The sequence below is a fragment of the Botrytis sinoallii genome (assembly GCF_014898435.1).
Source record: "Botrytis sinoallii strain Bc 23 chromosome Unknown BSIN_029, whole genome shotgun sequence".
Taxonomy (NCBI): Eukaryota; Fungi; Ascomycota; class Leotiomycetes; order Helotiales; family Sclerotiniaceae; genus Botrytis; species Botrytis sinoallii.
Genome location: NW_024066056.1, coordinates 1 through 117,942, shown reverse-complemented (window position 1 = coordinate 117,942; position 117,942 = coordinate 1). Strand labels below are relative to the sequence as shown.

Below are 117,942 nucleotides of genomic sequence, written 5' to 3'. Positions count from 1 at the left end.
ACTAGAAAAAGCAGTTCTCGTTTTCAATCTGACAAATAATCTGTGTTTTTATAGGCTCTTATAAGCCTTTCACTCTATATTCATATAATATTATAATAATATTAATGCTTCAAATATCTAAGTTTATAGGGTATCTTTATTTTTCTTCAAATCATCTCTGATTTCGATTTAGATTACTTTATATTTCTATTCCCTATATACTAGAATATATATAGCTTAGTTTAAAAGTAGATTCTTCAATATTCTTTTTATTATAATTTTAGATTCTATTAATAATTTAGATTGTAAACTACCTTTTTCTTATTTATAATGAACAACAATGAGATTGATAATTCTGAATAGTTTATTCCTATCTTGATTTATAATTTAACTACTATTATTAGCTCTTTTTATTATACTCCAATTTCGAAAAAAAGAATTGATACTTCTAGTGAATTTAAAATACAATTTCTTCTTAATTCTAAATACCCTCAATATTGTTAAGAACAACTGTATATATCTCTATACACTTTTCGATTTTTAATTGAGTTTTGTTATGAAAAAACAAAATTACAATATTCTCAATATACTTCAATTGATCAAAAACTATATATATTTCTTTATATTATAAGCTAGCGTGGAACTATATATAGTATAGCTAAAGCCTTTTCTTATTCTAAAAAAACAATCTATAGATACGAAAAACACTTTATATAAATCTACTTATTAATTTATTCTAATATACTTTAAAATGGTTTTATCAAGTTTTAGATACTATAATGATATTATATCTATTAATAATAAAGCTATCGGATCTAACTATATAATTCGCTTTTTCTCGAGTAGCAGAAGATGAAAAATATTGTATATATTTTGCGAATTGCCTAGAAGCTCTTGATGGTATCTTTATTCCAACAACAGTATCTTTCGAAAATCGATCTGCTTATTTCAATCGAAAAGGGTATATTGCATAAAATGTTTTTACAATAATTACTTTCAATTTACAATTCTGTTATATATTAGCTGGTTGGAAAGGTTTTGCAAATAATCAAAAGGTGCTTTTAGATACTTTGATTTCAAAAGGTTTACGAATTTCAGAAGATTATTATTATTTAGGTAATACAGAATATATAAATACTGAGTAGATTCTTACTCCATTCAAAAGGGTAAGATATTATCTACAAAAGTAATTGGGATCCAATAAAATATTCAAAACATTAGAAGAGCTTTTCAATCTTTGATATTCTTCTTTACGAAATAAGATTGAGAGAATTTTTGGAGTATTTAAAATGCGTTTTTCATTTCTAATATAACAACAAAAATACTTATATACAACTCAAATACATATAGTTTATGCTTTGTGCATTTTATATAACTTTATTCGATAAAATAGTTTCAAAGAAGATTTATTCGAAATTCAATTTGATTATATTATTGATTGTGTTCCAAGCACTATAGATAATATAATAATGAATTCAAACAGTAACAAATTAGATTCTATTTCGTTATAATCTATGGATTACTTTCAATAAGGAATTGCAGAGGCTATATGAAGAGATTATTGTAAGATGAAAAGAGTTCGAAAAGTGTAAGAGAAAGAAAAGCAATATTATATTAAAATAGAATTTGATAAGTACATATAATTAGAATAGAAAGTAATCATCAGGGTTTCTTCATTTACCATTATCTTCTGCTATAGCTTTTAATGTTTCTTCGAATTCTTTAAGGAATTGAGAGAGATCTTCTTTTCATTTTATATAATGGAGTAGATTCCAAGCTTGCTTATATCTTATTCTATCTTTAGAAATCCAAAATCCATATCTTTTTGGATTATAGCTTTTATTAGAAATCCATTATTCTTCAGATCCAAAAAGCTTGATATCATTTTTTCCCTTTAGCTTCAAAATATCAAAGCTCCAAAAAGCAAGATTTCTTTAAACAGTATGTTGTCAACAATTGAATATTTTATAAGGGAGTTTATTAAGATACAAATATACTTTATTAATATATTAATAATTTAATATAATAATAAGTAAGGGATAATAAATAAAAAATAACTAGGGAGAAATGGCTAGTGAGAAAAAATCAAAATAAACCTATCTAGACGAATCTTTCATTTATGAAAAATCCGAAGATTCTTTATCAATTTTTTCGTTTAGACTTTTTAAATTAATCATAAACTACTCTATACTAGCTTTCCAAGCTCTAATTCAAATCAAAATCCCAGAAAGTCCAACTGTCTAAACTTATATATTAGCATTTATAGAATCAATAAACATTATATCTTTATATTTGTTTTAATTCTTGATTGATATTCAAATCTTTCAAGTCAATCTTTTCAAGCTCTCTAACTTTATTGTTCTCTTTTTTATTATCAGATTCCTTCTCTTCCTTTTCCTTTTTCTTGTCAATATCGATTTTCCAATCTTCAAAATCTGTTTCGGAATTATTTGATTTAGATTCTGATATAGGGTTATCGTTGTTTTGAATAAGGTTTTTTGCCTTCAATGCTTTTCTAAATAAAGTTAATTAAAATCAGATTTTCATTTGGATCTATATATTGGGATTGTTGTATTTCGATATTCAATCGAGTTTGTGCAACCATTTCATTTTGTCTATTTTTCGATGCCTTTAAAAAATCAGAAGTTTTGTGAAGCATTTTTAAAGTATAGGAAATCTGATGCTTTTTCCTATCTTTCTCTTTTTCGATTTCTAGCTCTTTAGGTGTCATTCTTGCCTTTCGATTGTATACATTTCTAGCTTTTTATTTTTGCGAATATTCTTCTTGCTTTCCCTATAGCTTCTTTTTATTAGATTTAGTTATTATTGGTATCTTTTGATTCTTTAAAGTTTAGAAAAGATTTAATATTATAAATATAATGCTTATTATTGTTATTGTTATTGTTGTTTCTAAAAGCGCATTGTTTATACTATTTATAATATTTTCATATTTGGAATAACTATATTCTATGAGAAATAAGTAGTATAATTAGTTGAATTATGCGATACGTAATATATTAATTTACAAACACATGTTTCTAAACATTTAATTTTTTAATGCTTATTTTTTTCGCCCCCATTCTTGAAGCTTTTTAGGTATGTATCTTTTGAATATTTGAAACCTTTTCTACAATAGACTGAAATGATTCAAATCTAGGTCTTGAAAGTGTTATATTCCAGGAAATCCTGTAGCTGTAATATAAACTACAAATATACTATATAGGGAAGTTATGTTATGTATTAATATTGGAAAGAGATCAATGAATAAATAAAAGTTAGGTATAGATGGAAGGTCACCTTTTTTTAAAAATAAGAGTGTAAAGAAAGCTTCGAAAGCAAAGGTTTAAAGTGTAAGAAAGCAGTCTAAAAAAGGAAAAGTAGAAGTTGCTAAAAGAGCTCACCAATAAAAAGCAGGGAGTAAATAAACCTTTTCTTGATTTCTAAGCTTTTTTCTTACTAATTGAGTATAGCGATTATATTATAAAAGATTAAAAAATATCAAAAATTAATCGAATTGCTCTTGAAAAAAGCTTTTTTTCAACGTTTAGTTAAAAAGATTTCAGATCAATTTGTATTTAATGGAAAGTGTTGAAAATAGAATATTACTGTTCTTGTAGCAATTCAAGAGGCAGCTGAATCCTTTATGATTACTCATTTTGAGAATGCATTTTCTATTCTTTCTATTTATCAATTAAATAGATTATTGATTTAATTTATAGTACTATAACATTATGCATTTCATACAAAGAGACAAACTATTAAAGACACAGATAATATTTTTCTTCGAAGAATGATGGAGCTGGCAACCCCTGTTATTGGTGGATATTACACCTTGAGAGGCTAAACTTTACAGTTTTCTCACTAGCCGTTTCTCACTAGCCGTTTCTCACTAGTCGTTTCTCACCAGCTGTTTCTCATTTGTCATTTCTTACTAGCCAGTTATTATATACTTATATTCTTTATTTTACATATCTAGGACTGATGAATAGATGTTATTCGTACTCATATATTGTTAATATCAAATAAAACAAAGGTATTGAAAGATATAATATTAATATCTAATTGAATAAATATAAAGGTTATATTGATAAAAATATACAATAAAGAGAACAGAGTGAATAGAATTGTTAAATCAAAAGCTATTAGAATTTGGAAGCCACCTTTTATTTAAAGCTTGTTGTAAAGGAGCGGATAATAGAGGCATTTTATTATTTTCCTTTTTGTGTTGTTCTTTAAGCTTTCTACAGATCTTATCCACAAACTCTGTTTGAAATGGGTCTATACGCATAAACATCAGCAGCTCACTATAAGATTGGCGAATACCAGGCATTGGATATTGTAGGAAATCAACAAGCTTGAAAGCAATATCAGCCCCTAGGGACTCATATTTGCTAGGATAGTTTTATGTAATCATATAATATACTTGATGCCAAAGGGGTAGTGGATTGTCGACTTGAATATATAAGGCACTAGAGTGGTTTCTCGATTTATTAAAATCTCTTAAAGATTCATTAATATGAAGTAAACTATCTGCAACTTCAAAAAAAACAGTTTTTCAAGGCCTTTTTAATAGTATATAGCTTATAATAGATTATTTATATCGCTCTGTTTCTAACTATAAATCAATTAATAATAAAATATATCTCAAAAATATGAATTCCTTACCTTATATATCCTAGAGCTATATTTATTCCATCTTTTAGTATTCTTATCTGAGAAAGGTATAAAGTATATTGAATTAGTAAGATTATTCTTCTTATCCGAAAAAACGATTGTTTATTACATTAAAGCTGTAGAGTAATATGTAAATTTACCACTAGCTATGCGAGTTTCGAATAGAAATTGAAGAATCGATTAACTCTCTATATAGTAACTTCGATATTAATGATATTTTCGATTATTAGCTTTGCTTGCTTGTAGAAGCGTTTTTTATAAATGATCAAATGTATAAGACTGTATAATATTATTCTTTTCATTAAATCTAATACTCTAACTAGATAGGTTAAAAAGATATCGATATTCTATATAATATTCCTTAATCTAAATCAAATTAATTAAATCAAATAATAATAAAAAAAGAGAATGTTCATATTGAATTGATTTTCTTTTTAATTTGATTACTAGTTAGATTCTTATTATTATTAGTGTGTGTTTTGTGCTCTAAAGTAATAGCTTATGTAAATTAATTATAATAAAGTGTTCTTTATTCAGTGAATTGATTTGGTTATTGACTAATCTTCTGTAGATAACTTTGTATTAAATTTAAAAGAAACTTTTTGTAGGGTTTCCATTTAAACTGATTTGTAGATTTCTTTGAAATATCTTCGATTTCAGTTTCCGGATCCATTGATTTATCCTTCCTTTTAATGGTGTTGGTAAAGGGGTTCTTTTTACTTTTTGAATTATTACAAGTATTATGTTTTGGATCTTGATTAGTGTTATAGCTATTATCGACATCCCTTTTGTTGTTATCGTTCTTATCACTATTTATATCAATATTTATTGAGAGCCTTTTATCGATTTCGGAATCCTACTATATATTATAAATTAATATAATTAAAATAAGCTTTATTTGAATCAAATATCTATATATAGCTTTTCTTTTTTGTAAAGAATATCTTCTTTTGATTGAAGGTGGTATTATTATTGTAAAAGAAGCTGAATAATGAATCTCTAATAAAAGAAAAGAAGGAGGTATTATGATTTCGAAGTTAGCTTTGAGATTCGATTGCTTTTACTGTAGATTTGGGCTTTTGTTTGGAATAACGAATTGGGAGAGAGAAACTTCGAGTTTGAGATCTTTTACCTCTTTTTTATATAAATATAAACCTTCGATTACTATTATCATTAATAATTTTCGACTTTCTAAATGTTTTTGAGGTATTTTGAATAATAATTACATTATTGGTTATTGAAATAATTTTATATATAAAAAATAGCTTCAAAAATATTTCAAAAAAAGGTTCTTTCTTTAAAAAGAAAAGAAAGAAAAAAAATAAAATCAAAATATATTTCTTTTCCAATTCTAAGCACTTTTTTAAGATCATTATTCTATTAAAGCTTTTTATATGGTTTTCAATTTTAAATATAGGGTTTTAATATCGAATTGAAGTTTAAATTGAATATTCTAGAAAAACCACAAATTATTTGGCAGATTTGATATTCAAACTATAAAACCACAGATTAATAATCCACTCTTTTTGAAGCGGATTGATGCCATCGCGGAATCCGTGATGGCACAAAGTGCAGATTATTTCAGCGGATTCAGCACGGATTTTACATCCAAACTAGCCCTTACAGCATTTGATATGATAATGTCCAGCCCTCCAAACTCCTTGATTGTTTCCTTCACAACAGAAATGCAATCGGATTCTTGACTCATATCCTATCACCGGGTTTACCATTAGCCTCATTTATCAAACTTCATCTCATGTCTTTCACTATCGTCCCCTCATTTGTCACTTCACTGAAGGTCATTTCCTCTTATTCCACTTACGCTCATCGACACACAAAAGAAAATCAACTTACACCCATCAAACAAATAACCTTAACCCCCCACTCCCTCTCCATCTTCTCCTTCATTTCCTGCGCCTTCTCCCGACTAGAAACATAGTTAATAGCAACATTGCAACCCTCCGCCGCAAATTTAAGAGAGATGACTTCGCCTAATCCTCTTTTTCAGCCACGAATTAGTATATAATATTACCAGCAAACAGTGTATTGTGAGTTTCAGCGACGCTACAGAGATAACAGATCAAGCGTTGATGATGAAATGGTTGTGGGGAAATGCGGGGTTCACTCACCGGGTTCCACCTGTTACGAGAACGTTTCTGTTGGTGAGTTTGTAGGGCATCTTTGCTATCTTTGCCTTTATTCTATGGATTTGATCGAATTGGATGGTTGAAGAGGAGGTGATAAGATTTGCGTGGGATTTACACTCACTCTCGAGGTTGGACGGATGGATGATGGAAGTAAGAGGCGAGTGAGTACCGTGGAGGTACTCGTCGGATGTTCCGTGCCGTTGTCCTTATCAGCATGACAACTCCGTACGATATCGGGAAGGACCAACCCCACGCATGACATGACGCACATATGCCACTATCGTAGGACCCGAGGTGTGGTTACGCTGTCTTGGACTGTAACCAACTTTTCATCAATCTGAGAAAGCAATCAATGCGTACATTCTTGGCTTGGTTAATTGTATCATAACATCAACATGAACGATCATCACACAAATCAAGAACAAGGGATTTACTGGGCAATCCTTCTATGCCTTTGGTAGTAGCTAAATAGAAGCTCTGATAATACATCTGGACTTATAACCCGGTGCCAGCTCAAAGTAACATTTCATTTCATTCATACTCCTCATATCCCTGCGCTCCATCCGTAAAGAGAGAAGATTGCAATTGTATCGATCCGCCGGCAATTAAACATCAAGTCCTCGTAAAGATGACATTTATGTAAGAATTTTGTGCCATATCCAGCCCATCAAGATCCAAAGATTACTTGGCCTTGACATCCTCATCAACACTGCTACTCTCCGAACTGTTTGTGTTGGAACGAGTAGTCTCTGGAAGTTCTTCAATCAAGGCACCATGGATGTTTTCCTCGAAAACCGGCTCGGTTTCAATTTGTTCGAACTTGGTCTTGAAGTCTTTGAGACCGGCAGTATAAGAGCTACTGTTGGAACGACGACGAGCATTGGCCATGTTGAAACCCTCATCTTGGACTTCTTCACCATTTACACCCCTGTGTTTTGTACGTTAGTCGAGGAGGTCAGAGTTATTGAAGAGAAATGGCACTAAGACGATAAGGTGAGAATTAAATGGAGTACTATACCATCCGCCCTTTCCAGCACCGTTCTTCTTGGCTTTCTTTGGATCGGCATCAATATGACCTGACTTTGCGAAATAACGAGGCAAATGCTCTTGTGGAAGAGCGGTACCATCGGCAAGGCCAGCATGGTCGCGATCATTGTACTTGTGTGATTTGCCCACTGGAAGAGATTGACACATTAGCACATGTTCATATGAGTACAATGATTTTATCATATAAAGAGAAAGGTTCGTCAAGAAAGTCGATAGTTTGGTTGGAGGGACAAGTGTGATAGTACTACACATTAAGGCGGGGTATAGATAAAGCGACGCCAGGCCAAACTTACTGTTGAATGATTGCAGGGAGTGTTTGAAAAGGTACAAGGTAAGATAGATTGATGGTGTTCGAAAGGTAGAGAAGGTTACTTGATGAAGATTGATTGAAGAGTTGAGAAAGTCAATGGATTTCTGAAAGTGTTGTGTTGTGAATAGGAGGAAGATGAATTGATGATTCTTTAAGAGGTTGAGGTTTGGGTGAGTGTACCAAGAGAGGTTAAAGGTTCACAATGCAATATTCGGTTAGATCATCCCTTTCTCAATTCCATTGAACTATCACGCGACCTACTTTTTGGGTATTCTGGTACCCTCTAGAAGTCTGAGCCTCTTCATTAGTTGGATTTTGATGTAACAAGTCTTACAAGTTCCACATATTAACGAGTGACAAGAACATTTCAACGGATTCCACGGTGTATTCTACGACGGAGGTATGTGGGTATGGTATCATCGGTATGTTTGAGACCACTTCTACATGATTATCTGGCCATTTGATAGGCTCAAGTCGTATCAAGTCATGTCAAATCACGCTTCCTTTGCGTCATAATCATAGAATATTCGTATGTTCATAACCCATACCATCTGTTAACGTGTACTCATACCTACTAGGTACTCACGAACAGCTCATTCAAACCATCACTCGATGATGGTTCTCTTTGTTCACTGCCAATGACCATAAAGCTATCTACCTAGTAGTAGGTATGTACCAGTACTCCTCTACTGCCAAGGTTCTCTTCATAGAATTGAATTGAACTGAATAGTCATTACCTGTTACAATGAATGTATGTTTGCTCCTAATTTGATCCTGTAAAACACCGTCCATCCAATGGATTCAATGATGTACAAGTTTCTTTGTTTTACTCATTACCCTTGGAAGTTTTCCATTTCTTTACTTTCTCTTCCCTTCTCTTCTCTCTTTGGTGAGCTTTCACTCAAAACATGTCATTTGAGTGGTACGTACCAAAGAAATCATTCGATGGGAATTCACCCTAGTAAATGCGGGGAATATCAAGCTAATGAGAAGCAGGCTCGGTAGGGAAGCGGCAGGGAAATGCTAGCGGCCCATTGCGGTGGTGCGGCAATTAGTCAAATATGAGCTGACCAATGACATGATACGCGGCCGATGAATAATCACCGACCAATGATATCCTGTTCTGGTGGATTTAAAATACCCTTTGCAGCAATTTTTAATCATCAGCCAATAACGATTCGTCAATTTCAATAACCAGAGAAGAATTTCCCTTTCTCTCAATTACTAGTGGTCCGAAAGATTGCTTAATAATTAAATTTCAAGAATTATCAAGAATTGACATCTCCGAAACCCTTTGACAAACCTGATAAGAAATAATATTTACCCAAGCACCAGTACATAAGAAAGATACTGTGAAAATTCTATCCTGATATTCCCTTTTTATCCAGTTCCTATCGTTTTCTTTGATCTTTTATTTTGTTGCCAGACTTGGCACAACAATTAGCAATACCCAACAAATTTACTACAAAAATAAAGGGAGCGTTTAATCGCCACCAACGACCCCGCCATGGCCCCCTCTGTCACTATTGACAATTCCTCCGATTTCAGTCCGATAACCACAAACTTCAAGACGACTTCATTCAATCCTCGCACACTACTCCTTGCTCCTCCCTCTATCGCTAGCCATGAAGAAAAACTAAGAAATGTTCTTGCTACCTATGATAGAACTGTTACCGATTTGCAGATGCTGGATCGTCTCTCTGCAGGATTAGTCACACTCCCAGAATCAACCTACGATTTAGTCCTCATTCTCACCGATGCCGATGGTACACGAGTCGAATCTAAAGGACTGTTAACAAGAGATGTATTTGGAAAAATTACACAAGCTTTGAAGGCAGGTGCAAAGTTGCAGGCACAGGATGGTACCTTTGGACAAGAAATCGATGGCGCAGAATATCAAGAAGCTATTTTGTCTGGCTTGGTAGCAGAAGGAGGGGTAATGCTCAAACCCGATTATAGCGCGAGTATTGCGGTTCCTCTACGACTTCGCAGAAAGGACAATAGCAAGAGTGCAGCTGTTTCAAGCGCTGGCCCTGCAGTTTCAACAACTGCAGTACCACTACATGGCAAGAGAAAAAGTGTAGACATGACAGATGATGTGCCAGAGAAGGACGTACCAAAGACTGATGCGCCAAAGGGAGTTGGCTTCATTGATTTCAGTGATGATTTTGATGCGGAGGACGATGACGATGAATTAATTGATGAAGATACTCTTCTCACTGAAGAGGATATGAAGAAACCTCTTGCTATTCGTAAGTAATTGATGTATCCTATTTCGAAGTGTTACTAATACCATACAGCTCCTGAGTGTGCACCAAGAGCTGGAAAGCGTCGTCGCGCATGTAAGGATTGCACATGTGGCCTTGCCGAGAAGATTGCAAAGGAAGATGCAGACAAACGAGCCACAGCCGATAGACAACTCCAAGCCCTCAAGCTTGACGCAGATGATCTAGCTGAAGTAGATTTTACAGTCCAAGGTAAAGTTGGATCTTGTGGAAACTGCAGCTTAGGTGATGCATTCCGTTGTGATGGCTGTCCTTACATCGGTATGCCTGCTTTCAAACCAGGCGAGGAGGTTCGACTTCTCAACAATGATGTTCAATTATAGACACTTTTACTTCATTCGAGGAACTGGGTTTTGGCGTCGTATCATTACGGGTGGAGTTGGGTATTGGACTCGGAGTCATGCATAGAATGATATACACATTGTGGGGCATAATAGCATTCGTGTTTTGATGCGGTATGGAAGGGAATGGATTGGTATGTTATGGTATCATATATATGGACCAAGGTATCTGATTTGTTGCTGAAGGCCATGCAACATAGGAAAGGCTCAACGACAGACGGATCATCTATGAAGATCCAAGTCACATCATACGAATAAGATAGATTAACTGCATACCGGTACTTGAGAATACCTGATCATGTTCATGCACAATACTTGTGAAACCTTATCTTTCCTCTTGTAACAGATTCCTTTCCAGCTGCTGACAGTCTCAGTGTGCTTTTAGTTCAGACGAGGTCATGTTTAGTGAGGAAGAGTGATCAATCAACTTCCCAGCCTGTACTTTGCAGGTCAATGGCAGTGCTTTGAACTTAACAAAAAGATATTGGTCTTTCTTTGCAGACCTTTTTATACCCCTTCAATCTCCTTCCCTCATGAAAATTCGGATCGCGCGATCAGATCTCCTCACTTTCCCCACTTCATTAGTATATCGATCATCATTCCTTATCAACCAACACCAACACATCATATCATATCTCATCACGTAACATGACATCGCAGTCACATCTCACATTATTCTGTCAATAGATCTACACACCGCTATATATGAACTTATCTCGGCGTACTTAGTACGCTTAGCAGGCTTAACATGAGTAGTTCGGATAATCTCCATAACTTGCGAGCTCGGCCAACGAGAGGAGTGGGGTTTGTAGTGTTCCACTTCCCCGCTTGACCCCTCAAGTCATCTATCCCCCTCTTTTACATCGGGGAAGAGGGCTGGTTTTCTTGAAAGATGATCGATATACTTTCTCACTTGTACGTCAAGCTTTACACGATGTGATTTTTGTGATGGATAACGGTATAGACTACCGATGTTCGATTATTACGACCAGTGACGGACTCAAATAAGGCACAGCTTAGTGCAGGGGGAACAATTAGAGTCTGGATGGATGGAATAACTTGGTATTTAGTTCGGATATTCCGTTATCTTTCTTTTATGGTCCCGAACTTCTTATTTTTTGTCTGTTATTCGTTTGGTGGTGGGACTAGTGTTCAACAATTTTCCACCGAGGGGGTTTACCCCTCAGTAGTTATGCAACAGAAAGATAAGAAGATATTTGTATAATGTTGATAGGTGAGTGGTGAAGGGTTTAGGGGATGATCCTGGTGCTTGAGGGGAAGCGAATATGTCTAGAACCGAAAGGCCGGAGTACCCCTCTTGTAGATGTGCAACGTTTCTTTCTTTCTGTGCTGGTATATTCCGTGAGCTTCATCTGAAAAATGTTGACCCACTCCATTCAGTCAATAACTCATGAAGATCTCTGGCTGTTCAACACCTTTTTCTTGAAGGAGAGTGACTATTTAAGAGGTTCTACTTCTCTTGGGGAGATTAAGTGGAAGGCTTGTGTATCTACAATCTTCTTGGCAATGAGGAGTCGAGTGGTGATCCTCTCCCGTAATGCTTAGTATACAGTATTTAGTGATCTGTCACATTGGCAATACGCATGTCATGCTATCTTCTCCTTGGTCAACACTACTTAAGTCTCTGCAGCCCCGATTTCTACAAGACTGGGCGGGATGTTTTAACGATCCGAAAAGTATATTCAAACTACCTGAGATATGGACGGAAGAGGCTTTATAGATAGATTTATACTCTTTCGCATCAACATTCCAGTGATATCGTGCTACTATCTGGTTTTGCAGAGTCAAGCATGATACGTTCTCAATAATGCCAGTCAGTCAGAGAGCCGGTTTCAGGAAGTTTTAAAGTTTAAATATCATCATATCATATGCTCTTTTCGGGTTGAAAGCTCTCTCACGATCCAGTCATTAAATGTGTGATAAAATGATTACCATAACCCATCAAGGTTCTTCGAGGGTCTAGACCTTCTCAGTTCCTCATTCCATGAGGAATAACGTTCAGACGTCAAATAAAGTTATAAGCATGAGCTTGAAAAAGTCAAGAGAGACGCATATAGCAACTATAGGAGAAAAGACACGACAAGATAGTTCTTGCGACCGTTTGTAAAAGTCTTGCTTGGCAATCTATACATGACAGTTCATCCCGATCGACACGAAACTAGGCAGATGAGTCTCGAGAATTTTCTTCAAACCCCCTCTCTTTTACCCCTCTTCGGATATGCAACAGGAAAGTTTGTGATGGCGCAATATCCTATCAAGATTTAAATCCATACTGGTATTTCTACAGATAAACTCCAAGACTTGTGGGTTTCTTCCGCTTTCAAACTCGGAAGCTTATCACACTGTTCGTATTTTCTTCGTGGATATAGCGTCTTCAAAGGAGGAAGTTGTTATCATGAGATGGTAATGTGAGTTCAAATTCTATTGCAGACTGCAAATGTCATCTCATGCCCGTTTCCATATACACAATAGGAAGCTTTGCTCCGTGGTTTGCGTTATTAGATGCCTACATCATTAGGAATTTGCATCCACGTTCACCAAACCCAAGCCTCCAATATCTTTCTTTCATTTTTGTTGCCAAAATGGAAATACTACAATGGTATATTTCAGGGTCAATACTCAATACTCATAAGTCTATAATTCTCAGCTTTCCGCACATTTAGAGTCACAATTAAACAAATATAAGACACACAAATATCTGTAATTATCCAACTCATAATCCATCTATCGATACCTATTTCCCTTACCCTCCTCTTCTTATCCCACTCTAGATATACAATATCCATCTCTCTCCTCTCTTCTCTTCATTACCCATAAGAAGTCAAAACAACAATCCTGTACACAGTGCTTCGAGTGACAAACAACCTCACAAAACACAGTACAACAGCTTCACATCTCCATATATAGACATAAGTTCAACAGCTCATGAACCAACTAACCATCCTAACGTGTAAAGATCAACACCTGGATCCTATAATTCCAATATGCATTGTTATATCTAGAATCTCCATTAACCATACCGACATCGAAGATCCCTCTTTCATTCTATAGTGATACATACATTTTTCACAAACCACATTAGGTAGGAAACTCCCAGCTTCTCGATTTTCGGAGATTCACATCTTTTGATGAGATAGCTTAACTTAATATAGAGAGCGGAAGAGAAAGAGAAAGCTCATCCTAAATTAACGAGGAAAGATCCTCTTTTGCACAGAGAATTTATATACATCCATTTATCTCGAGTGGCTGGACACGCATATCTAAGATGGGTATGGGATAGAAAACTGTTATTTTCAATTTAATTCCTAATTTCCGTCACTTTCTGAATTAATCGGTGCTATTTAATAGGAGTGAGTGTAAGTCTAGAGATCTAGAAAGACTTTTGTTGGATGTGTAGAACTCATATATCTATCTCGAGTCTCTGGAATTACCTAGGTATGATTAGATGTGCCACGGATAGTTTCTAGAAAATGATATGATATGATATGATATGATTAGTATTAGTATTATTTATTTGACTGATAGAATCTGTTGAGAGTATAAATATAAATATAATTTTGAGTCGAAAGAAAGTCTGGAGAAATGAGTTATAGGAAATCAAGCGTTTGGTGGAAAGATATACATTTTCGAGATATGCTCGATACCTATATGTTCATTCCTCTTTTAGTGATATGTATTGAATATCTATACATCATTTTCCAACTCGAGATGTATGTATATATAAATAGGTACTTATCCAAAAACACAATTTCGCAGTAAAGATATTTAGCTTTTCCTCGCTTCTCTAAGGATATAACATTTCCTCCTCCTCTGTGTATACTAACTGACCTTTCACTTTTACTGCTCAGATGAGAGAGCGATTCAATATATCGTCTTATATTGTCTTATATCATACTAAAACATACCACACCATCTAACAAATCCTCCAAACCCCATCCATCCATCCATCCATCCATCCACCTTCTCCCACGCACCAAATATTTACAATCTACTACTTTCACACCCCCGCAACAAAATATAGAAAGAAAAAAAATCTCAAATTCGATATGATAGGCTGATTATCCTGTTGTGGGAGGGGAGGGAATCTCATATTATAAATTGATACGTACGTGAGACTATAAGATTGTACTGAAAGTTACTAGCTTATAGGTAGTTAATAATACCTCTGCTTTTTTCTTTCCATTTGATATTTTGAATACTCTGAAAATGTATTTACTAAGGTTCTACTCACTCCTCACTCCTGATATGTAGACGATACCTAGGTAAGAAGAAGCAAAGAGATCATTTTAAATTTGTGATATTGTGATAATATACTCTCTCTCTCTCTCCCCTTCCCCCTCTACAATATTATTTCATTCCCCTTACATCAGAGCTTAAAGTTCCGATTTCTAGGAAATATTACTTATATATTTATATACTTATATATTTATATACTTATATACTTATATACTTATATACTTATATATTTATATATCTCATATCCCATACTACAAATCTCCAAGAACTCAAGTTTTTCCATACAAAACATTACATATGCCACTCATTTGTATCTCCATATTCATCTATCTGCCCCTGACAAAGTAAGTTCAAGTAGATCCATGAATAGTATCATTCTCCCAACCCATCCCATCTCATCCCATCTCATCCAATCAATACTACTTCTCTTCAGATACCTATACAACCAAACGATGATACATTTTAGATCCTATGAATAATCCCATCTTAGCGCTATATAATTCATTCATCCATTCATCCCTCCATCGTACTTCCAATAACGAACTCCAAACTCCAAACGTCGAATAAGCGAATAATTCAAACCATGTACCTCCAGCTATATATAAAAAACTCCCCCCCTCTATCCTCTAATACATAAGTAACCTTAACATAGAGCACACCACAAAAAGCCCAGTCAGAAAATTATCACATCACATCACATCATATGCGCATCCCCTATATTCCTACCCCAAGAACCCTCCTCATCTAATTTAACTACCATCTCTCAAGCGACCTAGAATTTCCTTTGCTTCTCCTTTCCTTTCCCTATTATCCCATCTACTATTTCATCCCCTATTATCCCATACTACCCCATTACTACCCAATCTCGAGAAAGAAGATTACTACCTATCTACTAGATACCTACCTACCTATATAGATACTCGCACGCCACGCCACGCTACAAATCGATTATAAAAATGATTCCTAAGAAATCTATCTCTGGAAATCTAATTACTTATTACTTATTACTTATTATATACAAATTAGTAATTTATTAACTAAGCCAGCTAATCTAATATAACTATAATTCCATTCATATAAATAATGAAAACATCTAATTATATATTCCTTCCTTCCTCCCTTTCTTTCTCTTCTCCAACTATACACCTCTACCTATATTCCTCCTATTAGTCCCTCGTCTTCTCAACTATATATATACATACATATATACATACATATATAAATATTCAAATCTTATCCTACTCCTCTCTAACTATTCTTTCAATCTCAAATCTTAATGAATTATATTCTAAAGATTTTATTAATATAATATAATATAATATAATCTATTTTTATTTTCTTATATATAAGTAATATTTATTCTTAATACTATATATTAGATATTATATATCCTATCCCATCCCATCCCATCCTATTCATCCCCTACTCCCCCCCTTATACCTATTCCATCCCCCACTCCCCCCTTATACTCCTCCAACTCCTCCCCTTCCTCCCCTCCCACCTACCCACTCATTCCCAGATTCCATTCCCAGATTATCAATCCACTACTAACTTTCAAAATCTAGATATAATACAATATATAGTAAAACAAAATATATATCCAATCAACAGTCTACTATCCCCTAAGGTACCAATCACGGCCGGGAAATATAGCCTGTATACAAGTAAGAACATTAATAACTTCATAGATTATATCAAATGTAAAAACTTGTTCAATTAGAATTTAAGAATAAAATTTAATAATATAATAACAATTAGAAATTGAATTATAAATTTATCTATTTTATTTTAAAATAAATTTGGTGGAGTTCTTAAATCCTATTATATTTCATTATCAAAATAAACACAATTTACAATTTCAAGAACTCTCAGATTACAATACTTTGATTGGCTGATAAAGCATTATAAGCGAACCCGGCCGTAGCTGGCACCTTAGGGGATAGCTAAAGAGCTAATTAAAGATCTATAGATTATAATAATAATATATATATACTGAGTAGATATTAAAGAAAATCCACATTATATATCATCATTATTATTATCATCATTATCATTACGATCAAGATCATAACTCACCACATAAGTCACTACTTCACTGCCATAAAAAGATATCATAAAAAAAGATAACAAAATGATAGTAAATCAATAAACAAGTAGGTAAAAAGGTGTCTTAACATTCAATTAATAAAAAAACTAAGTAACATGGAATCCCCAACCACGAGATCCTCCAAATGCCCCATCCTTCACCTTCAGCAAAAGACAATGACAATGACAAAGACAACTCAAAGCAAGCAAGCAAGCAAGAAAGTAAAAGATAGACACCCCAAAACCAAATCAAGTCACGAACTACCTACGTAACTCGAGAGCAGAAAGGAAAAGAAAAATCATAACGTCATCAAGGATCTCTAGCTCTAGCTAAGCGTAGCGAGCGAGTCCCCCCCTTCCATCTATACCCATCTATCAATCAATCAATCCATCGCTCCATCAAATCAAAACTCCCCAGCATCTCCTACACAGAAACCTAAACGGCGACTTTCTTCTCACCCCACACATCCTCGCGGAGACTCATCCACAATTCCCTCAAAACACTCTGTTCGCTATCTCTTCCTACAAATCTCTCTCTCATCTCCTCTCCTCTCTTTCTTACTCCCTCAACCCACTGTCCCAAATCCACCGCACTCTCCGCCTCGTTACCCACCATCTCCGTTAACACATTAACCTTTGCAACCACCTCTTCCGGCTGTGCACTCACGATATGAACTTCCTGTTTAGGAATCGCGGTATCGATTGATTCCTTAATCGGTTGAGAGGCATAGTAGTTATCTGGGAGAATGGGGACTCGGACAGTAAATGCATTGAGAGGTTCTTCAACGGGAAGACGAGGAAGAACGAGATAGTCGAGGGTGGAAGGGGAAGCGACGGGACGAGCGGCGCTGGTGCGGAATCCTTGCATGAGACGGATGGTTTTGATAGAGGGGGGAGATGGGCGATGGGTGGTGGTGATTGTACGTTCATGGGAGAGGTTGGAGATGAGCTAATTGTTGAGATGAATGGTTAGTTTTGGGGGGTTTACTTTGGTTTTATTTATTGAAGAAGAAATTGGGATGGATATACATACATCAGTTTTGATAGCACTCTTAGTTTTCAATTGTGCACTAGGACTTGCGACAGTCGAAGTAGTACTCATACATTTCTTCAACACAAGTGTGAATTTTGTAACGGGAGGAGTAACTCGAGACATATTGATGAGATGGGGTGAGGTGAGAGATAAGATAAATTGACGATTATAATTTGATGAATTGAGTTTTTGATAGTGTGAAGGGAAGATATAAAAGAGCTGAAAGTCCCGTCGTATGTATATCGATGGAGAAATGCGGAGTATCGGCAGATAAGATGATCAGAGTGTGGTTACACGAGGAATCTTGAGAGCGTTTGTTCGCTGGAACGTGGATTTATATGTAGGTAGGTAGGTATAACCAATGAGAGAATCTGGTGAAAGATGCAGATGAAGATGCAGATGCTTATAGGATTGGAATACGAGAGAGGGAGTACAATGACTCGAGAGTGAATATCAGAGGAAATAAGTATAAGTAGGTGGATAGACAATATAAAGCCAAGATATCAGATTCCAATTGAGAAAGATATATTGAGTAAGAGTAAGAGGAAGAATAAGAAGAGAAAGAGAAAAAGAGTCATGAGATACCTTCACCGTCTTTGTCCTTTATACTTTTCCATAGTCCATACATTTTAACCTTACCTAACCTACATACCGACAGCTTTCATTCCACGGCGGTACTTGAGACGAATACTTCCTATCATGGATATCACAATCAAAATCATAATCATATCATATCAAAACTGTTGAGCTTAGTTATCAAACCCACCTTGCCCTTCCCCTTCCTCTTCCTCTTCCTCTTCCTCTTCCCCCCATTCAAGGTTCGGAGCCCGGTACCGGTCCGGTACGACATAAGTTGCAATACGAATCTACGATAAGCTGAATCAACTTCCAATCTCAGTCACACGTGGATTCTCATTTAACCATTACCAGTGTCCAACTTTAATTGATGTGCAAGACTATGTTCTGACTATGTCCTGACTACATACAGACTCATACAGACTACCTACAGACTACCTACAGACTACATACGCACTACATACGCACTACATACAGACGACACACTACGGAAGTATATTTGATTCGATATACCCTCTCACCCCCGTCAAAACATATCAACCTCGCAAGGCAAAGCACCAGAAGGTTACATCCCATTGTTTCCCCGATGGTGACAAAGTTATATATATGGAGTACAAACTGCAAGTCGCAAGTCGCCAGTCACAAGTTTCAACCATCCATTCTGCCATGCATGGATAAAGCTTTACTCCGTCCCAAGACCAAGTAAAGCTCAAGAAAACTAACGACTATGTAATTACCCAACTAACCCTCGAGCTTCCCTCCTCAAGGTTTCCCACAATCCCAAGACAGTTCAATCCAAACATCTAACCTTCCAACCTTCCAAACCTTCCAAACCACATCCCTCAATAACCTATCCACCGTCCGTGTCCATCAAAGTGACATGGCTAGCCCCAGTATAAACATCAAGCCATCCCTCAAAACAGCAAGAATCGGTGGAGAAAGATCACCCAATAAAAAAGTGGATAGAAACCATTAGCATCTCTATACCGCTCCCAAGACACCGTGGACACCAAACCACAAATCCATACCATAAACCTAGATATTTATTTATAAATGGATAATCCACCGAGGAATTTTGTTGAGAACTCGAGAGTCATCTCCCCTGCGAGCGATTATGCTATGCTATCACATCCATCACCGCCGGGAGAGTATTCAGTGCTCACACAGTGTATTGTACACATCAACGATCAACAAAAAGGGGGCAGGTGGAGAAACGGCGTAGATCATAGTGTACGAAGTATGTAAATCTTGTTGATCCCTGGTGACTTGTGAATCGACATGATTGGAAATCCAATTGGAGAGATAGGGGGTTTGGATTGGTTGGTCTGGAATTTCAAAGTCCGGGGAAATGTAATCCTTTGGTCCCGGGAAGGGAGAGCTGTGCTTGATACTTGAAAGGGTGCTTGCCTTGCTTACTTGGTGCTTGTTCGAGTATTGTATGTAGGTATGTATGTATGTACCGTTTTGGTGTCAGTCAGAATACATGTATGTGTACATACCACGTATCAAACAAAAAGAAAGAAAAGAAAAATTGAAACGAAACGAAACGAAACGAAAGTTGTCACCGTGTAGAACTATACTATACTGTACCTAATAGGTAATTGTATCGCCTCGAAAAAATTGGGTAGGTAGGTAGGTAAAAATCCATTTCCACACCATCCTCTGTAAGTTTCACCAGAACCCAGATACTTCATTCGTATATCACATTTATTGGCCCCGAGTTACACACAACACAGCACAACACAACACAATACAACAAAGTACCATAGATACATGAATCAAAGCATAAACTCTCTCCTCCCTCCCCCAAGCCACCCAGCTTAAACCAAATCCTCAATTCCCCTCCACCTTCCACCTTCCACCCACCAAGCTACGTATACCTAACTTATACTTTCCCACCAGCCTTATCTCATTCATCCATCCACTCAATACCAACCATACCATACCATACCATACCATACTACATACTTCAAATCACAATACCACCCAAGTCCCCCAAGCCCCTCCAAGCCAATGCAGCCAACCCAACCGTCTCCTCCAATTCCAAAACTTCCATTCCATTCAATTCCCCGAACTCAAACCCAAAACCCAATGCCGAAAATCCAAAGCCGAAAACTCAATCTCTCACACACCAGCCCAGCCTCACAAAATACAACCCAGCACAACTCACTCACCCCCCTGAACCTCAAGACTTTATCTTACAAACTTACAAACTTACAAACTACGCAGAAACAAAGCGAGTATCCAGTATCCAGGATTCTGTCTGACCCCATACACTAACGACCTAACGAACTAATGACCTAATTAAACAACCCTAACTCAACAACCCTAATTCTATTTCCAGTTCTCTTCTAATCTAATCTAATCCAAACACAATCCTCTCTCATCCTCTCTCCCTCTCTCCCTCTCCCCCCTCCCCCCTCCCCTCCCCTCCACCCCGCTACACTCCCAATATCTAACACACACACACACACACACAATCAACGCCTACCTATCCTATCCCCTAGCTCAGCACCACACAACTTAACGGATACATGCATCTCCCATCTCCCATCTCCCATCTCCCATCTCCCATCTCCCATCTCAATTTCCTCAAACCCACTCCAAATAAATTTCCAGAAACTCTATTATCCATTTCTTTCATTCATACCCATTTCATTCATTCATTCATACCCATTCCTTCAAAATCCCATATTACTCACTCACTCACTAACCTTCCCTACCAACCTTCCTTCACCCTCATCTTCACCCTCATCTTCACCCTCATCTTCACCCTCATCTTCACCCTCATCTTCACCCTCATCTTCACCCTCATCTTCACCCTCATCTTCACCCTCATCTTCACCCTCACCCACACCAATACCACCAATACCACCCATACCACCCATACCACCCACACCTACCAATTTCCCTTAGCACCTCAGCACCTCAGCATTCCCCTTTCTATTCATGCTATCGATACCTACCTACCTACCTACCTACCTACCTACCTCAAGCCTACCTATTGATACCACCTACCCACCTCGGTATCTTAGACATGTGATCTACACGCAATATTAAATAGCAATCTTAAATCTCAATTAATCAAGTGGGACCATATCAGACAGGAAAAGACAGACAGACTTTTTTTTTAAATGTTTCTGGAACATGTCAATATCAAAAATCAATATCATGGCGGGGAAGAAGAAAAACAAAAACCGAAAAAAACGAAAAAAAATAACAACAACATTCAAACGCAACAATCAAAAATAACATATGAACTCCCCTCAAAAACATCAAAGGCATAGAAAACAAGATTCTAAAGTATTTTGTTATTGTATTATTCTGATCCGTAAAACGGACATGGTGATAAGATATCTTTTGGCGTTGAAGAGGGTATCCCCAAGTAACAAGTTATGCTCTTGTGCTCGCTCCCGCTCCAGGTCCTGACTCCCAATGCATCAGTGACACCACCCAAGGCTTCTTGCGTAAGCTTCCACTCACTTCACTTTATATTTAACTGCCCCACAATAGTAGATCTGCCCACTGTAAACGCCACGCTATGCTAAATTCGCATCACAATTATATTCCCCTCTCCACATCCAGACGCTTGTTTCGAGCCATTCCTCGATAGACCCGGGGGTTAGTCTTTTGCCGTCTCCGCCATTTTTAGATGTCTTTTACATCTTGCTGTTGGCCTTCACGCCATCGCGTCGTCTCATAAATGACCGAGGTATCCAGCCCCGACACATGAAATATGATATCTCATTGCCTTCTTCAATAATTCTTCAATCAATCTTCCAATGCCCAGTGAGGGATCCATCCATATCCTCCTTTGCTAAATATAGCTCCAGGGCATAAAGCGCCATGGTTGCTGAAACATTAATCCAACGCCATATATTACCACCAGTATTACCACCTTGCATCATCCACCATTCACCCATATTTCCCTCAGAAGTGACAGAAGAGAAATGTTGCATCAATAAGCTAGTGTAAACAGCTATCAAAATTGAGGGACTAAACCAGCTTAGTAGTCCTAAGATTTTACCCTCTCCTTCGCTCTCATCAAGACCCAAATCCTGAGACAGAGCTCCAACTCCAGACTCTCGTATCGCTGGTATAATCCGGGTGGCTGCATAGAATACAAAAACTCGAAATGCAAGCGATATAATGATCGAGGGAGTGATTGTCTGGAAGGCTGCGTATAGAAAGTAGAAGCTTGAATGGACGAAAGATGGCATTGTTGATAAAACACTCAGAAGAGTGGAGTAAGAAGCCATGATGATAGGAGGAAATGGTGGAAAATCGGGTTGAACGGGTGCTTGGGGAATCTCATCCGTCGCCGATGGAAGGTAGTCGGTGAATATTTGATATATGCAAAGTGTGCAATAAGCGAAAAGTAGGGAGCTCTCCACTGGATTGCCTCTACCACTTCCGATACCCCATGCACACAAAAAGACTGCGCAAGTCATAGTAATGCCTATAAGTGTAGCATCAACGTTGCTGATCTGCGGAAACCCCGTGATACGGAGTAAGAAATAAACAGCACTTGAAATAATTGAGGCTGATAGCACAAGTAGCCCAATCTAAACGTTTTGGTAAGCTTAAGCACTCAATTGAGAATTCGAAACGTACCATCCATGAATCACTTCTGCGATTTACAAGGTATCTTGTGATTTGACCCGCTGCTTGGATGACCAAAAGAGAGCAAAACCCTTCTGCCATTTGAAATCTGTCATATGGTTAGTTTTGTAAAAAGAATCTAGAGTGTTCCTCTAGTATAGAGTGGATCTTCAACTGGCAAGATAGTTTCTTTGGAGTCGAGGAAAACACTACGCAAAGAGTAGCCTTCTACTTACAACGGCGTTGAATATCGTAGCACTTTATCCCATGTTCCAACTGTCAACATTTCAAGAAGACCTCCATAGCCAAAAACCCATTCTTTTAATTCCTTATCTTTCGCACGCTTGCCATCAAAGGTCCTAGTAACCCAGCCTCCATCACTATCTGCATCTACTGCAAATCGATTCATGCTCCATATTAAGAGCCCTGGCAGTATTATCCACTGCGACCACCCAATAAGTTGTATTAATGTCCATCGTATCCTCGAATTATCAGGCGTCGTTAATTTTAACGTCGAATAGAATAAGTAGAACTCGAAAAGGGCGAGAGAGAATGCCAACCCGCATTCTCGACCTCCAACATCGAAGGCTATAGGTATGGAGAGAATTATCGACAAGAGGAAAGTCGCAGAGGAAAGAGCTCGGAATAACCACATCGGCGAGAACGACGCCGGCGCGTGCTTGACAGCGCGCCCAGCTTTAAAGATAATAGAAGTTTCGAAAGATCTTTGCCCTGGTAGGCTGTAAAAGTCGCGTTGAACACGCCCGTTTGAAGATATGTGATTTTTGAAATCCTAGCTTCTGCCAAACAAGGAAATCAATGTTTCGAGAAAGGTACTGAACCTAAAAAAACTCCAAGGTCACTCTGATGACGTCTTATGGCCAATATGTGAAATTCCCTTCCCAGATTTCCCTCTTAGCTGTTGTTGCTTGTCGCAGAATGATATGGCAATTTATGCGTATGCGAGTTCTATAGTAAACGGAAGTACCGAAGGAGAACGGAGTCGGTAATGAAGATGATTAAGTTCTAGACAATTTCCCAGGAAAATGGACTTTGATAGAAAGGGAGACGATGGTCGCCTTGATTGGTAGCTCTACTTGGGTCTTAATCCAATGATTGTTCTTGTCGCGTGCGTACAATGACGGGGATCCTCCGATAACAGAATTTGGTCGGATTGTGCCTGGTTTTCTCGATAGAATCCTGCAGGAAATTTGGCAACTTGACAAGTTGGGAATATGATAGCAAGAGGAGCGTTTTGTAGAATTTGACGGGCAAGTCCTTGTCACAGAAGATGAACGATTAGATTTTGGTAGAGAAATAATGACAGATATTCCAGTTTATTTGGGAATATTTGTACCAGCAAGGTAAATTTTGGGAAATGAAGATCGTGGGTAAATTATGAGAGGATGGGATGACAACGCACGTGTGAAAAAGCTAATGTTTAAGTGGGGAATTGCCAGCTGTTACCGCTTTTATTATCATTTTTGTAGATTAGTCTGGCCATTTTGGAGGAGTTCAATGCTTGGAGAAACTTGGACCCAAAATTTGACCCCTCCTTCTATTGACTTTTCCAATCACAAACATAAATCATCATTTTACTACGAGCTATCGATTTTATATGTTTAGAAACACAATCAAAATGGCCGAAACTGCAGCAAAAAGACTCAAGACCTCTCCCGTTACCATCGGTACTCACAATGGCCATTTTCACGCAGATGAAGCCTTAGCTGTTTATATGCTTCGCCTTCTCCCAACTTATCAATCTTCAGAGCTTATTCGAACTCGGGATCCTAAACTTTTAGAGACTTGCCATACCGTAGTCGATGTGGGAGGTGAATATAACGACGAGACCAAGAGATATGATCACCATCAACGTACTTTCGATACTACATTCCCAAATCGTCCTACCAAACTCTCTTCTGCGGGGTTAGTGTACATGCACTATGGCAAGGCGATTATTGCACAACATCTAGGTGTCGCCGAAGATGCGGAGGAAGTTGCTGTCATCTGGAGAAAGATCTACGAAAGCTTTATTGAAGCACTTGATGCTCACGATAACGGTATTTCCGTCTACGACCCAAAAGCCATTTCCGCCGCAGGCTTAGAGAAGAAGTTTAGCGATGGAGGATTCTCATTAGGTGCTATGGTATCCAGATTGAACCCAAACTGGAATGACCCCACTCCATCTGATCCCGTCGAGGCTCAAAAGGCAGAAGATGAGAAATTTTTGGTAGCCAGCACTAGAATGGGCGAAGAATTCTCCAGAGATTTGGACTACTATACAAAATCATGGTTACCAGCACGATCAATTGTCCAACAAGCATATGTCAAACGCCTACAATACGATTCGAAGGGAAGAATATTGGTATTTGATGGTCAGTCTGTTCCATGGAAGGATCATCTCTACACACTCGAAGATCAAGAGAACAGCGAGAACAAAGTACTCTACGTGCTCTACCCTGAAAGCCCACGACCTGATGCGAAATGGAGAATCCAATGTGTACCAGTCACCAAAGACTCTTTCCAAAGCAGAAAGCCATTGCCTGAGGCATGGAGAGGTTTCAGAGACGAGGAATTATCTCAAATTACTGGTATCCCAGGAGGAGTTTTCGTTCATGCAGCGGGATTCATTGGAGGAAACAAGACTTTCGATGGAGCAAGTAAGATGGCAGCAACAGCTGTTGATTTGTGATATTCACGAAAGTCATGAAAGCATTATATTATGAGGCGTTGTTCGGTATCAAAAGCCAAAAGGTTAGATAGGTTCAAGAAATATAGAACCCAGGCAATGAAATGAGTTCATACACATCCGAATCTCAAAGAAAATGACTTCATGTATTGACAGCCTTTAAATCCATCGTTTCGTATTGGCATATAGCTCGACTATCATACCTGGCATAAAAAACGAAAATATACAGAGAATGCTCCATCCCCTTAAACCATCAAGATCATCATCATATCAATGAATAGCCCAAAACGCCGAAACCCGTGCGCACGCACACGTAGTAAATTCTCCCACAAAAATACCCTTAACCATTGATTGGAATACCTCCCTTGACAACTGGTGGACTGACACTGCCATCTCCTGCTTGCTGTGTGTTTGCATCATTCTTCTTATCTGCCTCATCAATGCTTGTCTCGCGATGTAAATAGCTGCTCTCTTTCACTGGACTTCCACTCTGCTGACCCAATCCCAATCCCGCAATGCTACCATGATGTGCAGAGCCAGGTCCTACATTTGTATTGCCAGAACCACCTTGTGCGGCATTGCCAACGCTGGGAGATGAGAGATGGGGGATGTTTTCTGGGAGAGGATGTTCGGATCCAACGCTACCCGTGTCGACGGAAGAGGCCTTGCCGGCTTTGGAGAGTGCATAGTCGCCAGAATCGAAGTATTTACGTTCCTTGAGTTGTTTGGCTAAATGATCGGCTTTGCTGGGGAGTTTGCCATAGAGGCGGAAGAGTCGTTGCTCATCCGGGGAGAGGGACTGCGGGGTCGGAGAGTCAATAAATTGAATGGCATGATAAATTCGAGCGGAGTGCAGAGGGAAATTGAATGGTTACTACTTACTGCAATATCGACCTTGTTCTTTTGCAAAGGGTTCATCTTGACGATGAAATGAAATTCGGGAGTTTCTTTTGAATTTGGATTGGGAGAATATGGGTGGATTTAATGGATTTTCAAGAATTAGATCGTATTGGTTTCTATTTCCGTATCCGAGGTCGAGATTATTTTGCAATCAAATGGTTGTTTACCTGTCTCTCTTCTTTGTCGCTCGAAAGATATACTACCTACTACTACTGTACTCTTCAAATAACCACCGAAGGTACAACCGTAGTGCGAGCGATTGGGTGTAGATTTGCAGTCAATGAGTGGATTCAAGAGGGAGTGGTGAATCGAATGGAAAGAGAGACAGATTTGAAAGATTGTATTTCAAGGGATGTGAGTAACGATTTGGAGTGAGAAATATAAAGATCTTATGATTTTTGTTCGGGATTGAGTTGCACAAGAGAATATTCCTTGGAGGGGAAAAGGGTATTATGAACAGCTCAGAATGACCGATAGCGTTAATGGGTGTGTTAAAGGTTAAAGGTATGGGTATGGTGGGGTACACTTTTTCGCTCGCTTGGCTTGGCTCAATTGCAGAATTTCGAAATCCAGACCTTTTTGCGTGAGAGAGAGAAAAAATCTGATTGAACAGCTGAACAAGATCAAGATCAAGAGCGAAGATCAGAAAGAAGAAGAGGAACAAGTCGAAGAACAAGTCGAAGAACAAGTCGAAGAAATCGAAGAAGTCGGGAAGTGAATTAGGCAAGACGCTATCGAGGGTATCAATATATCATTCTAATCAATGTACGTATAAATACATATATATATGTACATATCTCTCTCTCTCTCTCCGTTGAGTGGTTGTCTTTCCGTCTCCCCCTTATCAAACTGGCACAGAACGACCAAGGGATATATATCTTTCTAACCTTGTATCCTTTCTTCCCTTTGCCCCTTGTAAGCCACATATACATCCTCTTTCTACTGCCGTATATTTACGGAGTAGATGCGCAAAGATCAACCTGAGGACTCAAGGAACAGGTTAGTTCGATTGGCTTTCAAAGTTCGCAACAGACAATCACGAGATCAATTTCATTCAGATCCCCGCACATCTTTGCATCTTTTATCTTTTTTCCAAAGTTTGAAAACAGCTCCTCGCACAAGGGGTAGTCTCCTGTTACCACGAGTCAGAGTCCAATAACCACATACGATCATCGATCATTTAGCCATCCCTTGGGACTCTCTACCCCGCAACAAACCAGAACTTATTTCACCTGAGCCACCATCGACTGGGGATTATTTCCGATTCATTGCTCTGCTTTTAACCCTTGCACTATTTCCTATTGGTCTCTCCTGTTAATCAATCTTGAAATCTACATCAGTATCCAGCTAAGATATCTACCTATCTAAAGATGACCCAAAAAACCTACATCGTCGAGCACCTCGATGACGAACTTGGACCGTGGTCTGAGCTGGAATATATCACCATAGCCAAAGAGTCCAATCAGGCGGGTGCAAAATTTTGCCTGTCGTCAATTCCTCCCACCTTGAACATACCCGAGGTCTTAAAGGCCGTGCCGGGTTTCACTGCAGACGGCCGGAGTGTCGAAACTTTATATGTCGAAAACAAGTCTCGTGTGTGTTTGCTTGATCCAGCAGCCACTAAGGAATTGAGTCCAGAAGATGGCGACCTGTTTGACGTTTTCCTTTTTGGCGGAATCTTAGGTTGGTACACCGCAGTTGCCTTATCTACATAAAGTAGTTGCTAATATGTTGTGCTCTAGGAGATGATCCACCCAGAGATCGAACTTCTGAACTGCGAAAGAAAGGCTTCGAAGGCCGTCGGCTTGGCCCCATCCAATTGACAACTGATACTGCAGTTCGTTGTACAAGAATGGTTACTCAAGATAAAAGTCAGTCAGCTGATTCGGCATGCCTCCCATCACTCAGAAGCTATATGCTGACTTTTTTGTAGTTCCGTTGGACAAGATTCCTTACGTTGACTACCCAGAACTTCGGGTCAACAAGAATGAAAGTACAGAAATGCCTTTTCGTTACGTGAAGGACGCCGAGGGAAAACCCATCATGCCAGAGGTAAGCTCACAATTCCTGACATCGCTTACCTACGTGTCGATTTAATCAAGTACATAGGGAATGGTTGAACTTATTAAGAAAGATACGGAAAAGGGATTTGGTGACATGTTTTAGGAGATTATATAATGGAAATTCCGTGAGATATCTAGGTATAAACAACATTTGCACAGGGTAGCAAAGTGTTATGATATGCCACCGCCCTATTTTCATAGCTCCAAGTGAACATCAGAAGTCCAAAGGCCAATATAAGACTACACCCATCAAATGTCGTTCTGCATTTCTAGAACGTAGCTCACTTGGACTTTGGAAACATTGAGCAGGCGAACATGTTTCGCCAAGAGAATGAACATAGGGGTGTAAATAATCATAAGAAATGATAGAAATACAGGCATTAGCATCTTTGAGCCACAATTAGCAATTAAGTTTTCCCCTCTACCAAAGTATAGAGAATGTTGGGCTTCAAAGGGTTCTTCTAGACCAAAAGTAGCTTCTTATGCCTACAATGCTTTAGCTTCTGAAGGTCCAGGTCATATCGCAGCAGTCTAAGACCATAGTACATCAATATGCGAAACACTCTTATTCACAGGTGGATCTTTTGGAAGACAATGAATTCGAGCAAGGGGAGTCCGAGAACGGGTCACAATAAGTGAATAGTTAAAGGATTTTCTTTGTAAAGTCGGCGACGACCGAAAACTTTCGGAAAAATTATACTGCACTATGGTATGGTAAGTAGATTGCTTCACAATAGCTGTACCTTGAGCTCTTTAAATATGATAAATGCAATTTCAGATTTCCTCAAGATACGCATAGATTTCGTAATCATCTCCACTCACAATCTATTCTTGAGCATTCCGCACCTGTCACAGTGTTTCACGTCGCTAGGGTCCAATAGCGGGTAAAGGAATCTAGCGTTATAGAGTGTCCCTAACAATCATTCCTGTATCAGTATTAAGAAACAACAAAGCCGCGAATCCCCCAAAAGCAGGTCAATATCAACTGTGTCCACATTCTGACACACTTCAAAAATTTATCTTTCTCATCTCAATACCATCGGCGGATGATAGGATATTGGTAATTCGCGACTACGCGACTCCTATAAACACCGTTTTGAGATACCCTTTTCTGGGCTGTCTGTTGCGAATTGGAACAAACACCAAGGGCTGAATATTGACAATGCGGTCTCTCACTTCCAGGACTAGTTCGGCCTTACTGACAGTATGGGGACTATTATCCATATCGTTGATGCCCTCGCTGGCTCAAGCAGATAAAACTGCTGGGGATTATTTTGTCCATTCGCTGCCGGGCGCTCCGCCTGGACCCTTACTCAAGATGCATGCTGGGTAAGTTACATTCTCCATATCAGAGATAAAGCTAACACGAGGCTTGCAGACACATCGAAGTCACCCCTGACCATCACGGAAACATATTCTTTTGGCATTTCCAGAATAGACACATTGCGAACAAACAGCGCACCGTGATTTGGCTGAATGGGGGTCCAGGTTGCAGTTCTGAAGATGGAGCTTTGATGGAAATTGGTCCCTACAGAGTAAAGGATGGATCCAATGGACCAAAACTCGAATACAATCCAGGTTCTTGGGATGAATTTGCGAATGTTATGTTCGTAGATAATCCAGTAGGAACAGGATTCAGTTTCGTGGACTCGGACAGCTACGTTCATGATTTGCCCGAGATGGCAGATCAATTCGTCCAATTCTTGGAGAAATGGTTTGCGCTCTTCCCAGAATATGAGCATGATGATGTGAGTATAATACTGTTCAATTGTTATTATACAGATCACTAACTACTTCAAAGTTATACATTGCGGGAGAATCTTATGCAGGACAACACATTCCCTACATTACTAAAGCTATCCTGGAACGAAACAAGAAACCTGACACAAAATATCCGTGGCCAATGAAAGGAATGCTAATTGGAAATGGATGGATTTCGCCGGCTGAACAATACATGGCCTATCTTCCATTCGCATATGAGAAGGGGCTAGTTAAGAAGGACAGTGAAAAGGCAAAGAAATTGGAGTCTCAACAAGCCATTTGCACCAAGCTATTGAACGAGAATGGCGGAAGAGACAGGGTCGACAATGGTCAGTGCGAACAGATTTTACAGGAGATTCTGTCGACCACTCAAACCAAGGGCTCAGATGGCAATATGCAATGCTATAACATGTATGATGTGAGGTTGAAGGACTCCTACCCAAGTTGTGGTATGAACTGGCCTCCCGATTTGGTCAATGTTACACCTTACCTTCGCCGAACGGACGTGGTTGCAGCTCTCCATATTTCGCCTGAAAAAAGGACTGGATGGACTGAGTGTAACGGTGCTGTGGGCAGCGCTTTCAGAGCAACACACTCAAAACCTTCCATTCAGATTTTACCAGACCTTCTCAAAGAAGTCCCTACCATACTATTTTCCGGTGCTGAGGATTTGATTTGCAACCACATAGGCACTGAAGAAATGATCAGCAATATGGAGTGGAACGGTGGCAAAGGATTTGAACTTGGATCCGGAACATGGGCGCCACGCCGGGATTGGGAATTCGAGGGCGAGGCAGCGGGTTTCTGGCAAGAGGCACGCAATTTGACTTACGTCCTCTTCTACAATTCGTCTCACATGGTACCCTTCGATTATGCACGACGTACCCGAGATATGCTTGACAGATTTATGCAAGTAGATATTGCTAGCATTGGTGGTGCTCCAACCGATAGTCGTATCGACGGCGAGAAGGGTCTGGAGACATCTGTTGGCGGTCATCCTAATAGTACTGCTGCTACCCAAGCCGAAGAAGAACGTTTGGAAGCCGCGAAATGGAACGCCTACTATAAATCTGGTGAGATTGTCCTAGTGATCGTCATTATCGCAGCTTCGGCATGGGGCTATTACATCTGGCGTGAACGACGCCAACGCGCTGGTTACGCTGGAATTTTCGGAGGTGACACTCCTATGGCTTTGGCGGGCGCGAGAAGTGGCCCTAGAGGCGCAGCAGGTCTTGAGAATTTCCGCAACAAACGAACGGCGAGGGATGTGGAGGCAGCAGACTTTGACGAAAGTGAATTGGATGAACTACACGTGAAGTCACCTACAGACGACATGGATAGAGATAGATACAGCGTTGGAAGTGCAAGTGATGATGAAGGCACCACAAGGAGAAATGGAAATGGCAAGGGCAAAGAAAAGAGTTACTCATAGTCTAATGCACTGCACGTATGACGAGTTGGAGGATTGGCAAGTCAGAATTTTCTTTTTATTCGTATGAGCATTAGTATGGGAGCCTTTTGGGATTTGGGCAATCGACGCGATGGGTATGTTACTATCACTATTCTAGACTTGGTTCGATTGGACTGCATTGTGGGAACTGCGGGAGTTCAAATGGAAATGGAAATGAATGCATTGATGCATTGATGCATTGTAAGACATTTGGTTCTATCGCACTCGTGTGTCGTATCACTGAATTTTAAGGAGTGCGTAAATGTGAGATAGGTTGTATGGTTGACTTTGAACACGCTTCATATCATTACTACCCATATGACCTAATTTTGGAATCCTATTGATCGCCCTGTGACCGCCTTAAACTCCTCTGTAATAACTTCATCTTTTTGTATAACTGTGGCATCCAGCTCTCCCATCCCTTGCTCGATTAGATCCTGGTTTTGAAACGCTCGGTCTAGGACTACATCTATGCCTCCTTCCACTCAATTCGATTCATATGCCATCTTATAGGATCAAAGATGCCTTCAGGCCTTGGAATTCTCGCCCATATATCTTTATTTATCATTCGCCAATTTTCCGTCTCGAAATTCTCATAGTGTAATCGAATCTTATCTCCATCTACCTCTTCTTGACGCTTGGTCTAGGCTTGCACTCATCCGCGTTTACTGGATGTAACATAATCTTATTTGGGTATTGTGGTGTGTTGCTTGCATAACCCTTACTCCAATCGTAGCTAACGGCGTAGGCAAAAATGTTTCCGGTGTGGTTGAAGGCTGTAGCTGAGATGGTTCCCCCAACGGTTGGGTATCCCTTCAATCTATGCTTGGCAATTCCGTCCCAGAAATGGAACGTGCCGTCGGACCCAGCAGTGCTGAAAGTACCGTGGATAGGGTGGAAGGATATTGCGTTTACGGAGTAGACGTTGGTCATGTTGTTTGAGGGTGGGTCGCGGTGACATTTGAAAGAGAAGTTCATGCTTTGATAGATTAGTGAGGGGTCTTGAGAAATGCGTTTTGGGGAAAGATTGCATACCTGGCGTCCTTGTCTTCAACATATTGAATGGCACATCTTCCTTCAATACTACCAACGGCGAAACCAGAAGCGTCGGGAAATAGGCTAATGACTCTAGTTTGCCATTTCAACGGACTTTGAATGGTCTTCTTAATCTTATCTGGCATGTTCAAATCGATAATATTGATAAATCGGTCTGCGGTACCAACAACCAAAACATTCTTTTGCACATCTAAGGTATAGACTTTATGGTTCATGTTCACCGAAATGACCGGATTAGGAGTTCTCAAATCCCAATACTTAATGGTATTATCCCAAGATCCGGTCACGAGCATCTCGCCGTTTGTTTGAGGGGCAGTGAAGAATCTCGCGGATTTTATCGGTTGATCATGCGCGGCGACTTGCGATACCGTTTGATTGCTTTCAAGATCCATAACACGCGCAGTTTTGTCGGCTCCGGCTCCAACGACTTTCTTTCCATCCTATTCGGCTTTATCAGTATACTCTCTTATAAGCTCAGCTAAAACGTATACATACCTTTGACCAGTGACAGCTAAAGACCGGCCCTTCGAAATCAAATAATGCCCTGCCTTCACTCTGTCCGCTCGACAAGATCTCATAGATCCTCACTTTCTTATCCCATGATGCGACCGCTAAATGTTCGGAAACCGGCGAAAAGGCAAGATCGGAAATACTATCCTCGGGAGGATTATTGAGAGGGATATCTTTCGAAAGATCACCGAGAGTATTGGCCGCGCTCGTCGAGGTTGTGGTAGCCGCAGAACCAAATAATCCGGCCATATTTGCTTATAAATATCTGCAAAATCGTCTCAGTAGTATGCGCCGTCTCGAGCAAGAAAGCTTTTTCGCGTCGGTTCGCGTTCGTTGGCGTTGGTCGTCGAGCAATTTCAATTTCACCTGTTTTGCGTGCACGTAATTAAAAAAGACGGCTTCTCCAGGCATCGAAAGCTCATGTTGAAAATCCGCGCTAATGATGTTAGCTAGCTGCACACTAGCGGCCGCACAAAACCTCCCATCCACTACAAAATTTAAATTTTCCAATGGGAATTCTCTTCTTCCTTTTCTTCTACAACTTCTCGCTCAAAGAATCGCATTCGAAGCACACAAACAGAAATATCTTCATCGATGTTTCAATCTACTCTTATGCTTTGGGAGAAAGTCCCCGGACACCCTTCTTTCTAAAAGTTAGGATTGCGGAAACGCGCCGCCATAGAAGCACTTGCGGCTTCTCTTCTACCAATTCTTTACCTTCAATTTCATCCATCCTTTTGCCGTTATTACTATTGCCACGAGGCTTCTTGAAAATTGGATTCAGAGCATGGGAGACCACATGGATGAAGATATGAGTCCGAGCTCTTGTGTAATGTTTCCAACTGACTTGAAGAAGAGTGGTGATGGGAGGTAGAAGACATGTTCCTGATTGGGGTGGGAGTGTTAATGGTAGTCGAGGCTTTTTCGTCGAGATCGATAGTTATGCGATTGCTTTCCTTTGCTGCAAAGCTGGGAAAGTAACTCGATGGGGCTTATTCTTGATGCGAGAAGTTCAATTACATTTTTTGAGTCTATAGCTTATAGGAAAGCAAAGATGTTTTTGACTGAAGGTTGGGACACCAAACTCTAACCCTTTCTTCACCGAAAGGGTCGTCCTTGATTGGAAGTCATTCATCTTAGAAGCTCTGTCGAAGGAGCTGGACTTTGTTGCGATCATAAAAGCAGTTCAGGTGATGATTACCAAATAGAGTCAAGCACTGAATTGGGCCGTGTAAAAAGCGGCTCATAATTTGATGACCACAATTGCGTTATGGTGTCTGATGAACTTTACAAAGCTTTTTTTTCCTTTTGTCAAGCAAACTTATTTAATGATAATATTATATTAATTTCCATCTACCTGATGTGCAACTCATACTCCCAAAATCCAAAAATGTAGATAGTGATGCAGATGTATGCAAACGACGCCGTTGTCCTTTAAATTTCCCAACCCGTCATAATCCTCATATGGTATCAAGCCGTTAATCCACCCATAAAATGCCCTAGTAAACAATATCCTTCACATAAGCCCACCCAGAACCACTCTCCCAACGCCCGCAACCTCACTCTTTACTCCACCTCTGCTGCTATCCTCAAATTCCTTTACTACTCCCTGCACAATAATCTTCCTTACTCTAGCATCTGCTTTGGTAAACATTTCCGCAATCTGTGGACTGCACTCTTTAGGTGACGATACCAGGCTCATCAACCTTGTATAACAATCAATCAACACATCGCAGAGTGTCGCAAATGTCTCGTAGAAATCGGGATCGAATGGTAAAGATGGTGTCAAGAGATGTGTATATTCCTCCCCTGGTAATAAATCGTTCTCACTTGCTGGGAATGATGTTGCGCCATTGCCACCTCCACTCGATGTACTACCATTGATAGACTTCGTATCCGAGACATCGTTGCCCATCGGTAATCCTATTTCGGTTGCAGAACTTGTGCGTCGCCCTTTACTTGGAATCATAGTTGAGCGCTTGAACATTTGTGGAAATCTTCCGCGCGATAATGAAGAAGATGTCGATCCATCTGGTGGATGCGCTTGTTGGAAAGATTCGAATTCGCCGAGAAGCGCGTTGAGCGTGCGCAGAAATTCGGAAGGACTTGAAGAATTGAGGTCGAGGATTGCAGGGAGTGAAAGACCGAGAAGAAGATAATTTGTCGCGCGGCGAGCCAGTTTGCGCGCATCGAAGTAGGGCATTCGTTGTAAATCCGGTTTGTTGAATAATAATGTATTGAACCAGTAGACTCTTCCTTCATGACTATTCGAGGTAGCTTGTCAGTATAATCTTTCTGGGGTAAGTTGCAATGAAAGGATGGCGAAGACATACGCCTTTCGTAAATAATCCAGAGTAGATATTCTCTTCGACGCCATCTCTTGTATGTGCTGGTAAGTTATGGTCTCAAGCGTAGGACTACCAGGTTGCATTGGGGCCATTACACCTGGTCCCGCAGGTCCTCCCCCTGAGGATTGATAACCCGTTCCTGGTCTAGCAAGCATCTTCGAATATGGCGTCGTCGAGGTGAAGGATTGAGCATCTATCGATTGACGCGGTAATGTTTCTCCAAACGAATTGGCTCCTGCGGTTTCTGCCAAGACAACGCGATCGTAACTATCTATGCTTTGTCGGGGATCCGAGGGTGGTAATGGAAGGTTTACTGGTACGACATAGGGATTGTTCGCAGCAGAATGCTTTTCGGATGAGTTCGAAGTGGGAAATAATGGAAGATTGGGTAGGAGTGTTGAGTGTAAATGCGCCGTGGAATTATTACGTCGATTATGGCGAGAGGATGCAGAAAAGGAGGGTTTGCGACTGAAGCCCGTTACCGATGGTCTCGGTTGGTGAGTCGGTTGATGTGTTGGACTGTATTTGGACTCGCTTTTAGGGGAACCTCCGCTAGTGCTTGGACGATTTGAAGTTGGAGTCTTACTGCCCCCAAATATATTACCACCTTTGAAGAGTCCACCATTGGTATTTGAGGAGGGTGTAGGTCGATGCATCTTTCCGCAATAGTACGCCACAACATCGGCTAATTAGATGTTGGATTTTCCGATGATAGCTGGAGCCCCCACCTTCTCTCGTCTCTCGAGCTTCTCTTCAGTAGAATCAATGTTCACACTCGATGTCTTCTTCGACTGTCGTCTCTCGCACTCTTTCGTTTTCGTTGTCGTCGGTATGCTTGTCTGCTTGTCTGCTTGTCTGCTTGTCTGCTTGTCTGCTTGTCTGCTTGCCTGCTTGCCTGCTTGTCTGCTTGCCTGCTTGCCTGCTTGCCTGCTTTTAAACAACACTTCAAAAGTAAAGAGAGAGACAAAAAAAGGAATCAAAAGGGATATATATTATCAAATCCTGTTGGGAAATGTGCTAATATTATTTATTTATTCGAGTGGATCAGAAAGGAAATACCGAAGTCTCATCCCCAGACTTCAACCGTAAAAAGCAAATCTGCAGGATGAGGAAAAAGCAACAGATAAAATTGGGGGAAAAAAAGGAAGGATTGACTGAAGAAGCAAAAAAAGACTAAACACAACAAAGTACGAGGTGATAGATCGAATGCAAAGAGAAGGAAGGAATCGGAGTTCATATCCATATCTACCTATCCTCTTCTTGTCTTATCCTTCATGTCCCATAAGTAAGATGATCTGGGTATCTTGTAACCCAATAGTTTGATTGTTCAGAACCACATAGGTGGTGGTGTATCGCTGCCCATCCTACTTTATCGGTCTATTGACCCCAACGTTCAGGGGGGTGTAAGACGGTAAGGTTGCTTGAATAGGGTTAACCTTACATCTCACATCCTATGGACCTATTCTGTACAGCTGAGCTGTATGGAATAATCATGGCTGCTTCCTGACTGGTTCTTCGTGAACTCCATCCATCTGGAGCCGTTGAAGCGTTGAAGAAATGGCACGCATGATATACTCGAGTACCCAGATAGGTAGATAGATTTGACGAATGAAGCATCGAATATCTACATCATACCTACATAGCACAAACTTTGGCTATGGAGAATTCTTTTTCGTCACCTTCTTTCTTGGAATCTCCGAGGTTGCATATTTTCTAGAATATAGCCTCATGTTCTAATTTTCCAGGTTTTCCAGTTACATGGTACTGTGTAGAACTTGGACAGTGTGATCCATGAATAAGATTGACGAGATTGATTAATTGATTGATTGATTGATTTGATCTGCTGGTAAGCGGTAAAGGGAGGAGATGCCCCGCAACCCCTTCTTTTATTATTAACCTTACCTAGCCATTTGAAGAAACACCTTTTGTGAAATATATCGATCTTCAAAACCAAAGAATAATCATACTTTCAATTAATTCATAATTATGGCCAATAATTTCGAGGAAGAAGGTCCATTTGGCGAACCAGCGCCTGAGATATTAGAGGATAGAATATGGGTAGATGGATGTTGGGACTTCTTTCATCATGGTATGTTTGTTTATATCGAGTTCCAGGAAGCTATGTTGAAAGCTTACCCCTGACTTCATATGCTAACATGTTGACTCTTCTACAGGACATGCTGGCGCCATGCTTCAAGCACGACAATTGGGGAATGAGTTGGTTGTAGGAATTCATTCAGATGAATCAATTCTCGAGAACAAAGGACCTACGGTCATGACGCTACAAGAACGGTAATTCAGGACGACCATTGGACGAGGACTGATTTACTGATACCATATCCTCAAGAATCGCGGCAGTAGATGCCTGCAGATGGGTTACACAATCGGTATCATATGCGCCATATGTTACTTCTTTGCCATGGATTTCTCATTATGGGTGCAAATATGTAGTTCATGGCGATGATATTACATCGGACAGCAGTGGGGAAGATTGTTATCGATTTGTCAAGGCCGCAGGTAGATTCAAGGTCGTGAAGCGAACGCCAAGTATCTCGACGACAGATCTTGTAGGACGAATGTTACTCTGCACACGAACGCACTTTATTAAATCACTTCCCAAGCTCTTGGCTGGGGAAGATGGCTCTGGAACTCCGGAGGAGAGACACACTGAAGGCAAAGCTATGACTGAAAGAATGCGAATGTATGCTACCGATGAAACTGGACTGAAGCCAGGCTCAAGTGTTTGGTTTTGGAAAGCTTCGATTGCGGCTAGGGAGGACGAGACCGAGAACGAGAAGGGAGTCTTCAGTTCATTGATGCAAGGATCTACCCCAAAACCTGGTCAGCGAGTCGTATATGTTGATGGTGGCTTCGATCTCTTTTCTTCGGGTCATATTGAATTCCTTCGACAAGTCATAAAGGCGGAAGAGAAGCTCGCTGAGGCAGAAGGCTGGTACAACAAAGAGGCTGTAGAAGAACGTCTTGGTAAAGGGGCAGACTATGCCCCATGTTTCGTGGTGGCTGGTGTTCACGATGATGAAGTTATCAATCATTGGAAAGGAGTCAATTATCCAATCATGAATATCTACGAACGAGGTCTTTGCGTATTGCAATGCAAGGTATTAAGCGTCCCAAAATATCTCGCCCAGGTTGCAATTCTAACTTTATACAGTATGTCAACGCCGTCATCTTTGGTGCGCCTTTTACTCCCTCCAAGGCATATCTTACAACAACTCCATGGGGAGTACCTGATGCCGTCTATCACGGACCAACAAGTTTCATGCCATTGACTTATGATCCATACATCGCTGCAAAGGAAATGGGAATCTATCGTGAAATTGGAAACCATGAATTTGCATTTGTCAATGCTGGTCAAATCGTACAAAGAATTTTGAAAAGTCGAGACATGTATGAAGAAAGACAACGCGTAAAGGGAGTAAAAGGTATTGGCGAGGAGGCTCAGAGGACTCGCGAACGATTGGAAGAAGAGCAGCGATTAAAGGAAAACATTGCATAAATGGGTCAAAACCTGAAGGAAAAGTTCAAGGGTAGAGAGGCAGCCAAAAAAAAAAAAAAAGTTCATAGATAGAGAGATACCACCTAATTTTACATAAGATAGAGATAAATATCAGATTAATTGACCAAAGAACATGCCATGGCTTGGTATCCACCGTCAAGATAAAACATTACAGCCAATTGACAATGTTGAATGTTTACAAACAGCGATCTATCAGGTTATGAATGTGCTTGTGACTTCTGATGATACGAATCTTTCTTGCAGTTCCGCATATCTTGAAGTCTCAGTATCCGAGTGTAACCGTTAACCGGCAATAAGCGATTCATATCAAACTTCATTCTTTTCATCCATTTTTATTGGAAAGAGTGAAAATGAAAAATGTTCATAATTGACGACATCATATCTGATATGTCCCACAATGCACACACATCCACATCCACATCCACATCCACATCCACATCCACGACTTTCAACGCCTTCTTCTTATCATCAACGTCTCCTGTCCGGCTCCGTTTCGGACAATGAACCGCAGCAAGAATCCAATAAGCCGTGTGTTACATACAATCCATCATTCCTCGCCAAGATATACTTTCTTATGCTTAGAGGTCAAAACTCGGGGGGTCAGTCTTCTGACAGCAGTCCCTTCTACATGGATCTATCTCCCTTTTGAATTCTCAATGATCGGACTCATTGGAGTAGATCTTCACTGTTTGACTATTCTCCTGATATAACACGCCCTTCCCGACTGACTACGATGTACTCCGTGCCGTTACTTCCATAGTAGTTGATTTTCCGTGCATTGCAGTGACCCACCAGCAAAATTCATGACAACTTTCTAGACACGAAATCTGGTACGTACGTACGTACTATCTACGTGCTAAACCGTCAGGTATTTTTATACTCCAAAGCCATGATTCGATGGAGGACCTGCCAAGTAGACCCCAAATGGGCGGTGGGCGGCGTATGAGAATATAATAATTGATTGGCTTCTTTTTTGATACATCGCCTCGATTACTCGATGACCCAGGTAGGATTCCCACAGAGATTGGCTAGTGCCATAAGGTTGAGTTTGAGTTTTCTCTGTCAAATATACATTTTGATATTTTTATAAATTTATAAATTTATGGGTTTATGAGTATGAGAATCTTATCTGTGCATGTCTGTAGATTCCACTCCCCTGGGTCCCTTTCCCTTCCCCTTCCACTTCCTTCCCTCGAGTCCCTCCAGTAAAATTGTCCAAAATTGTTTGTTGGGGTGTGACTCAAAATTTCAAACGAAACTCCTTTTACTAATAAATTTATTAGTTCATTCTATATAAACTCTAGAAATCCTTTCTTTGTCCACGAATTCCATTTCTCTTAATCACCTGCAACCTTTTTTTGACATCAAGACTACTAGATTTTCTTAAGAAGTTTTCAATCAATACTTTCCCTTTCCTACACTCTTTTACTTTTTCTCTCAAGTATCAATTGGGGATCAGGTTACCATAAAATCACACATCATATTCACCATGGCTCCATCAGCAATCTCACAAACTCCTCCTAAAGATGTTCAGCAATCCGATGAACTCTTGGCTGCCGCCGTCACCAAAAAGATTGCAACCACAGAATTTGGTACTCTTCCTCATCTAGATGCATCTTTACTCAAGGTCACTAAAACCACCACTCCTATGAATGTTCCTGCAGCAGGCGACCCAATCATCAATACTGCCTCTCAATGTACCGACCACATGGTCACAGCCGTGTGGAACAACATGACGGGATGGGGTGTACCAGAGTTGAAACCATATGGAAATCTTTCTTTGGCTCCCACGGCTTCTGTTTTACAGTAAGTTGTCTTCTGTTTTTCGTTGTGGTGTTTTGTTTGCTAGATGGGAGGCGCTTGAGCCATAGCCACCATTTTTCTCGTTTGAGGATGATGTGGGATGGGATAGGATCTCCGAACAGACGTCTCATATCACAACCCAAACAAGAATCATACTGTGATTTTTGACCAATTATGTATTCCGAATATAGATATTGACTCATTTTAGTTATGCAACTGAATGTTTCGAGGGCATGAAAATGTACCGTGGATTCGACGGAAAACTCAGATTGTTCAGACCGGATTGCAACTGTCAGCGAATGCTCACTTCCGCTACCCGTATTTCGCTGCCAGGATTCGATCCCAAGGAGTTGGAGAAACTCATCGTTGCTTTGGTTTCTGTGGACGGTCCTAAATGGCTCCCAGAACCTGGTACTTTCCTCTACTTGCGACCCACCATGATTGGTAGCGCTGGAGCACGTGAGTATACCCTTTGCTAGATTTTGACTTTGACGCCATGTCAAGTGTGAAGTATACTTTTTACTAGACAGATCACTAATACGAATACGTAGTTGGTGTTGCTGCCCCTAAGGAATGCACAATGTTCATCATCTCCACCTTCATGCCTTCAATGGATTCGCCCAAGGGAATGAAGCTCCTTGCCAGTCAAGAAGGTGTTCGTGCCTGGCCTGGTGGATTCGGTTTCGCAAAGGTAGGAGCCAACTATGGACCTACTTTGATGGCGAACTCGGAAGCTCGTGCCCGTGGCTATGATCAAGTTTTGTGGTTGCTCGATGGAATGGTTACCGAGGCTGGAGCCAGCAACTTTATGGTTGTGTGGGAAACTAAGGAGGGTAAGAAGCAGTTGATTACTGCTCCTTTGAAGGACAAAATTATTTTGGATGGTGTTACCAGAAGAAGTGTTTTGCAGTAAGTATCCTCTTGACTCATTGCCTTGAAAATTGTTCTAACCTCGAAACTACAGACTCATCCGAGAACGTATCCCCGAGCTTGAAATCGTGGAGCGCAACTTCACCATGGATGAGCTTGCCGAGACCGCCAAAGAAGGCCGTGTCATAGAGGCTTTCGCTTGTGGAACTGCATACTTCGTCGTTCCCGTTGCACAAATCAACTACAGAGAGAAGGATATCGATATCCCCATGGTCAAGGGCAACAGCGGAGAATACGCTGCAAAGGTCAAGCAATGGTTGGTCGACATCATGTACGGAAACGTAGAGCACGAATGGGGTGTTGTCATTGATGAAGTTGGTGCATGAATCATCCCCATTCCATTGATTGGATTCGGGTAATTCGGTACTCTGGATCGTTCTGGCTATGGGATTCGCTTGTACAGTGGAGATTGATTCTCCAACCAGCCAGATCGTCTTCTTTTCTTGTTTCGTCTCTCGCATTTGCACTTTTGGACGGCGGGAGGAAAAAAATTGATTGGCTACTTTATGGCGCAGCCTGGTTTGCTTTTGCTTTTCTTTGGGGCTTGGTTCAGCGACATAGAGATATCTGTTTGCATAGAGAGAGTCGCATCAGCGTTGATGACTGGCTTTTTGTGTATTTTTTGATAGAATAGAGAATATCACAGCAATGATTTATGAAAGATAATGTTCGTGTTTGTCCCCATTTCGTCAGTCTGGTGTGATGTGCTGCTTGGCTTTGGGAACATTGCTCTCAATGTCTTGAAGGAAGCGTACATTCATTCATTCATGACCAGCAATCTCAACATCGAGAGTCGAGTCTTTGAAGTCTAGATATCAGGAAATTTTGGTTTCTGATGGAATGCTATAATGCATACGAGCTAGAGTTTGGTATATAGCCGAGATTCAACGATTTCAACATACGGCTGGGCTGGAAGGGGGATCTGATTCATCGGAGAGGAAGTATGTAGAAGACTCGTCAAAATTCAAGCAATCTTTGCTTTGCAGGATGTTAAAACGTAATTGAAAGATTCGATTATTATGTGGATTTTGATGTACAGATGTATAGAGTGAGTGTATAATACACTGACTGTGTTGTATGTATATGTAGGTATTAAACTTAATTAGCTCCTCCCAGCAAAATTATATAGCAATATCATTGTCCAATGGACATGAGTATGAGCAAATATGAAAATATGGCTAGTGTCTATTCGCATCGTGCATCCCATCCCAAACAACACAGCACGAGCAGCTCAATACCAGTGAGCAAATTAAGATAAATCCCCATTCACCACATCATTGCGCCTACAATTCTTTGTCGTACTTTGTCTGTTTTTACATCGATTTCCTGCACGGAATGTAGTTGTCAGTATAAATGTATGTATTAATATGTGTGTGCCTTCCTGCACAGTAAAAACAAGAGCATCATACCTTCTCCGAAGCCTTCATCTTCTTAATCACCTCATTTCCCACCTCATCCAATTCTTCCAACAAAACATTCATCTGGGCCGTGTATTCAGCACTCAACAACAGCATATCGACATAGTATCCCTCATCCGCATCCTCCTCATTGAACCTCTCGCCCCCAAACACCCGAGTCGCAAATATCTTGAACTCAGACTGTACGCCCTCCCACTCTTGCCAATACCCCTCGAGCTTCTTTTCTTCCTTTTCAACCGTCTGTCGGAATTGCGCAACGCGCTGGCCAATCTCGACGATTTCGGAAACGCGCCGTCCTTTTTGCTGCACCGTCATTTGGATTTTCTGCGTGGCCAAGGGCGCGCTGAGCGCTTGTGCGTTGTGGGTGATGGTTTGGAGGAAGGCTTGATCGGTGGTTTGGGCCTTGGTGAGTTTTTGGAGAAGACCCGTGTGGGCTTCTTCGAACGCGGCTTTTCCGGCACGTAGAATGTGGTTCGGGCTTCTTCGAGGGATTCTGGAGTTGAGTCAGTTTCACACTATCAAATAAGTATAGTATAGTATATGGAAGTACAATACTCGCCTTCGAAAGCAGAAGAAAGATCCTCGGGTTGAAGAGATGATTCAGCTCCATGAGCATGTTTGGGAAGCTGGGATGGACGTGTATCTTTACCGCTCTGTTGAAGTTTCCGAACCTCATTCTTGGGAATTGGTTTTACGACGATGGATTTCTTGGCCTGCTCTCGGGATTGTTTGGGTGTTGGTGCTGTCTTGGATACTTTGGATGTCTTGGGTTTTGATTTTGCGCCATGTGCTTTACTTCCATCGAGCGATTTGCGGTGGGTGGCTGGAAAGTCTTTTGGATGGTTGGCTTGTCGTGTCATTGTGACGTCTGAATATATCACTATGTATGTATGGATGAACTATACTGGGAGAGAAATATGAATTTCTTCGTGGATGAAGAAGGGATTTGGATGCTTTCAGAAATGTTGTGTTGAGGCTTTGGACTTGAAAGTGAAAATGAAAGTTGCTTTAAAACAATCCCGATTTTAAAGGAGGAAGGAACTGTCTGAACAACATGTGCATTCATCGTGTTCACAATGGAATTTCACCGCATGAAATACAATAATGAAATTCTTCTCCATAAACAGAAATAAATAACCCTTTGATTGTATAATTAAGAATTTTATTGTGGTCTCGCATGTTCTATCTCGGGATTCTGCAGGTGAGCACCCATACTTCTGGCTCCAATGTCATGACCCTACAGAGCACACTCCCTCGGCCGATGGCCGTCTGGTAGGTAGCTGTAATCATGTATATCTGTGAGCAGAGCATTCCATTATGGGATGAGTGCTAAAGGCTACTAGCATTGTGAAGTGCTCTGCATCAATATTTTGGGGGGTTTATGATGCAATTACTTGCAATGTTTTCGGGAGGCTTTTTGGAAAAGTGTTGAACTGAGACAAACAAGAATTGATGAGTGTGACGAATGAAATGAAAGATCTAATGAAGTGTAGAGTGATTCTAGCTATGAGATTGATATTCATAGGGTACAGAATGCCTCAATATCAGATTCGATGATCGATTGTATGCGCTTCCAATGTGACCTTTGTAATTCCACCTACAACTGTATTTCTTGAGCAATCTGGCGTTTGTAATTGTTTTCGTTGATTACAATGTTTGAACTTCAGGAAAGATCTTCCGTCACTCTTCTGGGCTAGCCAAGGTTTAGTCTCCATCCTCACTTACATTTTAATCTTGATTTTGATTTTTCAATGTCTAACTTTCAGACATTTCAACAAGGGTAATAGGAAAATACGGAATATCAAGCTGAACATACTAAGTCCAAGGTATCTGAGGTAACCTTTATAACAGATGCAATTCCATACTCCGAACGCCAACTTTACGCCGCAACCTGTTGAAAACGGCAAGACACTTTTCGACACCCACAACAGCTAGATATAATTGGCCCTCCATCCGTGGAGGTTACATTCCCTTGAAGAAAAGTTGCCAGCATATCACCTCCCAGTGCCAATTATGCTTCCAGCTTTAGCCTCTTTTCAATTACTGTCACAATCTCCTTCCAATCCTTCATGGCTCCATCCCCTACATCTCCACAAGCGAGCTCCTTTTCCTGAGGTCGCAAAACCTCGAACCATCCCTCGCCCTCATCCCCACCAGGACCAATACCCCATTCCTGCTCCAAGATCTTGATTTGACTCTTCGTTACTGGATGTCTCCACATAGCGGTATTCATCGCCGGAGCTACAACTATTCTTTTTTTGCCGCTGAAAACCGTCTCTCCATTCGTATCCATACTATTCTGAGTAGAAGCTTCCACTTCTCCGGTAGTATCCCATGCCCTCACCACACTCGTAAGCAAATTATCGCTAAAACCACCCGTAATCTTAGCCATCGTATTGGCGCTCAATGGCGCAATGACAAGCATGTGTGCCCATCTTCTCAACTCTATGTGCAAAATACTCTGACCACGTTTCCATTGATGGATCCATTCTTCCTCGTCAAGGAACACACCTTGCACGTTGGCGTATCGGTGGAAAGTATCGATATGTGGTTGTTCTATGCTTTGACCCTGGAGAAAATTGGTTGCAGATTTGGTAAGGATGACACAAATTGAGAGATTGGGATGATGTGATAGAGCAGATAGGATGTTGGGGATTTTAATGGTTGCGACGGATCCACTGGCTGCTAGGAGGAGGTGACGTTTACCATCGGAAGCATGATCCGCAGCCGTAAAAGGGTGTGATGTTCCAGACACTCGGGTTCGGTGCTCGTCACGCCCGGTATGGATCATTTGCAACATGGTGAATAAGATTTTGATGAGTTCGATAACTTGAATATTGGGAAGCAATTGGAAGATTGATTGTGTGTGAGAGTGTGGGAGTTGAGGATTTTTTACATGCTACAGTAACGGAAGAAGGGATTTGTAATAAAAAGAATGGGAATCTAGAATGATTCAATACTCTCTATTCACTCATCATTATTCATTGTTATTGGATGTTCTCTATCGAATGATTTGATTCATAAGGCTGAGTGCAGTTATCGATAATATTACATACCACAGACATTGATTGGTTCGATAATGCTTAGCTCTTCCGAACCTCCATTCTCCGAAGCTCTTAAACATTGTCAATCAAGAGGCAAGGCCACCCAAAAAAATACATCAAATTCCACAAATCTTGTACAGTAAAAAGATATCATATTTCAATATGATTGCCAAACCAATGTTGTCATCGGTATGTCGAGCTTCTCCAAGTCATTGAGAACCTAAAAACATTACCTGGAATACTAATTAACATTAATCAGATGTTCCGACAGGCTGCCCGCCCCGCGGTATTTGCCTCCAAATTCTCGACCCCTCGATTCTCCCCCATCGCATCCAGATATCTTTCTACAGAAGTTCGCAAGCAGATTGATCAAGTTGTTGGCTCAAAGCCAGTTGTCCTTTTCATGAAAGGCACACCAGAAAACCCAATGTGTGGCTTCTCAAAGGCAACTATTCAGATCTTGAGCCTGCAAGGCTTGAACCCAGAGAAGTTTGCTGCTCTTAATGTACTTGAGGATGAAGGTTTAAGACAAGGTTTGTCTCCAGAAACACCAATCCTTGTTGTATGCTACATGGAATCTAACATGCATGTCAAACAGGAATCAAAGAATACTCCGAGTGGCCAACCATACCCCAACTTTATGTCAACAAGGAATTTATCGGTGGATGTGATATTTTGGTCGCAATGCACCAAAATGGAGAACTAGCAAAGGTTTTGGAAGAGAACAAGGTCTTGGTTGAGGAATCATCATAAAGACCTCCCGACCACCTCGAAGACTTTAATATGTACAACAATGGAGGTGAGGGGAGAGGAGATTCGCTGCGCAATGCGCTTGATCTTTCTAAATATACCATGGCTCATGAAGAATGAGTAGAACCATAAGGCAGATTCGGTACTATGATGATTTTCACGATATCTTAGGGAATATAAAGGATAATAAATATGTGTACACCTCATGCAAGTATTGAAGTACCCATGAGAAGTTTTCATGTGAATACTAGGTCAGCACTTGTGTGCCTTTTGATCAATCTCATGGATCAATTCTTAGGAGGGCTTTATATCTAGAATGAGAATTCTTCATTGATATGCGTAATTCGCCATCTACTCGAGTAATTCTTATTCTCTCCAAAACATGCATTTGTCTAATCCCCCCACCACTGATGAATGATTTCGGCATCGATCGATCTTTCTCGGTTGTTACAATTAGCTCTAGCTTTGGCGGGAGCTACAAGCGACCAGTGGCGGCTACATATTGTATTCCTTCCCCCACGTCAAACGGCCCGCAAACCAAAGTGCAGTGACGTATGGAACTAACAAACATTCCATTGTTAATATCAGATCAAGGAGCAAGTCCTCCGGTGCATAAGGTAGGTAGGAACAAAGAACAGGTGATGGGTTTTTTTCAACTTTTGTATATAATTCTTGCTAATCTCTTCTACTTGACTACTACATCTCACAACACAAAGACAAACTGATATCTTCTCCCTTTCTACTTCAAACTTTAAAACTTCAAAATGGTTGGTACAAATGAACTTCGAGCTGAGAATCTCTTCTCTATGAAGAATGATGTTTGCGTCATCACGGGAGGCGGAACTGGTATTGGATTAATGTATTTTCCCTCCCCCTCTCTCTCCATATCTGGAAATTTTTATATTTGAATATCTACTGATAATCAAACAGGGCAGCCCAAACATTAGCTGCAAATGGAGCAAAAGTATACATCACAGGTCGTCGAATGGAAGCTCTAGAAAATGCAGCCAAGCAACACTCGCCCACATCAGGAGGTTCTATTATCCCGTGAGTTTCGTACCTGGTCTCCTTCTCTATCATCTACCCATCAACAGGTACGATAGACACATTCGGTAGCGTATCTAACCTAATCCCCAACCTCCAGAATTGGTCCCTGTGACGTAACCAGCAAAACGGATCTCGAAAACCTCGTTTCCGAAATCAGCAAGAAGGAGAAATACATCAGTCTGCTCCTCGCGGGGGCGGGGATCTCCGGACCCAAAGCCGAGCCCAATTCCTCGGATGCCGTCGCGCTGAAAGATAAACTGTTCAATTCGGAAAGTTTCGAGGAATGGGGCACGACCTTTAACACGAACGTCTCGGCCGTCTATTTTACCACGGTCTGTTTTCTTCCGCTGCTACAGGCGGCTCAGAAGGCTCATGGACGCATGTCCAGCTCTGTCATTGTGATTAGTAGCATGAGTGGAATTATGAGACATGCGCAGGGACATTTCTCGTACAATGCGGCCAAGGGCGCGACGGTGCATTTGAGTAAGTTGATGAGTTATGAGTTCAAGGAGATTGGCGTGCGGGTGAATAGTATTGCGCCGGGATATTTCCCGAGTGAGATGACGACGGGGGAGAGTGATGAGACGCAGAAGAGTCATTTGGATGAGGAGAAGGTTCAGCAGAAGGGTCATGTGCCTATGCAGAGGGGTGGAAGGTATGTGTTTTGTCTCTCTCTCTCTTTGGGTTTGAGAATGCTGGAAAGCTAATGATGTGTATAGTGATGAGGAAATGGCAATGGCTGTGTTATTCTTATCGAAGAATAACTATGTTAATGGAGAGATTATTGCAGTTGACGGTGGTGTTCTTTTGGATGTTCCAGGAAGGTAATTGATGGGACGGGATGGGATGAGATGAGGTTGAGGAGATATTCACATTGTACCTAGATATCGATGAAACAGAAACAAATAAAAGTAATCAGGACGATATAAATAGGCTTTTCACGCCATGTCAGAAGAGCAATAGATAGTTGAAAGCAAGTGAACAAGTCCTGATCAAGACATTCTTGGGGTTTAGATATTGAAATAAATTCGTCCGAACTTATTAACGTAACCCTCAGAACGTTCAGCGCGGATTGAAGATCCAAATCCAATAACGCTTAGACGGAATACAAAAGATACCGCATTATCAATCAACCAATACACGCATTCATAACTGCCTCCCAAAAATCCCAGTACTCTGACCCCTATTACTTCCAAGCCACTCTGCCCACGTCTCCCCATCTCCCTCGCGTTCCCGCTCCTGAATCTCCCTCGCAAACCCTCCATCCATCTGCGTCGCCTCCGCCATCAATCTCTTCCCCTCCCTCCTCAACTCCCCAGATTCCTCCAGAAGCCTCTCTACTTCCTGTTTCTCCTTCTCTATTTCCAATACATCGCCATCTCTCTCTCCCTCATTCAAACACACACTCTCTAAAACGACCCCTAGAGTCCTAGCTTCGACTTCCTTAGCCATCGCACTCGCTAGGAGAGCAGAAGCTTGAGCGTAGATATGCGAGGAATTTTGTGCGTAGGGGGAAGGAACGGGAGGATGGAGAGGAATGGAAGATCTTGGGATTTGAGTGGGGATGTGAGGCTGCAGGTGAGGAAGAGGAGAAGAGCGAAACGGCCATGTCCCTCCGGGCATAGTTGACACGCTAGGATTCTGCATCCCGAGAAACGGGGTGTGGAATGAAGGAGCAGGAAGATTTGGAAGCGGTGGAAATCTCGCGCTGGGTATCTCCGGGATGTCTGGATAGGTGGGTATAGGCGCAGAGGGTAGACCATGTGAAAGATCTCTTTTGTTACATTTTTCTTTCTTTTTCTTATCCTTCTTATCTTTCTTCGCGCGTTTTCGCTCCGCTTTGCGTGTGCTTTTTCGTTCTTTCCTATGCACTTCTTTCAATCCTCGCTGTTCTTTGCGCAGGATCTTGCGAATGGTTTTTTGAGATTTCTGCTCGTCGTTGAATTTTCGGAGGAGATCTGCGACTTCTTTGCGGAGGGTGGCGAGGTCTTCTGTGGATGCGGAATTAGCGATGTTGGGATTAGGATTCTTCTTATTCTTGTTCTTGTTCTTGTTCTTCTTCGCGGATTGGATGTCTTGTCTTAATCGTTGAATGGTTTGTTGCGTCGTAGGATATTCGGGGTGGTGGAGCCACGCTAGTAGGGATTCTTTGGCGGCGAGGAGTTGGTGATCGGGAAGATGGTCGGGGGAGGGGAGGGAAGCGAGGGATGTTGAGGAGGAGGAGCTGGAGGAGCTGGATGAAGATGAGGAGGATGAAGAGGAATGATCTCTTTGTTTTCTTTGGTGGAAATCGTGATGCAATTGTGAGCGACCACGGTGAGACTCTTCGGATTCGTGTCTTCCTCCTCTGTGGTGATCCTGCGTTTGTAGACCACCTCTTCCTCTTCTTTCATACCGTCCTTCTGGATTTTCTGCCCATCTCCCGCTAGCCTCTCGCGAGTGTGTGCCCCCTCTTCCCCATCCGTTCCTCCTATGCCATCCTTCTGGCTCTTGTTCCCGTCCTCGATTAATCTCCGGCGCATGCATACTGCCTCTCCCTCTACCTCCGAACCGACGACCGCCAATACCAACTCCATTTTCATCAGCTACAATCCCTCGACTACCACCAACTCGCACTCCCTTATCATCAGCAACAAACATGTTACCAATACGCAAACCGTTCGAGTTGGCCACAACACCGTTCCTTCCAATTCTGAGTCCCTCATCATCCGCAACCATAGAACCTAGCCTGAACCTCCGAGTCCCTTGACCACACGGAGAATAACAACTCAAAAAGCCTCTCCGACCCCGGTTTCGCTCGGGAAAGCGCGACTCTTCTTCTTCATCTGGTATCCAAGAACCAGGAATGTTATTGTCTCTATCCCGAAATAACTCAGGCTGTTCGACATCAATGCGAAGAATCTCCAATCCACGAGGAAGAAAGAACCCAGAATTCCAAGTTTTGATCACTTCATCCACCCGTCCTATCCAATCCGTATTGGATGCAGTGATGGGGTGACGAAGAGGACGAAGCTGCGCTTGAACTTCATTCATGTCAAGTCTAGAATAATCATGTTCATTGAGCGTAAGTCTGTGCATGCGCTCGTCAATTAATTCAGCTTTGAGCTTACGGTTTGCAACATCGTGGTTGACATTGAGGGTGTGGTTTGGTAGTAAGTAGTTCACAAACGTTGACCAATCTTGCTGTGTGATGCCATAGTCTGGCGCGGAAGATGGGATGGGGATATCATCTGGTGCACTTCTCAGGGTAACACATATTTCATGCTGAGTAATTCTGGGAGCTGAAAATTGCAGCGGTAATGGTCGTGACTCGAAGTAGTTGTGAGGAGATAGATTTCTGGGACTGTTTTCTGAATCTAGAATAGCAGGGGGTTAGGAGCTATGTAAAACACCAAAAAAATTCAACCTCCAACTAAGCTCTCTTGCTCTTTCCATTAAATATGCAAATGAATCTCTGTACGAGACGAGCGCACCGTTCGATCAAGGAGCTAAAGTAAATGTGCTTACGTTGATCATCAGGCTCGTTTGGTGAGTAAGGAGGAGTATATATCAACGAATTTTCCGTCGATGATGAATCTGACCGAGCTCTTCCATTCACTCTTGATGCATCATCTGCTTCTGTCGTTGTGGGTGTTGGGATCGTAGTATTGGTATTTGAAAAGACATCGGTTTCGCTATATGGAGGAGGGGCAGTCTGATCCATGGTTCCAAAACTACAGATCGCAACGACTGAAGAAGTAATGGTGGCAAGATGGTATTTTGACAACAACGAAGGATAGAGCAAGAAAGGAATGTTTGGATAAAATCCTAGAAAATGGTAATAGCTTGAGCTTTTCAACAAAAGGCAACCTGATCGACTCAATAGAGCTATATATTCAGCCCTGTCGTAGATCAGCACCCCCACATCAGCAATCACTCATATCTGCCAATCTCTGTCCCCCTTCCGTCTCACAACATGCTTAAACGAGAAGATAAGTCACCATTCTGCAAGATTACGCGTTCGAATGAAGGCAGCCACGGTAGCAAGAGAGTCGAGAATGACTATTGGTACCAAGAGAATATACCGTTTGCTGGTTGCATTACAAACGTCATTGTGATCCAAGTTATTGATATCGATAATTCCACCACTAGAGCTTGGCTCAAAGCACGAGCTCCGAACATCCTAGTATTGCGATGCCTTTGGAGCTTTCCATAGATGGATTCCTCGTACACTACTAGGCTGTAGAATCATACCTTTCGCAATCAGAGCTGGGGGCTCTTCAGTATAAAGTTTATGCTTGCAGTGAAAGCTGTACAGACAGAGCCTAATTAATTACCCCCATCAAAAGAAGTGCATAACATGGAATCAAATTGGAGCCGTAGAAGATTATTCTCATTTTTCAAACCACCTAATTACATTTACAATTGGAGTTCTGGCTTATGAAAATTTATGTCTTCCGGTTTGTAGTGCTCTGCAACTATCCTGTATAGATAAGACGGCGCATGGGCTCCTCTGTTGAATTTGTTAGTAGTATTCATCGAATTACATTGTGAAAACTTACAAGTTGGTAATATAAAGTTCAACTAAATCGGGGGAGACATAGTCGAAAAGAGGATTGTCGACTTCAACCTTATCTACAAACCCACCGGCCTCAAATCCAACTACATTTCCAGGATCGCCATATTCAATGAGCGATTCAAACTCGAAAGGATATTCCGGACTGAGCTTATAGACACCGCTAACAACAATGACTGGAATTCTATGAAACTTTGCAGCTTTTGCTATTATGCGTGCGCCAGCTGCGGCTACCAATCCACCGTTAGCAATAACAGTATGAGTAGCCAAAATAACCTTGGTAACTCTCGGCATTACTGCAAATACTGCAGCATCTGTTATCGCAATAACCGTGATTCCAGCAGCCGCAAGTGGCTTTAACATGGTCTCTGCGTCCGAATCGTCATCGGTCTCTTGCTCTCCTTTTCCAGTAATCGTAGAATGAGTCGTAGAATGGTCATTTGGGTACGATTCAGCAACTATTACAATAAAATTTCTCTTTTCCGCGGCTTTCAGTAGGAACTTTTGGACACTCCTTGAAGAGCCGTGAATGAGTATAACTTCTTTCTCAGAAATTTGCTCCTGCGCATAACTAGAAATTTGATCATCGACTTGATCGAGTTCCTCGATAATTTCCTCGATACCCTGTATGATTTCGGCCTTGAGATCCTTCGTGCTAGAGGCCATCTTATGCGCAAGTGAAGTCATATCTACCACAGATCTGCCATGAGGAGACGCGGTTCCTGGGGGCGTGGAGGCCGGCGAAGGGGCAGCGGAGAGGAGGTTGAACATTGATTGCTGCACAGGCATGTTATACTGGGCAGCATAGGAAGTGTGTGATGTTGTTAGAGGAGGCCGCGAGCTGTGTGACGCCCTTGGTAATGCCACATCGCTGAAGCCCTCACGCATGGGCGAACCAATTTGACTTGTCGATGCTGAATCACTGACATCCTCGCTGCGATCCTCTTTTGCTTCGTCTCTGATCATACCCAAGACTCTGTGAACGATATTGCTAACGACCATTTCCCTTGGTTGTGCTTCAATCAACCTTTGTCCTACTTTCCGAACCCGTTCCAAAAGCTTTGTGATATCCGTCCATCTTTGCTTTGCGACAACTTGGAGTAGTAAATGAGCTGTAGCTATGGCGCATGATCTCGAAGTCCTTATCTGTCGTCGTTTTAAGAGTCTGGAATGTGTTAGTCGTTTGTTGATTGAAGATTATGGAAGGGTACATACGATATCAAATTTTCTATGGATGACTCAACTGGTTGACTCTTTAATGATTTTAAGTATGCACCAAGGTTTGGCGCATACCCTCCACTATGAACTGGAGGCATATCTCTTTTGATTCAAAGATTGGATGTGACGGTCAAAGTTTGGAGGTGGATAAATTTCGAGGGGAAAGATTTCGGGTAGTAAGTGGTGTGTGGTTGCTTGGAGTTGACGAGGTCGAATATTTGTGCGGAGTGCGATTGCCCCTCGATGAAGTTTTGCAGATGGGGATTTCTGAATCGGATTTGAATTGTTTGGAGTTACTGATACTGTCACTGTTACTGTCGTATTCGGGTTCTTCCCAATGTCGAATTTTGAATGGATACCTTGAAAGTTGTATCCTATCCTAACTTATGTCTCAATTTTGCAGAGCATAAAAGAATTGTGTTCGTTGAAGATCTCTTTTTTGGCAGACCTACTACGATACTAGAATGCTAAAAGTGCGGGGACGGGTGACTCAGGATGAAGGGGATCATAGATTTATTACTTTTTGAACGCAACTCGGAAGATCCAAGATCCAAGATCCATATTCCCAATTCCAGTGTAAAAAGCAACATCAATTCAATAATTCTTTCTTCTTCAAGATAATACAGCCTCGGAATGGGATTGAATGAACAGCTATCGTGTATCTTAGAGTTTCGTGTGGTTTCAAAGCGCAATGGACTGTATGATGCTTTTGCTACCTACCTAGGTACAGCACAGAGTCCACTACGTACACTCTGTCACTCTGTCACTCTGTGAATAATACCGGCCTCCTTGCGAAGCTTGACCTTGAACGAAGACTATCTGGTCCGTATCGAGGTAATCTAGGGGGGCAGGTTCCATCAAAATGAGAAACCTCACCATACAGATGATCGAATGCAAACTATATCAACCGTACCTCCCAACCGAACCTAATTAAGCAGAAGGAAGTAACTCCTCGAGAACGGTCTAGGAGTTGAACAGTGAGTTTGCATTAAGGAGTGAGTGCAGCGAGTGCAATTGGAAAGCATTCAACAACCCGCAGTATACTAGCATTCGTATCCATTCACTCATCAGCCATCCCCAATCGTGTTGTCCTACTTGTGAACAATCCCTCCTTCCCATTGTGTTGTGTTGTGTTGTTGAAGATAATCTGGAACTGTACTGTACCTACCCAGATATTAACACGGTTTCATGTGATCATTATAATTCGGACGCTCACTCATCCTCGTCGACATTCTCATAACTTATAATTCCCCTTCCCACTCCCATCTACACGCTTTTTCCCATTCTCCCCCTCTCCCCCTTCCTCTGTTTCTTCCGAGGTCAATCATTTTCTTCATCTAGAACAGCGATTTCCTCCAAAAGTTTAGCTTGTTTTAATCTCTTCTCCAAGATCCTTTTTTGATCAGAGCAGCGACTTTGCCTTTGTACTTTACATATACCTGTACCGTACGGAGCACCCCATACCTACTCGAGTACACTAACAACGATACGCTTCTACGATATACCAATAATTCACAACCTTCACTCCTTTCCATTTTTTCATTCAAGTCGACGATAACTTGCGCGAAAACACCATTCGGGATTTTAGGAAAGATAAACGCAAGTATACTTTCCGAACCGAACTCATATATCATAGACTTTTGGAGCTTTGCGCTCCTAGCGTTTTTAGTTGGATTATCGCGCATCTCCATTGTTTATGGTCGATTGCTAGAAACCTTCCTCCATGGATCGGAAACCATTATGAATTCTTTGAATATCCTTTCGGGGCGAGGCTCTCCTACCCACTCTCCTTCACTTTCGCGTTCAAATTCTCTGGGAAATGTATTGGCATCCGTAACTACGTCAGAATCTAGAAGGAATTCGCGGGAAGAGGTATACAGCGAGGAGCCGAAAGGACTGGATCAAGACGAGTGCGCCAGAACTCGAATGCCGATGATGAAAATACAATACACGAATCTACACCACTACTACACAAGGAAGGCATGGCTTATCATACAAGTGAACATGTGGGTATAACGAGAATGCTTTATGACTCTATACGATGGGTGCTATCTACTCTTGTTGCGCCGGGGGTATACGTTATAGCTTGCTTGTATAATGAACGGGGTCATTTTGCCCCAATATCTCAATTCAGAAAACTATTTGGTGGCACGACTGGGCATTCAATCACACAATCGACGGGGGGATCGCCCATTTCCGAGAAAAGTAATATAAGTCATTTGGCCAACGGGAAGTTTTCGGCGGTACACGCATCCTCATCGAGAGATTCTCCCTCGCCGAATTCCTCGTCCCTCATCTCATCTGAGTCTGAATCAGACAACGACCGGCTCCTTAGCGAGACAGACAAATCTGCAACGAAAACGTCGAATCGCCAAACACGTTCAAAATCCTTGCAAAGTTCTGACGAGATCTCACCCGCGAGGAGATCCATTCGCATCGAGATTCACAGCGATGAAAATTTGAGGCAGCGGAAGCACCGGAAGGCATCGTCAACAACTACTCAGAGTGATGGATCCGGCGGCTCCATGTCCGCTACCGACATGGCTGCTGCGATGATGAAGTCACCTACGTCCCCCGCAACTTCCTCTCTCCTCATGACAAAATATCCACGAGCTCCAGCACCACCGCGACCCCTCATACCTCGACGACAACCATCCTATACTCTTGATGCTCCCGTGGGCAAACTCACCCAGAAAACTCTTATTCTCGACCTGGACGAAACTTTGATACACAGTATGAATTATGGAGGTCGAATGAGTGCTGGCCATATGGTGGAAGTACAAATCACAAATCTCATGGGTGCAGGGGGCGCTGGTCCTCAACATCCAATATTGTATTATGTGAATAAGAGGCCATACTGCGATGAATTTTTGCGACGTGTAAGCAGCTATGTACGCCATAAAGGAATTTCACTGACAGGATTCGCAGGTCTGCAAGTGGTATAACTTGGTTGTTTTCACGGCATCACTTCAAGATTACGCAGACCCGGTTATAGATTTGCTAGAACAAGAGCGTAAATTCTTTTCTGCACGATATTATCGACAGCACTGTACCTATCGAAACGGCGCCTTTATTAAAGATCTCAGCTCTGTTGAGCCTGATCTTAGTAAAGTTATGATTTTAGACAATAGCCCTGTGAGCTATCTGTTCCATCAAGGTGAATATATATCAATATGAGGTATCGAATCAAGCTAACAATTCGACAGATAATGCAATACCCATAGAAGGGTGGATCAATGATCCCACGGATAATGATCTGCTACATCTAGTACCCCTTTTGGAAGGACTCCAGTATGTGACGGATGTACGAGCTTTTCTTGCATTACGCGGTGGGGAGGATGGGAAGCATATGACTTCTTAGGGAAGAGATGAGTTTAGAATGTTAAGTTCGGAAAGGAGTATAGGAATACTTCATGCATAAATATTTAATGATACCTTTATATCAAGTCTCAACTACACAGCTATCTAAATTGCCGCAATGTGGTCGAGAGATTTTAGTCTTGGAAAGGATGTGAAGTTCCAGTAGAAATCTTCAAGCTCCAAGGGGATTGAAAATCTCGGATACATAATCACTGTACGAATTCAATTCAATGTGAGATTTGCAATAGTAGATATCGTCTGAGGGGGTAGTATATACATGTATATTGTGTGTGATATACACTGAGTTCAAAAAACGATATCTTCCCATTGACGAATCACAATTCGAACCACCAATCAGTACCAGAAATCCTATGCAAATTAGACGGTTAAAGTACATCTTGGAGTACTAGAACATGGATATGGATATCGAACTATCTAGATCTTCAATAAACTTTCATCATAACTATGCCGCGCTGCAACTAAGCGGATGCAATGCAAGCAATCATCTGTATGGATGTGTTGTACCATTCTTTTGGCATTCAAGCCACATCTAAAAGGATTCCTGTCCTCTCCTTAGAGACCTCGAGTGAAGAACTCTTATCATTGTGGATAAGGATTGGCGCTAGTCCCGATAAAGCAAGGCTTGAAATGAGCTTCATGATTGCGGGGTTCGGTTCTACAGTGAATGTGCCAGGCTGAACCTTTTTTTTTTCGGAACCAACCATACCAAAATTTCTGCGGATCAAATCCGAATCTACCAATTTGACTTGACATCTCCATCATCATCACGCTGCCCACCAACTTCGACACCCCGAATTTTACTCAATCCGATCCTGTTGGAACAATAATGCGATAGCAAAAAAGCTCAACATAATCTTAAGCACATCCTCGAATAGCTTCACCTGTCTATGCATCATTGCCGGTAGCACATAAACAGTATGCCCATGATGTCCAGCGGCATGTCGATTAAGGCGCAAGTCGTCGACAAGATTCCGAAACGATTCAAAGAATTGAAATTCGGAATCCAGTCAAACCAAGACATTGTCAACCAGGGTGTTATAGAGGTTTCGAATAAAATGCTATATAATGTCGACGCTGGTCGGACTGCTATTCCCCATGGCCCTGTTGACCCAAGATTGGTAGGGGAAATCCGTCTCGATCTATGAATTTTACCTACTAATGCGCTCTCCCAGGGTACTTCCAGCAAATCTGGGCGTTGCGATACTTGTGATAAAGGTCTCCAAGACTGCAATGGTCATTTTGGTCATGTTAGATTACCGCTTCCAGCTTTTCACATTGGATACTTGAAATTAATTATCATGATTTTACAAAACGTTTGCAAGGTATTTCCAAAGCTTGATCTCCGTGCGAGTAGCCGGATGCTGACCTTCAAAGACATGCGCCAGAGTTCTACTCACTGATGCCGAGCGACGACAATTCTTAAAAGAGTTACGAAAGCCGGGTATCGACAATCTAAAGCGCACGCAAATCTGTAAGAAGATCAACGAACAATGTCGAAAAGCAAGTCAATGCCCCCATTGCAATGCTACCAACGGTCAAATCAGAAAAATCAGTCCCGTTCGATTGGCACATGACAAATACACAAAATACAACAAGTCTACTGCAGCTAAGAAGGTAGTTCCACCTGGAATGGCTGAATACCAAAAATCCTTCGAAGAAGCAAAGAAGCACAATACAGAGTTGGAGAAACATGTAAAGAAAGTGTATGAGGATCTACACCCATTGAGGGTACTGAACCTATTCAAGTTGATTACGCCGAGCGATTGCGAACTTCTTGGAATCAATCCCGCTGAAGGTCGCCCTGAGATGTTTCTATGGCAGTTCGTTCCGGCACCCCCAATCTGCATTAGGCCATCTGTTCAGCAAGATGGAGGAAGCAATGAGGATGATATTACCACCAAACTTGCCGAGATTGTTAGCATGGCCTCTTTGCTAAGAGCAGCACTACACAAAGGTCAGGCAGTTCAAACAATTATGGAGCAATGGGATTTTCTTCAACTACAAATCGCCATGTATGTCAACAGCGACGTTCCAGGTCTTCAGCAACCTGGTTTCGGAAAGGCGATTCGAGGATTTTGTCAACGGTTGAAAGGAAAACAAGGTCGTTTCCGAGGTAATTTGTCTGGAAAACGTGTGGACTTCTCTGGACGAACCGTCATTTCTCCCGATCCGAATCTTGGTATCGACGAAGTTGCCGTTCCTATATTGGTGGCAAAGAATCTTACATATCCTGAAAGGGTTCAACGTCAGAACATCGAAAAACTGCGTCAGTGTGTTATCAACGGACCAAATGTTCATCCTGGTGCGCAACAAATCGTCAAGAAAGATTCCAACCATAAGATATCTTTGAAATTTGCCAAGCGGGATAATGAGGCAAAATTCCTCAAGATAGGAGACGTTGTTGAAAGACATCTTGAGGATGGTGATATTGTACTTTTCAATCGTCAGCCATCTCTGCACAAGCTCAGTATCATGAGTCATTATGCCAAAATTCGACCCTGGAGAACATTCCGTCTGAATGAGTGTGTTTGTAATCCATACAATGCAGATTTCGACGGTGATGAAATGAATCTTCACGTACCGCAAACAGAGGAGGCGCGAACCGAGGCGATCAATCTTATGGGAGTGAAAAATAATCTTTCCACTCCCAAGAACGGAGAACCTATTATTTCTGCTACCCAGGATTTCATCACTGCAGCTTATTTACTCTCTAATAAAGAGAACTTTTTCGATCGCAAGACCTTCACAAATATTTGTATGTACATGGTCGACGCAAACCTTCATTTGCAACTTCCTGAGCCAGCCATTCTGAAGCCACAAGCCCTTTGGACTGGCAAACAAGTTTTCAGCATTCTCATGCGCCCAAATAAGCAAGATAATATCCTCGTTAACGTTGACGCAAAATGTCGAGATTTCGTACCAAGTATGGTACCAACAGGGTTTGCAAATGACATGGAAGCCAATGACGGATGGCTAGTGATTCGAAATTCAGAAGTAATGTGTGGTCTCATGGACAAGAGCACAGTTGGATCTGGAAAGAAGGACTCTATTTTCTATGTCATATTGCGAGATTATGGTCCAGACGCAGCAGTTGTGGCCATGAATCGGCTGTCTAAGCTTTCTGCTCGGTACCTGACGAATATGGGGTTCTCTATAGGAATCAGCGATGTCTATCCTTCCGAAGAACTCAACAAGAGTAAAGCCAGATTGATCGCTGCTGCTTATGTAGAGTGTGAGCAATTGATCGAAAGTTTCAAGAACAATACATTGGAAAAATCTACAGGTTTGAGTATGGAGGAGACCCTTGAAGCTAAACTTTCCGGAAAGCTCAGTCAAGTTCGTGGTGCAGCTGGAAAAGAGTGTCTGAGAACCTTATACGCTTCAAGCTCCCCGCTAGTAATGGCTAATTCGGGATCAAAGGGTTCAGCAATTAACGTTGCGCAGATGGTGGCGCTGGTAGGGCAACAAATTATTGGAGGTTCTCGTGTCCAAGAAGGCTTTCAAGATAGAACACTTCCCCATTTCCCGAAACATTCTAAACAGCCTCCTGCCAAAGGTTTCGTAGCGAACAGCTTTTTCACAGGATTGACTCCTTATGAATTTATTTTCCACGCAATGTCCGGACGTGAAGGTTTAGTCGATACCGCAGTCAAAACAGCAGAAACAGGTTACATGTCACGACGACTCATGAAATCACTGGAGGATTTGTCGACACAATATGACGACACTGTTAGAACTTCTGGTGGTGGAATTGTTCAGTTCCAATTTGGTGCCGACGGACTGGATCCCCTAGACATGGAGGGGAATGCAGTTCCTGTCAATTTCAAGCGAACCTGGACTCAAGCAGAGACTCTTACATGGAACAATGAGGAAAGATCACTTCTACCATACGAGGTTACCAAACAATGTGCGGAACACTTGGCAACATTTAAAGCCAAATTTTCTAGATTTGGACTACGCAATGGAGAACCATTAAGTTATGACGATGCCAGCGACTACGGCGTGGATGAGCATGATGGTGGTCGGGAGTTCCTTGCTGCTGTCAACAAGTTCATCGGAGAAAAAGCATCACACATGGGTAGAGTACGTACGAAGGCTGGGCTTCATGATTTCGTAGATGACCCAGAAGCTACGGGCATCCTTTACAACGAGAAAGACGAGTGGCCGGAATCAAGAGATTATGTCAACCAAGTTGCCAAGGTTTCCGAGACCTACATTAAGAAGTTTTGCGAACTTTGTCTAGAAAAGTACTCCAGAGCCAAGGTTGAGCCAGGTCATGCCGTCGGAGCTGTTGGTGCACAATCGATCGGAGAGCCGGGAACACAAATGACCTTGAAAACTTTCCATTTTGCTGGTGTCGCTGGTATGAACTTGACAGCAGGTGTACCCCGTATCAAGGAAATTATCAACGCTTCAAAGACGATTGCTACGCCATTCGTCAAATGCCCTCTGCTCAACTCTAAAGAATTGTCAGTAGCCCGTCTCGTCAAAGCTCGTATGGAGAAGACCTATCTGCATGAAGTTCTTCATTTTGCCGAGGACATGTGGTCAGCGAAATCTGCCATAATCTGTCTGGCTGTAGACACGGAATATTTGGTAAACAGGCAAATCGAAGTTACTGTGGAGAATATTGCACATACCATTTTGAAAAACAAGAAACTCAAGGTCCGAAGCGAGGATTTACACGTCAAAGGGAATTGCATCTTCATCAACGTTACACACGATGGTAGCGCTCCCACCACAGCTCGAGGAGCTGCAGCTAAAGGAAAACCTTCCCTCGATGAGGGCGGTTCTGACCTTCTACTTCGTGTACATCACCTCAAGCGCGCTGTGCCAGAATTGGCAATATCTGGATATCCAGAAGCCACAAGAGCTATCATCAACACATCTGAAGATGCGGTGCCAGAGTACACCGTCGTCGTCGAAGGATATGGTCTCCGTGCCTGTATCGGAACTGAAGGTGTCGACGGCACCAAAGTCAAATCTAACAGTGTCATGGAGATGCGTGATGTCCTCGGTATTGAAGCCGCTCGTTCCACAATCGCCAACGAAATTGCAACCGTTATGGCAGACATGGACATCGATCCTCGTCACATGCAACTTCTTGCCGATGTCATGACGTACAAGGGAGAAGTCTTAGGTATCACACGTTTCGGTCTCTCCAAAATGAGAGATAGTGTATTGCAACTTGCATCCTTTGAGAAAACACCAGATCATCTTTTCGATGCGGCCGCGGGCATGAAGACGGATAGAATCGAGGGTGTTAGTGAGTGTATCATCATGGGACAGACAATGGGCGTTGGTACAGGTGCATTCAAGGTTGTCAGAGCATTAGATCTTAGCCCGGAGGATCTAAAAGTAAAGCCAACGCTTTTCGAAGATGCATGGAAGGTAGATCAAAGAGAGAGAATAAAACTGAAGAGAGCAGCCATGAGTTGAATTTACGATAATGTGGAGACATGGTGATATGATGGAGTTTATTGGCGAAGATTGGGTTACATACTTGAATGAGAGATTGGGGGAATTTTCCACATTTTGGTGTTGTCTTGAGCGCGAGCTTGTCTATACAGTATAATACCCAGCAAATTAAAAAAGTATAAAATCACAATTAGACAGATTAATCATGTTATAATTGAGAATCACAATGTCCCAAATGATGTATAGATTTCCACTCAATTTCATCATATAGGTTGATATCGATCTCCAAACTCGAATCCAAATCCCAGTGGTATGAATGTTCCAAGTGAAGTCAATATATCAAAATATAATTTACAATCCAATATAACCGTTCTGTCATCCTGACATTATTAGCAATTTAACCTGTCCATGCTATGCCAATCCAATTATGCATGTATACCATTACCCCATCCCCTAAACCCATATTACCAAATCCCCCCGTCCGATGCTCATAACCATAACCATAACCATAACCCATAAAAAAAAGGAAGCCCTATCGAACCCCTCACTACACAAGTTCAAACACCCCACTCACCCCCTCAAACGGCGTAATCGCGCCCCCCACCGCCTTGGAATCGCCAAAATATCTAATTCGATATCGACCCTTCTGAGCCCACTCCTCCGTCTCCCACGTAATAGTTACTTCGCTCGTGCCCAAAATCTCGCTTACTTTCTTCCACTCGAATATAAGGCTCCAATCGCTATCGTCGCGAACTCGGACCCATTTAGAGGTGTCGGGGATGAACATTTCGATAGAGGCATAAGTTGATTCGAGATGGAGGTTATTGCGTGGATTGGCGCCGATGAATGTAGCGGTTATGATGGGAGAGGAAGAAAGGGGATAGGAGGGGGAGACGTCGGTTTTGATATCACCGTAGGAGGTGAAGATGGGGTGGCCGTCATAGACGACGCCGGTTATGAAGGAGAGGGATTTATTGACGTTGTTTGGAGGGAGCGGGCCGGGTGGGGGTTGAGAAACGGAGGTTGGACTGAGGAAAGGGAGGTGGGAGAGTGTGAGGTTGATGTAGGCGTTGAGGGTGTAGGGGCCGTAGAGAGTAGAGGCGCCTTCGTAGCGTTGGATCCCGTATTCTTCGGGAGTGGCAATGTAGTGTGTGTAGCTATTAGCTGGGCCTCCGATGACCACGATTGGGTCTGGAGAGGATGAGTCGGAGAGGATGGTTGATGCGGCGGAGTCGTGAATGGCTTCTTTCCAGCGACGACCAGACATCGTTGTTGCTTCTCCAGGACTGACAATGATGAAAAGTTGTCCGACTCGAAGTAATTGCACATCGACTACATTGGGTGTCCACAAATAAGGTGTTGTGATCTCGCCAACGTCAAGTAAAATAGGTTTGGGGTAATGGCAACGCTGTTGTTGCTTGCTTGGTGCCTTAATGAGACCGGACACGACACGCCACACGGGCGAAGCATTTGGTGTATTGGGATCATTTTGAGTGAAATCAAATGCACCTGGCCCATCAGAGGTTCCAGCCGCGAAGGAATACCCCAAAGCAGCTGGACACGTATGAACGTAACTTCCATTGTCCAAAGGAAAAGAGAAGTTTGACATATCTTGAAATGTATGGAACGATTTCACGGACGATCCCGAAACAGCAGTCAACTTTGCCTCAGTCTCGTCGTATAATTTCTTGGCAGGCTGGAATTGCCTCTTGCCAACTTCGTGGCAAGACGATGCACCATTATCCTTTACGCGGAAGAAAGGACCACGAGCATGGCAGTACTGGCTTTTGCCATCACTGCACGTGCTGTTTTCAAAACTACATTGCTGCGCGGAACCGTCTTCACACCAAGCACCAAGAACATTCGGGCTTGTATCACCAACATTGGCTTGCGAGAACCCGGCTACAAATCCTTCAGCTGCATTGTCCTCCTGAAGTACACTCTTTTCGAAGAGATCTGCAGCGACACCTTTGTTATCTCCCGAAACAAGAGTATTGTTCCCCAGCATTGAAGTTCCGTGTGTAGGAAACCATGTCAAGACCCCAATATTCTTCCCGTCAGAAGCTCGTGAGAATTTCAAAAGAGTGAGGTCCTTCTCGACAGATCCATCATCCTCAGTACTGGCATTGTACTTTGCTCGTTCCTCTTCCGGATTTGCCAGATAGGCATATAAACTTCGATTGATATTGGCCCCAAAAACTTTCGTCGAACCGACATTCAGATATCCAGGTTGAAGGCTGGTATGAGCTCTTTGGATAGACAAAACAGCTCCATCTACTATAGCCTGATAACTCTGTTTACTGAATCCTTTGCTGGTAATTTGGGGTAGTAGATAATTCAGCCATGCCCCGGGACCAGAATGAGAATGTGTGCCTGTCACGGCTACATTCTGTTGTCCATACACAGCATAATCACTACCTAGATTTGCGAGACCTTCCAGTATCCCATATCTAACAGCAGTATCTCCCGACTGCGTATCCAGAACGAGATAGACGAACCGGTCTTCCGGCCGGTCGATATCTCCTACAATAAAGGCTCGAGAATAAAGGCGTTGTCGTAACCCCGATCCAACTTGCTTGGTATCTGCATATCCCATCATATTTATTTCCACAACTGGACTAATAAGTGTTAGTATTGTATCACTATATTGAAATGCAAGATTCGTACCCAGTGATATCTGCTTTTCCAACCCCCAGTAAATACTGGCTCCCCTCTGAACTACCATACTGTTGATTGCCGATATTTTTGTAATCCCCATCCGTCCATACCCAAAGCCCCTTTCGCAAAGATCCGCCATTGGAAGAATCACATAAACATAATATAGTTACAACAATGACAATTGCTCCAACGACATTCATCCAAAATCGATTTGGGCGGGAGTTATTCTGTCTATGCTCACGTCGGTTCTGGTCGAGAAGACCGATCTTCATTTCCGGATCCCGCTCCATAATTTCAAAGCTAACGATACTTTACAATTTTATTTTGATGATAATATAGTCCCTATGAAGTATGGGAATGTCAATACATCATCCCATGGTGAACAATGTAGAGTTGGTAGCTTAAAGCTTGAGGCGGGAGTGGCGGCTGGTTCCTTGGTCCCCAGTCAAGCTCCCTTAGTGGAGCGAGCCTGGCGCGCAAGGCAAACCTTAAGCTTCTGGGCGTGTTTGACTTGCACATAAGAAATTTATATTTATTATATCGAACAAACAAACACATCAACTTTTTCCAAGCACTTATATCCAATTTCAAAATTAGTTGCTACGATCTATCACAATCCGTCTATATCGGGAATACCTAAAAACACGAAAGGAAATATACAATCGCGAATTGGTGCTTATACAAATTTCAACCAAATCTCAAGCTCCCTCGCATCGAACACCTCGACCTCATAATCCATCACCCCAATCCTCAAACTTTACTCCAAACTCCACTCCAAAATGCCTCTCATAAACGAAATCCATGAATCCCTCCCATACATCGACATCGAACCTACCCCCTCCGAACGCGCCGCCGCCGAATCCCTCATAACCAGCTCGCTCGAGCCCAACTCCCCATCCACACCACACCCCTCTCTCCCGGCTCTTCTCCCCTCCAATCTCTCCCCCGCCCTCACCGCAGAACACGCTCGCATATCCTCTTCAACCCCTCCACCCCCTCTAAAAGCCATCGACCTAACCCGCTACGAAACACTCTCCCCCGCAGATTCGACGCTCCCAGCTCAGACGCTCCTCTCCCAAGCCTACACCTCTCAAACCTATTTAAATACGCGTCTTACCAATCTCTCTCTCCTCGATCAATTTGGGAAAAATGCTTGGTTGATTGGAAACGCGCAGTTGGAGGATATATTGAAGGGGTTGGAGAGGGAGGTCGCCGCAAAGAAAGATGAGATTGATCTTGTGGTAATTGGGAGGAAGAATGCACAGGAGGCGGCGGAGGCGGAGATTAGGGGTCTAGAGGAAGGGTGGAAGAAGGGTATCGGGAGGGTGTTGGAGACAGAGGTGGCAGCTGAAGGTATTAGGAGGGAGATTTTGGACAGGAGAAGAGCAGGTGCTAGCTAATTCTGAATTGGGAGCATGTAAGATATGGGATAGAGAGGAGGGAAATGGGATGAAATTACTCGCCAGGCTCTGGTTGAGACTACATGATATCTGAACCGCGAAGGGTCGAATGTGGACAAGATTCAGTACCACTGTTGAGATGTTTATGTCTACGGTTTTGGCATCCTTGAGGTTACATCACAAGATTATGATTTGAGACGTCAGGATAAAAGATGCATGGTGTAAGACTAATTAGCATTCAAAAGCAGTTCGCTAACAGCATCAATAATACAATTGCAAAGTGATTGAAAATCTGACTCTTGTCTGCATCTCAGGTATTGCCCACTAATAATCCCTAGTCCATTTGATCATCTCATGAACGAACGTAACCTGTATCTGAACGCCATCAAGTAAAACGAATCCATTCCAAACCAACTATCCTTTAGTTCTGGTGAAGGGGATCAATGCTCTCCACGCCCTCATATTTTGTTCTTCTCATAATACTTTCAACCGGTCCCAATAACCTCTGGAACCCGTTTTTGCCAAGGGTAGCTACCTTTACTTCGGTTTTGCTAACAACACTAGCAGCTCGGGGAGCATCATTTAGTAACGCCAATTCTCCGAAATAGTCTCCCTTGTGGTATAATTTTACTGGGTTATCTACACCACGCTTGTATGCCTCGGCCTCTCCACTCTCAAGAAGATAGAATGCCTCTCCGGCATCTCCTTCATTTATGATCGAAGTACCAGGTGGGTATTTCTGTGTCTCCAAAGCATCAGCAATTTTCGACCTTTCATAACGGGTCAAAGTTGAGAGAAGTGGCACTTCTTCGAGGAAACTTTCATAGAGACGACGGCGCTGAAATGTTGAATCCATGAGAATTCGGCGGAAAGTTATACGATCTAAAGCCCAGAGAGTGCAGGAAGCCTCTGCAGATATAACTGTGGCTGCTCTGGGGGCGTTATACATGAGGGCGAGTTCACCAAAGGATCCACCAGGCTCAATGGTGGCTACCTTGGTCCCGAGACCATCGGGACCTGGTTGCAGTGAGCCAGTGGAGTTGACATGTACGTCAAAAGAGCCTTTCTCGACTACGTAGAAGAAATCTCCCTGATCACCTTGTGAGATGACCTAGATTAGATTAGTGGGGTTCAAAAGGCTCAACAATTGAAGCTACACGTACCTTGATACCAACGGCAGGAATTGGCTTCTCTACGAGAGCACCTAGTACTTGAGCGCTTTGTTCGTCATCAAGATGGCTAAAGAGAAAGTTTCCAGAAATTGACTTCTTCAAGCGTGCTACTTGATCCGGTGTTTTTTGATGAAAGGGTGGAGACCAGTTATCGTTGGATGAAGCTGTTGGGTTGAGAGATTCGGCGGAAACAGAAGTGCGCCTTCCCATGCCGTAATGCTCGGGAAATCCTTCGCTCGCAGGTTTGAAAGAAGATGGTGGAAAGTCTCCGGTACTTGCATCTCCTCCGAATGAAGCTCCAAAAGAAGGTCCAAACGAAGCTCCAAACGAAGGGACTCCCTTTGAGAATCCAAAATTTGGTGTTGTTGGTGATGTTATCGTATCATTTTCATCCTCCTCTATGACTTTTGAAATATTGCCGGGAACCGCTTGTTCATGTCCTAAACCATTTCCATCACCACCAAAAGGATTGGCGTGAGTTCCAAGCCGACCAGGAAATGTGTTTCCAGCCATTCTCGGCCGATTTGCTGTCCCTGGTGATACGGAACGATATGATCTATTGCGAGCTGACAGAAACCCAGTGCGCTCAGTTTCTAGACGTTGACTAAAATAGTTGGCACAGAATTGTAAAATATCGGTAGGCTGATTTCTAATAATTTCTTGACTGAGGGACTCGATTTCGGTCAAGTACACCGACGGTAGTGACATTCGAACTCGTTATGTGAGGTAAACAGCTCAATGCTTTGTTTACAGACTAGTGAAGATTCATAAAATTGCGACAATGTAATCGGGTGAATCGAGAAGAGGATTCCACGGCAGATAAGGCGGAATTGAGAAGGAGTCGACGGATGAAGTTGGTGCAATCTATATGATGGTAAAACAATTTAGTGAGAGCTCATGAGAAGTGCATGCAGTGAGTCAATGTGAAGGGAGCGTAAAGAGAACATGCCACTGACAGCTAGAAAGTTGATGGAAATGATTGATGTATCCAGAGCAACTTCCTTTCTATTGTGTACATACAAGCTTCAGTACTTTGTACTAGAATTAATGAATCCACGGGGAAAGTGGAGTAAAGGTAACACCTACCAGGACCTTATTGAATAGGTTGAGCTTTGAGTCCGCCCTCTCTATATTGGAACGAGACTCTAACGAGGTAGGAGATGAGATGGTGTTGGTGTGATAGAAGGTTGCGAGCGTTGAGATGATAATTGAAATGAAGGGAATTAAAAGGAGTTATTGGGAAAGAGTTAACTAGAGAGACTGGAAGGAAGGTACCGGTATCTTGATCGACAAGGCGAGGGGAGGGGGGAAATGGCGAAGCTCTTGCCTACCGTAACAACCCTTCTCGCTTGGATGTGGGGGAGGGAAGCGGTAGTGAGATGGAATAAAATTGATTGGTTTTTGAAGCTTCGATGAAAAGTTCGAGAAGAAACCTAGAAGGAATTGAAACGATCCGAAGGAATAATGCTTGAGGTTTGGGTGCGGCAAGGTAATCTTCTTTTATGTACGCAGGAGATATGGGAGGTATATATGTAAGTATGTACTAGGTAGGTAGGTATGTATGTATGTGTGCGAAGATGGATCAGATGGATGATCAGGTCAAGTCAATAATAACAATAATGATAATAACGATGATACTAGGTCGGTCGATGTGTAGGGGAGGTATTCCCTTGAGAAAGTTGAACAATGGTATATATGATAACAAGGTCAATATTGAACTCTCTCGATGTCTCTCCCTCGACCTAGGTAGATGATACTTTGACAAAGCAAAGGGTCCAGGAACAGATAATAGACAATGTATTGGATGAATAAAATGTGTTGGAAAGAGTTCCCATCTTTTTTATCGATATTTGGTCAAATACTTCTTATATACGTGGAGAGAGGAAAGATTGGCGTCCAAGCTGTGAGAACATTCATTTCAATAGCTTTAAATATCAGACATTTGGATTTGCAATGAACAAAGGCTGTATGATTGGTATTGCTCGATTGATGGTCTTAGTCGTGGTATCTCCCTCTCCTCCTTCTTCTCCTTATTCAATTTGCTGTCGGTGATTGAGATTAGTTCTTGGTTCGATATGGAATCACCCTAGATAGCCATTCATATTCATCATCCAAATTTGATTGAAACAAAGAACCATGACTTTTTCACCGAGAGCTCAATCTCCGATTGTTTGCGACAGACCTTTTATTGAAATATGGATGGGTTATTTATTGGTGTGATTCTTTGTATTGGGTGTATTGAGCGTATTGGGTAGCTTTGGCTTCTTCTCTCGTACGACTCATACAACTCATCTCAGATAATCATGAATGACATGCGGAGGGTTAATGAATGTCTTTTAAATCCCTCGTATCCATCAACACTACCTAGGCGAGCTGGGTACATATCTACAGATGATCTGATAGACTTTCCATAACCATCGGACACTTTGATACTTGGATCCTTTGATACTTTGATACTTTGTGCGTACAAGCACCGATTAAGGGGTTGAGAAAACGTCATAGTCACAGCAAGAAAAGCTATCCAAATGCTTACGAGAGAGTCGATACCTAGTACGTATACCTAGGTAGGTGTTAGCTTCGACTGTACGGAGGAGAGGATTCATTGATTGATTTCCTTGGAGGGGGGAAGAGGGGGTTTTGATGGAGAAAGACGTAAAATCAATAAAGTAATAAAGTAAAATAAAATAAACAAAATAAAATAAAATAAAACATTTGCTACGACCTACTGAGGTACCTACTACCTATGTTAAATGCATACCGAGTACCGAGTACCTCCTTCATACATGAGCAAATCTTGGATTCTCATATCGTGACTCGAGTGTACATAAAGGGGCCGTCGGCTCCAATTGAAGCTCATGATACTCCTCACACAATCATGATGAGTGAAATAAAGTTTCCATCTACTGGTAGTACTGGTGTACCTATGATAGCACTACATAATAAGTAGCTAGTAGCTCGCTCCAATGCGTGATTGATTCCTTTGGATTCCCCGCAATAATAAGGCAGAAGCAATTAATAATTAATAAATAAGAGTCCTCTTCTCTCTCCCTTCCCTTCCCTTCCCTTCCCTTCCGGTCGGTGATTAAAAGCGGCATCACCGGTCGTTCTATCAAGAATCCGATTGTCCAAAGTCTTCTTACTTACTAATAAGTGCTTATTAGTTTCGGATTGCCCCCTTCATCAGAATCGTCAGAATCATCACGAATGAAAGCTTCAGCCAAGTTCACCATGCTACTAGGGAACTCTAATTTTCAAGTTTTTGCCCCCTTCATGACACACACGGCCTAGTAGGTACCGGGAGGGACTAGGTACTGTGAAAGGGTTTCTCCCATGAAGCCCTACACTACTGCTCTTTACGTATATCTATCCATCCATCATGGAAAGTGGTCTCATCGAGCTGTCGAGCTGTCAAGCTGTCAACTGTCAAGCAGTCAAACATTCAAGCAGTCAAACGTTCATGTAGCATAAAAGAACTTTCAGGTTTTCGACTGATAGATGCAGTACCAGCTACTATGTATTGTAATCAAAAGAAAAACTTCAAATAGAAAATGGATAGGTGCATACTCTTCTATCTCGAGTCTGTACATACAATGTCATACATGCATGATACCCGGACTATTTGACATTAATCACTTTAAATTACCAGCCAGGTATTTCATGAGCCACTTTTAAGGAATCGGAGGTCTCCAGGGCTCTCTGATGAGGCAATCAAGCATATTCTTGCATATGCACTGCACACAGCCATCAATAAGGATAGGTAGCATTGGCATTGATAACAAAAGAGCTTAGTTGTGCTTGTTCGATCGTTCTATCGTTCGGTCACATCCATCAGAAAGAAGAAGAATAAATAGCAAACACTTCTTCTCATTCACGCTCATGCTCATGCTCATGCTCATGCTCATCCATCCCTAGGTGCTCACTCATAATCCCTCCTCTCTTATCTCTCCGCCAGCCTCCTCATTAGCAATTGATTGGATGGCAAAGAAGAAGAATCCCATGAAGACCATACCATACCTACCGTACCGTACCGTATTGTACCTACTACCTTCTGCTATCTTTCTCACCACATTTTATTCCATTGTATAAAGAGAATCTTCGAGTGGGAAATTCCTTCTTTCTCGATTCACTCCATCCAGTACCGTACCGTAATAACCTTGGAAGACTCGCATATCGCATATTTAAAATTAGATTAAAACTTGGGTTATCAGTGATATCTTCTTCCCTTATCGAAAGAAACAAATCAATTAATACTCCAACAGAGTCAAATTCTCAAAGTTAAAGTTAAAGTCAGAGTCAGAGTCAGAGTCAGAGTCAGAGTCAGCGTCAGATCCAGAGTCAGATCCAAATCCAAATCCAGCCAAAAGTCTTCATCACCTACCAATACCTACCAACTTTGTACAAAGAGCTCATCTATCGTCCGTATCTGTAACCGCACTGAACCGTTTTTGCGCCAATCCCAGATAATTTCCGACCACCAACTTCTACCCTACCACCTACCACCTACCACCTACTACCTACTACCTACTACCTACTACCTACTACCTACTACCTACTATCTGCTACCTACCCTACTACGCATAACACAATCAAATCTCAAAAAGGTCGAATCTTATTATTCCACCTTCAGCTTTTCTCCTCGACATCCAACAAAACTTCGTCTTTGATTCATCATTTTCATTTATTTATTACCTACGATAGCTTCACCTACATTATCTCTTCTTGTTTGCTGAATACCCTATACCCATCAAAATGGGAAGCTTTGTTTTCAAGTGGTAAGTTTTTGCTTTTTCTTCTTCTATATTTATATCCTGCTGGAAATCATCGTTTCAATTGTCCAATGACAAATTCGAGGTTCTGAGAAGACTCCTCTCTTCTGCATTTCCGATCCCCCATCATCTGCAACACATACCAGTATGCGCAAGAGGTTCTCTTCACAGTGGCACAAATTTTCATCAAGCCATACGCGATCAATTTGATTCTTTCAATCGCTAACCAAATTGGTTCTCATTAGGGAGCATCCTGCGGAAGAGGTCTATGTTACTGGAACATTCGACAACTGGTCCAAGAGCGAAAAATTAGTAAAGAACGGCGATGTCTTTTCGAAGGATGTCCAACTGGCAAACGCTGGAGAAAAGATTTATTACAAGGTGAGCTTAACATGACGGATGATTTGGATGCGATATTGGAATTTGCTTTTATCGGCGACAACGATCGTGGCAACAATGGCCACAATGATTGCGACATGGTCGAAATTGAAATCGAGGTCGCTCGTCAAATGCGCCTAGTGATTCAAATTCCCACTCTCGAAGCATGCGTCAAAGTGAGACTTGCAGCTTTAAAAAAAATTCCTCCACTTATGACGCATGAAGTTGATTTTGCCAGGCTTCGAAGTTGGCAAAATTCACTCCCAAAAATAATCAGGCCTGTTGCTTGCATGATTAATTGTACACGCAGGCTAGGTCCCGCCTATTCCCCAACCCCGCTTGTTTGTTTGCTTCAGCTATGTTCAACTACCGGCCTTCTTTTAAAAACATAGCCTGACCCATCTTCTTCTTTTTTTCTTCCTGCCGTTTCTCTCGAACCTTGTCAATTTTTCACAATTTTTCACAAAGCTAATCGAATACCACACAGTTCGTCGTCGACGGTAACTGGGTGACAGATCACACCGCTCCTCAAGAAAACGACGCATCGGGAAATTTAAACAACGTCCTCACAACAGATAGAATTGTCAAACATACACCTGCAACCGCTGGAATTATGTCTGGCGTTGCCCCAACCTCCACTACGTCAGAATTGGCAAAGGATGTTCCTCTTGAGAAAGAGAAATCCCCACTCGCCCAAAATGGCTCTTCAGATTTGCCTGGAGCATTTCCCGAAACTCCAGCGGCTGTAGAAACTGGTGATTTCTCTGTGAATCCTCTGCCCGCTGCAGATGGTGCTGTCAATCCTATCAAACTCGCACCAGGAGAGAATGTTCCACATCCAAGCTCTTTCACCACCAACGATATCACTTCCGGCGTACATGATGACCCCGAGCTTGTCGCTGCAGACAAAGCCAAATCCGAAGCCGAGTCTACGTTTGGTGTCTCACCGCTCCCCGCTTTTGCTGGTGGAGTAAACCCTATAAAACTTGCGCCTGGAGAAGAGATCCCTAAATCAAGCGACTTCACTACCAACACCATCCACTCAGCGGTTCGCACCGACAAGGAATCATATGAAAACAGCGACGCATTGGGCCATGCTCCCATCCTTCCTCCAGTTGTCACTCCTCAGGCGGAACGCGAACTTAATGGTACTGGAATCCTCGGTTTGTCTTCTTCAACCAAGAACTTGATTCCTGAATCAAGCTTGCCAACTGGAGTCGATGAAGCGGGAACATTTGATGCGACAAACCCAACCATCCAATCTGCCGGTCCTCAAACCACAACATCAATCCTTGCCGCCAAGGTTCCACTCGAATCGACAAAGGTGCCAGAAGTTGTCAAGGAGAGCCAAAAGGAGGCAGGATTTGCTCCAGAGGCCAGCGCAATTCCATCCGAAGTTTCTGAGAAGAGCGCCGTTGAGAAGGAGCTTAAGAGGGAAGTTGGTGTTGCTCCAACAACTTCTGAAGGAATTGCTGGACAAGGAACAACCAAGACTGAAAAGACTGTTACTGCAGGTGAGGCTGCCGCTGCTGTTGGAGCAGCTGCCATCGCTGTAGGAGGTGCCGCATATGCTGCTGCTTCCGCTATCCCAAGTAAGCTTCCAGAGAGCGTTACAAGCATTCCAAGCAAACTTCCAGAGACCGTTGCAAGCATTCCAAGCAACCTTCCAGAGAGCTTGACCAGCAAGTTGCCAGAATCTGTTCAACAGTCCATCAAATCGGTCAACGCCACCGGCACTGTTGACCAAACAATTGCCAAGGACACTCCAGAAATTGTCAGAGAATCAATTGTTGAGTCTGGTCAAAGCCCAGAAGCTGCTGCTAACGAGGCAGCTGTTCTCGACAAGAAAGCTGTTGAGGCAGAATTATTGTCCGGAGTCAAGCCCGAGACATCCACTGCCAAGGACACCCCTGCGGTTGTCAAGGAGTCAATTGCTGAATCAGGTCAAAGCCCAGAGGCTGCCGCCAACGAAGAAGCTGTCCTCGACAAGAAGGCCTTCGAGAAGGAATTGTTGTCCGAGATTAAGCCTGAAAACTCAACCGGTGAACCTGCACCAAAGATTGACTCGACAAGTGCTGTTGAGCCTTCTGAACCTGCTGCTTCTACTGCCCCAGTTGTCACCAGTGGAGTCACCTCCACAGAGGTTCCAAGCACCTCTGCTGCTACTGTCCCATCTGTCACCACAGGGGTTGAATCCACCAACGTTCCCACCATCTCTGAACCAGCAGCAACAGAAACAAAGCCAATCGATTCCAGGGATGTTTCACCTCACACCAGTCCCGCCACCGGAGAAGACGCTGCACCTGTTGTTACCAGTGGACTGGGTTCTACAACTGTTCCCGAAACCTCAGGTTCTGCTCCAGCTACCCCTCCAAAGGAGAGTGCTACCTTGACCCCCGCAAAGTCCTCTGCCGAATCCGCCACTCCATCAAGCACCAATGCCGCAGACAACTCTGCCGCGGCTGACAAAAAGAAGAAGCGTACTAGCTTTTTTGGCAAGTTGAAGGCAAAATTCCACAAGGAATAAGTGGATGAAAGTAGTGGCTGGATGAGATGGTTGTGGTAAGACAGACACAGCGATTATACTCTGGGAGGCACACCTTTTTCCTGAACTGTAAGATATTACCAGATCCTTGTTTGCCTTGTCCCAGGAGTTCGTAATGTGGAGGAAGGGGTTTAACGTGGGATAAGCGTAAATGAGAAGGAGAGAGTGTGGATTGTGCTTTTTGATACCGGCTGAGTACCCTTGCCCGCCCTTGTTGCATTGAATTTTCTAGTTCCCGTTTTACAAAGTTACAAATGGTTCTCTTGACTTCGCCGACATTCTGGTGTTAGTTGGTATTTAGTCTAGTTAGTGATTGATTGATGATGATGGGTTTGGTCAATTCATGAAAGATAAATTGTGAGTGGAGGAAAGCAAGCAAGCGTACCACTTTGGAAAATTGTAAATAAAGGCTTTCCTCTCGTCTCTAATGAATAAAAATGCAGTTTCAATAATTTGATTTTGGGTGTTTGAATTTTGGGTCTGTTTGTGTGTGCAACTTCGACTACTTGAAACGATACACGTCTGCTGCTGCAGTGGTCTGAAATGACTTGTGGTGGGATAGAATTTGGGGGTATATTCCTTGGGTTCGGAAAGTGACAAAACCTTATTAAAAGTCAAATGAATTGGTAGTTCTTATCTGAAATATATCTCGTACAAAAAGGGTTTCGCTTCCGAATCCTGAGGGCTATCTATCTCGGGGCCATGAGGAGGACTTTGTGTACGGAGTATTGTTGAAAGGCCCTTCTAGCATGGCATGGCATGGCATGGCATATGAGGACAGCAGTATGCGTCGGGCTCTCTCTCTTTGTCGGGATCGGGGTCTATGATGTGTATGCGTGTGTTCATGTATGTAGGTATGTACATGTATGTACAATGTGCAGTGCTTGGGATAGATGAATGGGTGAATGGGAGGAGGGTTCAAGATAGGCGGTGCTACTTACTACGGTGGATAGGTTCTGTGGGTTTTGTACGAGATGAGGATTCGGGAGCCGATGGATCATGGATCGATTGTGTGTAGGGAGTTTTTGGATACAAGTAATTTCTCGAGGAGAGTTGGTATTGGCATGGTTAATTGCAGATACTGTATATGTCTTGCTTGCTTTATTTTACTTATTTATCTTGGTGCAAAGCTCATGGTCACTCAGTTTTTGAGTTTCTGTAGATACTACGGATATGGATGTGGATGTGGATGTTTATGATATAAACAATTAATATCTATATCTATATGCTCGAAAAAAAGCGAGGTGCAACGCAATACAATACAATACAACACAAATGCAATGCAATGCAATGCAATGCAATAGTGTACAAAGGCGCAAATTTTCCTTCCTCCCTTGCCCGCCCCTCCTCGTTTCCTTGCTCCGACTCGCTCTCTCGCGTCCTCCGGGGTATCATGAATATGTTATGCATTAAATGTGCATGTGTATATGTGGTGCGATCCGTCCCATCCATCAGCCAAACCTCCCTTAAGCCCTCGATTATAACACTATCATTTTGGATATGATATGTCACCATATGCATTTTACTCATTAACATCAATCATATGCAGAGGGAGAAATGAAAACTCGGGAAATGGAAAGGAAGCATGAGAGAAATGTAGAAATGGAAATAATAGTATAGGAAGGAAATAAAAGATACAGGTGGGAAGGTGGTAACACAGGTGAGGAAATGTACTCGTACAGCTTGACAAAATGTAAAGAAATGAACATTCCCGCCAGATGAAGAAGATGAAAAACATGTATAGAAGGAAACCAGACATTAGGAAATTTAAAATGAAATCCGTCATCATTACTCGAGGCATGACATGTGCCAGTCCGCTTCCTTCCTCAGATAGGAAGTGAAGAGATACCAAGAAACTTATCGCACAAGGTCGATTCAAAAGAATTGATCTAAGAAAGAAATGGAAAAGTAAAGGAAATGATCAAAGGAAAATAACTGAACATGGGAAAGACGAGAAGAAAAAACTTAGAACCACTTTCCTCTTCCGCTCTCATTGAGACGCTTCAAAACACAAATGGACTCAACGAGATTCATACAGTGGCCTCCAACACTATCGATCTCTAGTCTTGCGCGCACTGCATCGATGATAAAAGAGATTTCTCCCCGCATGGTCGCCTTGCCAGTCAGGAGATCTTTGACATCTAGCTCTACCATAGAACTGAGATACACGAGAGCTTTAAGTCGTACATCTCCCGAAGCTTCGGGAGAAGTGTCGAAGTCTAGAGCTGTAAAAGCACCGCTGACTCCGCTGATTCGGTGTCCAAATGCCCAGCAGATCAACGCGGCCATATTCAAAGACCAATAGTGAGAGAGGTCCGGAGAATGTTGCGTTGTGTTATTATTGGAAGATGGAACGTATGGCACTGAAAACTCGGAGAGTAAGATGCGACAAGCATAATGTGTGGCGGTGGCTGCTGCTAGAGACGATGACCAAGTTTTCAGGCGTGACTGTGCTTCGCGGAAATAGGTTTGATTCGTGATTTTTTGAGAAAACACCCAGGTATCCCCGCTCACAGCCAAAAGGTCGCGCAGTGGCGTATGGTACAACGCGATATAGGTATATGCCATGGAAGATGCTGAAGATAATGTTACAAGTTCGAGTATTGTGGGATATATATTGTGTATTTGATAATCGTTTGGATAGTGATGGTCAGGATCGACACGGTTGGGAAGTTGAGATGTCAAGAAACACACGTTGAGTGACTGAGCAAAATGTGAAGGCTCAGCACAGTTTTCTTGGGTGTACTGATGTTGTACGACATTGAGTGGTTTCCCTACATTGCTTCCTGTCTTGTTGGTAGCCCAGTCAGCTGCATTAGTTGAATCCCATAGAACTTCCGAGCAGGGTGTGTACAGTATGTTGAGATCGACATATGGTCTGGCTCGCTTTTGCTGGTGATACATGGCTTGTTGGATATCGAAAATAAAGCAGAGACATAGCAGGCGTTGTCGTGATTCGGTGTCGACCCAGAGCAACCAATTGCTTTGGATGTCTTGAGATCTAGTTCGTATATTGAAGTGATTGGATAGAACATTAGAGGTGCTTATAGTAGTAGGAGTAGTGTTGGTATCGGAAATTGGTGAAGGGTTCGAGAGCTGCTAGACGTTAATGAATATATCTAAGATAGCCTTGGTAGCATCGACTCACTCTATTGTATGACTCTTCGAACTGGCGAGATAGGCGAACCGTAGTCTTTGTACCACGGAAACGAGTAAATATCTCTGTAAGTAATATTGCTTGCATTATTTGTATTGGCCATTCAAAGGCCACAGGAATTATGATAGTACAGTAAGCGTTGAATTCCACGCCGTGATTTCGTGCTTCGGGATTTGTATGGTACTGGGTGCCGATGGCAGCCATTGCGAAGGTGAGTGCTAAATTTTGATTCTGTATGTATGTTCCTCGGTGAATCATTGGGAACAGCTTATCGAAGTTGTTCCAATATAAAGAAAGATAGGTGTCGAGGTTAGAAGTTGCGGACTGGGAAGGAGATGAAATGACCGTTTCGATGTTCGTCAGTGTATCTAATTGCTGGGATCCCACCAGCTCCTTCGATCTTCTATCAAGGACTGCCAGTCGGGGGTCGGATACTCGCGAAGGGGACGCTGGAAGAAAAGTCTGAGCCAAGTGTTTATTATATGTTGAGGTGTGAGGATTACCCACTGATTCCATATAATAACCCCCCAGATTATAAGCAGGCACATCAAGCAATTGACGAGATGGCGGTGACATTCTAGGGGGCGTGTAAGGTGCATCATAAGATTCCATCATTGTTTCGTAAGGTGGACTTCTAAGGTCTTGAGCTGTATTAGCCATGCCTATATTATAATATCATCAGTTCATGATTCGAAGATTGTGGTGATATTTCATACCATGGGTCCACTGCGCGTTGGGAACCGGAACAGGCCATTCAGATGCCGTGACTAAAGATCCAGATCGACCTCTGTGCGCTATTCTCCCCGTGCGTGAGCTCTCTGAATATGTGCTATCGGAAGCCGATGAACACCAGGGTGAGTTGTCGTGCGTGTAAGATAAACTTGGCATATAAGGTTCTTCTGGAATGCGTAGAAGTGGTAGAGCATGAGGGGGGCTATAGGAATGAAATGAGGAGACTTCCTCAGTATATAACCCTTGGAAGCTGGAGTTCGTTGCCCGATAAGGGTCTTGCTCAGAAAAGTCTGGCATAGGTCGTACATTAAAGCTTGGGGTCATCTCAGCGTAGGTCCTATCTGAAGTCAGTCAAGCAGTCCCTGTAACTTGTCTGGATAAATGAATGAACGGCACAAATCAAGATATCTAAGCGGAAAATGTTATAAGAGTTGTGGTCAATCTTACCTAGATGGGACCGAACCAGGTGATGCCGTAGTGTACACATCCACATCAGTCACTTGAGCTTGACTGACAGACCCTCTATGAGAGCTTCCCGATGAAAAGTCAACAGGTTGGAAATTCCCCGTCATTGTATTGAAAGTCGGTGCTAGAGCAGAATGATCCGTTCCCGCTGAAGTTCTAGGTGTCATTGGATTTTCTGGAGACATCTGACCTAGGCCCATGGGGATTCCATGGGGAGTAGGTTCTAACTTTACAGGAGCACTCTCCGATGCGCTTGAGGAGGCCCTGCTTCTTGGGTCACTAGATTTGTATGCCTTCTCGCCTTGTGTCTCGCTTTATTTCATTAGCCATGTTCTCAAGCGGGAGAGGAGGAAACACACTGTCGATTGAAATGACGTGCAAGTAGGTCCGGGCGATGAAATGTTCTCTCGCAATCTTCAAAAGTACATGGATAGGCGGGTTTACCATGGCTGAGTTTGTGTCTTCTGTAATCGAAAATATCGAAAATTAGTCCATATTCTTCTTTCCTAAGCGTCCATTCCAACCCAAATTACCACTCATGACTACATGAATAGCTGTAACTACAGTATCTACATCTTGGCATGCGCAAAGAGTTTCTTTATGGCACAGTCAAATTGAGACGTTCAAATCCTTACCTGAGATGCTCCGCCCTGGTGAATGTCTGTGTTTTTATTAGCTTATGGCTTGAAAGTAAACTGAATTTAAGAACGAACCTTTCTACAGTCGTCGCATGTATGAACTGGTATACCCTTCTTTGCTCTGCTAATACGTCCAGTCACAGGTGTGTATTTGATAGGCACTATATCTGCCATTGGTTCCATTCCCCCTCTCGAAGATGTTTGTGAGGGACTGCCCGATATGCTTCTTTGGTTTGATCCGCCACCTTGATAGGTCGAAAAGTCCATGGCTTCTCCGGCACCGCTGCTACGCCGCCGTGATGAATTGGGCCGCGATATTGTAGGTTGAGTAGACGACTTTGAAACTCGATTTGATCTTCGATGGTTCATAGATAGTTTCCCTTTAGTATCATCAAGCTGAGGAGAGGGACTTTGAGATGAAGGATCAATGGATGATCGAGAAGCTTGTTGTTGAGCGGCCTCCTTCCTTCTATAGGCTTGAGATTCAAGAGGCTCCACATCTACGTCCATGATATCTTTAAGGCTCGACATGATGATTATCCTCGAATTGGAAACGAACAGAGATGTATCCCTACAGCCCTGCACAGCCTTTTTGGAAAATATAGATAATGTCAGGGGCGGGAGCTTCAGCGCAGGAGCCAATACCGGCACTTGAAGTCTTTAGTGAGCAGAGTCTAGGATGGTGACGATGCTTCAGGGTGTAAGATAATTTTTGAAATGTATATGTCATGTACTTCCAATGTCCCTAGACAAATGCGCAGTAGATGCACAAAGATAGAACTTATCGCGGGGCATTGCTGGCTTCGCGATTATGTTTACAAAGAAGAATGGTTGGAGGCAGAGAGAAAAAAGACAAGACGAGGAGGAAAGTCGTGGAAGGCTGCCCGTTGCCCATCAACCCCATGCATACTGCAGACCTTGTCTGAGGGCGCTTATAGAAATCATACCCCATGGCTTCGGATCCCGCATCAAATTCAAAGTGTCAGCTTTCGCTCGTGGCACCCCTGATGTTTGCGCTTATGGACCATGCACGAGTTCTATGCAAAGTAAGTAGTTCGATGTTATTTATGAACAATATGATGCAAAATGTAACATTCTACTCATCACAAAAGAATGACTATTGCTGAAACGAGTTAGGTTGTCCGGCTGTAGATGCAGGTCAAAGTAAGTGTATGTAGTGCTGCTAGATGGGATGATACAGTAGAGTAGACAAGAATAAACAAAAATGACCGAATTAATGTGTTGGTCTGTAAGTCTGCAGCAAACTTGCAGATGGAAAGCATCTATCATTCGCTGGAAAGGTCTGCGCCTGGGTACTCATCTAGGACTAAAGAGCAAAGACACCATAAGCACGGCTACACAACCAATGGGCTGGGGCTTTTCATCCGAACCCCCTGCCTCCCCCTGTTATATCCTTGGCATGCCATGTTCTTACTCCCAGCAGATGCGGCCCGTCGTTTAACTCGAGTTGATGGAAGAGGATAACGGTAATTTCAGCCCACTCTAAAATTGGAAAGCAAAAAGATTGCGCCCCTCCTTGAATATCTCAAATTGATATTGCATCTACCATATCTTCCTGATACAGTTGTGAATCGGGAGATAGGTTTTCAAACAGGACCAAAAGATTCGCAATATTCCCAAATTGTAATGTAGATTTTCTGGCTGGCTGACTGATAGGCAGGACGTCGGTCCTCAGGCTAATGATGCTGAGGAAGTTTTCCCTCAGCACTCAACACCCAGAATGAGAACAGATACAATATAAATAATACTGTATGCACAAACAACTTTATGAGGCTATATGATCTGATCTCTAGAAGGCGACAGTCAGTACCTGGTACATGTTAATAATCGACCACTTTTTTTCTTTCGTCTTGTTCCTGTTCTTTTTCTTTTACCGAACCATACCACCGTGCTGTGTCTTGGATTCTTTTGGTCTTTCCTCACTGCCTGCTTGCATACATGTGACAAAAGTGTGTATTTTCTTCAAACTTTATTAATTTCATGGGTTTGGTTCGTCTTCTGTTCAACCCAACAATCCGGGAGACAAGGGCGTGGGAATCCAAAAGTGGACACCGCACCGTATCTAGTTACTCATGGTACTTGGTAAGGATTAATATGGGCGTATCTGCACCTGATTCCCAAAAAGGATTTCATATTCGGACTCTCGAAATGCCACCACTAATAGAAAGACGTTACATGTGTTGCAAGTGTATAATATTCTTCTCAATCAATCAGCTATATTGGTTTTTGAACATGCATAATACCTACCTATGGACCCGGATACGTCTTCAGAATTCAGACACCTACCAAATCTTCGTATCATCAACGTAAGCTTCTCTTATCCTTTGGGGGAGGGAGGGGGTGAGGCGTAGCATACGGAGGTACCATAGACTGACTAATCGCAACCTCTTTCCGGTTTCATTTGAGATGGATATTTAATGAAGTTCGAAATTGATTAAGTGATCTTCGACATGGGCAAGAATCGGGAATGGGGGTTCTTGAGATTCATTGCTCTTCATTGGCTCATGTTACGATGGCGTAGACAGCGGAAAACCGGAACGTCAAAGTATGTTGTAGTATCCATAGTATCCATAGCATGAGAGCACTGAGAGGTTGGTTTCCCAAGAGAATGATAGGTGACTGATTAATTAGATGATGGGAATGGAGTCAAGAAGGATTTGTGTGGGTTCATCGTGTGGTCTGTTACAGGACTGAGAGGACTTATCGGGAGGGGTTGTGCTACGACCTCAGCATGCTCAGAACTTACAGTAGCTTCAGAGCCTAGCCTGCACTTTACAGATACCCACTCTCCACTTTGGTAACGTTTGTCATACCATTATCCACCGTGACGACCTTGGACAGGCCCCCGAAATACTTGACCCAACCACCAAGAAAAGGCTATTTACTAGAATTCTCCAAGGGTGTGACACAATGAAACCCTACTGCCATGTGTCTGCTATGAAAATCGTCTACCTAGAGCAGAAAGTCGATTGCTCCAAATAGGTTCTATACGAGTTGACAACTCTAGACCTATCGATTCTTGGAAAAGGGTCATGTTTGAAACACTTAAGGTTAATCGTCATCAACCAAAAGTTGAGATTTTGGAGGGATTTCCCATCTCCATTGTTTGCGGGAGATCCTCGAAACAGTATGAAGATGAGATGAACTCTCAGGGGAAGACCGGCTAATATTACCAATCTTACCATCATTATCCATCTCTCCAGTGTGTACGTATCTACCTATGTAACTCACGAGTGGTCACAATGCTGTATGCACATTGAGATCGTTAGAAACAAACATACCACAGTCGGCGATCTAGTTCGGTAATTTCTCTCAAGTTTTTGATCCAAGAAAACCTCTTAATAAAGTCAACTTCAATTTAGAATATTGTAGAACGGTGTTTGCGATCTACACTGAGTGATCTGGTGTCCCCTTCCATGAAACCCCCCTTCAAGTATACCTGAGGCGAGCATCCTTTAGTTTCTAGCCGACGCGACAGAACCTTAGACGCCGTGTATGTTCCAGAAGAATGCATCTTGTCCGTGTCCCTGCTGGATGATGTACTTCCCCGTGACGGTAAAAGATTCTTGCAACCCCTAGCGCAGGTACAAAAGTCCCCCACCCAATCGTGACAAACGGATGCTTCTTACAGCGCGATACTACATGTATGTAGTCGTTCCTGAAGATCTAATATGGAATGGCACTCTACACAGTCGAGATATGCCTCTAGTGAGTGTAAGACTGTTCAGTCCGTACATTGAATACCGGAAGATATCATGCGGTGCCTGAAATTGGACACCTGCAGAGGTATGCAATGGAGGGAGTGACGTGACTCCACACCACCTTTTGGAGCTGCGCCTCACTGTAAGTCGTGATATGATAACACACTCTGTTATAGCCTCGTCTCAAAATAGGTTTCGAGTATGTTTGAAAGGGGAAAGTGATAGTACCGGTAGGAGAAAGGATAATGTAAGAAAAATAACCTTCTTGGTGTGCTGAGTAAGACCAGTAGTGTAATGATACGGTAAAGTAATGCAATCGAAGCAGAATTGCAGATATTCTCCCAACTACTGCATGGTGCCTGAATAACATTCACAAATTTTCCGATTCATCACGTAAGATGAAGTAACTCAATCAACAAAAATAGAAACATGATAGACGGTAGTTCTGCAGGCAGGAGTTTATGTTGTCCTTGTGTGTTGTCATTCCAGGTCGAATACCACTCGCTGCGGACATATGCATGAGATCGATCTATCCGTGATCGTGATCATGGCAATGTTGGTATGAGGATAAGTATATGAGCGTGATTGTTAAACTTACCACTATCTCGAGAATAGCAAGGTTCTCATCCTTCCACACCAAGCTATTCCAAACATGAAACTGGTGTGACTATGTTGTCTCCAAGAGCTCACAACTTGTAAAATGTGCATGCAAAGTTACCATTTGTTGCATCAGGCTCAAATTTCAAGACGCCCCCAATTCTAGAGATTCGAGAGCGACTCACAACAATACGAGATGAGAACATCCTAATGATGCATGTTTCTTGACTTATGAAACCACGAATATCTATATTGGGCAATCGATCACCTAGTTGCCATTGAATGCTGCTCGCCGAGGGCAATGAACGGGACATAACGTATCATCCTGCTATTGCTAATTCTCCAGAAGTCTAGTCTGAAGTACAGAGATTTGAGACCAGATTCAATGTTTTTCAAGGCAATGAAGATCCAATTCAAGGAAGGTGTCATGCGATCAAAATTATCTGTTGGTTATTCACAGTGAAATAGTCTTAACGCAACATATATCGCCTTGTATCTTAGATATTAGCAAATGTCTGTCGAATAGCACAGTGAGTAGGTTGAGTCCGGACAAGTAAGTGAATATACGCTCTATAAGCGATACGTGTTTAGACTACGTGAGACTAGGTAGGTGTGTAGCAGTAGACGTGAGTGGAAAAGGCTTTCAATGAAGAGCAGATCATACATGTGAAATTACTTTATACAAATATAATATATTGATAATGAAATGGCGATATCATAATTCTAATCTACTGTAAATCACCATCTAATCATCATCTACTACTCTGTCCTATACCATAGAAGGAAGGGTTTCCCATGCTGTTTTTTGCCAGAAAAATCAAAAGAAAATAACTAGCTACAGGCTTTAGATTACAAGGGCGTGTTTTTGATGAGGGCCCGAATAAAATTTAAGCGAATTTCCTCACCAAAACCATACTTTATTTCCTATTTTTATAAATAAAATATAATTCAAATATTTATTATAAAGTTTTGAATTCAAAATATATTTAAAGATTTAATAAATAATTATTTCAGTATCAGTTTTATTAAATTTAATAAGATTATTGATTGATAAATCTTATATAGAATTTCAATTTTTAAAATAAGCATTATTTTTTATAACAATTTTAAGTCCTAATAATTCCATATGGAGTTTAATCAGATTAAAAATTTTATTAAAAATCTAAAATTATACTTTAAAATTTTATATTAAAATCTACCTATACACAAGATTTCAAATATATAATAATATTAATTAAATTTAATATTGAATTCTAAAGTAGGTAACTTTTGGTGTGAAAAGTGCTTGCGCACGGACCCGGGCCCTCATCAAAAAACACGCCCTCGTATAAGCCGATGTAAGCCTAAATCCTCGATATCAGTTAACCAATGATATTAGTTCATTAGATATTATCAGCACCCTTCGGTCCCTTCCACCCTTCATAATCCATTGACACCATTTTACCCCACCATCCACCAAAACAGGAAGCTCGAAAGTTTATATCCTCACAGGATACCTCATGTTCACAATCAAACCACGAATCTCAACAAAGTCAATATCGACAGTTCTACAACGTTCAAGACTTACTCGTTTTGTCGAAGAAAGAAATTCCCTGAAAGTATCCCGTTTTCCAAAACTTTACCCCTCACCAATCCGAATCTCAACCTATCTCACCCCCGCTATCCAGTTACACCAAGCTCGAAAAGTAAAAATGGCTCCTCAACTCGATGGCTACTTCAAGCAAGTAGATGATCTATCGGATCACTTTATCGAAAGACTTCGCAAAGCAGTTGCCATTCCATCTGTGTCCTCCGAGGAAGAACGCAGACCCGATGTTGTGCGTATGGGAGAGTTCTTAGCTGATGAGCTCGCTGCGCTCGGTGCCCATGTCGAAAAACGACCATTAGGCAAACAACCAGGAATGGAGCATCTAGATCTTCCTCCTGTAGTTATTGCACGATATGGAAATGACAAGAAGAAACGCACAATCCTCGTATACGGACATTATGATGTACAACCCGCTGGGAAAGAAGATGGATGGGCCACAGAACCATTCGAGCTTACTGTCGATGATAAAGGCAGAATGTATGGCAGAGGAAGCACGGATGATAAGGGCCCTGTTCTTGGTTGGCTCAACGCAATTGAAGCCCATCAGAAGGCCGGTGTTGACTTCCCCGTCAACCTGTTGATGTGCTTTGAAGGAATGGAAGAATATGGCTCAGAGGGCTTGGATGACTTTATTAAGGAAGAGGCCGATAAGTTTTTCGCAGATACAGATGCTGTTTGTATCTCTGATAACTACTGGCTTGGTACTGAAAAGCCATGTCTTACTTATGGTAAGCACTTCAGCAGTCTTCTTCTTTGTCTCGAGGATCACTTTCCTCCCTTCCAACACTCTCGAAAGTATCCCTTTCTCGGCATAATAACAAACTGATTTGCTTCAAACAGGTCTTCGCGGTTGCAGTTATTACTCCATTGAAATTTCAGGCCCCGGACAAGATCTCCACAGTGGAGTGTTTGGAGGCACAGCTCAAGAGCCAATGACTGATTTGGTCAGGGTACTTGGCAACCTGGTAGATACAAATGGCAAGATTCAGATACCAGGCTTGGCCGAACTTGTCGCTCCACTCACAGATGAGGAGAAATCGCTTTATGGTGATATTGCATTCACTATGGACAATCTCCATGAATCATTAGGTAGTCAGACTACCATCTACAACGACAAGGAGAACACCCTTATGGCCCGCTGGAGATATCCATCTTTGTCAGTTCACGGTATTGAAGGTGCATTTTCTCAACCAGGTGCCAAGACAGTTATCCCCGCCAAAGTCATCGGAAAGTTCTCAATTCGAACTGTTCCAAACATGGAACCCGAGGACGTAGATCGCCTCGTCTTCAAGTATGTTGATGAGCAATTCAAGAAGCTTGGAAGCAAGAATACTATGCGATGCTACTTGCAGCATGCTGGTAAGTGGTGGGTCGCTAGTCCAAAGCACTGGAACTTTTCGAGCGCTGCAAAGGCTGTTGAGAGAGTCTGGGGTGTCAAGCCTGATTTGACTCGTGAGGGAGGAAGGTCAGTTACTTTCTCCACTTGAATCACTCGTGATTAATGCTGATATTCTACTTAGTATTCCCGTCACCTTAACTTTCGAGCAGGCCACTGGTAAGAATGTTCTCCTTTTACCTATGGGTAGTTCTACAGATGCAGCTCATTCGATCAATGAGAAATTGGACAAGAGAAATTACATTGAAGGCATCAAGTTGTTGGGTGCATACTTGCATTATGTGGCCGAGGAACCAATGGTTGAGCAATAAGAAGCGATACCCGAGCGAGCGCATTTACAAAGGTTATTTTTGTCATTGCGAGGTTTGGCAGTCAATGATATATCATTTGCGTTTTATGCATCTTCATCTTATCACAGTACTGGCATGAGCTGAATGAATTTATTTTACTTGATGCACGCTAACTATGCTATCTCTATTGTCATTATCATGCTCATCGTCATTTCTTTTCGACAACCACAAGTCTTAACCCCTGTGTGCCATCCCATGCTCCCTTTTTCGCTTAATCAACTCGTTTGAAGAAATAAACATATGCGAATTTTTTCATCTCTTCGGCATCATTGGCCTTGACCACCTTCTCATCGTTGTAGAGCACCCACGATGTCGTTTTATCTTCAGGAATCTCTTTGCGGATAAATGCGACGTAGGTGACTATATATCATCAGTTATATCCTCACATATCAACAATCGAGACAACGTACCCTGCATGTATGCTAGATCCTTTATGGCAAATGATAGATTGTAGCTGGAATGTAGCGGGCAATGCGGTGCTTCCCGGAGGATCCTCTTTAGTGACATCGCTGTTGACAGCGGCTACCTCATTTTCGAACTCGCCCTGGTCGTCTGGATGACTAAAAAGCCATTCTACAGCTCGTTCCATGTCGCCATTAGTTTCTTTTAATGCCTTTCGCGCTTGCGGAGGTCCAAACCCCATTGCGCCTAACATTTCTATTTTCTCTGGGTCGGCTGTAGCAGATGTAGCTTTGCCAGAGCTTAAATCTAGTGGAACGTCGATGTCTGCATCTTCCATGTGTGCGAAGAGCCATTCCATTGCGGCGTTGGCGTCACTGTTTCCAGTGGCGTGCAAGGCTTTCTCACAACGGACCACTGGAAATCCCATGGCCTCGAGTTGTTGTAAAGCTGCTGCATCTGCGGTGAACGAAGGTTGATCTGGCTCGTCGTCATCGGGGAGAAGTGTTTCGGAAGGTTGCAAACCTGGTGACTGATAATCATCGAGAAGGAACTTCTCGTCTCCGATAACGACAGGAACGTCGACCTTGGTAGGCACCCAATTGATGAGAACAAATCTTCTAGCATTCACAGCGAGAACTTCTGGGAATGTTTTAAAGAGTGATCTTTTGGAAAATCCATCTTTACTGCCACAGGCCGAGCAAGTGAGTTCTACGATCTCCTCAGACGTGAAATTATCTAAACACTCCTTCAACGTTACAGCTTCGTATTCATCCTTCTTTTCGTCGTCCGTAGTAGGCTTTGCCTGTACTGTTCTTACTGGCACAGGAATGGATATATTATCTTGCTCATCTGTACGATATCGCACCTTTTTGCAGCCTAGACATTGCAGGCGCTGCTCCATGACGAAGCGAAAGGCTCGTATGGGGTCCTCGGATGGAGCTACGTGCTGAGAACGTGTAATTAATTTGAAGACGTGGAGGAGAAACTCGAAAGAATCTTGTTGACGCATGGTTGAAAATTCGGCATGACCTCTTCCCACCAAGTATTTCAGCATTGAAGGTGGCAATCCTTTCTGATCTGCAACGCCGCTCGATTCTGATTGATTGGTAGCAGGATCTGGGAACGAGTATCTGCCCGAAAGCAGACCATCTGCCAACTTGCGCAACTGCGTCTCCAGGTCCTGAGCAGGGTCTTCAACAATAGGTAGATCTGTATCTGGTAACAAATAGCGTTTTTGAAATTGGGGCAGGTCAAATAGACACTGGAGCGCGCTTGCCAAGTAGCAGCTATTGCCTAAATTCTTCAAACCAGTAAATCCTTTGCCAAACAGTTTCTTCAATTCATGGCCTTGTTCGTCAGTCATAGAGAACTCCCACCGCATATTTTCGTCGACTTGCATCTCCATCAAACTCTTTTCGGTCTTCTCGCGCTCGGCGAGCATAATTCCCCAATGGGCGAGGTGCTTCCCAAGATTTTCATCAATCCGTTCCTCGTCACATGCATAACAGTACACGTCAGCCGTGCCATCTGAAGTGATGGATCCCAATTTGACCGCAACTGCGTGTCCAGTTTGCTGTTTGTGTTCCAGTCCATGGGAATGTCCCTTGAGTCCACCGAATTGCGCTCGCCCGCATCCCAGATTACCGCAATGTAAGCAGAGCCACAAGTTCTCTTTGAGATCGCAAAGAGAGCAGTGGCCTAGATCTTGAGACTGTATTTGGCGTGCGCTTTCTTGTTGTAAGGTGAGAATGTGTTCACACGATGTAAATTCTTGCTCCCAAGCCTTCACTTCTTCCTTTCTTGAGAATGTATTTGCTTTCATTACACCATCCACAACCGCAGGTAATTTACCGGAGGATTTGTCGACATCGTCAACTGCACATTCATGACAACGAACTTTTGTATGGTACTCGAATCGATCGGCTTCGGTTTCTGCGGCAATGGCTAATCTGGACATCTTTGGAGGGGGCTCATCTCGAACAATATGGCGTTTTGTTCTTCGAATATTGAGAACCAAAGGATGATTTTTGATGGTATGATGGAGTTTGGAATGGTTCCTATCGCCAGTACAGCCGCCATTGAAGCAAAACAGACAAACATCCAAACCAGTAGAGTCATCCTAGATTAGAATTAAGGTCAGTCGTGCTTTGCCATCGGAAAAGTTTTCAAGATAAAGATAGGCAATTGCCACAAACAAATAATGAAGCTTACTATGGAATCAAAACATTGTGTACAATCTTCGCGATAGACCGCTTGGCTTGGTCCTGGGGGACGCAGCTCTGAGGAGGCATCAGTTTTGACACCGGGTTAGTGGTCAAGAGGTTGTAAGGAACTTACCAGCTGCGTCAATATGCTTACAAGACATTTTTTGTCTAGGGTATCTTGTAATGTTGCCCGCAATTTTAGATTGCTGTGTTATGTAAGTGGTAAGGAATTGATTACCTTGAGAGGTAGGTGTTGATGTTGCTAGAATGTTAAGCAGATTAAGTAGCGGCAGTGTCTAGTAGTAGATGATACTAGGTACGTGGTACTAGGTATTAGACCGGTAGGGAGTCTCAAGGCAGGCTGAGGCTGGTCAGATTTAACCAAATGGGAAAGCGGGAATGTGGTGGTTGGATGGTGGGGTGGGGTGGGATATTTCGTGGTTTGGTGGGGTAATAGGCAAGTAAGTGCATACGATAGATCAAGGAAGAGAAGCTTCAGGTATGCTCGTACGGTCAACGCGTAAAGATTATTCTGGCGAGTCTGGGTAGGTCTGGTAGGCGAGGACTACACGGATGGCGGTAGATCAAAGCAAACTGAGGGGTAAAGAGCATCGCGGTATCACGGGAGTGGCCCTTCAGTCTACCATTGGTCCAACAAGTCTAATCCACTACTAGGTACTAGGTAGTCTCTCGATCTCGATGTGTAGAGTGTGTAAAGTAGACGGTCCATATCTCTTGCATCTCGCCACCACTTACTTTATTTTACATGGGAGAAGGAGAGAAAGAGAATTTGTCATTCACTTCATTTGACCGGCGTCCGGTTTTCGCACAGAGGCTGGTGACAGTTCATTGGTCGGTCCATTGATTTGAATCGATCTTATCTCCGTCGGCATCCATCGGTCTTTTTCCATCGTTGCGAACAATGGTTGGTGTGCTAATCATCATCATCACCCATTGATTGGTGCATGTCTACCTTATATCCGTCCTTATGACATAAAACCGCTTGAGATAAGCAGCATTAAGCTTGATAACGGTGGCTCGGGTAGTTGGACACACGAGCTAAGCCTCATTGGGATCTTCTGTGAGACTCCGAGCTCCGCGAATCCCGCTTTCCTCTAGATCCTTGCTCCCACTTATATTTCTTTATTTCTTTGATGACCTCTTGAAAATCCCGTCAATTTATTATCAGATCTACCCCAACTTTATACAAGTCAAAAACACCAAACACCATCACAACCTACCTCCTTCATCTGCAATACAGTAATAATCAAATCATACGACCTACCTAACCTCCCCAACATTAAATCTCATCAACTTCAATACTCTACCTGATTCATATATCATCATATCATCAAATCTTTGATTGATACGAACTAAATCTTCCTACCTATCCGATCGCCACTCCATTACACATCACAAAAAATGTTTCGAAGAGCTTTGTCAAATGCACCCCGCGTTGCCGGCAGAGTGTTATCGGCAAACAGCCACTCCGCTATCAGACCTCTACCAGCCCAAATTGCATCGCCATCTTTCGTTACTGGTCGCAGGTCATATCATGAAAAGGTCCTCGATCATTATTCGCGGCCGAGAAATGTTGGCAGTATGTCAAAAACGGATACCGATGTAGGGACTGGTTTGGTCGGCGCACCAGCATGTGGCGATGTCATGAAGTTGCAAATCAGAGTGGATCCAGATACGAATACTATTTCCGATGTGAAGTTTAAGACGTTTGGTTGCGGTTCGGCCATTGCTTCTTCTTCATACTTGACAGAATTGGTTCGAGGAATGACACTTGAGGAGGCAGGTCGAGTGAGAAATACAGAAATTGCAAAGGAGCTCTGTCTTCCACCTGTGAAGCGTAAGTCTATGCACTTTGCATTTACCTAGTTGCACATACTAACACTGCCTCAGTCCATTGCTCTATGCTTGCCGAGGATGCCATCAAATCTGCTATCTCAAATTACTACACCAAGAACCCCAAGTCTCAATCTACGAACCTCGGAGGTACTGGTGCATCCATGCCAAAGATTGACGTGGACGCAGTGATGGAACCCGCACAGTCTCAGACAGCAACAGTTTAAAGAAAAATCGATAGTAGGCGCATTTAGGACATGAAGGTTTTTCTTTCCACGTGTATTATGATTGAAAGGTGTACTTGTTTGATCTGGTAAAGGATGGATCGGTGATCGGATGCCAGGCTGTTGAAGTCGGGAAAGATCAGAGCGGGCAGAGGAGATTGGTCTCGTTGACCTTGTCTTGATCCAACACCAAATTTGGGTATTAGCCGGATTGTTTAGGGGAGGTTTAGTTTTTTCCCACTCACACAGCTAGATACAACATCTCAGTTAAAATGAAGCATAAGATACCAGTAGTTACACTTAGCAATCACCATAAACAATGATCGAAACAGTGATTGATTTCATTACTGATATGTACTACATTATATATTAAGACATGATGTGTCTAGCTAATTCCATACAATATGCAAGACAGGGAAGGGTGTCTACAAGATCCACGAAGGATTACCAGATGTGGGATTCGACATAAGTTGAATAGGAAATCAATTCACGATTGCAAATGGCCATAGCAGCCGAATCTTATAGAGTGGACGACCATGGCATTCAAAATTGATTTGGGTGTAAGTAATAATGAAGAGAGAAATGTCAAGATATTCTGAAATGCTTTGATTCGTCAAATTAAATCTCGAAAAAAAAGTTAAGCCGCGAATCGGCAAAGCGTGTGAAGGTGTCTTTATCTTATCATTTGTCAGGAACTAAATAATTTTTTTCTGCAGGGTAGCATCTAGCCATCTGCAGCTTTTTCGAAAAATATATTTGACTGTGTAAATCAACCACAATTACAAATCTCAATCATGCCGAAACGTACAATAGAAGATACAGAATTAAATTCTGGGGATAACGACATCAAGATCTCCTCCAAGAAAAGTCGCAAAGAAAAGAAGGAAAAGAAGGAAAAGAAGGAAAAGAAGGAAAAGAAGGAAAAGAAATCCAAGGATGTCGAAGAGCCAGCCACAGAATCCACCCCAATCGAGGTTGAGGTAGAATCGAAAGAGGCTCGCAGAGAAAGAAAACGACTTAAGAAGGAGAAGAAAGCTCAAGAGGCAGAAAAGGAGACAGAAGAAGAAGAAAAATCGGGAGTTGAAGCAATTGAGCCTGCGTCGGATGCCAATACTGCTGCAGATGCGAAAGCTGCTAAAAAGGCAGAAAAGGCACGATTGAAGGCATTGAAGAAGGAAGGAAAAGAAGAGAAGGCTGACAGCACCAAGTCTATTGAAACTACAGCACCTGCAAGCGTTACTCCGCAACAAAATGGAACAACGTACACGGAAGATCCTAATCTGAGCGGCTTGCCACAAAGCGAAATAGACTCCTTCTTGACCACAAACTTCATCACTATCACCGACCCATTATCTACTTCAGCTACTCTAAGACCGCTGACAAATTTCGATTACCTACCGATCACCGATCCTGCTCAACGAGCTCCATTCAAGGACTTCAAGGCTCCAACACCTATTCAAGCCGCCGCATGGCCGTTCTTGCTCGCTGGTCGCGATGTAATTGGTGTCGCCGAGACTGGTTCGGGAAAAACCATGGCATTCGCTGTTCCTTGCGTGCGTTATATGTCATCCTTGCCTAAGAACCAGATAAACAAAGGTCCTAGGGCCGTTGTCGTGTCGCCGACTCGAGAATTGGCGATGCAGAGTTATGAGCAGATTGTAAAACTTGCCAAGGCATCTGGTCTTTTGTGTGTCTGTGTGTATGGTGGTGTTCCCAAGGATGAGCAGATCAGAGCATTGAAAACTGCGGACATCGTTGTCGCTACCCCCGGTCGTCTCAACGATCTCATCAACCAAGGATGTGCAGATTTGAGCAAGGCCCGATATGTCGTTCTTGACGAAGCTGATCGTATGCTGGATAAAGGGTTTGAGGAAGAGATCAGAAAGATTATCAACACTACTCCCTCTCTTGGAAAGAGACAGACACTCATGTTCACGGCGACTTGGCCCGAGTCTGTTCGCGAATTAGCTGCCACATTCATGACCAGCCCGGTGAAGATTGCAATTGGTGACAATCCCACAGGAGATTTGCGAGCCAACTCGCGCATCGTTCAGAAGGTTGAGGTCGTGGAACCAAGGGACAAGGAATACAGACTTATGCAACTATTAAAGCAATATCAAAGTGGCAGTCAAAAGGATGACCGAATCCTGGTCTTTTGTTTGTACAAAAAGGAAGCTACTAGAGTAGAGAGTTTCATTAGACAGAAGGGCTTCCGAGTTGCTGGTATCCATGGTGATTTGAGTCAGGAACAAAGAACGAGAAGTTTGGAGGCTTTCAAGAGTGGTAACACCCCAATTCTGGTTGCTACAGATGTCGCAGCTCGAGGTCTGGATATTCCTGCTGTCAAGTTAGTCATCAACTGCACGTTCCCTCTTACAGTGGAAGACTATGTGCACCGCATTGGTCGAACAGGTAGAGCTGGCAAAGATGGACTGGCAATTACATTGTTCACTGAGCATGACAAGGCTCAGTCTGGCGCGTAAGTAAAACACCCGAATTTTGATCTATCATCTACTAATAGTCGATCTAGTTTGATCAACGTCCTCAAGGCAGCTAATCAACCAGTCCCCGACGAATTGTTGAAGTTTGGTACTACGGTCAAGAAGAAGGCTCACGATGCTTATGGTGCATTTTTCAAGAATGTGGACACTACCAAAAAAGCAACAAAGATAACATTTGATTAAGATGCAATAAGTTAGGGTTATAGGATAATTTGCTGGGAGAATTTAAATTCAGCCTTTAATTGCATGGTAACATTCGAGGAGATATCCTTTCTCGCTCGTGGCTCTATCAAGGCGTAATGGTTAGTAGTTTATAGATCGGCGTTACAGCTGAGAACTTACAGGAGAATCACAAAAATTATTGCCACCAAACCACTCTTGATAATGTCCACTAAACCACCCGTGAATGACGTTCTCATTTGAGCAAGTGCGGCATATGTAACAACCCCAAGTGAGATTGTGCTCGGTCGTGGTAACAAGTCCTTAACTGTGAATTTAGCGCCATAGCGCCTGCAGTAGGTCAGAATAAAACGACCGCACCATATGATCCGTAAGAGCATGTTAGCCATATTTGCCAGTACTAGACCTTCGGCCCCGAGATCCAAAATTCCTAAAAACAGATAAGCGGCACCACCAAAGCCGGCAGAGAAAGCAGACATCCACAAAGATTGCCTATTAACTTCGGCTTCGGTTGCAACAACGGCTACAAAAGCCTCGCACACTCCATTTAGTGCAAGTAATGGTATGTAGTAGCAATACACTGCAAGAACATTGCCAGCTCCAGACGACTGCCATCGTGGGCCAGCAATGAAGTTCAATAGAAGCGGGGCGATAGTTGGACCTACGGCAACTATGGCAACTGACAGTATAAGATATATACGTAGAAGCCTGTGCAAGTCTGTGCTGGCTTTCTCGGCAGCTCCCTTGGTTGGCTTTCCGTCAACGACAGAGAGGAGCTTCCCAAAATAGTTTCTGGACATTTCCTCGATTGGCTGTAAGACTAGTCGAGCAATCAGGCCACCATAGTTGCTCGCTAGTGCATAGATACCTTGGGCTGTTTGGGTGGCCATAGATGCTATAAGAAACGTGTCGCCTTGTGTCAAGACATGCTTTACCATTGATTGTATCATCAAACTGCCTCCCAAAGACAAGAGTGGTTTGGAGAGGTAAGAGTAGATATACTCCTTTTCTTACTACCATTGATTAGCTCGTAAATTGTACCATGTCAAGGTGTTTGGAATACCTGTAAAATAGGCTTGATCATTAATGAGAATCCGCCCCGTGATGCATGTTCCAGACGCCCAATAAGTACACCAGTAGCATCGCAATAGCATATGCCCCCTGACCAATGGCAAATGGCAGTACACCCAACTCTATCTGATGATGCGCAGCCCAAACTGCAACAGCGCAAGTAACAATGCATCTCAAAACTGTTGCTATCGATTCCGCAGCAGCTCGAACTTTGAAGGCCGATTTTTGTTGCGCGATGACGAAACATGGCTCAGCCAACAATTCTAGAATTGCAGCCACACCATATAATTTTAAAGATTGTTGAAAATAAGGCGTTTCAACCACGCCAGTTTGCCCAGCATTGGCATAGATCCAACCAAACAGCACCGTAGATGCCAGTCCGAGAGCAATAGAGATGTAAGACAGATTCACGATTGCTTGGCTTTTACCAGCAGTCGTTCGGCTATCCAAATATCTGTCCTTTGTGGACAGATTGCTGTCCTGTTTGGCTTTAGAGTCATCATCGCTCGTGTCGGTCTGGCGCTGTATGGCGACACGCAGACTTTCTCTGGAGAAGAAAAGTACAGTGATGGAGTAAACTTCAAGTTGTGTTGATACAGCAAGGAGTTCGGGTGAGAGATACCGGAGAAGTATCTGGTTCACGACGAATGTCAGCGCTCGAGACCCGGCTTGCAATGCAATCAAGAGAGATGCTCCACCAGCTGATGTTGAAAAAAGAGATTTGCTTGCTGGCTTCTCTTTATTGGGTTCCACAGACGTCATCGATGGCCATATGTATCGCTCTGGATTTTTGGTTGCAATCTGTTTTGTAATTTCAAGATGTCTATGCACTTTGATTGCTGGTCACATGATCTAGTTGATTATACCTGCGCTCCGGACCGGGAAGGGAAATTATGTGCGAACAGCAACATGTACTATCCTATCCCAGTGCTCAATGATGATTTGATCTTTATCCTTGATGTCCATACTCTGTCGATAAACCTATCTAGATGGGTGATTGTATTGATCTAGCATGGTGATTGACGAGGTATAGAAGGTACGGAGGGTTGAGCAACAACTGAACATATGCTTCAGTGAATGAATTTGGGGTTGAAAGAAGATACTCCTAGATCCTATCTGAAACATTCGAAATACTATGAAGTGATAAGTCTAATAATCCCGTTTAAATATCACGCGAGACTTGTATGTTGGTAAAAGTCATTACATGTTTGAAAGACAAACACATGCCCCCTACCTCCCATGAACAAAGGAAAAAGAGTTGCATAGTCGAAGTTCTTCCGTGCAGTTTCTTCCACTGTTGCTCCCCTCTTCAATATCATCATCTCCAGGTACCTTTTGCGTGATCTCACCTATAGGTTAGATTTTGTCCCTCATGGGGTGTTTTGTGAAATGTGTCGATTCATTGTATCCTCTTGGTATTGAATGCTCGCATGCATTCCCAAGCTACTTACCTGGTCAGCTATATTTACCAACGAACAGCAGTAATAGCTTTATATCTGTTGATTCGTGGTCTTAGAGTTACACAGGCCGTGGGCTTTGTGATTGAGCCACTCTTAGAAATACCAATTACCTTGTAATCGTTGAGGGAAATGGCAACATTGTACAGGTGTGAGGTTTGTGAGCACATGGACTGCTATGGATCCGAGAGAAGTCTTCCGGGTCTCAGTCTGGATGAGACCTAAAACAAACGACTGAATGTTCGACCTCGTCCATTTTGGCTCAACTTGGCAAGATGTATTTGAGATTGTCACAAAATTTGGTCGAGTTGAAGCCTGTATAGTGATCGCTGCAAGTCTCTGTAGTCTTCTGCAGTAAAGCTTTGCGGACGAAGCAGAAGGATAGGAAACTTCGTTTATTTTTGTTGTCCAGAGCCAGCGATTATCCCGGGTGTATAATACATTTACAAGACTAGAAGGCTAGATTTATTGGGATTTTCAACGGGGCGTGTTTCGGGGGCAGTCAGTCTGTAACAGCAACTGATGCTGTCGTTTCTCTATCTCTGAAATCTCACACGACATCCTCTAATGGTACTGGAAATAGCCCCGCCGTTGTCTCTTTCCAGAGGCACTAAGAAGTTTGTCCATCAATGTTCTTATATACAAATGATGCTTTGCTTTATACAGACCACCTGGTTGGCAAATATAGTTGAAATTTTCTAAGTTCATTTACAAATATATTCTACACTCTTATAGATATTATCAATGTATATCAGATTTTGAAGAGGTTCATCAATCACAATACAACTCTTATTCATATATCAACTTTCAAGTAAACTCTTAGCACGATTAATAATAGAATATCTAACATACTTAGCGAAATAGTTAAAGTTATATAGTACAAATCAAAAATATATCTTAATAATATAGTGGAAATACTGAATAATGCTTTTACAATATCTCTATTCTATATAATATACAATTGAGATATAATGTTTAAGCTGTATTTTTGATTAAGTATTATATATTTTGATATAATGCAAACATGATTAAGTATTATTTGTTAATCTTTATAATTAGTTTTTATGTGTTTTATATTTAGTTTTTAGAGGGTTTATAATATAGTTTTTCAAATAAATAAAAAAATTTAATAGGATTATAGTATAGAGTGATTAATAATCTTTTCAGGCAAGATTAAGTAAAGAAGTATTGGTTCGAGAGAGATACGGAAGACGTGGTTCCCACTATCAGTAGGCCCCTAAAATGTCTATTTGTATTCAATCTAAAGAGCTAGCTAATGAGGGGAAATAGTAGGCCTTATATAGACACTACTGAAAGAGCTAGTCTCCTTCGCATTCGCCTAAATACCTTTGATACAGTAGCCATTATATTGAAGTCATTCTTTTGAAGTGAATTCCCTTGTTCACACAATATTAGTAGTAGTAGTAGTAAATTCATAATCGATTCGGTCTATATAGCTATACTAAGACCATGCGATACGCCTATATCTGTATCTAATTGAATAAAGTAAATAGGAAAAAAGATATAAAAAATCTATTCTTTTCCGGTATCCCATTGAGTTGCCTGTATTATATACCCATCCTATTCAACACTTATAGCTTGTGATATTTATACTTTCGAAGACGATATTATAAAGCGTTTTGTTTCTATTTTACGAATTAATAATGTATAATCTACTCCTATTTAATCTAATAATATAAGCCCCTTCTCCCTCTCCCTATATTGATACAATTTATTTATTTATTTATTTATAGTGATTAACGTCTAATATCTGACCTCCCAAGGGGTATTCTAGATGTACTAAGGAGCGGGCCTATGGGCCGCTAGCGTTCCAGCCGCTTATAGTAGTGTAATGTTAGCTAAACAGGGGCTTGTTGCCTCTGGTATTCCCCTGTTCAGTATTGCTTATAGTGATCCTGTGATTGTTTTGTCTAAGGGTTTATGGTTTTATTTTAAAGGGCCTTGTTTTGTATACTATTTAAATATCAATAGATAATTAGATTGATTACTATCGATTAGAAGAGTACTTAGAACGCTTATAACTATTCGGTGCGGGTCTTAGATTGATCGGGATAGAGAGTTTATCCTTAGAGTATTGGAGTAGATTGGAATTCGTATAATTTTGTATAGTTTGAGTATATTTTAATATAGAATCTGGATTTAGCGAGAAGGTTAGTAAAGCTATATTATATTCGCAGAACACGGTTGACATATGCTATCACATCCTATTCAAATTAAAATCGATTTGGTATAAGTAATCAATTACCATGCATCTGATTATTGATTGAATATTGAAAGAAATGTAGTGGGCTTTTCTCAATCCTATATATATAGATATTTATACTATTTTTGTAATTGAATTTAATATAATAGACTACAAAGTCATTATATCTGATTTGCATTACTATAAGTCTGTATAGTATCCTATAAGAAAGCTTGAGGCTTTCCGGTTCTAAGATATTATATATCGGTTTCCATATATTGTATATTTCGGAGATCAGGCCTTTTTTTTCCTTTTACCATTTACTCTCGGAACACCGATATTTAGTATATAGAATAAAGCGAAAACTACTAACTATAGAGAGGTAGAATAAATCAGGGTCAAGTGATCTAACTGTATTCTGATTAATGAAACAATTAACTGCCTCATTGCTTTTAATTTCAATATATTTAAAGGATTACTTGATTACAATATTATAGTATTATATTACTTAATAATATTTATAATATATTTATTAAAAGAAGATAGTGGCATTTTCTCGTATTTCCCAGATTACTGAAATACTATTAATATATAATTATATTTGTTCCTAATAGGGGCAATCAATAATATTCAGAAGGTATTTTAATCCCTATTATATGCTGATTACCTCAGTATCAAAAATATGTAACTGTTATATATACAATTATAATTGCTATTGATTTATTACTTACTATAATAAATTATAAAGCTATATCCTATACAGTAATTGTATTTGTTGTATTATTCAGATCTATCTGAAAATACAGAGTAGTTTTCTTAAAGGATTAAATCTTATCATTCCTTAAATATTTTCATAGCATTCTCTTTATCCATATTATTTGTTAAATCAATATAGTACTCAGAAGAGAAGTGAGGCTATAAGAGTCTGAAGCGCTCGATAATAGAGATCGCTTATTCTATTCTTTACAGTTTTGTATTGGGATCTTTCAGAGTACTTGTATCTCATCCTTTCTTTCTAATACACAACTTCAATCAGTTTACAAATAGGTATTATATATCCACTGTCTAAAGCCAAAACATAAACCTCAGTCTAGCTTACTCTAATACAATAATTCCAGCTGGGAGATTAGTTTCTATAAGAAATGCAGTTATTGGAGTTGTTTTATAAACAGATAAAGCTCCCTATACCGCATTATGAATCATCTTGCTGACTAGATCGATGTATTTCTTGATCCCAATACTAACTGGAATATAGCCTGTATTTGGGCATTGTTTATATAGCCCATCAAACCATACTTCGAAGCCGAAGAGAGCGACAGGAAGTATACAAATAATAATCGCTTTTCGCAAACAGGCTGCAGATAGTCCGTAGGCTATATGAGCTATTGATTAGATATAGGATACAATATATATAGTTTTCGCGATACGCGTTTTGATATATTATAGAAACGTTAGATACCGATCAAAAAGATGTCAAGTTAGTATAAGATTAATTATACTCTATTAGTGAACTCTAAAGAGATTAGCATAATAACTAAATCCTAATTTATCTTTATAATCAGATTTGTAATTTCATATTTCCTTAATATATAAAATAGCTCAAACTTTTTCAAAGCGAAAAAGACTTTATTCTAATCTTCTCATTATAAAATACATCAAACGGTTCGGCAGAGCATATATATATTCGTAAATAGATCCTTAGATATATAATATATAACTATATTATCAGCATATCCGAAACACTATGCTCTATCTTGATTGAAAAGCTCAACAAGGTAGAGGGTATATAGAATAGGGGAGAGTAGCGATCCCTAAAAGGTACCACATGCAACCAGGAAATCCTGTGTTGTAATCTCCTCAAGCCTTATACGCACACGTTTCCTAGTCAGAAATAAATCAACAAATCGCAAGAACGCTATAGGCCAACCTTATTTCTTTATACGTTATAGGAGCCGTCTTTTAAGAAATATATTATAAACATCTTATACATCCATTGTTACTAGTGTAACCACTTTGCCAACTGCTAAAGCAAGCTTAGCATCATAAGTGAAGGCAGCTGTGAGATCAATACCGGTGTCACGGTGTGAGCTCACGTGATATGCTGGTCCTATCGGAGAGGACCGAAAGGAGCGCTCGCACCGGAGCGCAAGTGAGCTAGGGCCCGATCGGGCTAGCTCGCTGTAAGAATTCCATATATCTTCAATTCAGAAGATTCTATATTATAGCTCTTTAAACTATATCTTAATCCTCAATCTAAATCTATTATCCGAATCAATATAGTCTTACCAGATTAGGGCAAAGTTATTAGAATCCTATCCAACCCGTCTGCTTTGTGATACTATATAGCTCCTATCCATTAAAATATCGCTTTTGCAATAATTATTCTGTACCCGTCTGGCTAGCCTAAGGACTCCTCGAAATTTGGTGTTTCTGTATTAAAGAACCCCTAGATTTGATATTAATACCTTCAATCAGCATTTGTATATTATACCAAGCTAGAGGAGACTAATAGATTACTTGAATGCGAAATTTCCGAATTCTTAGTTTGCAAACGTATTTAAGCCATTTTGTATGAATAGATTACTATTTAAAACATCTGTCTATTTGATTGCCTTACTAAATCCATACCTATTATATCTATTCGTTTGAAAACTGTATTCCCCAAAACTCCTGTTAACTCTGTTCCCGAATTTACTGTATCTACTCCAACCACTCGATTGAGTAAGCGCATTCCCGATTCGAAAGAGTTTGATGGCACCCACTCCGATCTGTACAGATTTGTTTAATAAATATATGGAAAATTGAATGCAAATAATAATAGATTCCTAATAATTTCTGCCTACTTGATTTACACTATTAAAAGACTTATTGGAAAGATATACAAACTTATACTATCTAAGATTTCCTATAGGATTCCTTAGTTTATTGATTATATCATACTCCTCGAATATCTCGAAAACATCTTTAGGAATCCTGATTGAATATAAAACATACAGAATAAACTATATATATTGAAACAAAGATATCTCGATTTTAGCATCTTCTTTATGGAATTCTAAAGACTCGTTCTAAAAGGAGAGATATCTGATAATACTCTAACCCCGCTTCTATTTCAAGGAATCTCTTACGAATTACAAAACATATTATTGCATAACCTCACTTCAACCTGTAAATTTCGTTAATACACTAACTACCTACAATAACTCAATAATCGATTCCATCAATACCAATAACAAATCCACTATATTCATCCTATCACTTCCAAAACTTTATCCCGAAGAATAATCGCTGTTCTACTTCTATGATTTGCTAGCCCGAAGTCTACTCCTGGAAACCCAATAGATTTGAGCTTAGGAAAAAAGGAATATACTACTAGGAACCTAGGTTTGCAACAGGAATGTAACGAATACTATCACTACAGCTTTGCTAGCCATCTAATACGAGACTGCTTATACCCCGATACCCGTCCTGTTCAACTCCAAGTTATTATTACTACAACCAGCTCTACAAGAATCAGCCCTATACCAACAATCCTCCAAGGAGCCGAATCCCTATCCGTTCTTTATCTCATTCTCTTCCCTGCTTACCAACTAGCTCAATCAATTCGGGAAATGGGATATACTTAATCTAAACTGCAATTAGAACAATCCTTTGTATACCCTTTATTTATCTACTGCTATTACTTATAGTCTTTCTTTAAAAAATGAATTAAACAATTATACAGATCTAATAATTCTATTCGTCATTTTGCTTTTGGAAAAAGACACCCTCCCAATATATATTATAATCAATAGTGAATATAAAGAAATTGCCTTTATAAATCAAAATTGAATATCTTTCCAGAAAATATTAGTATACTAACTATTTATAGTATTTGAAGTTATAAGATTCAACAGAAACATTTTATTTAATAATCGAGTTACTTTCTATATTCGAATAGAACTTAGAATCAATGATTATATCGAGAAGAAGATTGTTTTGTATATAATCGAGCTAGCCTATTATCCTATTGTGCTGGGGATAGCTTGACTTAAGAAATACAATCTCTGTATCGACTTTATAATAAACTTGTTTCAATTTGATAGCTTGTTTTACTATGAATTTTGTAACACTTTGTCCCATTCATTCCATATAAAAGCTCTACCAAATATTTCTCTAAAAATCTAACCTGTATATCTGCCTGCTTATTCCGAAAGATTAAAGAATAAGGATATAACCGCAATCTCCCTAAGAGTCTATTCAACTTATACTTACCAGAAATATAAAATATTTTAGATATCGATCAAACAAATCAATAATATTTTAAATAAAAGAAAAAGATATTCGATCCTAAAGATCTATTATTTAAATTCTAAAATTGAAAAGATATCTTTTCCCTAAAGAATATAGAAAAGCTATCTCTTCATTGATTATATAACTATAAGATCCATCTTAAAAAAGAAACTGTTTCTTCTTTTGGCATCTTGTACTCCATATCCCACCCCGAATTAGAAACCCTGAAAAAATAATTGAAAAAAAATCTTAGAAAAGAGTTTATCCAGCCAAGTTTCTCCCCTACTACTTCTTTTGTTTTGTTTATTAAGAAGGCTGATAAAGATCTCTAATTTTATATAAATTACTGTATTTTAAATAACTTATTGGTTAAGAATCAATATTCTTTATTATTAATAAAAGAATTTCTAAATAATCTGAAAGGAATAAAGTATTTCAATAAAATCGATATTATCTCTGCTTTTAATAATATAAGAGTAAAAGAAGGGCAGAAATACCTGACTGTGTTTTATATCTAATTCGGACTGTTCGAATTCTTAATTATACTATTCGGGCTGATAGGGATTCCCACAATCTTTTAAAGGTTTATCAATGATTCCCTACAAGGATATCTAAATATATTTTGCATTGCTTATCTGGACGATATTTTGATATATAGCTAAATTCGAGAGAAATATATCTATTATATCCAGAAGGTTCTGTAAATACTAAGAGAAGCCGGTTTGTTTACTAAATTCGAAAAATGCAAATTCCTGAAATCTAAAACCAAATTTCTAGGCCTTATTGTAGAAAGCGATAGTATCCGAATAGACCCAGAGAAAATCCGAATAATTATAAATTAGAAACCGCTTGTTAATATAATCGATATCCAAGTATTTATTAGATTTTCGAACTTTTATTAATAATTTATTAGAGATTTTTCAAAGATTATTAATTCGATGATAGATCTAATCAGAAAGAATGTTCCGTTTCTGTGAAGCCCTGTCTATCAAGAAGTATTCGATCAATTGAAGCGAATATTTATTGAAATATTTATTCTAACTTTCTTTGATTAAGAAAAGAAAGTGATTATAGAAACCAATACCTCCGATTATGTATCCGCTAGAGTATTCTCCTAATATAATAATAATAGAATATTTAGACCTATTGTATTCTTCTCTAAAAAACATTTGGTAGCTAAATACAACTATAAGATTTATAACAAAGAACTGCTAGCTATTATTTGTTGCTTTAAAAAATAACATTCCGAATTGGAAGGCGCTGTATTATTAATTCAAATGATCACCGATTATAGAAATCTGGAATACTTTACTACAACGAAGCTATTAAACCGCTATTAAGCTTGTTAATCCGAATTTCTGTTTTGATTTAATTTCCGAATTATTTATTGCTTTGGAAAGCTAGGTGTCAAACCCAATACACTGACCAGGAGGTTAGAAGATCTTTCTAAAAAAAGGATAAATATTTTTTGTATTAAAGCTATATTATTCTAAAACAAAAAATCTGGATCCCGATCTGTTTTCTATTGTTGTTATTCTAATCAAACCCAAGATTACTAAGAGAGTATACTTTGTTGTAATCACTTGTAGCCAGAGAAATCCCGATTTTACTGATACTACTAATCACTTGGATTCCAACAATACTGTAATTTTACTAGAAAATGGCAAAGTTATAAAGCCTGTAATCCCATATACCATATCTATACCCAATTCTGTAATACGACTAGAGGATTCAGAAAACCCTTTAAACCTTTCTGCCAACCTGCTTACCCTGTTCCACGAAGGCTACCAAGCCGACCCTGTACCCGAATCTGTCCTGAAATCCCTACGAGAGGGATCCCCGAAACACCCGAAAATCACTCTTGCCGAGTGTACCGAAAACAACAATCTGCTGTACTATTGAGAGAAACTATACATTCCCGATCATGACCCCTTGAAAACCTACCTGCTCCGCCTGTATCACAAATCGCCCGCCGCTGGTCATCTGCACTGTACCCGAACCTTCAAATTACTATCCCAAAACTACTACTAACCTGGATATTACAATTATATTACACAATAAATCCATAACTGTTATAGTTGCCATTATGCTGTTCTGAATTGTAGAGGCTAGGAGAGAGTTTTTCTACCCGCTTCTGATTCTGTAGAGAGCTTGGCAAGATATCTCAATAAATTTCATTACATACCTGCCCGAAAATACCGGTTTCGATGCTATTATGGTAGTAGTCAACCAATTAACGAAAATAAAACATTTCTTGTTCTACTATAGTACCTGCAACTCTGAAGAGATCACCCGCCTGTTCCGAAAGAATATCTGGAAGTTTTATAGCTTACCCCTAACCATTATATCTGATCGTAAAGCTCAATTCGTCTCTGAATTCTGAAAACATATCTGCAAGCGTTTGGGTATAGCTGCCAAGCTTTCAACTGCTTACCATTCTGAAACTAACGGATAAATCGAGAGGGCTAATACGATACTGGAATAATACCTCTGGTTGTATGTAGCCTACCTGCAAGACAACTGGGCAGAATAGCTCCCACTTACCGAATTCTCTATCAATAATACCTAATCCGAAAGCACCCAAATAATCCCGTTTTTCTCGAACTACAGGTTTTACTCCTATCTGGGCTTCAAGCTCATATTATCTCAGAGTAATCGTTTTATTATACAAAATACTAAAGAATTCGTTGCTAAAATAAAAGCTATCTCCTTATATCTATAGATCGAACTAATTATTAGTTAAGCCCGATACTCGAAGAATGCTGATGCCTGCTATTCCCCTGCTTATAAATATTTGCCTGGTGATTTGATCTAACTGAATACTAGAAATATTAAGACCCTATACTTATAGAAAAAGCTCGATTAAAAGAATCTTGGGTTCTTCAAAATCCTGAATTTGATAGACCCTTATATTTATAAACTAAAGCTTTTGGTTTTAATAAAGATTCATTCTGTTTTCTATATTAACCTGCTATATCCTGTATATAATGATTCTGTTCCTAGATAGTATAATCTGTTACCATCTTTTGTAGAAGTAGATGGCCTTGAGTGTTTTGAGGTTGCTGAAATCCTGAACTCCTGTTGGGAAAGAAGAGGTTGTGGAGAACCTCGCCTGAAATATACTGTTCGTTAGATCGGTTACGATATATTGATTGAAGAATCTGCAAGCTATCTGGAAGATGTACAAGAACTGATCTGTAATTTTCATTGTAAATACCCTGACAAATCTGATCCCGCTTGATCGAACTCTGTTTGCCTGTAAATTGTAAACTGTGATATACTGTTTCAACAAAGCTTGACTCTTAGAAGGGGGGTAATGTCATAGTGTAAGCTTATGTGATATGCTGGTTTTATTGGAAAGGATTGAAAGGAGTGCTTGCACTGGAGTGCAAGCGAGCTAGAGCCCGATCGGGCTAACTTGTTGTAAGAATTCCGTATATCTTCAACTCAGAAGATCCTATATTATAGCTCTTTGAGCTACGTCTTAATCCTCAATCTGAACCTATTACCCGAATCAGTATAGCCTTGCCAGATTAGGGCAAAGTTATTAGAACCCTATCCAGCCCGCCTGCCCCGTGATAACCGGCTCTTTTCGGCAGCGCTCCTATATTGATACAATAACATTTGTTATTATTGATATTATTATTACAATAATATAATCTAATAGCTATTCATCTTCATTCTATAGCAACTATATCCTTTGTTTGCTTTTTGCTTTTTATCTTCCCTAACTTTTTTCTCTTTGTTTATCTTATCTAATTTTTTGTATATTATTTATTTCTTGCTTTATAATAGGATATATATTCCTTTATATATTCCTAGAATCTATTATATTTAATCCTATTACTTTTCCGAGATCTACTATTTCTAGATTTCGTTTTTAAGGAATTAATTAATAATTCAATTTTCGGTATAGATTTCTATAGATTATATAAATACTATAGTAATTGCTTTATTTATTTATTTATTTTTATTTATTTATAGTGATTAACGTCTTGTGGGGGACCTCCCTAGGGGTATGAAAGACGTGGCTAGATCTAGAGTTACAAATACAGAAAGGCGCTGATGCGCACGCTAGTAAAACCTCATAGGGTAAACCCAGTTCCTCCTATATATCCTAAACAAGCCAGTGTAATGTTCGCAAATAGGGCCGTTTGATCGGCCCTATATTCCTAGCGCTTCCTGCTACTCGTGGAGAGGAGCGCTCTGATTGTACGATTACTCCTGCCATAAAACCATATGGGCAGGAGCAGTGTGTGTACAGGTATGTTGCTTAAAAGAAGCAGGTGTGTGTGTGATGGTGCTCTATGGGAGCGGAGGATTCAGCTATTGGGCGCTCGAGAGGAGCAGCCGGAACGATGGTTCCGCTGAGTAGCGGAGTGGCGCATAAGCGCAGTGGTGGCGGCTGGAGGGGGGATCAGTTCCCCTTCAGCATTCGATCGATCGCTTTTGCGGCCCATAATAGAAAAGCTCTATTAGGGTTAGCGGTAGATTGTCGGAGCTCAGTGGAGCTGTGTCAGGAGGTCCACACTAAGGTGGCCTATGAGGCGGCATACAGGGTGGATCCATGTGGATCAGATCGCTATAGCCATAAGTCGTAGAACAGTAGGAGAGTGACCCGATCACTCTACCACTGAACCAGCCAGGCTCCTTGCGGAGGACAATGGTCTTTTTGTCAGTAATTGCTTTATATGCTGTTATTGCTTATAAAGAGAATATATAAAGAATAGTAGGTAATCCTAGCTTTTATAATCTTAATTGGAATTTTGATACTTTTGTGATTATTTATAGCCTTCGAGTCTACAAGAAGTTATTTGTTATTGTTGATATTATCAATATTGATTAGCTTATTGAATCTCTTTTAAGTATTATAATCTTTTTGATATATCTAAGGCTGTTATATGTATTGTAGTCGAGAGATTGTATTGTATTTCTATTATTATCGAGACTACTATATAGATCTGATAGACTAAGATTATAAAGTCTATTATATTCTTTTTTATCTAATTTGTTGATATATATTATATTATTGTAAGTTATCTTTTATATTCTTATTATAATTATTGCTGATAGATATAGTATAGATTTCAAGGGGAGGATCTCAATAATGATAATAAGACTCGTGTGAAGGTTATATTCTATTTTCGATAATAAGGCTTGAGATATGTAGGAGTTTTGTTAGGATTGTTTTCTTTCTGTTTTTGTTTTTGTAATTGCAATCTGTATTTTCAATATTCATATATCAATATTTCTAATAAAAAAATATATTATAAAAATAGTTTTATTTTAATAAATTATATAGCTATTTCCTTTAATATCTTTATATTCTATATAAGATTACATATCTGTTTTGTTTAGATATATAATTTTTATTGCTATATAATTAAGTTTATATAATAAAATATAATATAGTTTAGCTATTTGATTTCTTTAATTATTTATTTTTATTTATTTATTTATTTATTTTATTTATAGTGATTAACGTCTAATATCTGACCTCCCAAGGGTATTCTAGACGTACTAAAGAGCGGGCCTACGGGCCGCTAGCGTTCCAGCTGTTCATAGTAATATAATATTAGCTAATCAGGAGCTTATTGCTTCTGGTATTCCCCTGTTCAGTATTGCTTATAACGATCCTGCAACTGTTCTGTTTAAAGATTTGTAGTTCTGTTTCAGAGAGCCTTATTTTATATATCATCCGGTGTTGGCAGATAATCAAATCGATCATTATCGATTGGAAGAGCGTTTGAAGTGTTTATAGCTGTTCGGTACGGGTTTTAGGTTGATTGGGGTAGAAAGTTATCCTCGGGTATTGGAGTAGGTTGGAATTCGTATAGTTTTGTATAGTTTGAGTATATCCTAGTATAGAATCTGGATCTAACGAGAAGGTCAGTAAAGCTATATTGTATTTGCAGAATGCGGTTGATATATGCTATCGCGTCTCATTCAGATCGAAATCGATTTGGTGTAAGCGGCCAGTCACCGCGTGTCTGATTATTGATTGAACATTGAAAGAAATGCAGTGGGCTTTTCTCAATCCCGCATGTACAAAGGCGGTGGTAGAGATAGTAGGAATAGGGATTATTCTAATCATTTTAATTACAAGAATAATGATCAATGCAATCAGAGCCATTATCTTATTAATCTTTCGAAAATCTATAGAGATAATAATAGATATAAAAATATCAATAACTCTTTTGATCTGAAGATCTTTATATTTGAAAAGTATTATCGCAAAGTATTTATATTAATAGAAATAATTATAACAATCTTTCCGATTATACTCATAAGCACAACTAGAGATTACTATCAGACAAATCTTAACAATCTTTCTGATTCGTATTAAGGTTTGTATAATATAATAATTAATAATTTCGAAGGACCTAAATATTAATAGAATATATTTTTCAAATAGAATAATATTACTTTCAAGGATTATATCAAGAAAAATCTATTCACAAAGTCTCAGGAAGTATTTAATACAATAATCACAGATTTACACTTTCTTCAGTATACTATTCATCTTTTCAACAAAGCTTGCTGCCCATCCCTTATAAACTCATCACTCAACTGATCACTCGAATACACTACACCCTAAAAACCGCAAACCCAATATATAACACAAGAGCCCTGCTGCTCGGCTAACAAATAGCAATCCACTCTCACTTCTTCTCCTCTACCATAGAAATCGAAACCCATAACAAGCCTATCCACTCGGAAACCAAGCTCTACCTCAACAACAATCCGAATCAAACATTTCCTTCTAAAAACAAAAGCGGATTGCACCCGCAGAGAAGCAAATAGCCCCTGGCATTGAGTTAAATTGCTAAATTCGGTCGCGACAATCACACCGCTCAAATAATTCCTTATCTTAGCACATCTAAATACCCTTAGGGAGGTCCAAAACAGACGTTAATTAATATAAATAAATAAATAAAAATTCAGTATACTATTCTCAGGATAATACACAATCCTCAATCGTATTACATTAAGATTTTGTTTGTATATAATAGTATTCCGGAGTGTTACTCTGTAATATGTAATTCTTATCTAATTGTTACAGAGCTTATTAACCAGATTAAACAGACTATTGACTTTTATCGAAAGGCATTTCTGAAACTATACCCTTTATCTGAAACATTCCTTACGAATCAACATTTCTACAATAATACATCTTCGGGCTCTTCCTTTCGGAAACCTTATAATAAATACACCGATCGACAATCCTTCTCTATACCAGCTAATAAGAGCAAGAACGATTATTATTTCTCTGATTGTAAAAAGAAGGGCTATAGATATTACAAGTATATATAAAAAGAGAAAGACTGATTTAAGACAAATTACTATATCAAATATAGTAATCTTAATAATAAAAGCTTTATAAAACAATATGATTAGTTTGTTATTAATATCGAATAAGAAGATAATTAAAATAATAATAATGATAATAATGATAATTATCTTATTAATCAGTATTTTACTAATATAAATGGTTCTGGAGGGATCTCCAGAATATTCTTTATCTCAATAAATGCTTGTAATGGTTCTTCAATAGCGATTGATTTCAATAATACTGTAAACACTTATAAATTGATAGCTAAGGCATTTACTGCAAACAGTAAGTGATATGGTGCTGATACATTCTTCGGCATTATGATCAATACAGATACAGTTAAAAGATCATTTATTGGATATAATTAGTATTTAGTATAAAAGAAAATCGAGAATGTTGAATATAATAAAGCTATTGCTGGATAAATGATAATCTAATATAATATTAAAGCAATAACTTTTATTGATTCGTTTTATATCAAGCTTTCATTTGAAGAAGTAAAATAGAATATAATAAAAGCCAATCTTCTATTCTTACTTTCTTTAGCCAATATAGATAGACTTAGATTCAAGTATAATAACCTTAATGATATTACTATTACACTTAAAAGCGTTTATTTTATATATTAACGATTCAGCTATACATTTTTGCTATAGAATATTAATATTAAGGGATTGATTAATCATTCTATTGGTAGTGATGATTGCTATCTTACTGAAGTCGAGTTGCGATGAATTCATTATCGGTTTGGTTATTCATTTGTATACAAATTCTATAAAGTGCTTAAACGCTTCGAGTACAATAAGGATTTTGAAGTGATTAAACAGCTTACCAAGTTTTATTACTATTGTCAAATCTATAGTAAGTTGCCTAACAGATTCAAATTCTTTTTGCCCGATAAGGATTTTAAGTTCAATTATATCATACTTGTTAATATGCTTTATATCAATAATAATCCGATTCTATATATTATTAATAAAGCTATATATTTTCAAGCCGTTCGATAGTTAAATAATATATCTACAAAGTATATATAGGATAAACTCTGTAAGTACTAGATCGACATATATATTAATCCATCAAAATATATTACTTAGAATACTAGTATCAACTTTGTTGAAAAAGAGTTTCAACAATATATTATATCAATATCCATTCAAACAAAAACAATCCCTATAGAGATATATTATTTGATCAATATTGTTAAAAGATTTTATATATCATTATAAAGATCTTACGAAATTATTTACAAAGAGATTCATAAACTCGATATTCACAAAACAACTATACTCCAAATAACTATAAAGACAATCATAATATTACCGGACCTGATAGTTTAATACCTACTTTACTCGTTTTTAATACTTTTCCCTATATAATCAACACCAACTCTTCAACATCTACTATTCAATAATATACTGCTACAATCTCTAAAGCTATAATAAAGATTCACAGATTACATAGTTCTATACAAATATAAAAAACCTTGAATATATACAATAAACCCTCTATAACTATACTTTATAACTTACTACCAAACAGCAAGGTTTTAGTTTAGAAAAAAAGCAATAGAATAGTTACCAATAAATAGAAAAAACCTTTTTCACTCATTAACATAAAAAAGAAGATATGTATTCTTGATCTACCTTATAAACCTACAAGATTTAAATCTATATTAGTAAAGCCATATTATAAGCATTTAGAAACTAAACATATTAAAAAAATTAAAGAAATTGATTATAATATTGATCCCAAAATAACTTTGCCAAATTCCGACAAAGTTATATCGCCTCCTTTAGGAATAGCAATCACATATACAACAAATCCAGAAAAACCTTTTTTAGATTTATTCAAAAACAACCAGATATCTATATCAACATTTTTTCTATAAATGATTATACCTTAGATTCGAGTTTATATACAAGATTACTACTCCAAATGTTTTACTACTAATCCCAAGAATCTTATTATATATAAGGAATCCAGAAAAAAAGAGATTGATAGATTGACAGCTAAAGATATATTCAAGGTTATATTACTTTTGGATATTCTTTTTGATATACATATTTTTAAATCGCGATTTATTGATAAAATCAAAAACAAAAAAACAATACTGAATTCCACAAGTCGAGACTAATCATTCAAGTATATAATAATACTAATAAGATATCTGTATTAATACAATCCCTAATAATTCAATAATCATATCAATACATTTTAGTCTCACTAGTTATAAATACTCGAAAAACAGATACAGGAATATATATTCGAGATATTACTCAGATATATACTCAATCCACTTCGAACTTATATTGCACTTTTTATATTTATATTTTGAAAGAAATAAATCTATCAATCAATATGATTTACTTGTTGTTAAGCTATATATAGTATTTCTAAAATAGAAAACTATTAGTTCCGGATATATCATACTCATTACTATAAAAAGCTTAAAATACAATAATCCATATATAACCCTTATCTTTTACATACTAATAATAAAGGGACTGGATTCAATATTATAAGGCTTTAAACAAATAATATATTTATCATTAGGAATAGTATATTTATATAAACTGAGAATGAGCAACTCAAGCAAACTAGTTTTATAGTTAAGGATCACAAGAAACTCATTTATAATTATTCATTAAAGTTTAATAATATTATTTTTATATTTAAGGGTAATAATATTCATTTTGATCAAGAAAGGCAATATAGTAATCTACAGCTTGTATCTATAGGATTTATAGATATATATAATATATATAGTAAGGTTCGGAAGTATATTTCTATATATAAATAGTATATTATACAATAAGCCCGCAGAGTATACATTACAACTATATATCAATTCAAGACATCTTTCGATCTATTTATAACAGTACAGACAACCCAACCTGATAAGAATGATATTACAATATTAAACAAGCATATCAAATAGCAAAAAGAAAACTCTATCAGAGAACTCAAATATATATTATTTGACTTAGATTCACTTAAGATTATTGTTTTTGCTGATATCTCTTTTGCAAATAATAAGAACTATTTGTTTCAAATAGGCTATATAATCATTATAATAAATAAACACAATAATACTAATATCATTCATTGATTATCCATTAAATACAAAAAAGTCATACATAGTGTTTTGGCATCCAAGCTATATAAATTAGTTCAGGGATTCGATATCGATACAACAATCACTTCTACAGTTAGCACCATTCTCGGTAAAGAGATTCCATTAGTTTTGTATACTGATTCCAAGTTATTATATAATCTACTTACAAAACTAGGAACAACTAATGAAAAGAAATTAATAATCGATATTATAGTATTACATTAATCCTACAAGCAAAGGGAGATTGTTGAAGTGATCTGGATTGATAGTCCGACTAATCCGATCGATGCGATAACGAAAGGAAAGCCATATCAAGCTCTTGCTGATCTAATTAATATGAATAAGATTAATATCAAAGTAATAAAATAAATAGAACAAAATTAAAGAAAAGGATTGATTTTATTAATAAAAGGTCAGGGACTTTAACCAATAGATAAAGGATTTTTATAATTTTATGAATTTCTTTTCAGCTATTGTATTTGAAGCTATAAAAGAGAGTTCCGAATATATGAACAAAGGAATTCACTTCAAAAGAATAACTTCAATACAATAACTACTGTATTAAAGGTATTTAGGCAAATGCAAAAAAGACTAGCTCTTTCAGTAATACCTATATAAGGTCTATTACTTCCCCTCATTAGCTAGCTCTTTAGACAGAATACAATACAGATATTTAGGGGCCTACTGATAGTGGGAACCACGTCTCCCGTATTCCTGATCTCATTATTGAACCAACAGTATTATCCCTAATACACCAAATAACTAAAATGCTGTCGATATAACCGATATCCCTATATCGTGCACGTCCCTGTATCGTGTACGTTTTTAAACTTACTTTATGACAACTTCAATATTTAATAATAAATATATTCAATAAGATATAAAGCTATAAGTTATCTAAAAGTATAATAAGATATAATAGATTAAAAAAGAAGATTTAAAACTTCCTTATTTAAATCTTGTAGGAATCTTGATCTATTGGCCTTGTTTCGATTGTATAACCCTCTTCTCTTCTTTTATTATTGATTCATTTATCATTATTATATTAAAAGATTCTATAGTTTTCTTAAATATTAGATTTATAATATATAAACCTTTTAAAGCTTTAAATCTTTTTTAATAGAAAATCCTATTGATTTATAAGCTCTTTTAATTTCCTTTTTAGTATTTCTTGTAAATTAACAATCCACCTCCTTTTATACTATTCTCTTTTTAACTTCAATCACCTCCTTTTCCTTTTTAGCTTTTTTATTAGCCTTTTCCTATATCTTAACTTCCTTTTCCTACTCTATAGCAAACATTTTCTCTAATTAAAAGATCTTAACTCTTTCAATTTAAAAAGGGGAGTATAAAAAAGCATTATTAGTCTGTTTCCTTACAAGATTTAAACACTTGGAACAAATCCTTTTCTTTTTTTCTATTTTTAGAGTTTCTTTTAGACCTTTTGCTTTATACAATTGAATATTAGTTTTAGCTATATTAGCAAAGGCAGTCTTAAAAAGCTTCGAAGTAATCTCGAGGTTTTGATTTTATCGAAATTCTAATTTAAGTTGATGTAGAGCTTTTGACATATATAGTGTTTTAAATTTATTGTTTATAAACTATATCGATATAAATAATATAATAGCTTTTCTGGCTTTATACTAGGTATAGTAGTCTTTTTATTAAGTAAATAAATGCTTGCTTTTCGAAGGATCATAGTATATTATAGGAAATCGTAGATTGAGTTCAAGCCACTTTAAAGATAGCCTAAAAGTTGTATTTTGATATACTAATTAAATCTTTATTTTTATATATCCAATTATTGAGTTCTATATTATAATTTGTTGAAAGAAGAAGGAAGTAGTTTATATCGAATAGTTATAGTTGATATATAAAATAGGGAAGCAAAATTAATAATATAATCTTTAATTCATTGTATTTTGATATAAATTCTATATTGATATAACTAAAATAACCATCTATAATCAATAGTCGGTATTCTTTACCTACTTTTAAATATATATAATATTGAAAGACTTTTGTAAGCTAATTAAGTCTAAAAGTATTAAATAATTATCTATTATTTGAGACTTTAAAATAAGTTTAATCTTTTATACCCACTTTATTAATCTATATATCTTATAGATCACCTGATTCCCCTTTATAGATTAAGGTAGGTGATAAAGCTATACCATTGGTAGCTATATATGCTAAGAGGGTAATAAACTCTTTTGATTTGTTTTGTTTAGTTTTTGTAACTCTATCTTTTTTATATGTACTAATACTCATTATTCTTTTATAGCTCTCCCAAGACCGATCAGAAACCCCTTTTTATTTCAATTGTATATATTTTTCAATATAA

The 117,942-nt window shown here is 40.4% G+C and overlaps 32 protein-coding genes across 32 annotated transcripts; 15 read left to right on the top strand and 17 right to left on the bottom strand.

The window, feature by feature from the left end:
• Positions 1-7,481: 7,481 nt before the first annotated feature.
• EAF02_011011 (uncharacterized protein) lies at positions 7,482-7,994 on the bottom strand (the record flags this gene model as incomplete). The annotated part of the gene is made up of 2 exons (XM_038907059.1): positions 7,482-7,728; positions 7,819-7,994. The coding sequence occupies 2 exons, from the start codon at positions 7,992-7,994 to the stop codon at positions 7,482-7,484; spliced, it is 423 nt and encodes a 140-aa protein (XP_038753085.1).
• Positions 7,995-9,664: 1,670 nt separating this feature from the next.
• Positions 9,665-10,765, top strand: EAF02_011010 (uncharacterized protein; the record flags this gene model as incomplete). Its single annotated transcript, XM_038907058.1, has 2 exons — positions 9,665-10,409; positions 10,458-10,765. The coding sequence occupies 2 exons, from the start codon at positions 9,665-9,667 to the stop codon at positions 10,763-10,765; spliced, it is 1,053 nt and encodes a 350-aa protein (XP_038753084.1).
• A 6,366-nt stretch (positions 10,766-17,131) lies between these two features.
• On the bottom strand, positions 17,132-18,926 carry EAF02_011009 (uncharacterized protein). The gene is made up of 2 exons (XM_038907057.1): positions 18,159-18,926; positions 17,132-18,074 (listed from the first exon to the last, which is right to left on the bottom strand). Exons 1-2 carry the CDS (start codon positions 18,279-18,281, stop codon positions 17,562-17,564), a joined length of 636 nt encoding a protein of 211 aa, XP_038753083.1. The 5' UTR covers positions 18,282-18,926; the 3' UTR covers positions 17,132-17,561.
• Positions 18,927-22,051: 3,125 nt separating this feature from the next.
• On the bottom strand, positions 22,052-24,701 carry EAF02_011008 (uncharacterized protein). The gene is made up of 4 exons (XM_038907056.1): positions 23,573-24,701; positions 23,349-23,445; positions 22,218-23,299; positions 22,052-22,159 (listed from the first exon to the last, which is right to left on the bottom strand). Exons 1-3 carry the CDS (start codon positions 23,989-23,991, stop codon positions 22,502-22,504), a joined length of 1,314 nt encoding a protein of 437 aa, XP_038753082.1. The 5' UTR covers positions 23,992-24,701; the 3' UTR covers positions 22,052-22,159; positions 22,218-22,501.
• Positions 24,702-24,975: 274 nt separating this feature from the next.
• On the top strand, positions 24,976-26,028 carry EAF02_011007 (uncharacterized protein; the record flags this gene model as incomplete). Its single annotated transcript, XM_038907055.1, has 1 exon — positions 24,976-26,028. The coding sequence occupies one exon, from the start codon at positions 24,976-24,978 to the stop codon at positions 26,026-26,028; it is 1,053 nt and encodes a 350-aa protein (XP_038753081.1).
• A 337-nt stretch (positions 26,029-26,365) lies between these two features.
• EAF02_011006 (uncharacterized protein) lies at positions 26,366-26,943 on the bottom strand (the record flags this gene model as incomplete). Its single annotated transcript, XM_038907054.1, has 2 exons — positions 26,366-26,824; positions 26,908-26,943. 2 exons carry the CDS (start codon positions 26,941-26,943, stop codon positions 26,366-26,368), a joined length of 495 nt encoding a protein of 164 aa, XP_038753080.1.
• A 1,352-nt stretch (positions 26,944-28,295) lies between these two features.
• Positions 28,296-29,091, top strand: EAF02_011005 (uncharacterized protein; the record flags this gene model as incomplete). Its single annotated transcript, XM_038907053.1, has 4 exons — positions 28,296-28,608; positions 28,668-28,796; positions 28,859-28,977; positions 29,035-29,091. 4 exons carry the CDS (start codon positions 28,296-28,298, stop codon positions 29,089-29,091), a joined length of 618 nt encoding a protein of 205 aa, XP_038753079.1.
• A 1,059-nt stretch (positions 29,092-30,150) lies between these two features.
• Positions 30,151-32,181, top strand: EAF02_011004 (uncharacterized protein; the record flags this gene model as incomplete). Its single annotated transcript, XM_038907052.1, has 3 exons — positions 30,151-30,317; positions 30,367-30,736; positions 30,790-32,181. 3 exons carry the CDS (start codon positions 30,151-30,153, stop codon positions 32,179-32,181), a joined length of 1,929 nt encoding a protein of 642 aa, XP_038753078.1.
• A 639-nt stretch (positions 32,182-32,820) lies between these two features.
• Positions 32,821-34,014, bottom strand: EAF02_011003 (uncharacterized protein; the record flags this gene model as incomplete). The annotated part of the gene is made up of 3 exons (XM_038907051.1): positions 32,821-33,178; positions 33,235-33,695; positions 33,751-34,014. The coding sequence occupies 3 exons, from the start codon at positions 34,012-34,014 to the stop codon at positions 32,821-32,823; spliced, it is 1,083 nt and encodes a 360-aa protein (XP_038753077.1).
• Positions 34,015-35,281: 1,267 nt separating this feature from the next.
• Positions 35,282-36,769, bottom strand: EAF02_011002 (uncharacterized protein; the record flags this gene model as incomplete). Its single annotated transcript, XM_038907050.1, has 2 exons — positions 35,282-36,029; positions 36,099-36,769. The coding sequence occupies 2 exons, from the start codon at positions 36,767-36,769 to the stop codon at positions 35,282-35,284; spliced, it is 1,419 nt and encodes a 472-aa protein (XP_038753076.1).
• A 1,330-nt stretch (positions 36,770-38,099) lies between these two features.
• On the top strand, positions 38,100-39,630 carry EAF02_011001 (uncharacterized protein; the record flags this gene model as incomplete). Its single annotated transcript, XM_038907049.1, has 4 exons — positions 38,100-38,202; positions 38,288-38,405; positions 38,461-39,232; positions 39,286-39,630. 4 exons carry the CDS (start codon positions 38,100-38,102, stop codon positions 39,628-39,630), a joined length of 1,338 nt encoding a protein of 445 aa, XP_038753075.1.
• A 1,344-nt stretch (positions 39,631-40,974) lies between these two features.
• On the top strand, positions 40,975-43,045 carry EAF02_011000 (uncharacterized protein). Its single transcript, XM_038907048.1, has 4 exons — positions 40,975-41,457; positions 41,663-41,913; positions 42,006-42,363; positions 42,419-43,045. Exons 1-4 carry the CDS (start codon positions 41,141-41,143, stop codon positions 42,708-42,710), a joined length of 1,218 nt encoding a protein of 405 aa, XP_038753074.1. The 5' UTR covers positions 40,975-41,140; the 3' UTR covers positions 42,711-43,045.
• A 605-nt stretch (positions 43,046-43,650) lies between these two features.
• EAF02_010999 (uncharacterized protein) lies at positions 43,651-44,662 on the bottom strand (the record flags this gene model as incomplete). Its single annotated transcript, XM_038907047.1, has 3 exons — positions 43,651-43,710; positions 43,794-44,295; positions 44,358-44,662. The coding sequence occupies 3 exons, from the start codon at positions 44,660-44,662 to the stop codon at positions 43,651-43,653; spliced, it is 867 nt and encodes a 288-aa protein (XP_038753073.1).
• Positions 44,663-45,813: 1,151 nt separating this feature from the next.
• EAF02_010998 (uncharacterized protein) lies at positions 45,814-46,602 on the bottom strand (the record flags this gene model as incomplete). The annotated part of the gene is made up of 1 exon (XM_038907046.1): positions 45,814-46,602. One exon carries the CDS (start codon positions 46,600-46,602, stop codon positions 45,814-45,816), a length of 789 nt encoding a protein of 262 aa, XP_038753072.1.
• Positions 46,603-47,008: 406 nt separating this feature from the next.
• EAF02_010997 (uncharacterized protein) lies at positions 47,009-47,599 on the top strand (the record flags this gene model as incomplete). The annotated part of the gene is made up of 3 exons (XM_038907045.1): positions 47,009-47,035; positions 47,106-47,379; positions 47,445-47,599. 3 exons carry the CDS (start codon positions 47,009-47,011, stop codon positions 47,597-47,599), a joined length of 456 nt encoding a protein of 151 aa, XP_038753071.1.
• Positions 47,600-48,360: 761 nt separating this feature from the next.
• On the top strand, positions 48,361-49,471 carry EAF02_010996 (uncharacterized protein; the record flags this gene model as incomplete). The annotated part of the gene is made up of 4 exons (XM_038907044.1): positions 48,361-48,455; positions 48,527-48,643; positions 48,741-49,298; positions 49,363-49,471. 4 exons carry the CDS (start codon positions 48,361-48,363, stop codon positions 49,469-49,471), a joined length of 879 nt encoding a protein of 292 aa, XP_038753070.1.
• A 318-nt stretch (positions 49,472-49,789) lies between these two features.
• EAF02_010995 (uncharacterized protein) lies at positions 49,790-52,346 on the bottom strand (the record flags this gene model as incomplete). Its single annotated transcript, XM_038907043.1, has 2 exons — positions 49,790-51,999; positions 52,151-52,346. 2 exons carry the CDS (start codon positions 52,344-52,346, stop codon positions 49,790-49,792), a joined length of 2,406 nt encoding a protein of 801 aa, XP_038753069.1.
• A 695-nt stretch (positions 52,347-53,041) lies between these two features.
• Positions 53,042-54,514, bottom strand: EAF02_010994 (uncharacterized protein; the record flags this gene model as incomplete). The annotated part of the gene is made up of 3 exons (XM_038907042.1): positions 53,042-53,135; positions 53,185-54,363; positions 54,414-54,514. 3 exons carry the CDS (start codon positions 54,512-54,514, stop codon positions 53,042-53,044), a joined length of 1,374 nt encoding a protein of 457 aa, XP_038753068.1.
• Positions 54,515-55,736: 1,222 nt separating this feature from the next.
• On the bottom strand, positions 55,737-56,107 carry EAF02_010993 (uncharacterized protein; the record flags this gene model as incomplete). The annotated part of the gene is made up of 2 exons (XM_038907041.1): positions 55,737-55,836; positions 55,899-56,107. The coding sequence occupies 2 exons, from the start codon at positions 56,105-56,107 to the stop codon at positions 55,737-55,739; spliced, it is 309 nt and encodes a 102-aa protein (XP_038753067.1).
• A 330-nt stretch (positions 56,108-56,437) lies between these two features.
• On the top strand, positions 56,438-57,777 carry EAF02_010992 (uncharacterized protein; the record flags this gene model as incomplete). Its single annotated transcript, XM_038907040.1, has 3 exons — positions 56,438-57,295; positions 57,345-57,573; positions 57,623-57,777. 3 exons carry the CDS (start codon positions 56,438-56,440, stop codon positions 57,775-57,777), a joined length of 1,242 nt encoding a protein of 413 aa, XP_038753066.1.
• Positions 57,778-58,569: 792 nt separating this feature from the next.
• EAF02_010991 (uncharacterized protein) lies at positions 58,570-63,431 on the top strand. Its single transcript, XM_038907039.1, has 3 exons — positions 58,570-58,915; positions 58,970-59,119; positions 59,172-63,431. The coding sequence occupies exons 1-3, from the start codon at positions 58,715-58,717 to the stop codon at positions 63,234-63,236; spliced, it is 4,416 nt and encodes a 1,471-aa protein (XP_038753065.1). The 5' UTR covers positions 58,570-58,714; the 3' UTR covers positions 63,237-63,431.
• Positions 63,432-63,438: 7 nt separating this feature from the next.
• Positions 63,439-66,281, bottom strand: EAF02_010990 (uncharacterized protein). The gene is made up of 2 exons (XM_038907038.1): positions 65,883-66,281; positions 63,439-65,833 (listed from the first exon to the last, which is right to left on the bottom strand). The coding sequence occupies exons 1-2, from the start codon at positions 66,161-66,163 to the stop codon at positions 63,763-63,765; spliced, it is 2,352 nt and encodes a 783-aa protein (XP_038753064.1). The 5' UTR covers positions 66,164-66,281; the 3' UTR covers positions 63,439-63,762.
• Positions 66,282-66,652: 371 nt separating this feature from the next.
• On the top strand, positions 66,653-67,273 carry EAF02_010989 (uncharacterized protein; the record flags this gene model as incomplete). The annotated part of the gene is made up of 1 exon (XM_038907037.1): positions 66,653-67,273. One exon carries the CDS (start codon positions 66,653-66,655, stop codon positions 67,271-67,273), a length of 621 nt encoding a protein of 206 aa, XP_038753063.1.
• A 421-nt stretch (positions 67,274-67,694) lies between these two features.
• On the bottom strand, positions 67,695-69,153 carry EAF02_010988 (uncharacterized protein; the record flags this gene model as incomplete). The annotated part of the gene is made up of 2 exons (XM_038907036.1): positions 67,695-68,384; positions 68,437-69,153. 2 exons carry the CDS (start codon positions 69,151-69,153, stop codon positions 67,695-67,697), a joined length of 1,407 nt encoding a protein of 468 aa, XP_038753062.1.
• A 4,041-nt stretch (positions 69,154-73,194) lies between these two features.
• Positions 73,195-76,116, top strand: EAF02_010987 (uncharacterized protein; the record flags this gene model as incomplete). The annotated part of the gene is made up of 3 exons (XM_038907035.1): positions 73,195-73,217; positions 73,457-73,592; positions 74,077-76,116. 3 exons carry the CDS (start codon positions 73,195-73,197, stop codon positions 76,114-76,116), a joined length of 2,199 nt encoding a protein of 732 aa, XP_038753061.1.
• A 1,205-nt stretch (positions 76,117-77,321) lies between these two features.
• EAF02_010986 (uncharacterized protein) lies at positions 77,322-82,142 on the bottom strand. Its single transcript, XM_038907034.1, has 7 exons — positions 81,202-82,142; positions 81,124-81,149; positions 80,848-80,952; positions 80,471-80,800; positions 80,008-80,360; positions 79,283-79,953; positions 77,322-79,230 (listed from the first exon to the last, which is right to left on the bottom strand). Exons 1-7 carry the CDS (start codon positions 81,655-81,657, stop codon positions 78,100-78,102), a joined length of 3,072 nt encoding a protein of 1,023 aa, XP_038753060.1. The 5' UTR covers positions 81,658-82,142; the 3' UTR covers positions 77,322-78,099.
• A 4,802-nt stretch (positions 82,143-86,944) lies between these two features.
• EAF02_010985 (uncharacterized protein) lies at positions 86,945-88,895 on the top strand (the record flags this gene model as incomplete). The annotated part of the gene is made up of 3 exons (XM_038907033.1): positions 86,945-87,761; positions 87,874-88,498; positions 88,554-88,895. The coding sequence occupies 3 exons, from the start codon at positions 86,945-86,947 to the stop codon at positions 88,738-88,740; spliced, it is 1,629 nt and encodes a 542-aa protein (XP_038753059.1). The 3' UTR covers positions 88,741-88,895.
• Positions 88,896-89,102: 207 nt separating this feature from the next.
• On the bottom strand, positions 89,103-91,546 carry EAF02_010984 (uncharacterized protein; the record flags this gene model as incomplete). The annotated part of the gene is made up of 4 exons (XM_038907032.1): positions 89,103-89,139; positions 89,190-91,300; positions 91,393-91,460; positions 91,519-91,546. The coding sequence occupies 4 exons, from the start codon at positions 91,544-91,546 to the stop codon at positions 89,103-89,105; spliced, it is 2,244 nt and encodes a 747-aa protein (XP_038753058.1).
• A 1,261-nt stretch (positions 91,547-92,807) lies between these two features.
• EAF02_010983 (uncharacterized protein) lies at positions 92,808-93,466 on the top strand (the record flags this gene model as incomplete). The annotated part of the gene is made up of 2 exons (XM_038907031.1): positions 92,808-93,243; positions 93,297-93,466. The coding sequence occupies 2 exons, from the start codon at positions 92,808-92,810 to the stop codon at positions 93,464-93,466; spliced, it is 606 nt and encodes a 201-aa protein (XP_038753057.1).
• Positions 93,467-94,257: 791 nt separating this feature from the next.
• On the top strand, positions 94,258-96,147 carry EAF02_010982 (uncharacterized protein; the record flags this gene model as incomplete). The annotated part of the gene is made up of 2 exons (XM_038907030.1): positions 94,258-95,942; positions 95,994-96,147. 2 exons carry the CDS (start codon positions 94,258-94,260, stop codon positions 96,145-96,147), a joined length of 1,839 nt encoding a protein of 612 aa, XP_038753056.1.
• A 48-nt stretch (positions 96,148-96,195) lies between these two features.
• On the bottom strand, positions 96,196-97,034 carry EAF02_010981 (uncharacterized protein; the record flags this gene model as incomplete). The annotated part of the gene is made up of 2 exons (XM_038907029.1): positions 96,196-96,250; positions 96,307-97,034. The coding sequence occupies 2 exons, from the start codon at positions 97,032-97,034 to the stop codon at positions 96,196-96,198; spliced, it is 783 nt and encodes a 260-aa protein (XP_038753055.1).
• A 193-nt stretch (positions 97,035-97,227) lies between these two features.
• Positions 97,228-97,977, bottom strand: EAF02_010980 (uncharacterized protein; the record flags this gene model as incomplete). Its single annotated transcript, XM_038907028.1, has 1 exon — positions 97,228-97,977. One exon carries the CDS (start codon positions 97,975-97,977, stop codon positions 97,228-97,230), a length of 750 nt encoding a protein of 249 aa, XP_038753054.1.
• Between the last annotated feature and the right edge of the window lie 19,965 nt (positions 97,978-117,942).

What these genes read in the sequence shown, in the direction of transcription:
- EAF02_011009 (XM_038907057.1), bottom strand. Translation starts at nt 18,281, where the DNA reads ATGTCTCGAGTTACTCCTCCCGTTACAAAATTCACACTTGTGTTGAAG. An exon ending in AGAGTGCTATCAAAACTGAT is followed by an intron (nt 18,075 to 18,158) that starts GTATGTATATCC and finishes CTCAACAATTAG; the next exon opens with CTCATCTCCAACCTCTCCCA.
- EAF02_011008 (XM_038907056.1), bottom strand. Translation starts at nt 23,991, where the DNA reads ATGTGGTTATTCCGAGCTCTTTCCTCTGCGACTTTCCTCTTGTCGATA. An exon ending in CTACGATATTCAACGCCGTT is followed by an intron (nt 23,446 to 23,572) that starts GTAAGTAGAAGG and finishes ACCATATGACAG; the next exon opens with ATTTCAAATGGCAGAAGGGT. An exon ending in GCAGAAGTGATTCATGGATG is followed by an intron (nt 23,300 to 23,348) that starts GTACGTTTCGAA and finishes CAAAACGTTTAG; the next exon opens with ATTGGGCTACTTGTGCTATC.
- EAF02_011000 (XM_038907048.1), top strand. Translation starts at nt 41,141, where the DNA reads ATGGCTCCATCAGCAATCTCACAAACTCCTCCTAAAGATGTTCAGCAA. An exon ending in CCCACGGCTTCTGTTTTACA is followed by an intron (nt 41,458 to 41,662) that starts GTAAGTTGTCTT and finishes GACTCATTTTAG; the next exon opens with TTATGCAACTGAATGTTTCG. An exon ending in GATTGGTAGCGCTGGAGCAC is followed by an intron (nt 41,914 to 42,005) that starts GTGAGTATACCC and finishes ACGAATACGTAG; the next exon opens with TTGGTGTTGCTGCCCCTAAG.
- EAF02_010991 (XM_038907039.1), top strand. Translation starts at nt 58,715, where the DNA reads ATGCCCATGATGTCCAGCGGCATGTCGATTAAGGCGCAAGTCGTCGAC. An exon ending in GCCCTGTTGACCCAAGATTG is followed by an intron (nt 58,916 to 58,969) that starts GTAGGGGAAATC and finishes GCGCTCTCCCAG; the next exon opens with GGTACTTCCAGCAAATCTGG. An exon ending in TTTTACAAAACGTTTGCAAG is followed by an intron (nt 59,120 to 59,171) that starts GTATTTCCAAAG and finishes TGACCTTCAAAG; the next exon opens with ACATGCGCCAGAGTTCTACT.
- EAF02_010990 (XM_038907038.1), bottom strand. Translation starts at nt 66,163, where the DNA reads ATGGAGCGGGATCCGGAAATGAAGATCGGTCTTCTCGACCAGAACCGA. An exon ending in GGAAAAGCAGATATCACTGG is followed by an intron (nt 65,834 to 65,882) that starts GTACGAATCTTG and finishes AACACTTATTAG; the next exon opens with TCCAGTTGTGGAAATAAATA.
- EAF02_010986 (XM_038907034.1), bottom strand. Translation starts at nt 81,657, where the DNA reads ATGTCGAGCCTTAAAGATATCATGGACGTAGATGTGGAGCCTCTTGAA. An exon ending in ACCAGGGCGGAGCATCTCAG is followed by an intron (nt 80,953 to 81,123) that starts GTAAGGATTTGA and finishes TTTCGATTACAG; the next exon opens with AAGACACAAACTCAGCCATG. An exon ending in CAACGCGCAGTGGACCCATG is followed by an intron (nt 79,954 to 80,007) that starts GTATGAAATATC and finishes ATTATAATATAG; the next exon opens with GCATGGCTAATACAGCTCAA.